The sequence below is a fragment of the Mytilus californianus genome, unplaced genomic scaffold, assembly GCF_021869535.1.
Source record: "Mytilus californianus isolate M0D057914Y unplaced genomic scaffold, xbMytCali1.0.p SCAF_2, whole genome shotgun sequence".
In the NCBI taxonomy this organism is placed as follows: Eukaryota; Metazoa; Mollusca; class Bivalvia; order Mytilida; family Mytilidae; genus Mytilus; species Mytilus californianus.
The window spans coordinates 107,815,844-107,937,739 of record NW_026262668.1 but is presented as its reverse complement, the minus strand read 5'-3'; the positions used below and the strand labels follow the sequence as shown (position 1 = coordinate 107,937,739).

The 121,896-nt window shown below is 32.6% G+C and overlaps 1 protein-coding gene and 1 long non-coding RNA gene across 2 annotated transcripts; both read right to left on the bottom strand.

The window, feature by feature from the left end:
* Positions 1–20,122: 20,122 nt before the first annotated feature.
* Positions 20,123–110,650, bottom strand: LOC127730688 (ceramide synthase 2-like). The gene is made up of 10 exons (XM_052239212.1): positions 110,449–110,650; positions 100,738–100,864; positions 93,388–93,494; positions 86,008–86,065; positions 72,755–72,805; positions 72,127–72,219; positions 64,860–64,988; positions 52,163–52,269; positions 40,744–40,906; positions 20,123–28,702 (listed from the first exon to the last, which is right to left on the bottom strand). Exons 1-10 carry the CDS (start codon positions 110,634–110,636, stop codon positions 28,562–28,564), a joined length of 1,164 nt encoding a protein of 387 aa, XP_052095172.1. The 5' UTR covers positions 110,637–110,650; the 3' UTR covers positions 20,123–28,561.
* LOC127730696 (uncharacterized) lies at positions 41,022–42,733 on the bottom strand. The gene is made up of 2 exons (XR_007995244.1): positions 42,592–42,733; positions 41,022–41,321 (listed from the first exon to the last, which is right to left on the bottom strand). It is a non-coding gene; the product is annotated as an uncharacterized LOC127730696 (long non-coding RNA).
* Positions 110,651–121,896: the final 11,246 nt, after the last annotated feature.

Genomic DNA, 121,896 nt, shown 5'->3' with positions numbered 1-121,896 from the left:
ATGGAAAGTCCCTTATCAAATGGCAAAATCAAAATCTCAAACACATTAAACGAATTGAAAAGAACTGTCATATTCCTGACTTGGTAAGGCATTCCCTTATGTAGAAAATGGTGGATTAAAACTGGTTTTATAGCTAGAGGAAGGCTTCCAATGGTCTTGATCATTTGGTTCTTTTTGTAGATCATGTATTACTATTGATTTTTGCTGTTTACAGAATCAAACTGTCTATTATTGTTTTCGAGAAAATATGCATACACACGAAAATTAATTCAAAATTGTCATTTAAAGACAGATACTCCTAAACGAGTCATTCAATTGTCATATTTTAATTTTGTAAACCTCATATTGCTGATGAATTTTGCTGTTTACAGTTTCTACTTATCTATGACAGTTTTCGAGATAATAGACTAAATATAAAAATAAGGAGATGGGGTATGATTGCCAATGAGACAATTATCCGCCAAATTTCAAATAAAGTGGATGTAAGCAATTATAGGCAACCGTACGGCATTCAATAATGAGAAAAACCCATACCGTATAGTCGGCTATAAAAGGCCTCGACATGAAAAATATGAAACAATTCAATTGAGAAAACTAACTGCTTTATTTATAACAAAACAATTAACGAAAAAGAAATATGACAGACATGAACCAACGACAACCACTGAACTACAAGCTCCTGACTTAGGACAGAATGTGGCGGGGTTAAACATGTTTGTAAGCGCTCAACCCTCCCCCTAACCTGGGACATTGGTTTAACAGTACAACATAAGAGCAAACTATAAAAATCAGTTGAAAAAGGCTTAACTAATCAGATCGATGCAATGTAGAAAAACATCAAACATAAACACAGACCAGACGTGGCAGGGTATTTATCTCTCATCCCTAACAAAAAAAAAAGGACACTAAGTACAGATCTGAGAGTACTCGCAGTAACTGGCAGCTTGCTCAACGCCAATAACAGCTTATAAAAACAATCATGTATCTTAGACTAAAATATCAATCAGTACACATCCAACATCAAATGGATTAGTGTAAAGACGTCATTAACAGTCAAAGAAAAACATGACCTTGTGCAATGCCAAAATAAAGGTCTCGATAGATTGTAGTACCGTTAAAGTGCATATGTGTGTGTGTGTATAACAAAACTATAAGTATGATTTTAATTTACTGATAACAAAATCAATATTTATACCAAAAAAACAATATTCAAAGATTTAATTACAGTTTTGAATTGGTAACCTTTTAGAATTAGTTTATTTAAAGGATTGATAAGTTTACCCGGATCGTATATAAATTTCCGGGCTCGATAAACAACATCACCTTAAAATTTAGGATTTGCTATTCCGTCTGAAATAAGTTTTTTACAGGTACAGCCAAACTTGCAAACCAAATCTTTGTATCTATGGAAGAATTTAGTAAAGGTTTTAAGTGATTTGAAGTAACGAAATCCCAGTAATACATAGATTACGATCATTGAAATCCAAAACGTCACTACAAACACGGGCATAACGAACGAGTTGGGATATATAAATACCGTAAGATAGTGTCAGAGGAACATCGCCTTCCAAAAAAGGAAAAATTAACAATAGGCAAAGAAAAATCATCCCTTTTGTCGTAAATTTTTGTGTAGTTTCTGGTGTAAAACTGAAATATCTAGATCTAGGAAAGGATATTTATTGCTGTTAATATTTGATTTATTGAAAGTAAGTTGCTGTGGATAAATTTTTAGAGAATTCTTAATTATTTAACGAAAAAATATAATCAAGATAACGGTAAGTGTTGTGGAATTTATCAATTAAATGGAATTTATACGGGTCTTTACTGAGTTTGGCCATAAACTGTGATTCATAACAGTACAGGAACAAGTCTGCTATTAAAGGGGCACAATTGGTACCCATATGAATATCTACAATATGTCGATAAACTGTATTGTCGAAACGTACATAAATGTTGTCAAGTAGAAAATTTATGGCTGTAATCATCTCATCACACTTCCAGTTAGTATGTATATCTAGCATATTTACCTTTCTCGTTTGAGAAAAGGCTTTTTATGAGTTGCAGCAAATACATTTGCAATTACATTTATCGAACGACCATTTCATTCAATAGGAAAACTTTTGTTTGATAATATTGTGTGGAAGTGTAGTGTAAATAGTGGAAAAGTCAACACTATCACCCGAGTCAAAAGGACCATCAAAAGCACGAAATTTATCTAAAACATCAAAAAAAGATTTTACACTCCAAAAATGGTTAATTCCACTATTTTCATATGTTTTATTACAAAAATTAGTGATCAATTCTGACTAGAGGCCGAGATGAAACGATAATTTACGGTATTTTTTTTAAAGCATGACAATTGGTAAAAAATTGTTGTATTTGCTTTTTTGTAAATCTTGTATTGATAACTATTTTTTGCTGCTTACAGTTTCTCCGTATCTATTATAATAGTTTTCCAGATACTTTGCAAAAACACATCAAGTGTCACAAATCGACATTTAAGGGCAGTCATCTAATATGTTCTGTTGTATAAATATGTGTGTAGATCTTGCATTGATGATAATTGTTTTATGTTTACAGTTTTTATCTTTCGTGATGATAGACAACAACATAAAAATTAGCAAAAAATCGTCATTTCAGGGCAATTACTCTTTCAATGACTACAAACATATTGGCATTTATCTTATATTACTGATCATGTTGCCATTTCTACCTATTATAGATTTTGAAATAATGGGCAAACACATATGGCGGTTAGCCAAAAACCTTCATTCAAGCACAATTACTTTTTAGTGAGTTATCTGATAATTTTGGTGAGAAAAAAGTAAGTAGGTCGGTATTGACATTCTGAACAATTTTGACCTGTTAAATGTTCTGAATCTGTTATGGTTTTCACGGATTGACAACTAATGAATTGTACCCGTATGTCCTATTTCAAGCCATGGTGCCCTTGTTTGTTGTCTGACAGGAATTAAAAAAAACGCAGTGTATACTAGATACCCTAAGGATTAAACACACCAAGTTTAGTTGGTTTCGTAGACGAAGACCTTGGAAAGAGGTTAGGATAGATACGAAAATTAGCCAAAACCGTTGTTTAATGACATTTACTACTCATCTTGTATTTTTGCCGTTTACAGTTTCTACCTGTCTATAAATAGTTTTCTACATAAAAGGTAAAAAAAACCGCTAATATTGGTTAGAAATGGCCTTTTTATGGCAATAACTCCAAAAGGAGTCATCCTATTCCATTTTTTATATCCTGATATGCTAATAATTGTTTGCCTTAAACAGTTCTCACCTATCTAATATAGTTTTTGAGATATTAGTCAAAACATAAAATTTAGCCATAAATCGTCATTTCAGGGCAATAACTCTTTAAAGAGTCATCTGATAATTTTGGTGAAATAAGAAGTAGGTATCTCTTGACATTCTGCGTATTTTGCCCTGTCTGATTTCTGTATATATTGTGGTTTTTAAGATCCATGTTTGTTGACTGGTTGGGAAAAAGAGCTTTATACTAGATACCCCAAGGATCATTCAAGTGTGGTTGATGTTGTTCAGTAGTTTCAGAGAAAAAGGTATCTGAAAAAGTTTGAAAGGACGTCGGATTCAATGGGCGCCAAGTGATGGAAATATTTGCTGCAATTTATGGACAATAACCTCTATAATGGGTCCATGTACAATTTCTATCTTTTGACTAAATCGGGGTTTTTCTTTATTCTATATATAACTTTCGACATGTGAATTAAGGCGACAGTAGTTTACTGCTCAAATCTCATAAAGCGATTGAGAAGACGCAACTCAAGGTAACAAACAGAAACTGGGAGAACCGCATTAACTCCAAATGGAGCCATATCCGGTGCGTCGACAGAGTAAGAGTCTACTGCTATACATGCAACACCCGCCATGCTATGATATGAACCCTGTTTTTTTCTGATCACTCGCTATCCGTCGGATGTAGTCGTCCGTCGTCGTCTGTTTACTTTTACAAAAATCTTTTCCTCCGGGTCAAATTTAACCAAACTTGGTCACAATCATTATTGGGGTATAGAACAGTGGGGTTAAAATGCCAGTTTTGTCTATTATCTTGAAAACCGCTATAAATACAGCAATTCTGACGGGCCAAAAATAATCAGAATGTTTCGATCTACCTTTTGTCTTTTCTTCTTATCAAAACTGTCACACGACTGCCTGTCCTATGTCAGGAGCCCGTAGTTCATTGGTTGTCGTTGGTTCGTGTCTGTCATACTTGTGTTTCGTAAATTGTTTTGTTATAAATTAGGCCGTTAGTTTTCTCAATTAAATTGTTTCATATTTTTCATGTCAGGGCCTTTTATAACCGACTATACGGTATAGGTTTTTCTCATTGATGAATGACGTACGGTTGCCTATATTTGCTTACATCTACTTCATTTGAACTTTGGTGGATAGTGGTCTCATTGGCAATCATACCACATTTCCTTATTTGTATATTCTTACAGGAGTTCCTTTAAACGACGAATTCTACCACATTTTTTTCATTTTTGCCTATCACCTTGAAAAGTATAATAGACAGAGAGAAACATTTTATACCAAAAATGATCATAAAGACAAGTTCTACAAAACAATTAACATAGCCGAAATTTTCAGATAATTTGTTATTAGAATTGTTGCACTTTAATGATAGTTTTAGCATGTTTTTGTGTTTGCCTCATAGCTAAAAAAATTCATAAGGGTTCCGCGGAACCATGTGTCTCGCCTACTTTTGCTGTTAATCGCAGGCTCAACAAAAATGAAAAAAAAAATTAATAGAAATATTCCTCTCTATACTATCTTTTGATTGTAAGTAGCTTCTGTCCAAGTTTGGTAAAAATCCAGGATAGTTTATGAATCTACTAAATGTTTTAAAAACTTAAACTGCAGACTGTATGTAATGTTAACTGGAAGAAAAACTAAGTAAAATACGGAAAAAATGGAACAAAATTTAAAAAAAATTTCCTTCTAGATACTAGCTTTTAATCATAAACAAGCTTCTGTCCAAGTTTGGTACAAATCCAAGATAGTTTAAGAAAGTTGTTAAAATATTAAAAACTTTAACCACAGAGTGAATGTAATGTTAACTGGCAGAAAAACTAAGTCCATTTATAAGTAAAATACGAAAAAAAATGGAATTTTTTTTTTACAAAATTTACTTCTGGATACTATCTTATGATCATAAACAAGCTTCTTTCCAAGTTTGGTAGAAATCTAGGATAGTTTAAGAAAGTTATTAAAATTTCAAAAACTTTAACCACAGAGTGAATGTAATGTTTCCTGGCAGAAAAACTAAGTCCATTTATAAGTAAAATACGGAAAAAATAGAACAACGACGACGACGACGACGCCGACGACGGAATGTAGGATCGCTATGTCTAGCTTTTTCGACAAAAGTCGAAGGCTCGACAAAAAGTATGATGGATAGATAGATATTTAAACAAGCAAACATGATCAGCAAGACAAGATCTTCTACAATTTTTTCTGGATTGATATAAAAAAATATGTTTTAGAAATCTATGAATATTCCTTCGAAACCGGAACCCTCTCAATAGACCAAAGGCGGGGTATTCTGACTCTTATTCCAAAGAAAGATAAAGATAGAACGCTCTTGTCGAACTGGCGTCCTCTTTCTCTCTTAAATTTTGATTACAAATTATTAGCCAAAGTTATTGCGGAAAGAATGAAATTATTTCTTCCAAAACTTATAGATCCGGACCAGACGGGATATGTGGCTGGTAGATACGTTGGAGAAAATCTACGACTCATTGCTGATATTATATTGTTTACTACTTTAAAGAATTATCCAGGTCTTATATTACTAGTCGATTTCGAAAAGGCGTTTGATACGCTAGAATGGAAATTCATTCAAAAAGCATTGGGGTTTGTTTTAATTTTGGTAGCAAGTTCCGGAAATGGGTCTTAATTTTATACTCAAATATATCTAGTCTTGTCGTTAATAATGGATTTAGTTCTAGTACATTCAAAATTGAGAGAGGTGTTCCACAAGGGTGTCCCTTGTCTCCTTTTTTATTTATTTTGGCCGTTGAACTGCTGGCAATAAGTATTCGTAAGAACAATCAGATATCTGGTATAAAAATTGGGGATACTGAAATAAAAATTTCCCAGTTGGCTGATGATACCACTTGTTTTTTGAAAGATGTATTTTCCGCGCAAATTTTATTAGATTCCTTTAACGATTTTGAGAAGTGTTCGGGGTTAAAAGTCAATTTTTCTAAAACCGAAGCAACATGGATTGGAAGAAATAAATTTAACAAAGAAGGTTCCCTTCCTATTAAATGGACAGATGGTTTTAAAACCTTAGGTTTAAAATTAAATGCTTTTGAGTAAATGGTTTGTTCTAATTTAGATACTTGCATAGAAAAAATGGAATCAATAATTAAACTGTGGAGGATCAGAAACCTTTCCTTGATCGGTAAAATTGTAATTCTTAAATCACTTGCAATATCGAAGCTTATTTATGTCATTTCATCTACACATGTACCAAAATCTTATGTAATTAAAATACAGCGTGACATTAAAAGTTTTTTATGGAATGGTTGTACTCCGAAAGTTAAATCGGAAGTTATTCAAAAATCTCTTAGCGAGGGGGGACTGAAAGCCCCAAATTTTGAAGACAAGATCTTCTAATGTATCGTCCGACGATTCCTTGTTGGAGTTATTTCTCTTTAATTACGATTTTACGCATTTTTACTGTTTTTTGTCTATAATCTTGAAAATTATATTAAATAGAGTGAAACTTTAAACAGCAAAAATGATTAGCAAGAGAAGATCTACAAATACGTCAAGAGGTTGTAATCGTCCCAAGCAAGACTCCTTATTGGAGTTATTGCTCTTTAATGATGATTTTAATACATGTTTAGTGTTTTACCTAATATCTGGAAAACTATAATAGTTAGATGGAGATTTTTTTTAGAAATAAAAAATTATCACAAGAAAAGATCTACAAATAATCATCATGATTTAAATCGTCAGAAGACTCTCACGTGAAGTTCTTGCTTTTCTATGACAATATTTACAAATACGTTTTTGTCTATTATCTTGAAAACTTTATAAATGTTAGGCACTTTTAAAAGCAAAAATCTACAAATAAGTAATTTTTTGCTGAAATCGTTAGTTGACTTTTTATAGAAGAGGGACGAAAGATACCAGAGGGACAGTCAAACTCATAGATCGAAAACAAACTGAAAACGCCATGGCTAAAAATAAAAGACAAACAGACAAATAATAGTACAGATGACACAACATAGAAAACTAAAGACTAAGCAACACGAACCACACCAAAAACTGGGGGTGATCTCATGTGCTCCGGAAGGGTAAACAGATCCTGCTCCACATGTGGCACCTGTCGTGTTGCTTATGTTATTACAAATCCGGTAAATAGTCTAATTCGATAGGTCACATTCATGAAAAGGGAAGGGTATTGTGGTTACGACATAAGGAACATATCCGATATCATCTGTGAAACGGTTATTCCATAACGGTCAACAAACTCGTGATGGCGTAACGTTGTGCACGATGTTCCTACAACACGACGTTGCACCAAAAAATGGGACGTCAAAGAGTGTTTTCTGAAATTTTTACGTCGATTAATTAAATTTGTTAGTTTCATTCGTTTTTTTTTTATATGTTATGGGTTGATTCTGTCTCTGTTATTTTTGTGATGTATTTTTACCATGAATTACCTCAAGTTGTAGAAATCGATTAACAATGTTTACCTTTAATTCCCCTTAAAATGCTGTATTGTCGTAAATAATGTAGGAAGGTAAAATGGGACGGAATTATTAAATATACAGTTTTCCATAAATAAATTAAAACATAATTTTAGAAGCACAAAACTTTAATCACAGGCTGCTAAAATTTTATGGTGCATATCATATGTCATTGTAAATTTTCCATATCTTGATTCAACCCCAATACGAATATATCCGACACTCTGCAAGTAAATCATTTTTTTTTACCCTTGATTAATTTGAAATGAATTGTACTTTCCTTGACACACAATTTGTCGAAATACAGCCCTTCAATTATTAGAACCCCAGCTTCAAAATTATTTCCCCAGTCATCTATAGTTTCTTGCTTAAGTTTTCTAACGTCTGATATACTTTTTAAATTTTAGAAATCTTCTCCTGGATCGTCCGTAAAAACGGGCGGGATTGTATTATTTCAATGAAACTGTTTTCGTCGATGTTTGCAATTAGTCTTTCAGTTACCTCTGTTTCATGCACAAGTTTATTTTGACGAAAAGGTCCGGCTTCGCTAGTACATGAATTAGTTTCAGTACGACAGTTATAACATGAGTAGCAGGACAAGTCGCGAACTAAAACTTTTCGAGTACTTGTACTTTTAATTTGGTGAATGTGCCTTACTGAAGGGGCGACTTTAAATGATCTATATCTATTTCAGGGTACTTCCGCAACATAACGAAAAATTCACCTTTAACATATAGAATACTGTCTTGGTGTCTCAAAATTGTCTTTGCAAAAGTTGTACATATCATTCGCATTCTGAATCAAACATTTGCCTCTAGCAACAATAAATCACTAAAAGCTAAAAATGGTTATAAAATATCAAAATTTAATCCGTGTCGAATCTATGTTCCGAGTTTGTCAATATGCACTATACTTTTTTTCGACAGCCTTCAATATTTTTTTCCAAATTTCACCTTGTTTTTATTATCAGGAACATTTAATTGAAACAAATTTAGCACATGCAACGTCGGAACTAAGCGTTTTCGGATTTTTCGACGTTTTCACCCGTTTGGACAAAATGACCACCGTTTTGTAATGTTTCGTAGCATTTTATTCCTTTCAGACCCAAGCATGTAGTTAATAAAAAAACAAATCTAGGCATTGTGTACTCTTCGTGTATCTAACTTTTTTTTTTATAAATTATAAATAACTTATTGAAATATCAGGTAAAAAACCCGCATTAATTGCTTTGACAAATGAAATATCAACTTGGACAAAATGACTACCGATTGAAAAACGACTGTTAAGAGAAGATTTTATAGAATTTACAATATTTGAAATCACGAACAATGAGGCAAATATTTTTACTATTGGTAGATGTTATTATTATCTTACCATTTTTAGACATTTTCTGCTATATCTACTTATAAAATACACTTTCAGTCGTTGAGTCAACGAAAAACGTCGTTGGACATTTTTCTTATTCCAGCTTAATATGCAGCCGCCGAGTCAAATGAAATTTGACAAAATAATGACTTAATTGTCACAAAGAACCGACACATGTCGTTGTTCTCGCCAGGTTTCAGGATGATCAGAGAATAAGAAATAGGATCACTATACATAAGATTTAAAACAGTTGTTCAAAAATGTAACGTTGGACATCCGTTTTTTCACATATAGCTTTGTTGTTTTAATCTCAAATATACTAGATATTACTAAGCATATGACCAAGAGCTATAAGAACATTATTGAAAACATTTACTGAATTTGTTTTTATAGTGGTTAGTGTTTGCTAACATTTCTTTTTTTTTTTTGTTTTGCGGAGGAAATGTCGAAGATTCTTTTTTAAATCCTACGGGTTGTAGGAACAGCGTGCGTAACGTTCGTCCGTAAAATTTACGAAGGGATGATTTCAACTTCACCATTTGGAACTCTTGGTTTAATAGCTTCCCTGTGAGCTAGGAGTCATTGCCCTTAAAAGTCGATGTTTGTTACCCTCTTTTGTGTTTATGGCAAAAACTAAAGATGATAGATAGAAACTGTAAACAAAAATAAATCATCAGCAATACAAGAACAATAAAAAAAAGATGTTTGTCATGAATTGTTTTCTAGTCCACAATGTTGGAGTGTCCATTGTTGAAGATGCAAATTGACATAGGTAAGGAACACAATCTATTTAGGGCCTCTAGTTAGCCTTTGCGTCCATGTTAATGATGATGTGAAAAACCACACAAATTTTAAACTAGATTCGTTAAGGATTACTGTTGTCAGATTTACATGTTGGCTTCAGACGAAATAATTTTTGATAAACTTTACGACGGAAGACACTTGATGCAGACAATCACTCCTGAACCAGGAATTTTGGTCGGATGTGATCTAAAACTAATGGCTTTAATCAGGTTTCTGCGTGACAAATAAGGGTTATTGCACAACTTTTTTCATTAATACTTAATTTTTAAAGCATTTCAAAAGGAGATTAAGAGCATGTCGTATTGTTTGGACACTTATTCATTGTTGATGATTTTGCGCTGATTTGTAAATGTCTTTGTGTCGTTTGGGATGCTGATTCATTGGTACCATTTAAGTCATAAAAACATAACAAATAACAAAAATAAAACAAATCCTACTAAAATCAGTTTGAAAGTTTTTTAAAGAGGGAAATAGATTCTTCCTCCCTTGAACTATATGTCGTTCTACTCATGACATGTGAAATTGAGTCCTGAAGAGTCGTTCTACTCATGACATGTGAAATTGAGTCCTGAAGAGTCGTTCTACTCATGACATGTGAAATTGAGTCCTGAAGTTTTTTTTTTCTGTCGGAAAATTTCAATCAAAGGAATTATGGGGTCGTTACGAAGGACCTCAAATGCATCATTCTTGACTTGTTTGTATCAGTTTGATAGAAAAGGGTAGAAAATGAAATGATTATTACAAGTTTTTTATTCAGAGAGGTATGATTCAATAAAAGTATCGTTTCTAGTAAGAGTCAAGCGAGCTTCCCAATATTATTCCAGTAATGTTTTGCATTAAATATATACTTACAATCAGAGAAGAGAATAACATATGATTTGAATAGACACCTTCAAGCAGATAAGAGAATGTACATAGATTCTGAATAGACACATACAATCCGAAAAGAGAATGTACATGCAATTTGAATATACACCTACAATCAGAGAAAAGTATGTACATCATTTGTGTCTAGTTAAAAAAAAATGTCTAGAAACATTGAAGTATCTTTATTTATTTTATATAAAATGCTGGCATGAACAGTCTTCAAGATGATATTGACCAAGGCTTTACGAATCATTCGAGGATAAATACCTAACAGCAAATACAGAAGACAAAAACTTAAACCTTTACATAATTATGAGTAGCTTGAGTAAAGAATCCTGTCCCACAGAAAACCATAGTGGAAAACACGGTGTATATTGGATGGACCGACACAACAAGCGAACAACTAGAAAGCGGAAATGTGATTAAGGCCATACGATACAGTTACAGGGACGTCCAACTGTGACATATCGGAAAAAGATACATTTTTCGAATGATTTTAACCATTTGCTTGAAACGAGTACATGGACCCGTCTTTTTAAAAATGACATTTGGCTGAATTGTGTATGAAGATTTTGAGTAAATGTCTAAAATTTCGAACCCATTTATCTCTAAAAGTAGCACATGAAGGGTTTATTTTTAATTACATATTTAAATTGACTAGGTGAAAATAGCTTGTATTTAAATTTTCTTCAAAAATTCACCTTGAGATCAAAACTGTATCGTATGCAATTAAATGCAGCACAGAGATTTGATACAGCATAACAAGCTATTTTGCCAAGCAGACCATGACAAAGATCAATGAAAATACATCAGAGGTATATTAAACAAGGACAGTGGAGATCAAGACAAAAGCTAAACAAAGGAAAGAAAATTCTGGCATCGGCTAATAACTCAACCGTGATAAACAGCTCATAAACAGACGTAATAGATAGTAAAGAGACACTGTTACACTTAATGAATAGCATGATGGATTTTCCACAGACTAATGTATGGGTACAATGCCAAACTTTGAAAACATCAACATCCACAATATATATATACAAACTTCTTAAGAAGCTAGACACACAGAACCCGAAGATACCAACCAGAATCCTAAAAGGGATCGCAAACCAAATAGCACCATTCTAACATACATATGCATTTAAACTGTAGGATATTGTGACAGTACCACCAGACAAATTGCAAATATCAAATATATTTACTGGAAAGGAAATCGTACAGTCAACAGCAGACCATTGCTCTGTCCGAAGTATTCTGTAAACCAACTATTCACAGCATCACCATCATGCAATGTGTAATATCATTTAAGTGGACTATCACGATCACTAGTTACGATACTGTTGTCAGGTCATTAAAGATTGCATATTTTGGCGTTAATATTGATTCACTTATAGGGTCTTTGCATTGGCACTAAACACATTTATTTAAAAACCAGTTGTTGGTATGACACGGGTTATGTTCTTCTCATATATGTTATGATGGTATGATACTAAACCCCTAACGGGAAGGATTGTGCCTGATATTCATATGATGAAGACATAATCTTTCAATCAGTTTAATTGAAGTCTGGAGCTGGCATGTCAGTTAACTGCTAGTAGTCTGTTGTTATTTATGTATTATTGTCATTTTGTTTATTTTCTTTGGTTACATCTTCTGACATCAGACTCGGACTTCTCTTGAACTGAATTTTAATGTGCGTATTGTTATGCGTTTACTTTTCTACATTGGCTAGAGGTATAGGGGGAGGGTTGAGATCTCATAAACATGTTTAACCCCGCCGCATTTTTGCGCCTGTCCCAAGTCAGGAGCGTCTAGCCTTTGTTAGTCTTGTATTATTTTTAATTTTAGTTTCTTGTGTACAATTTGGAGTTTAGTATGGCGTTCATTATCACTGAACTAGTATATATATTTGTTTAGGGGCCAGCTGAAGGACGCCTCCGGGTGCGGGAATTTATCGCTGCATTGAATACCTGTTGGTGACCTTCTGCTGTTGTCTGTACTATGGTCGGGTTGTTGTCTCTTTGACACATTCCCCATTTCCATTTTCAATTTTATTTTTTACAGAGTTTGTCTTTAGTGCCGTGTGGAGACAGTAGAGTGTCTCCCCGTGCTTCAGGTTTATGCTCTTATAATATACTAGATTATGGAGTGTGTGTCCGAGCGAGAACTTCTCTAGTTCATTATTTTAGGAATATTTATCAAAAAGTAGTATTTCAATATTCAGCCCCATTCTACTATTTAGTCAGACGTCAGTCGCTACCCTGATATACCCTTTCTTTTTCGGGTAATTAATACGGATAGCGTTTGACATCTTTAGCCGAACAGATTTATCATTTTTACATAATTTAATTCATTGTATGCTGGTTCATATTCTGGACGCCAGTCTTTGCTCCTTTCTAATATAATTCACAAACAAAAAACAAATATGAAGCTTAGAAATGGAAAAATATTAAATACTAAACTCGTTCAAAGGGTATCTACACGTCTCAATCTTCAAAATCTCTTATCTAAAAATACTACCATCGCTAACATTTTTAACAATAAAAATCGTGGTTACCCTTCTATCGATAAGTGTCATGCCAAAAAATGACTTACATGTCCCCGTCTTTCCACCAACAATACGGTAAGGTCCACGTTTAATGGTCGCACATTTTCTTTAAATTTTGAAACTGATATAACTTGAAAAACAAACAGTATTATTTATTTACTCACATGAAACAAACGGGATGCGGTATTCAGTACGTAGGTGAAACTGGACGATATTTATCTAAACGCACTCAAGAACATCTGTATCGTTTTAAAAGACCCAATAAATTCAAAAGTATCATTTATCAACACCTTAAGAAGCACAATCATCCTATTAAATATTTAGCAGTTCAACCTTTAGAAGTAGTAAATAAGCAGCCTGGTGAATCTCATTCAAAGTTTGTACGATCACGGAAAATAATTGAATTAAATTGGATTAAAAAATTACAGACAGTCTACCCTCTCGGTCTTAATGATAATATCATGGGAATTGGTAATATATCAAGAACCGATTCTGTTAACATTTTGGATATAGTTTCTAAAACTGTTCGTAAAAACCGTTCTCATGGTCGTAGAAAAAATCGCAATCAAAGAAAATTTCGGACCAATCATACCAATATTTCGGACCTAATTTCTATTTCAAAAAACAACGGCAGACATTATCTGTTAACAAAGCTCTGTTCATTACCGGTTAATAAGTTAAATAAAATTTTAGAGGATTGCAACACAATTTCATATAGCAGTCCTAAGTATGAAATCGTTCAAATTATAATGGCATATTGTTATTCTAAACTGTTTCCCAAAATTGATCGCCCTGAAGATCATAAAAAACAGTTTATTAAAATAAAGTATGTCAATAAAGGTTTTGATTTTGTAAATATTGCAGGTATTTTTAACGACCATTCTGTTAAAGAACAAATTCCGGGATATTTTGATAATACTGAGCTCCCTCTTATTTGTTATATTTACAAGAAATCTACCCGGAAATTTGTGTTTAATTATAGCCAATTGTGTAAAGATGTTAATATCAGTGAAAATACACCTACTTCATGTAATTGCAGTAATTCCGAATACATTTATGGACCCATTTCCCATGTTATAACAGGAGATCTTAACATCGTTCAAGACCGAGAGTTAAAATCATTCCTCAGTAAAGGACCTAAATATCGTCCCCCGTCAATTATTAATTGGAATGAGTGTCGTAATATCATCCACGACTCACTCCATACTTACTGTTTGAAATGGATAAAACGGGAAAAAGCTGACAAAAAATCTTTGGACTCTTTTTTTAATTCAGTAATGAACATAGTTGAAATACGTATTCAACATTTTAAAGAACATTTTACTCTTAACAATAACCACAATAAACCTATTTCTCGTATCAAACTTAAACTAAAAGAACTAGCCAAGAAATTTGTTTTTGTCCCGGCCGATAAAGCTGCTAATAATATTATTATTGTTTGACGTAAATTTTACATTGAGGTTCTGAAAAAAGAAATCACCAATTCACCAACATCCCAACTGACTCCATTTTCAGAAAACGACATCTGTAACAAACATAAACTTTTAGCTACCGCTTTACAAGCAGAACCAAATACAATGAAAGTCCCAACTATGTATTGGCTTCCGAAGCTACACAAAACACCTTACAAATATAGATTCATTTCGTCTTCAAGCCATTGTTCCACTACTAAATTGTCTATTTTTCTTACCAGTACACTTGGTACAATCAAAAACCTGATAATAAATTGTTCAAATAAGTCCTTCGAAAATAGTGGAATTAATTACTTTTGGAGTGTCAAGAACTCGTTGGAAGTACTTGATAAATTACATGCATATATTGGTGATTTTGAATCTGTTCAAAGTTTTGATTTTTCTACCCTATATACCACATTGCCTCACATTCTCATTAAGAAAAAATTCACACACCTAATTAAATGGGCATTTAAAAAGTCAGAATGTGAATATATATGTTCAAACTCTTTTAGGTCATTTTTTAGTAGCAATAAACAAAAAAACTATGTCAATTGGACATGCTTTGATACTATATATGCCCTTGAATTTTTACTAGATAACATTTTTGTTCGCTTTGGAGATTCCGTATATCGTCAGGTTATCGGAATTCCAATGGGGACTAACTGTGCACCACTTATTGCGGATCATTTTTTGTATTGCTATGAGTTACAATTTATGACAAAAATCAGCAAAGACCCATCGAAACAACATCTGGTACACAAATTTAATAATACTTTTAGATATTTGGATGATATTTTGGCTCTCAATAATGACGACTTCAGTATGTATACTAAAGAAATTTATCCTGTTGAACTTACTTTAAATAAAGCTAATACTAACAATGACCACTGCCCTTTCCTCGATCTTGATATCTATATCATTAATGGAAAGCTTAATACTAAAATATATGATAAAAGAGATGATTTTTCATTTCCTATCGTTAATTATCCATTTTTAGATGGTGACGTTCCCTTGTCACCATCTTACGGTGTTTATATATCTCAACTTGTACGATTCGCTCGTGTATGTAACAATGTTTTAGATTTTAACGAGAGAAATTTATGTATTACGGAAAAATTATTACACTAGGGTTTTCGATATCACAAACTAGTCAAAACATTTACTAAATTTTATCATCGGTATAAGGACATCATTCGTAAATATAGCTCAACATGCAGACTTCTTATACGTTCAGGTATTTCACATCCAATTTTTTATGGAAATATTCTTTATAAAGTACAAAAATGTCAGTATTCACCTCTGAAGCTAAAAAAACCTTTAAATAGACTTATTAAGAAGGGATATAGTTACGATACTGTTGTCAGGTCATTAAAGATTGCATATTTTGGCGTTAATATTGATTCACTTATAGGGTCTTTGCATCGGCACTAAACACATTTATTTAAAAACCAGTTGTTGGCATGACACGGGTTATGTTCTTCTCATATATGTTATGATGGTATGATACTAAACCCCTAACGGGAAGGATTGTGCCTGATATTCATATGATGAAGACATAATCTTTCAATCAGTTTAATTGAAGTCTGGAGCTGGCATGTCAGTTAACTGCTAGTAGTCTGTTGTTATTTATGTATTATTGTCATTTTGTTTATTTTCTTTGGTTACATCTTCTGACATCAGACTCGGACTTCTCTTGAACTGAATTTTAATGTGCGTATTGTTATGCGTTTACTTTTCTACATTGGCTAGAGGTATAGGGGGAGGGTTGAGATCTCATAAACATGTTTAACCCCGCCGCATTTTTGCGCCTGTCCCAAGTCAGGAGCGTCTAGCCTTTGTTAGTCTTGTATTATTTTTAATTTTAGTTTCTTGTGTACAATTTGGAGTTTAGTATGGCGTTCATTATCACTGAACTAGTATATATATTTGTTTAGGGGCCAGCTGAAGGACGCCTCCGGGTGCGGGAATTTATCGCTGCATTGAAGACCTGTTGGTGACCTTCTGCTGTTGTCTGTACTATGGTCGGGTTGTTGTCTCTTTGACACATTCCCCATTTCCATTTTCAATTTTATTTTATCAACATGGCCTTAGGAAACATCGTTCGTTTAGAAGCTTAGGACAACTGGCGATCACTATATAGAAACCGTCGCCCGATCACTGGATTTAAAAGATCAAGTTGAAATGGCATTCGGCAGTCAAACATCAATGGGTTCCACAGATTAGTTATTATGGTATCCAAGGCTATTTATTTAGCTGAATCACCGCTTTGCTAATCGAAAGAAATCAACCATCATGGGTAGTTGGCGATATGAAAGAGTCGATTGAAAAAAGCAAGTTCTACTGTACCACCAAGAGATGGTTCATGCGCCCTTCTGGTTCAACGACAAATGCCATGTGAATTCATAATTTACAAGTACACGTCGACTATTTGTTCACTACTCCCTCCTATACACAGCCAACCACAACTGGTCCGATCTTGCATAACTTGGTAGCTGCAATGTGCAGTTCTTTTGTTTTACGACATACGTGTATGGTCTTCATGGATAAAGGGCGAGGTTTTTGTTCAAGTGACAAACGTGTGCTTGTACTTAAACAGGTGTTGTTTGTCTTTGTTTGAATGTCTGTTTTTTTCAGGAAGAGTAGAATGTTGGTGTTGGACTGGTATTTTTGACGATTCGTGACATACTTTTTGATGTGTTCATGTATCAATGAAGAAAAGACAAGCAGCTGGCAGATGATCGTCCATTTGGTAAAATGCTTAACCTTTATGAATACGAACAAGAGTGCACACGCTGAAATGTCTCGCCTTCTTTACTAATCATTGATATTATGTTGATAGTCCTAAATATAAAGCTTTATTACAACTGTCACATTAACTTAACATTAACCAAGTAAACTAAACATTGACCAATGAACCATGAAAATGAGGTCAAGGTCAGATGAACCATGCTAGGTAGGCATGTACAGCTAACAATTCTTCCATACAACAAATATAGTTGACCTATTGCTTATAGTTTAAGAAAAACAGACCAAAACACAAAAACTTAACACTGAGCAATGAACCTTGAAAATGAGGTCAAGGTCAAATAAAACCTGCTTGACTGACATATAGATCATAAAATATTTCCATACACCAAATATAGTTGAACTATTGCATATAGTATTAGAAAAAAAGACCAAAACTCAAAAACTTAACTTTGACCACTGAACCATGAAAATGAGGTCAAGGTCAGATGACACCTGCCAGCTAGACATGTACACCTTACAATCATTCCATACACCAAATATAGTAGACCTATTGCATACAGTATAAAAAAAACAGACCAAAACAAAAAACTTAACTATAACCACTGAACCATGAAAATGAGGTCAAGGTCAGATGACACCTGCCAGTTGGACATGTACACCTTACAGTCCTCCCATACACCGAATATACTAGACCTATTGCTTATAGTATCTGAGATATGGACTTGACCACCAAAACTTAACCTTGTTCACTGATCCATGAAATGAGGTCGAGGTCAAGTGAAAACTGTCTGACGGGCATGAGGTACGCACACACTAAATATAGTTATCCTATTACTTATAATAAGAGAAAATTTAACATTACAAAAAATCTTAACTTTTTTTTCAAGTAGTCACTGAACCATGAAAATGAGGTCAAGGACATTGGACATGTGACTGACGGAAACGTCGTAACATGAGGCATCCATATATAAAGTATGAAGCATCCAGATCTTCCACCTTCTAAAATATAAAGCTTTTAAGAAGTTAGCTAACGCCGTCGCCGCCGCCGCCGGATCACTATCCCTATGTCGAGCTTTCTGCGACAAAAACACATACCTGTTGTCTACAACTACAACATGAAAACTGTTCAGCTCTTCCTTTATCTCGGTTTAAAATTGTCAGAGGAAATGCATTGTGACTTCCATATATTCAAGGCAACGCAAAAGCTAACATAACACTAGAATTTCGAAGGAGGAACTTAAACAAATATCTCCCAAGTTATAAAAGAGAGTGCATACTTATCAACACACCTCAAGTATGGGTTCACCACTAAGTGATCACATACAGAGGGTGTCATATTAACAAAATCAAAATGGACAACTTAGAACTTTCCGCTTTGTAACATCATGGAAGTATTATATTGACATCATGGAAGTATTATATTGTCAATATAATACTTCCATGGTAACATCAACCTATACATGGGATATAGCACCTTACAGAAATTGGAACACACAGAAAAAGCCTGGCTCATAATTCTATATATAAGATCTTATACGAAGGAGAATTGGTCTGCCATCAAAGATTACACCAAGAAACCAAGCAATAGCACAGACAGTTTTTTCCAGATACAGCACATCTATCGATCGTCATCAATAGAACAATTGTCGACTTAATCCATCTACCTGAAAGTGAAATGTAAGCTCGAACATCATAAGCCTTCCGGGCCTGTGTATGGGAGTCCCCGATTTAACTGTATATACCTAGTTTAACCCTTAACATTGTATACCTTCATATTTGACTGTTCTGTTTGCATACAAATAAAAAAAGCTTATAAAACAAACCGATAGGTAAAATGGTATTAATGATAATAGGCAGAATAAAGATAAAGATCCACGAGATATTGGATATATTATGGCATAAATATCTTTGTCAATTCACTGTATCATGCCAAAAGATATTTCTAAAAGAGAGGCGAACGATATCAAAGGGTATATCTAAACTCATAAGTCGAAAACAAACTGCCAATGCCATGGCAAAAGAAACGGAAAAAAGACGAAGAGACAAACAATACACAAAACACAACATAGAAAACTAAAGATGGAGCATCACGAACCTTACCAAAATCCGGGGGGTGATCTCAGGTGCTCCGGAAGGGTATGCAGATACTATCTACATGTGGCACCCTTCGTATTGCTCATGCAAGTACAAACCCAGTAATAAGTCTAATTCGGTAGGTCGCATTCTGGAAAACGAGGATGGGATTGTGGTTACGACAATGGGAACATATCCGTCGTCATCTGTGAAACAGATACTTCTTAACAGTCAACCAACTGGTGACGGCATCCGTACAATTTCCGAAGGATTGATTTAAAATTCCCCACTTGGAAGCTCTTGATTATCATATCAACTGAGAGATATATACTCCATATAATCGTCATGTTTTAAGGATCAATTACATATTCAAGTTAAGTTACATGTTGAAAATATTGGTTTAAAATTGGGGAACTTGGAAGAGGAGTGTAAGGACTCATTTTGGTCAAATCAAGTCGCAGAATTTCGGTCCTTGAAAAGAACATCATTTTGTAAGATCAAAATAAATGCTGCAAAACTTGTGAAGTATATAAATATTTTATTAGTGACAATATAACTGGTGCATTACATGTAAAAGTTCAGACTACAATCACTTTGTCTTATCTTATATTCGCAGATTTAAAAACTAAAGTTCTTAATGCAGGCTTTTACATTTCTTACTGCAAATTCAAATCATTATACCTAGGTATATACATTTCAAGAGTTTCCTTCCCTGTATTAGCTCTACAGATCTAATATACTCATTCAGACTGACATGGAAGTCAATTGTCGATGCAAAGAATATAACTGTTTGAAATAGAAATTTTGATATAATTTAAAATGACATTAAATTAAGTAAATAATAATTATGTATCAATCAAGTGACTCTTATTGTTTCACATCCATTTCTTTTTGTTTGAAAATCTTTCATCTAGATTTGAATATTTTGTCAATATTTTAGCAGTCAATATTTTGTAATTCATGCAATGCAAAATCTTTAAAATATACATGAATGTTTGTATGTCTTCATTGCTGTGTTCTTTAATTAAGTAGGCATTTTTTCTCTATTCTTTATTTGGCCCATTAATTTGTAATCTCTATATTTTAGCACACTCTTCCTCTCTATTCTTTAACATTTTTTGGCTCAAATTTCTCTATTCTTGTTTTTATAAAGAAATGCTATTTCTGATGACAAACGAATACTTCTTTACTTGTATATCCTTACTTTTAACAGTGATGTAGATATAAGTGTAAAGGACTTCCATAACAGTGTATTGTCTGTACAATTTGACAGTTAGAAGATATAATATTTTTGTTATCTTTGTTACAAAATTCGATGATTCTGATTCTCTATGACTTAAGAAGAAATCTCTTAGCCCTGCATTTAAACCTGTAAATCTGGTCATTATATAAGTCAGGGTATCATTCAAATGATATATTCATGGCTCTTCTATTTAAGTATGAATGGTAGTCATATAACAGATACTTAAAAAGCTATAATAAAACTGAACATTCCTATCAAAATCAATATGTAAAACAATTTAAGGCAAAAAAGCTTGTTTTTCTATGAGGCTGTTATTTTAAATGGTCACGCACAGCCAGAAATTTTAATATGATTTACTGGTTACCAAATGCTTATATATTGATACATTTTTCTTCCTAATATGTGATTCTTCTATATATATATATATATAAATCCCACTTAAAATAAATCCAACACAACCAGATTATTGATAATATAGTACTTTCATGTCTGTTGACCATCTCCAGGCGAATACAGTAGGTATATAACTAACCGTAATGTCAATGTGACATAACATATAATGGAAAGGTAGACAATGAAAATACTCTTCAACATTCATACCCTTATATAAATACAAGATTAAACCATTGGAAACATCACCTATTTAAGAGTGGTTCAAATTTTGTGATAAAGTTCTCTTTCTATTAATATTTAGGTTTGCTTAATTGGTGAAAAAAAAGAAGTTGCAGATAAGATTTGCATTACCATATGAATATGAAGAGACACCTATTTTCTTTTGCTATGTGATATCAATAAGGCCAATTTTACCTTGGCATACTGAAGCTAATGGTAGTCTTATTTGTTTCTACTGATCTTAATTTTAATAGAGTTGGACAAAAAATAGTGATCTTTTGCTTCTACTCTGTAATGTTGTTAACACAAAAATAATTTTTTTCTAACGATGTAAAGTGAATGTAACAATAACTTCTAAAAGACTAAATAGAGCAAAGGTAATAATAAATAAGATAACAATGTGTAAAAAAATATTTAAATTAACAAAACAGAAAGGACAAATTATACTACAACATATATAAAATTATTTCCTTCATGTAAATAAAACAATCTGCTATTTACAAAATAAATGTGTACATTTTATGCCGAGGTAATTAAAATTTTTTAAATAACCTAAAACTGGTAAAGAAGATGATTATAATAAAAATTCTAAAACACAATATATTCGTATTTAACTTTATCTATTAGCAATCATTTGAAAAACTTCTAAAAACCTTTTTAAGATTTTTGTCTAGCAATATCAAGATAAATATCATTTAAAATTAAATCTTTATGTAAAGTTACATTTTTTCTTTGAAAAAAATAATGTTCCTGAGTAATAAAAACACAACATAATTTGAAGTTCACCTCAGTTATGTGATCTTGTTATTTTATGCTCATGTGTTAATTAGTTTGAGGCGTTTAGCATCCAACATAACAACTTAATGCTCTGAGTCAGTTTGTGAGGGGGTCTTCTTCAAACTTATATACTCAATTATTAGAATAACAGTCCATCTAAATTTTCAATAATTCAAGCAAATTTGAGGCTTTGAATGCAATTCATTTGTAACATTTCATTTAAAGGAAGAAAATTATGTGATTTTATCTTATTATTTTGATTGTTTTAGAAACAATTTTTTTAATTCTTTTTCATTTTTTTCAATTGATTCTTAATTCTTTTCAAAATTTGAGAGAACATTCCTGTGATCTAATTTTAAAAAGGAATGTACAATAATTTTTTTTCTGTTTTCTATTATAGAAAGAAAAAAAAATGAAATGGCAACATTTTTGCTTTTAATTTTCTAAAATCATTTTATAAGAGCTATCTTCTTCTATTTTATTTCAAAATTCTGTTAATCGTTTTTCTTTTTATTGATTTATTTAATAATGCTTTTAGCCTATATAGGCCTTACTAAAAGTGTCTATTTTCAAAGCTTGTAACCTGAAAACAAGCTCCATGACATCATATTTTTTAAAAGAAATTGAGCTTTCAAATTGGCAGCAAACAGAGTTTTCTGTATTTTGAAGGTAACCATTGTTGAGGGCAACTAGTACATGTACCAATGAAATTGATATATTCTTGAAGTATGAGATTTCAGGCTTGTTTGACTTGTCAAATTCTATATTTTGCCTTTCAAGACCTAAAGTGCAATTTTTCAATCTATCAAGGACCGTAACTCCTAAACAGCAATAGTAAAAAAACTTAATGCCCCCTCCGCTACGGCGGGGACATAAAAAATAGTCAATATCAAACTTGACCTTCACTTTGTCATCAGTAATAACATATGAAAATTTTAAAAGCATTGGTTGAACTGGTTAAAGGTTATTGCATGGAAACTTTTGGCAGACGCCCACCCACCCACCCCACTTCACCATTTTATTATCTGGATTTTTTGTTTAGAATTCCAGGATCTAAACTACATCATGGAAAGTATGAAAACAATCTATTTATTTTTGTTTATACCCCCATACTACCTTTGAAAATCCTTATGTACAAGTATGTCCTCTGTTGTCAGTTAATATTAAAGTCTTGTAGCAAGATTTCAGTTTTTTTTTATAATGATGAGATTCTTTTGATACATTTTTTTGACATACAAAATGAACTTTTTAATGCATAAGCATGCACAGACCATACTAAGGAGGCATATTATCTAATGAGACTGGTGTACTAAAGACATGTACAATTATCATATTTTTTCAGTAAATGAAATTGTTCAAAACTCACCTATAAGCTCACAAAACTTCATTGATTTTTTCAAAACTCACCTATAAGCTCACAAAACTTCATTGAACTTGTACAAAACTCACCTACAAGCTCACAAAACTTCATTGAATTTGTTCAAAACTCACATTTTAGCTCATAAAACATCATAGATAAACCTTCTTATGATTAAATACATAGTTACGATGGATTTCATATAAACATCATGATAATCAATAACATAAAATAATACATAACATTACTTCTGAATTGTACAATTACTATCTACCATTGTATAAAAAAAATATTATATATAAAATAAAGTGTAGAATATAAATAAAATATATCTTCCATGTATGCTTCATGCTTTCATTTCAATAAGACAAGGACATTTTAATTTCTTTTTGTTTAAAAATCCATTTAAAAATGAAACAAGAGACTCCTAAGAGTCTGATTGTTCACCTGATATTTTGGTATTTATTCCAACTTAATTACAATCCACAATATTTCTTTATCTAGTATTTATGGTTTTAAAGATAACTGACAATTTTGGATACATGGATTTTTTGGTATGATTATCTTGGTGAGTATTTTGGCTTTAAACAGTTTCCATCTTTTTATTATTGTTTTTAAGACAATAGCCAAAAATACATAATATTGGACAAACTTTTAATTCAAGGGCAGTAGCTCCTTAAAGTAATCATTTGAAAATTTCTATCATACCCACTTATTTGTGGATCTTTTTTTGTGAATCAATTTTAATGTTCTACATTTTTTCTCTGTCTATTATAGTTATCAATATATTTGCCTCAAACACAAAAATTATTTTTTTAACTTAATGGCAATAACTCCTTTATGAAGTCATCTGATGATTTTAAGGAATATGGGAAGTAGGCAAATTGTGATACTTTGAACAATTTTGCCATATTTTCTCTCTATTATTGTTTTCAAATAAATATAAAAAACTTAGATACAAAAACAAAACAAAACTAGCAAAAACTTGTCATTTTAAGAAAACATCTCTTTTAACACTTATTTAATGACAATAAGTCCTTTAATTTGTCATTCAACAATTTTTATCATTTTGATTTATTTTTAGATTTTGATTTGCTGATTTTGTTACTGTTACAGTTTCTCTCTCTCTACTATGGTTTTCAAGATAATTGCAAGAAATGCTAAAAATTTGCAAAAATCCTAAATTAAGTGATAAGTTTATTGACAATTTTAGATACATTGACTAATTTGTAGATCTCATCTGTGATCATTTTCACTGAAAACAGTTTCTTCATTTCAAGATAATTAGAAACAAGAAATTAGCTGTCAAATGGACAGCAAGCCAGGTTTTCCTGTATTTTGAAGGAAACTATTTTGAACTTAAGAGGGCAGCTAGTACAAATGAAATTGATATTTTCTAATGTAAAGTGCTTTTAGGCTTGTTTGACCTCCCAATTTCTCTGCCTATTTTCCAATCTATCAAGGATCATAACTCCTAAACAGTAAAAGTCGTCAAAAAATACCTGACCACCATTTTGTCATCAGTAACAACATATCAAAATTTGAAAAGCCTTGGTTGAATGGTTCATAAGTTATTGCACAGAATAGACAAAAAGTGTTATTTTCAAATCTATCAAAGACCATGACTAAACTCCAATACATCAAGGAAAATAACTCCTCAACGGTGAAAGTGAAAAATCATCAATATCAAACTTGACCTCAATTTGGAAAACAGTAACAACATATTGAAATTTGAAACGCATTGGTTGATGGGTTCATAAGTTATTGCATGGAAACTGTTGGCAGCCATCACCATACTTCACTATTTTATTAACCAGATATTTCCTTTGAAAAACCCACTTAAAATGCAAAAATTGTTAAAAAAATTTCATTTAAGGACAATAAATCCTATTAGTACGTTTTTCTGATAATTTTGGAGTAAAAGTAGGGAATCTTATTGACACTTTTAGATTTTCTCCATCTGTTTTATTTTCATATTAGATTTCCTGAATATCACCTATGTTTTATTTTCAGCCATGGCAGCCATGCTGGTTCATTGGCAGGAAGAATAAACACAAACTTTATGAAAGGTTGCTTAAGTATCATTTATTTTAAGTTTGTTGAAATTAATTCAGTGGTTTCAAAATAAATTTATTTTTAAAGTTGGTGATGACAGACACCATTGTCACCAAGTAATGGCAACATGGCTCAAATGGCCAGGTGTGCTAAAAAGAAAAAAAAATCTTCATTGCAATCATGTAAATACACACTGATTTGTACCTTTCAGATAACAAATTCAAAATGCATAAAAACCCAAGATACCATTGCCTACAGTTTATTCAGAAATTTTCTTCTATCACATTGACATATTCTACTAGAAAATATCTGACAAAAGTTTCAACAAAAAGTCATTTATATGTCATGCAAAAACTACCTCTAATCATTATTTGACATCAAAGACAAAAATTTATACTCAGTAGGTAATATAAATTTTTTTAAAGTATTGTTGTCAAACTGGACATACCACCACAGAGCTGAACATCTCTAACATGGTACAACTCAACATTTAAAATTCAAGACCAAATATAAAATCATTAATTAATACACAAGCTGAGTAATATGTATTAATATAATCTGCATTGTCAAACATGAAGTAAATGGCTTGCAGTAAATATTTTTAGGTTTCATAAAGAGTGAAAATTGGATATTGCTTGATATCAACTCGAGTTGTATAATTTCAATATAATAATAAACGAGCCTTTGGAGAGTTAACTATTACTGTTTAATTTAAATAACGAGAGTTGATATCAAGTGATATCCAATTCTCACGAGTTGTTAAATCTATTTCTCTTTTGGTCAACACTCTCATTGTGTTAAATAAAAAATTCCGCAAATTGTTAATCTAATCTTTTGCACATATCAGTATGACGTCAAATGTTATGTTCCGGCGTCAAACTTTAACATCAGACATTTTAAAACTTTTTGTTCACTACAGAATGTAATAAAATTTGTCAAAAAGAAGATTTCCAAGTGAAAAGTGAGTGTTTTGTATATTATTGAAGAAATCAAATAAATCTGTTGCCATGGATGAAACTTACTTCATCTTAACCTTTGAAAGTTATTAAAGACCTAACGAATAGCCAATGGAATTGTCGTAATATCGTCTCATGATGCTGGATAAGCCAATCAAATTAATGCAGTTTTTGTATCACTTTTTCGTATCACACTCTTTGCAGTGTGATACGAGAAATATCTCTTCATGCAAGAAATAGATAACAGGCCACAACCATGAGAGAATATATATCTTTCCTTCAAACAAAAGTGGAGCATTAAGCAATGATAAATATATAGTAATGGCACTTTGGTTATTGATACTGATTTATCAGTAATAATAGTCGAGTAAGCCAGCTAGGGTTAGCTGATATTCTAATTGATGAAGTCAGTATATAAAAATAAAATGTCATTGTTCTTTTTATCAGCAATGTTTCTTAAGGCATAATATGATTTTGCATGAAGTAGTTAAAAAATTCTTTTTAAAAATGCCTACAAAACAATGGAGTAGTTATTGAGGTCATATGCACTCAAAGATAAATTGATGTGGATGGACATGAACAACGTGACATTGCTGCATTGGTATAGAGTATTACATCTTGTTGGTGATCTTAACAAAAATTAAAAATCAAAGCTAATAAGTACAGATTCAGCTCAGTAGGTATAATAAAATTCAAAGCATCATCAAATATGAAGTGACTGTTCAGAAACAGATCTGAAAATGGCTTAATGGTACAACTCATTACTGTAAAGTTTTAGACCAAATATCATAGTATTCCTTTATACAAAATCTGAGTAATACTAATATGTATCAATACTTACACTGGACATGGAAGTACCAGGCAAAACTAACTTGGAGGCAAATGCTCAATAAAAAGAAAAAGTGGAAAGAAAACAACTCTCATTTTATCAAACTTGAAAGCAAGTTATACCTAAATACCAATGGGGTCAGTTGACAAATCCTGAGAAAATGCATATTGGTATTAGAAAACTGAAAACAAAAACATACCAATAGCATTGTCAAATTTTGGTTGCCTTTCTAAAACTTAATCTGTAACGAATATAATAATATTTACACAATAGAGAATGATGATGGGATCATGGTTCCTCTTACCCATTTTGTGTGAGGTCATAAAAAGTTCAAATTCATCATAGATGAAAAGAAAAGAAAACTTAAAAGTCAAGGTCTTCATTCTAACATTCTATAATTATTTCAGTAATTTAAATAAACTATACATGTAAAAAACTATTTTGAGGTACAAAATTGTAAAAATATCCCACATTATACATACATTTATATTCCTGTTTATAACAGTCTAAGCATCAAAAGCAACCCTATGAATATATAAAAAACTAAAATTAGAAAAATTCTATGTTAGCCTGTGTTCAATTTAACATACCTTGTCATTAGAGAATTCTTAAGAAGCTACATAACTATGTTAGCATCCCCACTACAAATAAGCCTAACCTATTTTGAGGTTTATCCTGTGGTATTAGGCAATTCTGTTCAAACTAGTCTAACTGGGCAAGTATACTTTCATTAGTTTTAATTTCTAAATATTTTCACTGTACTGAATCTCTGTTTTTGTCAAGTTCTTACTGTTTTGTGTTTAATAAATATCATTATTTTTATATTATTAAAATGCATTTGTAATGGACACCTAGACACCAAACACCAGAATTTTACTTGCCATGAGAAACACAATGACTGCAACAAGTAAAGCAGGAACTGCTTACTCTTCTGAAGCACTTGAACTCATTTGATTTTGTGGGATTAGTGTCAGTCAATCTCTGGTTTTATGTGCAGTGTTTTTCTTTGGACCATGGAGCTGTCTGATTATCTTTGACTTAAAAATCTATATATTACGTTAGTTAGGAAGTTAGATAAGAATTCCCTATTGAAACATTCTAACATCGATCTTTTCTACAGTAATTACGTCACTGATGACCTTTGTCTCCTCTGAACTTTGACCTTACCCTGGGACTATTGTCATTGACATTATTAAGAATGCCTTTATAATCTTCACCTTCGCTTAGTTCATCTTTTCCATCTTCTGAATCACTTCTCACATCTGCTATCTTAAAAAAAAAGAAGCAAACATCTTCACATAGAGTAAACATATAAATGAAGCATTTTTAAAAAAACATTAGTTCAAAAAAATATCATAAGTTAAATAGTGAAACTATGTAATAAAACTTTATACATATTCATAAGCAAATCATTCAAACTTAAAAAAAAAATCTTTTTGCAAACTTTGAATGTGTATATACTAATATACATAAAGGCTTTAAATAAAAATGGATAAATTAGTAACATACTCATAAAGTTATATATTTTAATTTTTAAAAATTTTATAATTATATAACATAATGATGTTCAGCATAGACTAGTATTTTTTCTTAAAATCAGATTTAAAGATATAACAAAAATATTTAGTTTATGTGAATAACATATCATGTTTATAAAGTAACAAACAGGATTCTGGGGAAATTGTGAAAGTGGCACTCATTGTAAGAATGATGGACAATATGATACAATAGTCAAAACAATCTAATATTCACAGAAGTTAATATAGCTCATGGTTGTTGGTTTTAGTTCAATAACTGGTATTACAATAATTTGGAGACATTTCTTTTTAACTTGAAAACTATATCTATCCCTTTATGAAAACCATTTTGTATCACAATGAATCATTCTTACAAATACTATTGTAGAACTTTGATCACTCAAACAAACCATCACATTTTGTATCACAATGAACCATTCTTACAAATACTATTGTAGAACTTTGATCACTCAAACAAACCATCACATTTTGTATCACAATGTACCATTCTTACAAATACTATAGTAGAACTTTGATCACTCAAACAAACCATCACATTTTTTAAAACTTATATTTCAATTTAACATTGAAAAACATCTTTAAAAAAAAACAACATTTGGCATGGGTTCATTTCAAGTTTTCAAAGTTCCAGTTACATGCTGTGATAAAAGTATATATAAAGCATAATATTGGGTAACCTCTAAGCATATAATGACGAGGTTTTCATGCATAAGCATACTGGGGTTATATTTAAAAGGCATGCTAACATATGCATAATTAAGCGAGCTTCCTTGTGTACACTCTATACTAAGAAAATGTGCATATCATGGTTGCTTATCTGTACATTCATGCGTAACAAATATAAAACCAAGTGTAAAATAGACTCCTTAATTTAATCTCTATTGTAAATGTAAGGATAACCTTGTAAGATTTGTTGTTACATATATTCCTTATAATTGACCGAAGTTGTTTCGGTAAAGCCTTATCCAGATGTCCATATACAAAAGTTGAATTTGACTTGAAAATTATAATTTGCTTTATCCCTCCCTCAGATGTAGAACAAGAGGCAGATTTTCAATGTCTTTGTCATGTGTTAATTGGTTACATCTCCCTATACCAACATACCTGTTTTCTACAATGTATTATATTGATTTGTTATTACCTCTGACCAAAGTCAATTGTGAAACAAAAAAATCATGAATATTGAAGCAATAACTTCTGCCTAGCTCTTTATTGCAGTGAACTTTCTGACAATAGTTTAACAACCAAAATCTAGGCTTTTGTTGATGACCTCGGATGAGGGCTATTGGTACGGAAGCCCAGAGGGGACCTACAAAAAAATAATATTATATCGTTATCTCAATATATATATCGTTATTTCGATATAATTAAATCGTTATCTCGATATATTTATCTTGTTATCTTGATATTTATATCGTTATATCGATATATGTATTTCGTTATATCGATATATGTATTTCGTTATCTCGATATAATTATATCGTTATCTCCATATATTTATTTCGTTATCTCAATATATATATCGTTATTTCGATATAATTAAATCGTTATCTCGATATATTTATCTCGTTATCTCGATATTTATATCGTTATATCGATATATTTATTTCGTTATCTCGATATAATTATATAATTTTCTCGATATAATTATGTCGTTATCTCGATATCATTATATAGTTAAGGTGGGGTTATGGCACCTTTTTTCAAATAACTCAAAAATTCTACAGATATCAAAATCTAGCAGAGAGTAAAATTGATCAATACATTATGATCTGCCTCTGTTGAAATTTAAGTTCAGGTTGATCGGAAAATTCGTTTCAGAGCTATGGCCCTTAATTTGCAATTTTCTCATTTTTTTTTATAATTTTGACAATATTTTTAAAAGCGAGAGCCTTTTTTTATTATTATTATTCCAAAATATTTCCTGTTTACGCTTATCTTAGTCGTCCATGTAACAAATAAAAGGTTCCCGGTTTACAAAAATGCCATCTATACAGGGGCAATAGAAAGCTAACAAAGTCCATTTTAACCTTTATCTAACATTAAGTTTTAAATGTCTTAGGCTAGCTTGAACTAGTATATATATATATATCTTTAATATACATGAGGTCGTAATAAATGAGATGTAGTAAGAGAATTAATAAGACAACTCTTTCCTGGGACAAATTGGCGTTATTGTAATAAAAAAAATGTACACAGGAAAATATAAATATAATGGTTTTGTCGTTAGGAGTTACTGTAACTGTCAATTGATCCTCCAGTGATTTAGCAAACACTCCCCGATAGTTGTCCGACCTCTTGTATATTACAGATATATATACTATTTCAAGCGTGTCTGGAACCTATATTGAAAATCGACAGTTCTACGCATTTTCGCTGCAGCTACAGATTGATACAAAACTTTAACGACATTACATTTTTGCACCGGCAATTCGATCGGCTTTCCTGGTCTGTTGCTTTCTTCTTTTCGTCTTGATTATGCATGAAATATTTGCAACTGGACGTTAAGCAAACATCAATCAATGTAAACAGAAATTGACATATCAAGCAAGCGGATCAAACTGCCAGCGCAAAAAAAAAATAAGCCTGTTTAATGTCTTTCAAGGTTTGTCATCCATCTGAAGCGCGCGAAATGAAGAATGTTCGATTAATCCCCCAGTGGTGTTAACCGGTGCTGACCGATAGTTATCCAACCTCGGTAAATAGGTTCAAATTATGAGATGTTTCATAGCATTACTTTTTTATTATTACATGTAAAATGTCGGTTTATGGTTCGTTTTAAAGAACCTGGAATATACCTTTGAAAATTTTAAGATGTTGATTCAGACAATTTAATTGAGGTCTGGAGCTAGCATGTCAGTAACTGCTAGTATTCTTTTGTACGTTTATGTATCATTGTCATTTTGTTTAGTTTCTTTTGTTACCTATTCGGACATCGGACTCGGACTTCTTTTAAACTGTGTTTCACTGTGCGTATTGCTGCATGTGTGTTTGTTTTTTCTACATTGACTAAAGGTATAGGGGGAGGATTGAGAACCCACAAAACATCGTTTAACCCCGCCGCATTTTTGCGCCTGTCCCAATACAGGAGCCTCTGGCCTTTGCTAGTCTTGTATGCTTTTTGATTTAAGTTTCTATTATACATTTCGGAGTTAAGTTTGACGTCCATAATCACTGAACTAGTATACATTTGTGTTAAGGGGCCAGCTGAAGCACTCCTCCGGGTGCGGGATTTTCTCGCTGTATTGAAGACACATTGGAGGCCTTCAGTTGTTTTCTGCTCTTTGGTCGGGCTGTTGTCTCTTTGACACATTCCCCATTTCCATTCTTAATTTAATTATACATAAATAAAATACAACGAGAAAACGAAGACCATATTCTTGATTTATCGAGTTACTGACCTTGTGTATATTATAAAAAAGAAAAAAATGTTCAAACAAACCTGGGGCCTATAGTTTTCAATAAATAAGCAAAAATATGCGAAAATCTGCAAATTTGGGTATTTTAAGAGAAGCAAAATCTGAAAGTTTTGCCCACAAGACTATTTTGTAGCTCTTAATGATCTAAACAATTTCCAATTTAAACTAAGGCTCTAGCTTTTAATCTAAAATTTGAATTGAATGGATTTGATTTAATCGATAAAAACAAATAAGAAACAGTAATTTTGAAAATTTAGGCGAAATGTATTTCTTACTCTAAAGGAAGCATATAAATATATGCAGTGTTGTATATGTATATATATTTTAAAATATACGACAAGGAAAAGTAACATCCGGCCACCGAAAGCTTTATTATTGTAGAGCCTAGGTGGTCGAGTGGTCTAGTGCGTCGGGCATAGTGCAAGGCGATTTGGTGCCACGATATATCAGGAGCTCGAATCCCGGTGAGGGAAGAACAAAAAATTTGCAAGAGGAAATTTACAGACCTAACATTGTTGGGCTGATGTTTAGACGTATTTTAAAATATATAGAGAATAACATATGGCTTTTTCAATATCACATCCGTATCAACCCGAGACAGCAATATAATCCCAAGAGCTCTGCTCGAGGAATTATATTGGTTGAGGGTTAATACGGTGTGTGATATTGAAAAAGCCATATCATATACACTTTATTATATACATATACCTCACGTAGATGTCTTTAATGTGACATGACGTCATACAGATAAGGGGGGTTGAAATGACGTCATACAGATAAGAGGTTTGACATGACGTCATACAGATTAGGGGTTTGATAAAGCCTTTGCAACAGTGACTGCAATCGATGACGTGATGTCATATAGATTAAAGGTTTGATAAAGCCTTTGCAACCGTGCTGATATCGATATCATCACGGGTGGCTGATACAGCACGCTTGCCAGTGATTGTATTACACATACAACTTATCTGTATTTACTACTAAGTATATAATAAATATACATATACAACACTGCATATATTTATATACTTCTTTTACAGTAAGACATACATTTCGCCTAAATTTTCAAAATTACTTTCTATATTTCCATATCTTCTACCAATGAAGGCCTTTATATAATTATCATGCATTTATATTTTTTTGATATTGTATGCGCTTATCATTATGCATAGGGAACTATGTATTTCTTAAACTCAATGTTAAATAAAGATTGAAGTGGACTTTGATAGCTTTCTATTGCTCCTGGATAAATGACATTTCTGTAAACAGGAAATACTTTGGAACATTGATGAAAAACTAAAAAAGGCTCTAGCTTTTACGACTTTCAAGATATTGTCAAAACTAATATGAAGATTAAAAAAATTGCAAATATAGGCCCATAGCTCTTTAATAAGTTTTCCGATCAACCTAAACTTAAAGATACAGATCATTATGTACTAATCAATTTTACCCTCTGCTAGAATTTTGATATATGTATAAGTTTTTGAGTTATTTGCAAAAAAGGTGCAATAACCCCACCCCACCTTAACTATATATCGAGATAAAGATTTAGTTATATCGAGATAACGATATAATAATATAGAGGTAACGAAATAAATATATGGAGATAACGATATAATTATATCGAGATAACGAAATAAATATATGGAGATAACAATATGATTATATCGAGATAACGAAATAACTATATCGATATAACGATATAAATATCGAGATAACGAGATAAATATATCGAGATAACGATTTAATTATATCGAAATAATGATATACATATTGAGATAACGAAATAAATATATGGAGATAACGATATAATTATATCGAGATAACAAAATAAATATATCGATATAACAAAATAAATATATCGATATAACGATATAAATATCGAGATAACGAGATAAATATCGAGATAACGATTTAATTATATCGAAATAACGATATAATTATATCAAGATAACGAAATAAATATATCAATATAACGATATAAATATCGAGATAACGAGATAAATATATCGAGATAACGATTCAATTATATCGAAATAACGATATATATATTGAGATAACAATATAATATTATTTTTTTGTAGGTCCCCTTTGGGCTTCCGTAATTGGTAATGTTCTTTGAATGTGGGTACCTAGTGTAAGAAAAACAATGTAGGAAATTATGTGTTTGGACTTATAAAAGGAAATTATTAGTGTTTGAACTGGTAATAAGGAAATCTTAGTGTTTGAACTGGTAACAAGAAATTTATTAGTGTTTGGACTGGTAATAAGAAATTTATTAGTGTTTGGACTGGTAATAAGAAATTTATTAGTGTTTGGACTGGTAATAAGGAAATTATCAGTGTTTGGACGGGTTATAAGGAATATCAGTGTTTGGTCTGGTAATAAGGAAATTATCAGTGTTTGGACTGGTAATAAGAAAATTATGGACTGGTAATATGGAAATTATTAGTGTTTGGACTGGTAATAAGGAAATGATTAATGTTTGGACTGGTAATAAGGAAATTTACATGTACTTCAAGGAAACAAGTTTGAAATGTTTATCATTTCATCTTAGGTCTGAAGCCTAACATTCATATTTTCTTACCTATAGTAATACAATGTATACATTGTTTTTTCATGTTTTCTTACCTATAGTAATATACATTGCTAACTCATTGTGCTTACTTAATCATATACTTTTAGGATTTTTTAATTTGTATTTCTTATTAAGCTGCATCAAATCTAATAAAAAAAAATAAAAACATAAATTATTATATAATTTATGTTTTGACACAGAGATATGTCTTGCCTGTTGCCCTAAAATTCAGAAAAAAACAATCTTAATTCAAAATCACTGGACCATTAACTAGTGGGCATTAACTAATGTAACTTTATAGAAAATATTGCTGTCTATTGTACATTCTTGTAAGCAGTTCCTATCAAACTAACTTAGGCAGAAACTTAACACTGAAAATTGGTAATTAATTGAAAGTCACTGGACCATCACCTAGGGGGCAGTGCCTCAAAATAGTCATCAAACTGATAGGTACTGAAAGTAATGCAACTTCATAGCACATTGCTGGAAAAGCCAATACCTAAGTCTCCCAACAAAAACCATAAACTATAATGATCTGCTTGAATAACTTGCCTTGTAAATAACCTTCTGTACTTTTTACTATAATGATCTAGTATTCAACAAGAAGTGCGTGTAATTCAATTTTCCAAATGTTCTTTGCTATTCACCCATAAAAATCGATGTATATATGTCCAGTAGACAACATGCACCTCTCTGCCTTAAAAACTTAATTTAGCATATATTTTAGAAAGTTCATATCATATAGGACACATGTACAAAGTTTAAGATGCTATCATTATGACACAAATGTGCAGGATGCAGTCTTATGTTAGTGACACTATTAACTGATATCTTTAATCATAAATAAACTGTTAACACAGAGATATGTCTCACCTTTTTGTTATTTTGATACATGTAGTAAAATGCAAATGTTGAAATTAAAACAGCAATACTTTGACACGTAAGTTATGCAAAATATTCAGTCAATCATGACTGAAAATGAGATGTGCCCAACTGCCAATGCTAATATAACTGCATACCAAATATCATTGACCTACCACTAGAGGATCATCCCATAAACTGACCTCATCACAAACTAAAACATGTAAACTAAGCACAAGTTTCAAAGTCAATAGACCATGACTGAGGAGGCAGGGCCAAATAATCTCCATGGAAATGAGATGTGTAAATAATAATATAACTGCATACCAAATATCATTGATCTACCACTAGCGGTTCTCCATAAACTGACATAATTACAAACTAATACATGTAAACTAAGCACAAGTTTCAAAGTCAATAGACCATGATTGAGGAGACAGCGCAAAATAATCTCCATGGAAATGAGATGTGCAAATGATAATACAACTGCATACCAAATATCATTGATCTACCACTAACGGTTCCCCATAGGTGTAGAACCACTAATTCGGGCCCAGCCAGAAAGAACATACAAGAAAGTAGTATATATTTTAAATAAAATAGTTCTTAAGTATAGCTGTAACTTTGTCAATAAGTAAAATAGTTGGGTAAATTTGGTATCAAATGAAAGCTTAAGAACTTGGGATCACTGTAGGACCCTTATTGAAAGCTTATTTCAAATAATAAAAAAATATATGAAATTATAATAGGAGGACACATTTGCCCTGTTGTTAAGAACGGAAGTACTTGTTTTTGTACTACCAAACTTCCGGGAACCAGTGCGTTCTAATATGCAATTAAAAGTATTTTGAATTTTTCAGCACAAGTCAGGATAAGGTATAGTTTTGACATGAAATAACTACCACTTTATTTGAACTTAAGACAAAGTAGCCATTAATGCTTGAAATTGCAGAATTTAACATAGAAAGCCATGGGGCTAAGATTTAGTGGTGTTATTCCTATTACTGAAAGGCTCTTGAATTTCAAATTTTAGAAATCATACCCATTACAATGCAAATTGGTCACATTTATTGTTAGTAATCAAGTTGCATTTATTTTTTTATGTAAAAATTATGTTGGTGTCAAATCACAGCCCTCAAATTGCTACAGTAGGGAATATCAGCTTTTTCTGGTCATTTAGCATGCATACATTTAAGTCTTAACCTAAAGTTGAATTTTTTGCATTATTTAAGACTGAAATCAATGAAACATGTATATATTGACTGGTTTATAGTAAAAATTTAGCTTTTGGTTAAGTTATCTAGTGAGTTTTCAGGTTTTATTGGGTTTCTTAGTGTACAATAGGAATCCCAAAATCTCACTTCAACCAGTTTAGCAAGTTGTCTAGCTGGGGTGATAAATTGCTCTTGTTGATCCATGTTTCTACATAAAAGTATGGTTTTTACCAAAATAAACTCCTTTTCCAACATGTAGAAAAAAGGGGGGACAAAATTATCAATTATATTTTTATTTGGACCACTTTATCTACATTTGATGAACAATCTCTGATAAAAATAAGACATATAGGTAAGAACCTTATTATTTGAGTAGATATTAACAAACAAGAACTGGTAGTAATTGAAAAAGTTTCATATTGGTCACTATTATTATCCATATCCTGTTTTCTTCGAATAAAGCATATGTTACTACCAGTCCAATTTGAGCTTGAATTCAGTGATAAAGTGTTTCAACAAAAGCTTTATGTGTTTTTCTATCCTAGAAATAGATCATAGAAGGAAATTTAGTAAAGCAGAATTCAAAATAACAATTTTGGTGCTGTTATAGGTATAGAACCACTAATTCGGGCCCACCCAGTAAGAACATACAAGAAAGTAGTACATATTTTAAACAAAATAGTTCCTACGTATAGCTGTCACTTTGTTAATAAGTAAAATAGTTGGGTAAATTTGGTATCAAATGAAAGCTTAAGAACTTGGGATCACTGTAGGACCCTTACTGAAATTGAAATTGCAGAATTTAACATAGAAAGCAATGGGTCTATGAATTAGTGGTTTTATTCCATAAACTGACCTAATTACAAACTGATACATTTGTACATGTAAACTAAGCACAAGTTTCAAAGTCAATAGACCATGACTGAGGGGGCAGGGCCAAATATTCTCCATGGAAATGAGATGTGCCAATGCTAATACAACTGCATACCAAATATCTTTGACCTACCACTAGTGGTTCCCCCATAAACTTACCTAATCACAAACTAACACATTGTTGACGCCGCTGATCCTGGAAACATCATACCTATGTCACGCTTTTTGACTCTGTGAAGGTGAGACAAAAATGCAAAAAAAATTATCACCTTATTCTATTGTTAATAAATGGAAAATGTGTCCCCATGGACACAGATGATGCCCCCGCTTGCATACAACATTATAAGGGGACTTCAAAAACAATAAAAGTGACGCTTCCCAAATTTGTACTAGATCTGAGTTTTGTGGTAATAAGTATTGTGTATAGGTTTCATAATGTTTGGTTGGGGCAAACTTAAGTTACAGAACGGGAACTAAAAATTTTGCAATTTTTCCATTTGTAAAGGGCATAACTCTAGAACAGTTAAAGTGACACCACCAAAATTCAACTTGATCTGTGTTTTGTGGTAATGAGCATTGTGTATAAGTTTCATAACATTTGGTTGAGGCAACTTAAGTTAGAGAACAGAAACTAAAAATTTTGCATTTTTTTTTTCCATTTATAAAGGAGCATAACTCGAGAATGATTAAAGTGACCCCAACAAAATTCAAACTTGATTTGTGTTTTGTCCTTATAAGCATTGTGTATAAGTTTCATAACATTTGGAAGAGGCAAACTTAAGTTAGAGAACGGAAACTAAAAATTTTGTAATTTTCCATTAATAAAGGGGCATAACTCTAGAACGGTTAAAGTGACGCCACTAAAATTCAAACTTGATCTGTATTTTATGGTATTAAGCATTGTGTATAAGTTTCATAACATTTAGTTTAGGCAAACTCAAGTTAGAGAACGGAAACAAATTATGGGACGTACAGATGTACGTACGTATGTACGTAGACGGACAAGAGTAAAACTTAATGCCCCTCCGCTAAGGCGCGGGCATAAAAATGCAGAGCAAGAAATAACTTCAATATCAAAATAAAGAGATGTGGTTTGATTACCAATGATCAAGATATCCTCCAGAGATCAAATAATGTGGATGTAAGCAACTATAGGTCACTGTATGGTGTACAACAATGAGCAAAGCCAGTACTGTATAGTAAGCTATATAAGGCCCTCATATTACAAAATGTGAAACAATTCAATCGAGAATACCAATGACCTGACAAATGTTGATCCCTATCAATAGGAGTGGCTATATTGAAACGTCTCTTCTGCTTAAGGATGTAAGCAACTCTGTTTCAAAATAATAAGCTTTTTAAAATTTATGTTTTATATATAAAGGAATTAAAAAGCAGAAAGAAATGCAAGGTCCATGTCCTTGTTTTTGAGATATATGCCATTGAAAATTTCTCTCTAGATTTTTCATACAATTTACATTTGTCCCCCTAGGACATAACCTATGGTGAATATCTCCTTTTTATATAGAAATGTCTTATCAAGACAATATCTCCAAAATATGGTTACGGGGTGGGGGATCTGTAACATTTTTGAGATCTTTAATTATTTATTATATGAGGGTGAATGGCATGACCCACAGGGGCAAATCTTTAGTTGAAAGAATAAACATGGTTTTGGTGTGGACCTTGAAAGTCAAAGGTCATTGTCAGAGGTCTTCTATGGTACATAACACATCATTTTGAGGTACTGCCTTCATGTGCAAAATATGAAAAGCCACTGTCAAAGGATAAAAAAGTAAAGTACTAGACATGAAAACATAAAAAAAACAATCAAATGTTTTAACTTGAGGTCAGGAGTCAAGGTCACATGCAGGTCATGCTGATAGGCCGCAAACCATCTAATGATTGAACATACATGCCAAATATGATAAGCCAGTTTTAAAAGTTATGTACTCTAGCTTGATGATAAATATTTTAAAAGTAATCAATAAAATTGGCTTCAATATTAGTTTTTATGTCTATGTGGAATAATTAATAAATACATATGGAAAGTGTCAATGGAACACAGATGATGCCCCCGCTTGCATACAACGTTATAAAGGGATATAACTCAAGAACTGAACGGAACGGAAACAAAAATTCAGCAACTTTTCCATTTGTAAAGGGGCATAACTCTAGAAAGGTAAAACTGATGCCACCAAAATTCAATCTTAATCTGTGTTTTATGGTAATAAGCATTGTGTATCAGTTTCATAACATTTGGTTGAGGTAAACTAAAGTTAGAGAACGGAAACCAATTTTGGGACTATGTACGTACAGACAGACAAGGGTAAAACTTAATGCCCCCTCCATAACGGTGTGGGGCATAAAAAAAGAACACAATTGGTAGGTCCACCAACTTTTTTGCTCAAATTGCTTTATAACCACAAACAAAAAGATCCTAATTGCTCTATATCTATTCTATTTAGAAAAATTGAATGGACAATCCATTATTTTTAAATTGATTTTTTGGAATGATTTAAGCTGTGTTGGGTTTTAATTGGCACAGTGGTTTCAAATTTAGAAATGTAATGCATGAAAGACACGTGGCAGTAATTTACAATCCTGTCCATTTGAGGCACATGAGCTCATAAGCTTATGTTCTCACCATAACAATTTAACAATTTGACTCATCATAAAACAAGCAATGCTTCCTTAGGGATAGAACTAAAACCAAGTGATTGTTTCAAATGGATCAAATAAAAGCATAATAATAAGTCGTATAACAGAGCCAAAATTATATCAAAAATTAGAAATTCCAGTTCGCTACAGTAGGACACACACAAACCTGGCCGTGAGCAACTCTTCTGTAAGCTATTCTAAATATCATGTAGCTCCAAATGAAGTGTAGAACTTGAAGGATGTACAGTAACCCATTAAAAAACATATGTGTGGGGCTTTCTGCCAACCCTTGCACTGTCCTAGATTCTACTGAAGCACAATAAATAATGCTGGAATAGAGATTAAATTTAAACCATAGATATATGTATTATTGTAAGCTAGGCACCTTCATGCTGAAGAGTGGATGAAAGGAAACTTTATCTACTTTAACAAGAGTGCACACGCTGAAATGTCTCGCCTTCTTTACTAATCATTGATATTATGTTGATAGTCCTAAATATAAAGCTTTATTACAACTGTCACATAAACTTAACATTAACCAAGTAAACTAAACATTGAACAATGAACCATGAAAATGAGGTCAAGGTCAGATGAACCATGCTAGGCAGGCATGTACAGCTAACAATTCTTCCATACAACAAATAGAGTTGACCTATTGCTTATAGTTTAAGAAAAACAGACCAAAACACAAAAACTTAACACTGAGCAATGAACCTTGAAAATGAGGTCAAGGTCAAATAAAACCTGCGTGACTGCCAAATAGATCATAAAATATTTCATACACCAAATATAGTTGAACTATTGCATACAGTATAAGAAAAACAGACCAAAACATAAAAACTTAACTATAACCACTGAACCATGAAAATGAGGTCAAGGTCAGATGACACCTGCCAGTTGGACATGTACACCTTACAGTCCTTCCATACACCAAATATACTAGACCTATTGCTTATAGTATCTGAGATAAGGACTTGACCACCAAAACTTAACCTTGTTCATTGATCCATGAAATGAGGTCGAGGTCAAGTGAAAACTGTCTGACGGGCATGAGGACCTTGCAAGGTACGCACATACCAAATATAGTTGAACTATTGCACATAGTATTAGAAAAAAAGACCAAAACTCAAAAACTTAACTTTGACCACTGAACCATGAAAATGAGGTCAAGGTCAGATGACACCTGCCCGCTAGACATGTACACCTTACAATCATTCCATACACCAAATATAGTAGACCTATGGCATACAGTATAAGAAAAATAGACCAAAACACAAAAACTTAACTATAACCACTGAACCATGAAAATGAGGTCAAGGTCAGATGACACCTGCCAGTTGGACATGTACACCTTACAGTCCTTCCATACACCGAATATACTAGACCTATTGCTTATAGTATCTGAGATATGGACTTGACCACCAAAACTTAACCTTGTTCATTGATCCATGAAATGAGGTCGAGGTCAAGTGAAAACTGTCTGACGGGCATGAGGACCTTGCAAGGTACGCACATACCAAATATAGTTGAACTATTGCACATAGTATTAGAAAAAAAGACCAAAACTCAAAAACTTAACTTTGACCACTGAACCATGAAAATGAGGTCAAGGTCAAATGACACCTGCCCGCTAGACATGTACACCTTACAATCATTCCATACACCAAATATAGTAGACCTATGGCATACAGTATAAGAACAAGAGTGCACACGCTGAAATGTCTCGCCTTCTTTACTAATCATTTATATTATGTTGATAGTCCTAAATATAAAGCTTTATTACAACTGTCACATAAACTTAACATTAACCAAGTAAACTAAACATTGACCAATGAACCATGAAAATGAGGTCAAGGTCAGATGAACCATGCTAGGCAGGCATGTACAGCTAACAATTCTTCCATACAACAAATATAGTTGACCTATTGTTTATAGTTTAAGAAAAACAGACCAAAACACAAAATCTTAACACTGAGCAATGAACCTTGAAAATTAGGTCAAGGTCAAATAAAACCTGCGTGACTGACATATAGATCATAAAATATTTCCATACACCAAATATAGTTGAACTATTGCATATAGTATTAGAAAAAAAGACCAAAACTCAAAAACTTAACTTTGACCACTGATCCATGAAAATGAGGTCAAGGTCAGATGACACCTGCCAGTTAGACATGTACACCTTACAATCATTCCATACACCAAATATAGTAGACCTATTGCATACAGTATAAGAAAAACAGACCAAAACACAAAAACTTAACACTGAGCAATGAACCTTGAAAATGAGGTCAAGGTCAAATAAAACCTGCGTGACTGACATATAGATCATAAAATATTTCCATACACCAAATATAGTTGAACTATTACATATAGTATTAGAAAAAAAGACCAAAACTCAAAAACTTAACTTTGACTACTGAACCATGAAAATGAGGTCAAGGTCAGATGACACCTGCCAGCTAGACATGTACACCTTACAATCATTCCATACACCATTTATAGTTGACCTATTGCATACAGTAATAGAAAAAAAGACCAAAACTCAAAAACTTAACTTTGACCACTGAACCATGAAAATGAGGTCAAGGTCAGATGACACCTACCAGTTGGACATGTACACCTTACAATCATTCCATATACCAAATATAGTAGACCTACTGCTTATAGTATCTGATATATGGACTTGACCACGAAAACTTAACCTGGTTCACTGATCCATGAAATGAGGTCGAGGTCAAGTGAAAACTGTCTGACGGGCATGAGGACCTTGCAAGGTACGCACATACCAAATATAGTTATCCTATTACTTATAATAAGAGAGAATCTAACATTACAAAAAATCTTAACTTTTTTTTCAAGTAGTCACTGAACCATGAAAATGAGGTCAAGGACATTGGACATGTGACTGACTGAAACTTCGTAACATGAGGCATCCATATACAAAGTATGAAGCATCCAGACCTTCCACCTTCTAAAATATAAAGCTTTTGAGAAGTTAGCTAACGCCGCCGCCGGATCACTATCCCTATGTCGAGCTTTCTGCGACAAAAGTCGCAGGCTCGACAAAAACCAAACAATTTAATTCTTCCTAAAAACAAGTTAACCTTATGATAAATGCACGTTTAAATAATTATTTCATAAAAAAATGTCAGAATTTTCTCCGGTTATTAATAGGAAAATGTTGTGCAAGAAAGGAACATTAAGTACATAAATGAAAATTTGAAATCTGAAAAAAAATATGCATTAGATTCAATCAGGAAATGACTGTTATCTAGTAGATAAAAAGTCATGGACTGTTTACATGCTTTAGAAGTACGAACAGGGTAGTTTTGTGCCTTTCTAAAGATAAGACTTCCATCCACTCTATTAATAAACGATCTAATCTGTTCCATCATGTTAGTTTTTCACTGAAATAAATAATATAAGTTACTAAATGTATAACCACATCAACATCGTGCAATTTGTAATAACTAAGTTTGTACCAGATTTTGTGAAGAATCTACAGAAATAAAATTTAAGCGGTAATATCCTTAAAACATGTATTACTATTAAGAAATCATGTCTTATTTTTGAATTTCATAAAATTTTCATCTTTAACAGCAGAATTTTTTTATCATTTTTGATTGTATGTATTTCCAAAATTTATGTACAAATTTGAAATAGTTCTAAAAAAACCTTATTTTTGGGGTCAAAAAAGTCCTTAAGGGCATACGATACAGTTACAGATTAGGTAATGACATCGCTAAGGTAAAATGTTATTTTTCGTGACGTCAAACTGTGACATATTGAGAAAAGATCCATTTTTCAACTAATTTTTATCATTCAGACTGATTTAACTTGAAAACAAGTTCATGGACCCCTCTTTTTAAAAATTCCATTTGGCTTGATTATGTATGAAGATTATTTGTGCCAATTTTTATGAACAAATCACAGATGAATTTTTTTTAAAATTAGATAAATATATGCCTAAAATGCAGTTTTTTTAACTAAAATCGTGAAAATGTGGGATCAAAACTGTATCGTATGCCCTTAATGCTCATACTCCTTTTGCTACATTGTGACAAAAAACTGTATCAAAACTTAAATGCAGCAAACTTTGTATCTTTTTGGCAGAATATAAATGTAAATATCAATCTCAAGTTATTACAAATATAGGATGTCAGTTAATTTGCATGCCCTTTCCCTTCTATAAGCAGCCTAAGTAATTTTTGGAACATCTGATCATATAGATAGATAATTGGATAACAAGTTGTTTATAAATGTGGCAAGTGTGGAATACCTGAAACTAATTGAAGGGACATCATACAATGTAGGAATGGACAGCATGTGATGCTCTGTGGAACCTAATGATGTTAAAGGGACAGGTATGGGTACAAAAGCTATATAAAGCTAAAAAAATAGTGCATGCATTGTTGTGCTAAGACAGTCTATAATACCCTGAACCTTAGGGTTGTAAAACAGCATGTGATACACTGAACCTTCACATTGTAAGACATCATGTGATACCCTGAACCTTAACATTGTAAGGCAGCTTGGAATACCCTGAACCTTAACATTGTAAGGCAGCTTGGAATACCCTGAACCTTAACATCGTAAGACACCATCTGATAACCTGAACCTTAACATTGTAAGACGCCATCTGATCCCCTGAACCTTAACATTATAAGACAACATCTGATACCCTGAACCTTAACATTATAAGACAACATCTGATACCCTGAACCTTAACTTTGTAAGACACCATTTGATACCCTGAACTTTAACATTGTAAGACACAATCTGATACCCTGAATCTTAACATTGTAAGACAGCAGGGATACCCTGAACCTTACAGTTGTAAGACAGCTTGGGATACCCTGAACCTTAACTTTGTAAGACACCATCTGATACCCTGAACCTTAACATTATAAGACACTATCTGATACTCTGAACCTTAACATTGTAAGACACCATGTGATACCCTGAACCTTAACATTGTAAGACAGCATGGGATACCCTGAACCTTAACATTATAAGACACCATCTGATACTCTGAACCTTAGCATTATAAAACACCATCTGATACTCTGAAACCCTGAACCTTGAAATTATAAGACACCATCTGATACCCTGAACTTCACATTGTAAGACACCATCTTATACTCTGAAACCCTAAACCTTAACATTATAAGACACCATCTGATACCCTGAACTTTAACATTGTAAGACAGCATGGGATACACTGAATCTTAACATTGTAAGACACCATGTGATATGCTGAACCTTAACATTGTAAGACAACATCTGATACCCTGAACTAAGTGAACTTTTAACATTTTAAGACACCATCTGATACCCTGAACCTTAACACTGTAAGGCACCATGTGATATGCTGAACCTTAACATTTAAGACACCATCTGATACCCTGGACCTTAACATTGTTAGACACCATGTGATACGCTGAATCTTAACATTATAAGACACCATGTAATACCCTGAACTTTAGCATTATAAGACAACATCTGATACCCTGAATCTTAACATTGTAAGACACCATGTGATACCCTGAACCTTACGGTTGTAAGACAGCTTGGGATACCCTGAACCTTAACATTGTAAGACACAATGTTGTACCCTGAAACTTACGGATTTAAGACACCATGTGATACCCTGAACCTTCACTTTGTAAGACACCATCTGATACCCTGAACCTTAAACAATGTAAGACACCTTATATATTATACCCTGAACCTTAACACTTAAAGTCTCCTTGTGATATCCTGAACCTTAACACATTGGAAGACACCATGTGATGCCCTGAATTATAAAAAATTGTAAGACACCATGTGATACCCTGAACCTTAACATTGTAAGACACCAAATGATACCCTGAATAGTAACATTGCAGGACAGCAATAATTACCCATTCCATCATTTAGGACAGAGGAACACCAAGAAAGACCTAAATATTCAACAATTTCACCCAACATGGGCAGCATTGGAGATTATAAATTTAATGTTAAGATGAGTTTGTTTAACATGAATACAGTGTTTTTATTATGCTTTTAGACTGCTTCTATAACATAAGCACATGGACATGCTATATAATATGGATAAGATTACTGGACCTGATAATCCCTAGACTAAATCACTACATGCTTAGCTAAAGAAAAACTTGATCCTTGTATTTACAACTTATGTCAACACAAAGACAGACCTTGCCCTGTGTTAGTTTGTGGTAGACTATCCTTATAATCATGTATGTCCATATAATATGGAGGATCTGTAAGACATAAAGTAATCCGTTGAAAAAAATAAATGCATAACTCCCTCGTGAACCCTTAATGATTCCAGACTCAAATGTCGCTGAGTATACAACACTGAAATAAAAGTGTAAATCATAAAACTGTTATGAACAATTGTAACTTATAAACCTATAATTGCTACATACAGCAACATAATATCAACAGGTATCTCTCTTTAAAATTTCATAACAATTATATTTAGAACTGATTTTCTGTATGTGACACTTTAATAAAATAAAATTTATCATTTATCTGTATGCATTGTTTTGTTTTTGAAAAGAAAGTTACCTAGTAAATAACAATTTTTGTAATATTCTAATTTAATATTGCAATTTAGATATTTTATTTAAATATACTGAAAACAAGCATTCTGAGAGTATTGCATAGCAATACATAGTCCCCTACCGGTTACCGTTGTACAGGAACAAAATGCTAACTTGATCTATAACTTGTCATGGTGTAAACTATATAACAAATATCAAGTCAATATTTTCAAGCATGAAGAAAAAAAGTGTGGAAAACTGTTTATTTAATTGAATTTTCAAAGTCCAAGGACCATAACTCTGCACAAAATCACAAGAGTGCACACGCTGAAATGTCTCGCCTTCTTTACTAACCATTGATTTTATGTTGATAGTCCTTAATACAAAGCTTTACTACGAGTGACACATAAACTTAGCATGATCCAAGAAAATGAGGTCAAGGTCAGATAAACCAAACGAGAAATACATGTACACCTTACAATTATTCAATAAACCAAACATAGTTGACCTATTGCTTATTGTTTTTAAGAAACAGTCTTAAACGAGAAAACTTAACATTGACCAATGAACCATGAAAATGAGGTCAAGGTCAGATGAACCATGCCTGACAGACATGTACACCTTACAATCAAGTTAGGCATTAAATATAGTTGACCTATTGCTTATAGTATCTAAGAAACAAACTTAACCATGAAAACTTAACATTGACCAATGAACCATGAAAATGAGGTCAAGGTCAGATGATACCTGCCAGACAGGTATATACACCTTACAATCCTTCTATACATCAAATATAAATGATCTATTGCTTATAGTTGAAGAAAAACAGACCAAAACACAAAAACTTAACACTGAGAAATGAACCGTGAAAATGAGGTCAAGGTCAAATAAAATCTGTGAGACTGACATGTACATCATAAAATATTTCCATACACCATTTATAGTTGACCTATTGCATATAGTATTAGAAAAAAGACAAAAACTCAAAAACTTAACTTTGACTACTGAACCATGAAAATGAGGTCAAGGTCAGACAACACCTACCAGTTGGACATGTACACCTTACAATCATTCCATATACCAAATATAGTAGACCTACTGCTTATAGTATCTGATATATGGACTTGACCACGAAAACTTAACCTTGTTCACTGATCCATGTAATAAGGTCGAGGTCAAATGAAAATTGTCTGACGGGCATGAGGACCTTGCAAGGTACGCACATACTAAATATAGTTATCCTATTACTCATAATAAGAAAGAAATTAACATTACAAAAAATGTTGACTTTTTTTTCAAGTTGTCACTGAACCATGAAAATGAGGTCAAGGACAATGGACATATGACAGATGGAAACTTCGTAACATAAGGCATCTATATACAAAGTATGAAGCATCCAGGTCTTTTAGCTTCTAAAATATAAAGCTTTTAAGAAGTTAGCTAACGCCGCCGCTGCCTGATCACTATCCCTATGTTGAGCTTTCTGCGACAAAAGTCGCAGGCTCGACAATAAGACCAGAACAAAATTCGAAATTGATCTGTTACTTGTCATGATAAAACTATATAGCAATTATCAAATCAATATCTTCAAGCACAACGAAAAAAAGTGTGGAAAACTGATTTGCCGGACTGACAGATGGACAGACAGACAGACAGACAGACAGACAGACAGACAGAGTGCAAACCTAAAGTCCCCTTCAAATTCGTAGGTAGGGGACTAAAAATCAAAAGGTCATTTGTAAAAACTTCAATAAAATGCTAATCTAGAAGATATACTATTTGTTACTGACTGAAACTTCTTAAGAAATTATGCATATACAAACAGAGATATTTATATTCTTAACTATTGTATATTATTTTCTATATTTTAAGGCATACAATACAGTTACAGGGGAGGTAATGACTTTGCTAACATAAAATGTTATTTTTCTGGACGTCAAACTATCACATATCGGAAAAGATGCATTTTTCAACTGATTTTAATCATTAGCTTGAAAACAAGTACATGGATCCTTCATTTTAAAAATGACATTTGGCTTGATTATGTATGAAGATTATTTGTACCATTTTTATGAACAAATCACAGATGAAATTTTTTTAGATTAGAAATATATAGCAAAAACTGCCTGTTTTTCCTAAAATCATGAAAATAAAAAAAAATGAATTATTTCCAAAGAATGGTTACACAAATTAAGATCACACTTATTTAAGGAAGATGTTTTTTATGCTTTTACAAAAATCCGCACGTATATCTTTTGAAACAAAAATGGAGAATGTGTCCATGGGACACAGATGATGCCCCCGCTTGCATATAATGATATAAAGGCACATAACTAGAGAACTGTAAAAGTGACGCCCCTCAATCAAATTTAACCTGATAGAAAAATGCCCAAACTCTGAACAGGACACAGCAGGTTGAAAGAATTCAGTGACTTGTTACTCATACATTTGCTGTGCCTTACAGAACAATAAGATGACAAGTGTTATGATGTACATTGAATTTAGATAATTATGTATTTCATGTAACTTTAAATGGATGATTAAACAGACAAAGTATGTGTTGAATATGCACATTTTCACAAAAATAATCTAGCTTGAAAACTCTAGAAGAAGTTAAAAGAAACATGACACAATTTTTAGTTGTTTATTTTCTGTAAATAAATTAATAAATATCAGTATTAAAACGTGTTTTGTGCAGTTTTGGCAGTCAAAACTTGAACAATCTGCATTTTTTAGATCAAAGAATCCAGTGTGTGTCATCAGCAATGATTTAAAATTTGATAATGATCATGTGACCTGGATGACATCACAGGTTCCAAACCAAGAAAATATCTCAAACTAGACAATGTCGATCACTTTTCTGGACAATTACATGATAGACGATGTTGACAGCAGTCTTCCTGATAACTCTCAAACTTAAAATATTTTACCTTATCATATTGACCCATTGAGTGTTGAATATAACCAAGACGATGAAGACATTGATTTTTCATCCGAGGAGTGATCGACGTGTTTTCAGCCAATGCCAATCACCTTGTAAACACAGATTAAAACGAAATATTTAATTCAAATTTTTTTTTGTGCTATTGAACTTTGAAAAATTCCTATTGACAACCGATCAGACAGTAGTTTTAAGTTGACTAGAGGCCTCAAAGTACATTAAAAGATGCTTAATAGCTAGTAGATACATTTGTCTTTTAAAATACCACTGGTATATAAGGATGGTAATGATGCTATGTGGATAAATTTATCGGTTTTTAAGAGCTTACTTGACAGCTCATCATCCCTACAATGGCTTCCATTTTTACGATTGAAAACATTGGTGGCGTAATGGGGAGATAATTTTGATGAAGTAGAATCCTGACTGTTTGGTCTGGGGGTCATTATAAAAACGAAGTAAATTCCTGTCACTAATTTTCTTACTTCCTTTAATGCATCCAACAGCAGCAGACAGAACCATTGTTTGTCACAGTGATACATTTTGTTAATAAAGAATCAAAAATAAAATTCCCGTCCGTCAACATGACTACCAGGATGGAAATAGGCATATTGATCAGGTCGATAGATCAATACATTTAAATATATAATTCAACAATTATTTGACTCTTATATTGCTATCAATGTATGTTTTGGGGAAGTTATGTATATACAAACATTTTGGAACAAAAATTAAAAATTATGTCATGTCTCATTTTAATGGCCAAACATTGTAACATATATGTGACCATATAAAAGAATGAATGAAAAGTTTATCCTCACTTATATCTTTGGAAAGCTACCCAGGATATGAACTTTTAAAATATAAAATTTATGGCAGAGGGTTGAGATCATAACTTTTTGCAAGATTTTGAACATTCTCTGATGGCAGGGAATGGGGATGACACGTAGGGACTCACCTTGTATATCATTTAATTCATGTTGATATGAAACACAAGAAAATATATGGTTTAGAAGTGGTGATCTCAACCATTTACAAGATACATGTGTTAAATTCAATAAAATATTCTCAAATGGCAGGGGGTAGGGCTGACCTCTGGAGACCCACCCTATATATCATTTTTAAATTCATCTTAACACGACAAGCAATGCAAGAAAATGTATGGTTTTGGGATGGGCCTGTCATCAAATTTCCAGATATTTGAACATGTAGGGGTGGGGATGACCCCTGAGATATCCACTTAATTTCATTCATTTTGTCTTATCATGTAGAACACTCAGGATGCATTAGATTCTCAATATATTTAAAGGTTTTTGTGTAATTAGAAAAATAATTTTCAAGGTCAAAGGTCAAGATCATAGGTGTCCTTTTGACCTTTAAGATGGTCATATGGTGCCATGATTATCACTAAAGACCCCATGTCACTATCAGTAATTGTTCTCAAGTTATAACCATTGAAACATTTTCTCATAGGGAACTATAGTAAACCTTATAATACTTTTGGCCTTCAAAGTACCCCTTAATAGATTCCAAGGCAAAAACAAAATTCTGATTGCACATGTTAGTCTAACACATTATGTTTATCTGACTAGTGGTTTCTGAGAACTTCTGCGAACAAGTTTAGCATGAGAAACTGTGAGAAGAATAATGTTAATATTAAGAACTAAGCAAAAACAATAAGTCTGCAAAAACAAATCCCTAACTCTTCTTAAAATATCATCTGTCACCTGTGGGCAAAAGTTTTTGATTGAGTTTAAGTATGCCTTGTAAACTCTAGCAAAATGTTACAAAGTTTACTCACACATACTGTAAACCAACTAATTTTCGCGAGCAATTTATTTTTCGCGAGTGGAAAAATAACGCGAATATAAATCGTCGCAAATATGTAAAACTTGGATTTTTCCATATTTAATTACATCAAGTAAATTTGAGAATCGCGAAATTAAGTCGCCTCGAAATGGGCTAGAAAGGGCTAATCACGAAATATAGTATCCGCGAAAATAAGTGGGTTTACAGTAACCTGAAGTAACACAGATCTAGATAATAATACTGTCCTTTATTAGGTACAGCATCAATTTGCCTTACTTTTCACTTACAAGAAAGGAAAGATGATGAGTCTTGTAGCAATCCACACAAGCAAAAATATTCCAAACAGAATTGTTGATAGTGTCTCTTTTTTCGTGTAAGTTGCTATTTTAGCTCCCTGAAGAAAAGAAAGAAAGCTTTATCAGTGTCATAAATACTTATTTCTTTACAAAGCAAGTTACAAGAAATAAATAATTAACTACATGTTTTCAATTTCAATATGTTAAACAAACAAGAGGCTTACCTAGGCCTGTATCACTCCTTTAATGCACATTCATGTTATTTGTGTCATTTTGCCTACATAAAACAAACAAGAGTGCACAGGCTGTAATGTCTCGCTTGCTTTACTGACCATTGATTTTATGTTGAAAGTCTTAAAGATAAAGGTTTTACTAAAAGCATTACAGAAACTTAACATTTTTAAAGATCTATGACAATGAGGTCAAGGTCAGATAAATCATGTCAGACAGACATAAACACATTACAATTATTTTATACACCAAATATAGTTGACCTATTGCATATGCTAATTGTAAAACAGATCAAAACACAAAAAACTTAATATTGACCAATGAACAATGAAAATGAGGTCAAGGTCAGATGATACCTGCCAGACAGACATGTGCACCTTACAATTATTTCAAACACCAAATATAGCTGACCTATTGCTATTAGTTTTTGAAAAACAGACCAAAACACAAAAACTTAACATTGACCATTGAGCCATAAAAATGAGGTCAAGGTCAGATGATTCCTGCCAGACAGACATGTACATTTTACAATCATTCCATACACCAAATATAGTTGACCTATTGCTAATAGTACTTGAAAAACAGACAAAAACACAAATATTCAACATTGACCTGGAACCATGAAAATGAGGTCAAGGTCAGATGATACCTGCCAGACAGACATGTTCACCTTACAATCATACCATACACCAAATATAGTTGACCTACTGCTTATAGTATTTGAGAAACGGACCTAATCACGTAACTTTAACCTTGATCACTGATCCATGAAATGAGGTTGCGGTCAGGTGAACTCTGTCTGACGGACATGTAGACGTTGCAAGGAACCCATTTACCAAATATATATATCCTATTACTCGTAATAAGCGAGAAATTCACATGACAAAAAACTGAAACTTTTTTTCAAGCAGTCGCTGAACCATGAAATTGAGGTCAAGGACAATGGACATATGATTGACTGAAACTTCGTAACATAAGGTATCTGCATACAAGATATGAAGCATCCAGGTCTTCTACCTTCTGAAATATAAAGCTTTATACAAATAATTTACGCTGCCGGATAGTAATACCTGTGTCTTGCATACTGCGACTTTCGTCGCAGGAAAGACAAAAATGCAAACACCAAATATAGTTGACCTACTGCTTAAAGTATTTGAAAAGAAAATGATGTCAAGTGTATGGATCTCTACCAAATTGTACCACAAGGTTCCATACCACAAAAGGAAGGTTGGGATTGATTTTGGGGTTTATTGTCCTATCTGTTTAAGAATTAGGGGCCAAAAAGGGGCCGACAACAATTATGTTTCTTGTTTCAGGACAATAACTTGTGTATAAGTGTATGGATCTCTATGAAATTGTACCACAAGGTTCCATACCTCAAAAGGAAGGTTGGATTGAAGTTGGGGGTCATGGTCCAAACTGTTTAGGAATAAGGGGCCAAAAAACTAGGATTATTAATGTTTCCAGACAATAACTTGAGTATAACTCTATGGATCGCTATAAAATTGTACCACAAGGTTCCATACAGTAAAAGGAAGGTTGGGATTAATTAAGTGGTCAGATCAAAAGAAGGTATAATATAGTTAATCAAAGTGCTTGTAAGCACTGAAGGTTAAAGATTGCTTTAATCTATTAGTGGAAAGTAAAATTAAACATTGCATTGTCAAAACATTGGTTGTAGTTGATTCAACTACAAATATATATGGACAAAGGAAGATAACTCCAATTTTAAAGATTACTTGAACAATGACATCATTGATATTTTTAGAACAGATATAAGATTACTGCACCTTGCACAAGTTATGTAATTTTCTTGACAAGTATAACATTATTTTGTAACTTGAATATCTGAGAATATATTTCATTGATAAATTTCTTGAAATGTTCATGGATAGGATGTTTACAATGTTATGATCAATGCACTATATTTTGTGTAACTCAAAAGTAGTGTGATAAACCTTGGAAGATTTAGATATCAAGTCAGTACCATAGGGTTTTGATTGCATTTCATGCAATCTTTACCCAACAACACATAATGGCAAACATTACTACCACGTATTAAGGCTTTCATATATAAAAGAACAGAGTCCAATGTCCCCCGCATTGCACATTTTTTATCTATTCAAGATACAAAGGCAATAACTGAAAAAAACCTTTTTTTTTCTTCTTTAAAACAATTTATAATATCATAGAGAAATAAAGGCTTCAGAGCAAATGCAATGCGATTTCTGTTACATTTTTCCAAGGCATAACTCGTTAAAAATATTTGATCAGCACTTATTTTTGAAAGTGTCAAAGACATTGCTGATATAAACCTATGGTATAAGTTTCATAAAATTCTGGCAAGAATTTGTACACATGAGAGCACTTACAATGATATTTTCCATATAGTCAATATTTCCAAGGGACATAACTCTTTTAAAAATAATTGATCGACAGTGATTTTCAAATTTGTTTGAGACATTGATGATATAAACCAATAATATATATTTCATAAAAATCTGGTAAGAATTGTACACATGAGAGTGCTAACATTGCAATTTTCCATATAATCAATATTTCCAAGGGGCATAACTCTTTTAAAAAATAATTGATAGGCACTGATTTTTCGAACTCTTCAAAAACATTGATGAAATAAACCTATAATATAAATTTCATAAAAATCTGGCAAGAATTGTACACATTAGAGCGCTCATAAGGCAATTTTCCATATAACTAATATTTCCAAGGGGCATAACTCTTATAAAAAAAATTGATAGGCACTGATTTTCGACCTCAACCAAGACATTGCTAATATAAACCTATGATATAAGTTTCATAAAAATCTGGCAAGAATTGTACACATGAGAGCACTAAAGATGCAATTTTCCATATAATTAAAGTTTCTAAGGGGCATAACTCTTTTAAAAATAATTAATCAGCACTGATTTTCGACCTGTCCAAGACATTGCTGATATAAACCTATGATATAAGTTTCATAAAAATCTGGTAAGAACTGAAAATGTGAGAGGGCTAACAAGACCGGACAGACAGACGGAAGGATGGATGGAGGCCCGATATTTCTATTCTGCCAAAAACAGTTTCAGAGGAGTTGAATTCACAAGGTGCTGTTTCAATACTCCAGCAAAAGGTTTATACAAAGTCCTCAGAAATGGTCCTGATTATAAATATACTACAGGTCGATTTATAGTTTGTTGTAATGTTGTACTTAATATTTAAGTGTCTGTTGTTTATACTGTACATATTTCTCCTTTGGTTAGTGGATGTGTGTTTTGTAATAATGAAAAGTATATAACACCTGAGTAAACATCGAGAAAAACAGATACCTCCTTGCAAAAATCTTTTGACCTGACATTAAAAACCTGCATGAATAAGTTTCTGTCCTTAATTCCAACTTTCCTAAATATGTGCCCAAAGAACAAAATCCTTAAAGTCACACATAATGAGTTCTTAGTACATTTAATTCAAGCAATATTTTAATTATCTTGATTTCCTTCAGAACTTTCCATTTGAACTCATGATTTGTAAAATTAAGCATTTAGTACTCATATCAACAATATAATCAACATAATTCAAAGTCCCGCTCTATCCCATTATAGATAAACTCCTGTGTAAATACATGTATTATGCAGCAGTGCCAGTTGTATCCAGGTTTGAATGAAACATAAATCATAAATGAACTATAACTTTTATTATTTTATATTCATCACTTAATTTGGCCCTTGGGGAATCTACTCAGCTAAAATTAAAATAGTTGCTCCATGCCTAAACCAAGAGCCTATGGGCCTACTGAAAAGTAGCAATGTATAGACCCCTGGCTTGACATCACACCAATCCAATTGGAACTATGGTTCCAAATAAATGTGTGAGGCTATCAGGAAGCCTATAATGAGTCTATGAGGAAGCCTAGTATGTGACTATGGAGAAGCCAAGTAGTGTTGATGTTGAATTGGTGTTGGAATGAATTTGCAAGAAATTATCTCTAGATATTCTTGGGGGACGAGTGAAATTTTTGAAACAACCGGTGATAAAATTTCATAAATGTCCAGACATTAGATGCTGAGGTTATTTATCTGATCCATGCCTAAACCAGCAGCCTATGTGCACACTTAAAAGTAGCAAAGTATAGACCCCTGGCTTGACATCACACTAATCCAACTTAGCTCTGAGAAGTAAATTGTTGCACCACTGGTAGCTAAGATCCACTAATATGAATTGATGTTGGAATGTATTTTTAAGCAATTTGTATAACATATACATATACAAAAAAAAACAATAACAAGAGGCTCTCAAGAGCCTGAATCGCTAACCTGTAGTTTTTTGTTTTTAATGTAAAATTACCTTTAAAGGGCAAAAACTCCTTAAGGGGTCAATTGACAATTTTGATCATTTGAATTATTTGTAGATCTTACTTTGCTGAACATTTTTGCTGTTTAAAATTTATCTTTATCTATGATAATATTCAAGATAATAACCAACAAGAGTGCACACGCTGAAATGTCTCGCCTTCTTTACTAACCATTGATTTTGCGTTGATAGTCATAATTATAAAGCTTTACTACAAGTAACACATAAATTTAACATGATCCAAGAAAATGAGGTCAAGGTCAGATAAACCAAAGGAGAAATACATGTACACCTTACAATCATTCAATAAACCAAACATAGTTGACCTATTGCTTATAGTTTCTAAGAAACAGTCTTAACCAAGAAAACTTAACATTAACCAATGAACCATGAAAATGAGGTCAGATGAACCTTGCCAGACAGACATGTACACCTTACAATCAATTTATGCATTAAATATAGTTGACCTATTGCTTATAGTATCTAAGAAACAAACTTAACCATGAAAACTTAACATTGACCAATGAACCATGAAAATGAGGTCAAGGTTAGATGATACTTGCCAGAAAGACATATACACCTTACAATCATTCCATACAACAAATATAGTTGATCTATTGCTTATAGTTGAAGAAAACAGACCAAAGCACAAAAACTTAACACTGAGAAATGAATCGTGAAAATGAGGTCAAAGTCAAATAAAACCTACAAGACTGACATGTACATCATAAAATATTTCCATACACCAAATATAGTTGACCTATTGCATATAGTATTAGAAAAAAAGACCAAAACTCAAAAACTTAACTTTGACCACTGAACCATGAAAATGAGGTCAAGGTCAGATGACACCTACCAGTTAGACATGTACACCTTACAATCATTCCATATACCAAATATAGTAGACCTACTGCTTATAGTATCTGATATATGGACTTGACCACGAAAACTTAACCTTGTTCACCAATCCATGAAATGAGGTTGAGGTCAAACGAAAATTGTCTGACGGGCATGAAGACCTTGCAAGGTACGAACATACTTAATATAGTTATCCTATTACTCATAATAAGAAAGAAATTAACATTACAAAAAAAGTTGACTTTTTTTTTCAAGTAGTCACTGAACCATGAAAACGAGGTCAAGGACAATGGACATATGACAGATGGAAACTTCGTAACATAAGGCATCTATATACAAAGTATGAAGCATCCAGGTCTTCTAACTTCTAAAATATAAAGCTTTTAAGAAGTAAGCTTACACCGCTGCCACCACCGCCGCCGCCGGATCACTATCCCTATGTCGAGCTTTCTGTGACAAAAGTCGCAGGCTCAACAAAAACTGCAAAATTTCATTAAAATTATCAATTTAGGGGCAATAACCCAAAAATCGGTTGTCTGATTGGTCTGAAAAGTTCAGGGTTAGGTAGTTCTTGACCTAATGAACACTTTTACCTCTATGTCAGATTTGCTCTAAATGCTTTAGTTTTTGAGATATAAGATACTAGATACCATAAGGATCATTCAGCTTAAGTTTGGTTAAAATTGGTTCAGTACCGGTAGTTTCAGAGAAGATTTTTTAAATAGTTTACACTGGACGGACGACCACGGACGCCAAGTGATGGCAAAAGCTCACATTTCCTTTTAGGAAAGGTGAGCTAAAAAATTATATAAACTGTGCAGAGATTGATTTCACTGTCATGGCATTATTGAAGGTGTAAGGTGGGGGTTGGTGGGTGGCAAGTTTTTAGCTAAGCCACTTTTTGAGCAAATTTATTCTTTTAACTGCTTAATCTGCATTGAAAAAACTGGACATTAAAGGGAGCATGTACTGGTTTTCAATATACAACTTCTTAATGGGATATTCCTAAATGGGAGGAGCTAAACAACACCCAAGTTTATGTGCAAACAAAGGACAAAGGAAAGCCAAATGCCACGAGTGGTCACTAATTAACAAGACATGTATATTTTTAATAGAACTGATGTAATTAAACTTCATGCTAAGAGCACCTGATAAACTTCACATGTAGCTGATTAAGATACAATAATAAAGCTGTTTCTTCTCAATAGTAAAGAAAACAAAACATCCTGGGAAAATCCTATAATAATAACTACTGAGTGTAATGGAAATCAAACTACCGGTATGTATAAACATAACTTATATAACATATACGTGCCTATTTAATCCCATAACTCCAGTAAAAATGGTCAAATCAACATGGCGGTACATTATGGTCAACTAAACATGATGGAAAACAACAGTACCAAGTATAAGGGCATTCTGTCAAATAGTCTCAGTGGAGAAGTATTCACATGGTGTTATTGTCACAATACTTAAAAAAAATAGTCCAAGTCACACAACTGCCATCAAAATGCTGGTATTATATAGTCAACTGCATATGAAGGGAAACAATAGAACCAAATATGAGTGCTTTCTGTCAAATCGTCTCAGAGGAGTTGTGTTCACAAGGTTTAACCTATTTCTCTGACGTCAGTCTATTGTTCTTACAGTAGATTATTTTTCAAGAATCCACTGACCACTTCGTTTACTTAAGATAACTTATTTTATAACTTTAAACTTTTAACTTACGATTTTTTATCCTTTCAAAAACGAGAGGCATATGAAGGGTTCGAACTCGCGCGTATTTTCTTCATAATCAGTAGAGTCTTCAGTCTATGCATGATACCACTATACCACGAGTGCTGACATAAATCAATATTTAAATAACACTCTTAAAGCGCACAACTGTCAATACATGTCAATAAACTGTATTTCTATCTCAGAGATAATTCGCTTTTGTTATCTAATAAAATATTTATACTATGTCTGGATTTGTTCATGTTCTTTTCAAATTTATGTTAATTGTTTTATGCGTTATTTTTTAAGGAAGATTATGTTCTACATTTGAACGTTCTTGAGTATAGTTATATAGCAGTATGGAAATATCTTAAAAAAGAGTTTATTCACGATGTCAGGTTTGAACATTGGTCGATTTTCAACATCTTTATAATGAACCGATGGGTCTTTATACGATTGTGGCTATTACACACTAGTTCTAAACACTAGAGAATCGAGGAATTGTATATATTAGTACAGTTCCTTGATAAAATAAACAACCATATGCCCATTACACATGTCACTTTTAACGTACAAGGACTTTTCCTTTTCATCATAGCAAATGCTTACTTAAGGTTTTAGTCTTATAATGATATCGAACTATCAATATTTTCTTCTTTGTTTGATTATAAATGGTCCAAATATACATCACGTCAACATTGAACGTACTCTGATTTGAATAAAGTGTGATATATTAGCTACGACCGTAAAACTACTTCCTTGACTGTAAAACCAGAAACAAAATCATCGCCTTAAAATGAATATGAAGTATATAATACCTCTAAGAATAAAACAATATTTTTGTCGAGAAAAAAATTGCAATGAAAAATTTCAATTCGGGTACAAGGTTTGAACTTGGCACTGCTAATATCACAGTTGTGTCTTTTGATACCAACGACTAGACGATCACGGCTATGAACAGCTTGAATGTAATAGTAAAAAATTGACATAATTATACATTGTACATCTGTAGCACGAGCAATTCTGCTGGAGATTTAGAACGCGTACCACAGAAAATACTAGTTTATTGACTGGTTTAAGATGGATGCCAAATGTAATAACGTTAAAATAATCTAAACTTAATGAAAGGGAAACAGTTTAAACAAAATACATGTATAATTTTCAAAAAAGACCTTCAGCAATTATTTTATTTATTTCGGAAAGCATTATTTACTGGAGCATCATAAAATTGTAGTATTATGGCAACTACGCTATATACATGTATTTCACTTAATACGGTTAAATTGCAGGCAATCCTTTATCAGCTGTAGAGAATCATAGATTGCTAAATACTATATATGTAAATTTGAAAGGTTTCTAAATTTTGGTAATTAGATTTTTTTAACTATTCAAAAAAAGACTAAAAAATTCTATATATTTACATATGTCTTTTTGAATAAATCATAAATACCAAAATCTATATAATTTAAATACTTTGTAATGATAAAACATTAAATAGAATATAAATATACAAGTATTAAATCTGGTAATAAAAAGGGGAGCTAACAACCCATTTAAGTTATATCAAACTTATGTTAACTTAAATATAGACGTGAACCGTGTGGATATAATCATTTCCAGCTATTAAAGAATAAAAAAGACAAAATACGAAATCATTTTTATGAAATTCCGTTGATTCATTGTCAAAACATAAAACAGACAGTCTTTTTACTAGAAATGGGTTAAGCTAGAGAATTGATAAGAAGTATTGGATTCGTAAACGATAATCAACTTGCGACTAAAGTTGCTCGTTGATTATCGTTTACGAATCCACTACTTCTTATCAATTCTCTACTACGTAATTGTCACAATACCCTAACAAATGGTTAAAGTCACATAACTCCTTAAAAAATGATTGAATCATTTCTTTTTTTAAAATTTGTTTATTTAAAGAAATGATTCGAAATAAAAATGAAAAAAAAGAAGTTTGATTATTTTTGGTAATGTACGGGAATCCCTTTCACAGACAAAAATCTTGGGTAATTTTATTAATATGAAATAAGGAGACCGTCAAACCCACAGGCATTCAGGAAGTGTGATTTTCAATAGTTTGCTAATCAGTGAATGTTTTAGTAGTGGAACTGAGAATTGTTCAAAACACATGTACTTCATGTAGATAGAAAGTTGTAAATATGACATCTTCTATGATATTTCACCTAATTGATAATCCAAAATAACTTTAAAGCAAGATGTCTCCACTGTCCCAGTGGAATGAATAGTCAGTGAACAGGCAAAACATGTATACTAGACATATGTAGGTTGAGCAACAAAACATATATACTAAAAATATGTAGGTTAAGCAACAAAACATGTTTACTAAACATATGTAGGTTAAGCAACAAAACATATATACCAGACATATGTAGGTTACGCAACAAAACATGTATACTAAACATATGTAGGTTAAGCAACAAAAAATGTATACTAGACATATGTAGGATAAGCAACAAAACATTTAAACCAGACATATGTAGGTTAAGCAACAAAACATTTATACTAAACATATGTAGGTTAAGCAACAAAATATGTATACTAGACATATGTAGGATAAGCAACAAAACATTTAAACCAGACATATGTAGGTTAAGCAACAAAACATTTATACTAGACATACGTATGTTCAGTAACAAAACATTTATACCAGACATATGTAGGTTGAGCAACAAAACATTTATACACTGTACTAGACGTATGTATGTTAAGTAACAAAACATTTATACCAGACATATGTAGGTTAAGTTACAAAACATTTATACTATACATATGTATGTTAAGCATCAAAACATTTATACCAGACATATGTAGGTTAAGCAACAAAACTATTATACAAGACATACGTAGGTTAAGCATCAAAACATTTACACCAGACATATGTAGGTTAAGTAACAAAACATTTAAACCAGACATATGTATGTTAAGTTACAAAACATTTATACCAGACATATGTAGGTTAAGCATCAAAACATTTGACATGTTAATGATGATAATGTAAAGCCCAAAAAGTGATGTATATGTAAAGGTTTTTTCAGAGCACCAATACTACACACAAGGTGACTCAATTGTATCCTGTAAAAAAGAAGGTATGATAACAGATGTTTCTTTGGCCCCTGAAATTGCAAAATAAGAACAATAATGGCAGATTTCCAAAATTATGTTAATTTAAATTGATAAATGAATAGAGAAATATATACCAGTGATATTGTTGTCTTTTTTCAAAACTACCTCTACCCTTAATTTTGGGGAAAAATGCATCATTTTTTTTTGGAAATTGGGAAGTTTTGAATAAGAATTTTTCATGTAATATTTTGAATTGTGAGACATTTTCAACCGGAAAGGAAATTTTTGGGGAGGGGAAAGAAACGGAAAAAATTACAGTACTTAATACATTGAAAACCATGTGTGTTACAAACACTGCGATGATTCTAATCAGAAACCCGGATCTCAAAAGCGCTTTCATAATATCAAAATAATAACATGAATACGAAATTTACGTACATTACTACCGATGCCATCACCGTTTGGAAAAAATGTACAACTTATTGGGAGGAATTTTATGCCATTTTTTTTAGTAATTGGGAATTTTCTCTAGGAGAAAAAGCCGAATTTCTGAGGTTATTTGAGGCAAACAATATCACTGTATAATACTGGAAACTTTAGTGCAAAAAGTTTGCTTATGATGTCACTATGACGTAATAATCATGTCGAAATTTACATATATATATATATATATATGAATGGCCATTTTACACATAGTTTATGGACAAAATAGATATGAGCAACAGCCTTAGCCAAAAAGAAATTTTACAGACATTGTGACTTATTTCAGTTTGGTAATATCATCATCTGCTATTATTGGGAAAGAATATTTCTCATTTAAACGGTATGGTATAATATAAGTCCTGTGTCACATCTTGTGTACTATCCAACATGTATGTGTTTATCTCAAGTGTAGTTATAAATCAACCATCCCAAAAGTATTTATAAATTCAACATAAGCAGTTTGTACCACACACTGTTAATTACCTCAGTCTTTTCATTGATATCCTTTAGTGTGGTTCAGTATTAGTGTTGTGTAACAGATTGTATGTGCCAATTAAAGGTGATTTATAAGTGAATTCAGTAAAGTAAACGCTCACAAATATTACACACAAAACCTTCACCTTCAAAACTTACTTTTTGAATATTGATAGCATTTCCTGAAATCAAATAAACAATCTCTCATTTGTGACAGTTGTCCAACAATGGCAACTAGAAATCATTGAGATGGGAGCCATCTCTGTGGGCCCCGCTGTGAATAATGTGTGGTAAAAAATTTGTATCTTTATCATTGGACATGGGGTAGTCAACTGAAACCGAAGTTTATGACCTTGACCTTTGACCTAGGAAGTTGTACATAAATTATGACACACCCTCTGGTGTTGGTTTATATACATGTCAACTATAAACTTTGAAATCATAACAGTTCTCACGATATAGAGCGGACACCATCTTTACCATAGGACATGGGGTTGTCAACTAAAACCAGTTTTTGACCTTGACCTTTGACCTAGGAAGTTGTACATATATTATGACACACCCTCTGGTGTTGGTTTATATACATGTCAAGTATAAACTTTGAAATCATAAAGGTTCTCAAGATATAGAGCGGACACGATCTTTACCATAGGACATGGGGTTGTCAACTAAAACCAGTTTTTGAGATTGACCTTTGACCTAGGAAGTTGTACATACATTATGACACACCCTCTGGTGTTGGTTAATATACATGTCAAGCCTAAACTTTGAAATCATAACCGTTCTCTAGATATAGAGCGGACACAATTGGTTAAGGACGGACAGACGGACGGACAGACAGACTGACGGACAGACTGATCACTATAGGGCGTCCGCCATTTGGCGGGGCCCTTATTACAAATGCATGCAATAACTTCTAAATTTACATTATATAAAGAAAATCTTTTAATAAACAGCTGCGCCATGAGCGCATGATACGCCCGTCGCTTTTTTAAAGAATAATGTTCCATAACTTCTCAATGTCATATCAGAGATTTATAAAAAACTAAAGGGAGGTTATTCTAATAGATATAAACCAGTCACCAAAGTTTTATGAAAACTGCTCAAAGCACTTTTGAGTTATTGTCTGAAAACTGGAAAATCCCCCTTTTTTAACGACTAACACCCCATAACTTGGAAATGTAAAATCTAAAATTTATAAAAATTGAAGGGGAGCTCACGTCAATAGATATAAACAATTCACGAAAGTTTCATGCAAATTGGTTAAAGCGTTTTTGAGTTATTGTACGACATGTTGATGACTAACAGACGGACAACGGTACACCATAATAATTTAATTAGCAAAAAGTAACCAAACAGACATGCTAAAAATTTGCCTTTAAATGACCCAAAAAAACAAAACCCACATTCAAATTGTACCCTTATTGCAAACATGATTAAAGGAGACAACTGATCATAAAATAGTCACTTAGTTTATACTTACTGCTAAGAAATAATCTACAGCATCATGTACACACAGCACTAGAGTCCCTACTCGAACAAAATTTGTTACCCAGGAAAAAAAGACAAGGAGAATTGTTACTACATGATGAGTGACCATTTCTGTGAAATCCTGTAAGAGAGAGCAGCTTGCAAGAAAACTAGATCTTAAGTTGGATTAAAATTGACAATATACAATTACTTTTCAATTTCTTGTTGAATGTTGTCTGAATAACTACAATCATCTTCTGTAAGCTAATGAAATTTATAAGATTATATGTGTAATATTATTCAACATCTCAATTTTTGGTATACTTTTTGCAAAGTAATATTTATCTGCAAGTCAAAATCTTACATAAAAGTTTTGAAATCCCATTAATTAGATCTTGCATTTTTACCAGTAATCAGTGATTGATTCACAAATATAAATGCATGCATTAATCTCTGAAATTACAGTACATGAATCAAGAAATATGTTTTGGATACTGACCTGTTCAGTCCTTAATCTTACTTCTAAAGCTTGCATGCCAGATGAAGCAGAAGTGAAAACCAATTGTATTTAATCTTTTGTTTGATCTAGTCAAAGAGTTATCCCACCAGCTCCAAAACTCAATGCAAGAAAGCTTCTAAATAGATACGGTCTTCAAAAGACTTGTTACTTTTGATGTATTCTGGTAACAAGCACAAATTGTCATGTTGGAGCCTTTTATAGCTGACAATACAGTATGTATTTTGCTCATTGTTGAAGGTGGTACATGTCTATAGTTATTATCACGGCAAGCCTAAAATTTGAATATGATAACCCCAAATATTCAAGAACTAACAATGTTCAAAATTCAGTGAGAAGCCACAATAGACAAATTATTAAAATATGAACCAAAATTTGAAAAAGACCCAAGGTCAAACTAAAATGATTAATTAGGGATGTACTTAGGTGAAATTAAAAAAATCAATAATTTCAAATTGATACTATAAGTCGGAAGAGCATTAGTTAAGGAACAAAATAATCTAAAAATATTGATAGGTTATGGAGCTCCTTTTCAAGATTTTTGATTTTGAAAAATTGGCGGGAAAAGGCTGACTTGGACGTTTACCTTATATTTGCATTGGTATTATTTGAGTCTCAAATCGAAAGAAAAGTAATCTTTAATCTGTTTAAATTTGGTAAATGACTTTTAAAGAGCTTTTGAAGTCTTATATGAAAAGAAAAATGGGTGTTATGGGGCAAAATATTTCACCCTGTATTGAAGGAAAAAACCAAGGAGTCCGAACATCTGACACAAATTTCTAAACCTCACCTAAGTACATCTTTAAGAAATGTTTCCCATAATTTCAAAAGAAGAGAAAATTCAGCCCAGAAGAATCTCCTTATACAGCACACTGACAGTCAAGCAAAAATGCATAAAACCTTCAATGAAATGGGGGAAAAAGGTGTATGGAGCGACAAGGATAACACTCATTTTGTAATAATCTTAGTAAGATCACTAACCCCAATGCCTTAACTTCTTTCTAGGAAGCATCTACTAAGCAGTGCAAAACAAAGCTGTACTCCTAAAAATTGGCTTCAACTAAACAAATTATATTTTTTGGTAATCAAACTTTTTCAAGGAATTGATAACAAAAACTGGAATAATATTTAGCATGGAAACACTGTAGCTGTTCTCATTTTCTTAGTGAATTTATGTTCTTTCAGTTGCAAGGGTCTGGATGGGGTTAACAGAATAGAGAATAATAGGCCAAAACTACAGAAAAATGGGCCTAAAAAAATAAAGAATAGAAAAAAAAGGCAAAAAAATTAATGAATAGAAAAAACAAGGCAAAAAAAAAAAGAATAGAGAATAATGGGATCTTAAAATTTAAGAATACAGATTACTGACCCAAAACATAAAAGAACAAGCATTCTGTGAGTATTGCCTGGCAATACATAATCCCCTACCGGTTAAAAATTCAATGTACTGGAACAAAATGCTAACTTGATCTATAACTTGTCATGCTACAACTATATACCAATCATGAAATCAATATCTTCAAGCATGACAAAAAAAAAGTGCGGAAAACTGATTATTTGAGTGAATTTTCTAAGTTCAAGGACCATAACTCTGCACAAAATCGTCAGACTGGAACAAAATTCAAACTTGATCTGTTACTTGTGATGATTAAACAATACACCAAATATCAAATCAATATCTTCAAGCACGAAGAAAAAAAGTGTGGAAAACTGATTTGCCGGACTGATGGATGGACAGACAGACAGACGGAGTGCAAACCTAAAGTCCCCTTCGACTTCGTCGATAGGGGACTAATAAAGAAATGAAGACCCCCTCAAGACCCTCTGTTACTAACTAAAAATCCTTATTTTTGTCAAAATATTTGCATATTTTAAATAACTTTGACCTTAACCTTTGCTAGCAATGATCTTAAAATTATTACAAATCATATGTTGAGATTCATGTGGTGACCACATATAGTTCTTTGACCATTGAAAAGCTTCATACAATGATAAGGTTTCTGTAAGCTGCTTTCTCATTGGGCAATATATTTAATTCCACCAATCAAAACAATCAAAACAAATTTCAGTTATTTGGAAACCTACACACATACAACTTTCCTGATCTTTAACAACAGGTGTATCATCTAGAAACAAGACCAATACCTGGTCTGGACCTGCTTTGTTGCATGCAATTGATTGAGGTTACATGTATACTGGAGCATGATTGATCATTCCATTTCATTTAAACCAAAAAAACTTTGACGAAAAGTTTCCTTATACAATAAGTGTTGTAAAATTTCAAAATGTAGGAAAACAGGAAGTGGCTGCACATTGGATGTAAAAATTTCTTACTCGCTGCAGGTCAATATTATCAAGCAGCAGACCAAATATTAAATCATTCCCCTTCATCAAAACTAAGAAAACATGACAAAAACTTTCCTTGTACAATGATTGTTGTAAAATTTCTAACTTTCGGTATATAGGAAGAAGATCTAAGCTAAACAGCAGATGAAAAATTGGTTACTCGCTACAACTCAACACTTTCAAGCTGCTGACCAAATATACATTTATTCCCTAAAATAGGAGCCATTAAAAGTTTGAAGAAAATTTTCCTTGTACAATGAGTGTGGTGAAATTTCAAACTATTGGCAAACAGGAAGTAAACGCACAGTGGATTTAAAAATTGCTTACTCTCTACAACTCAACATTATCAAGGTGCAGACTAAATATTAAACCATTCCCTTTCATAGAAGCCTAAAACACTTTGACGAAAATTTTCCTTGTACAACATGTGTAAAATTTCAACTTATCTGTGAACAGGGAGTAGATACACAGCTAATGTATTGCTCACTCCCTACAACTCATCATCATCAAGCTGTAGATCAAATATTAAATCATTCCCTTTCATTGAAACCAAGGAAACTTTGACGAAGGTGTCCTACCCAAGGTTGTTTGAACGGATAGACCAATTGTAATAGACTGATAGACAGAGTCCACAGGCTACTAGACCTGATTTCGCCTTTGGCGACGCAGGTAAACAAGGTAGGGAGAACTGAAATAGTGCAAATTAACCTTCTAAATTATCCCAGAAAATACACTAAGGTAAGTTCTGTACTACATTTGGGTAAAAAAGCCAGATTGTATTAATTTTCTTCCAGCATAATTAGCAATAAGAATTTGAGCTTAGAAACCTTTGATTCGTCATTTTAATATAAAGATTAAGAAAAAATATAAAGTCCTTTTGACATAAAACAAATGCAATGAAATTCCTGTTTAACAAAATTTGATATGTGCTTCCCTCCAGTCAGGGTTATAATTGAGCCCCATTTCTTGAAATAAAGCACACCCGGTAGACTTAATGTGTTAAAAATACTGTTGTGTACGGACATGACAAAGTCCATGTCATGCCAAATTAAATTCCTAAAATCATTTGGATGAAGAATGAAATAGATAGTGCAAAATAACATGATGTGAATAAGATTCTGTAAAAGTGATAACAAATTCTTTCAAGCTGTTCAGGAGCATTAGTGGATATAAAAGTGGAACAGATCAACAAAAGAGACAGATGAACTAACAGATACCTCATAACTATATCCTTCCCATTTCAGATAGAATAATGCCAGCCAGGAAGGTACTAAATCAAGGTACACTATCTATCATAAAAAGTGACTCATTACTATTTCTTTCAATTTTCAAAATGATTCGTTTAAGTTCAGCCTACATTTAGTCTAAAACAAGAATACCTGTCCATAGAACATCATGACCCGCTCATATAATCACATTTCATGTTTAGTGAACAGCTAAATGAAGATCAATCATATTATATATTTTGGAATGTTCTCACCATAATGAATATGTGCACTTAGTTTCAAGTTGATGTGACCACAACTTCATGGTAAACTACTTTAAACCTAATACTCGATGGACATACAGGAAAATGTACCTAATACTCGATGGACATACAGGAAAATGTACCTAATACTCGATGGACATACATTAAAACGTACCTAATACTCGATGGACATACATTAAAACGTACCTAATACTCAATGGACATACAGGAAAACGTACCTAATACTCGATGGACATACAGGAAAACGTACCTAATACTCGATGGACATACAGGAAAATGTACCTAATACTCAATGGACATACAGGAAAACGTACCTAATACTCGATGGACATACAGGAAAATGTACCTAATACTCAATGGACATACAGGAAAATGTACCTAATACTCGATGGACATACATTAAAACGTACCTAATACTCGATGGACATACATTAAAACGTACCTAATACTCAATGGACATACAGGAAAACGTACCTAATACTCGATGGACATACAGGAAAATGTACCTAATACTCGATGGACATACATTAAAACGTACCTAATACTCAATGGACATACAGGAAAACGTACCTAATACTCGATGGACATACAGGAAAACGTACCTAATACTCGATGGACATACAGGAAAACGTACCTAATACTCGATGGACATACAGGAAAATGTACCTAATACTCAATGGACATACAGGAAAATGTACCTAATACTCGATGGACATACATTAAAACGTACCTAATACTCGATGGACATACATTAAAACGTACCTAATACTCAATGGACATACAGGAAAACGTACCTAATACTCGATGGACATACAGGAAAATGTACCTAATACTCGATGGACATACATTAAAACGTACCTAATACTCAATGGACATACAGGAAAACGTACCTAATACTCGATGGACATACAGGAAAACGTACCTAATACTCGATGGACATACAGGAAAACGTACCTAATACTCGATGGACATACATTAAAACGTACCTAATACTCGATGGACATACAGGAAAACGTACCTAATACTCGATGGACATACATTAAAACGTACCTAATACTCGATGGACATACATTAAAACGTACCTCATACTCGATGGACATACAGGAAAACGTACCTAATACTCGATGGACATACAGGAAAATGTACCTAATACTCGATGGACATACAGGAAAACGTACCTAATACTCGATGGACATACATTAAAACGTACCTAATACTCGATGGACATACATTAAAACGTACCTAATACTCGATGGACATACAGGAAAACGTACCTAATACTCGATGGACATACATTAAAACGTACCTAATACTCGATGGACATACAGGAAAACGTACCTAATACTCGATGGACATACATTAAAACGTACCTAATACTCAATGGACATACATTAAAACGTACCTAATACTCGATGGACATACAGGAAAACATACCTAATACTCGATGGACATACAGGAAAATGTACCTAATACTCGATGGACATACATTAAAACGTACCTAATACTCAATGGACATACAGGAAAATGTACCTAATACTCGATGGACATACATTAAAACGTACCTAATACTCGATGGACATACAGGAAAATGTACCTAATACTCGATGGACATACATTAAAACGTACCTAATACTCAATGGACATACAGGAAAACGTACCTAATTCTCGATGGACATACAGGAAAATGTACCTAATACTCGATGGACATACATTAAAACGTACCTAATACTCGATGGACATACATTAAAACGTACCTAATACTCGATGGACATACATTAAAACGTACCTAATACTCGATGGACATACATTAAAACGTACCTAATACTCGATGGACATACATTAAAACGTACCTAATACTCGATGGACATACATTAAAACGTACCTAATACTCGATGGACATACATTAAAACGTACCTAATACTCGATGGACATACATTAAAACGTACCTAATACTCGATGGACATACATTAAAACGTACCTAATACTCGATGGACATACATTAAAACGTACCTAATACTCGATGGACATACAGGAAAACGTACCTAATACTCGATGGACATACATTAAAACGTACCTAATACTCGATGGACATACAGGAAAACGTACCTAATACTCAATGGACATACAGGAAAACGTACCTAATACTCGATGGACATACATTAAAACGTACCTAATACTCGATGGACATACAGGAAAACGTACCTAATACTCGATGGACATACAGGAAAACGTACCTAATACTCGATGGACATACAGGAAAACGTACCTAATACTCGATGGACATACAGGAAAACGTACCTAATACTCGATGGACATACAGGAAAACGTACCTAATACTCGATGGACATACAGGAAAACGTACCTAATACTCGATGGACATACAGGAAAACGTACCTAATACTCGATGGACATACAGGAAAACGTACCTAATACTCGATGGACATACATTAAAACGTACCTAATACTCTAAGGACATACATTAAAATGTACCTAATACTCTAAGGACATAAAGGAAAATGTAATGCCCACCTACTATTGCAGAAGGGACATAAAAAGAAGATTTTATAAAAAGGTTTGTGTGTAACAGACAACATATGACAAACACTGTGGAATGAAACTATCCTAGGGGCCAGCTGATCTGGAAATGCCTTGTGCAAAACTTCAATAGATGTGCATATTCATGATATTGTACTTTATGTTCCTAAAACAAAAGTTAAGTTTTATACTTTTTTTTCTAAAAGACTATGTTCATGTTTGTTATATTTCTTTTTCGTTAATTGTATTGTATAAATTAGGTTGTTAGTTTTCTCGTTTGAATAGTGTTCACATTTTTCATGTCTTGGCCTTTGGCATTTTAACTTTGGTAGATAGTTGTCTCATAAGCAATCATACCACATCTCCTTATTTTCATATATAGCCTTTCTTTACCTTTCTTTTATGGTCTGTTGATAATGTAAACAATAAACTCCAGTAAAATCCCAGTTCTATTGCATAGTACCAGTACACATCATTTGTTACATGCTGTAATCAACCAAGAAATTCTAAACAATTACCTTATAACTTTATGATATAATTACACATAGTTAAACAATACCTCAAAAGCACCTCAAAACTTCATAAACTGTTGACACAGAGATAAGTAATTTTGATAGTATAATACAAATGTTAAAATTAAAATGGCTATACTTTAACATGTAACTTTGTAAAGCATTCATAGTCAATGAACCATGGCAAATGATGCAGGGCCAAGTTACCTTTATGGAAATAAGAAATGCCAATGCTAATACAACTGCATATTAAATACCATTGACTTATCATAGGTGTTTCCCTTTAAACTGACCCAAACACAAACTTTAACAATTGGCATTTTACACCTATGCTCTATATTTAGCCATGTTGGCCATGTTGGTTTGCAGGTGGGGTCATTGGACACATTTTTTTTTAACTAGATACCCCAATGATGATTGTGTTCAAGCTTGGTTAAATTTGGCCCAATATTTTCAATTGTCTTTACTTGACATGATAATAAAATCACTTGAATGAAAATAAACCATACCTGTTTAGGCCATCCTACCCAGCAATTTTCAGTTTTGACAAACCAGGACTTCTGTAAAAGATAATTAATACTTAGTCTTTGATTTTTTCATTGAATCAGTTAAAAAGAATTTGTCAAATATTCTCTTTGTACATGTGTGATGGTCACAATTCATAAAAAAAAATTATTTCCTAATTGTTAGATAGTAATTGCCTCTTTATGTCATATCTAAATAATAAACTGTTGACACAGAGATATGTCTGGCCTCTTTGTAATTTTGTAAAGCAATCATAATAAAATGCAAATGTTGAAATTATAATAGCAATACTTGAACATGTAAATTATGCAAAATATTCAAAGTCAATGAACCATGACTGAAGATACAGGGCCAAACAATATCCATTGAAATGAGATGTGACAATGCCAATACAGCTGCATACCAAATATCATTGACTAATCATAAGTGGTTCCCCTTTAACTGACCTAATCACAAACTTAACCAGGTAAACTATGCAAAAATTTCAGAGTCAAAAGACCATGACTAAGGGGACGGGCCAAATATTCTCACAACTGCATACCACAGATCATTGATTTACCTTTAGTGTTCCCCCTTTAATTGACCTAATCACAAACTTAACAAATTGTTGACGCCACCTGAAACAGCATACATACCCTAAGTCTAATTTACTCTGTCGAGGGGCAACAAATGGCTGTACCAATAGTGCTTGTTATAGCCATATCAATTAAAACAAGTGAAACTGCCAGCTACTGCTCACTGATGATACCCCTGCCCAAATACTTGACGGTAAACAGGAAGTTGTTGAGTGATGAATCTGAAAATGCATCACACGGTAAAGCTGACTTTTATAAACCATGAAACCAAATTTCAGAAATCCTTGTAATGTAGTTCCTGAGAAAGATGCGACGAAAAATATTCATGGGACAGACAGACTGACAGATGGACTGACGGATGGACGGACAGACAGAGGTAAAACAGTATACCCCCCCCCCCCCCCTTTTTTTAAAGCGAGGGTATCAATATTAATTTCTAAAATATAAATGAAAATTGCCTATTGGTTAATAAGTTGATCTACTGCACATACATATTAGTATGTTGATTAGATATAAAGCAGTAATCTAGAATTTAATGAAACAAAAAAATAAAAATGAAAAGGGTAAGTCTTCTTACTAATCAAAGTCATGGAATCACTCATAGAAAGATTGGAAGAGTAGTTTGAATAATTTCAAATTATATTTAGGTATGGTTTGACAAAAAAAGAACACTTATACATGTATAGCACTATTGCAGACAATTGCACTAACTTTAGTGTAGGTCTTGAGAAGGATAAACACTTTTTCAGTAGATGAATGAGCAAAATGTGAACAAATAATAGCGCACAACAATTTCATTTACAGGCAAATTGCAATTTCATATCTTAACCAAATAATGTTCCCTGGTTAATACATGTTTCACCTTTTACGTTTTATCTTTAGAAACAGCAGGAATTACCAAATAAAGATTCTTCTAATGAAGTTAATCAATTATCTTTGTAGTACCTGGGATCAACAGATAGACTTGAAACTAAGATCTTTATTGTCTCCAAATATCTATACTACTTAATGAAGAGACCAATTTCATTGAGCCGCAGCTCCTCTAAAACCATACAAAGTCGGAAATATTTGTGATATGACGTATAAATGTAGCGTTTTGTACTTTCTAAATTTGTCTTTGAAACAGTCTTTTTGCCACAGAAAGCGCCAATTTTTGAGAAAATATCCAAATTCGGAGACTGTTATTGATCCATGTCTTATACGCTTTCGCACATGCTCAGTCGACATACTGCCTGCGAAATCAAAGTGAAAGTAAGAAGAAAGGATAGAAAATAGGACAGTTAGGCCTATAAGGATCCTGTATTGTATTGTAAGTGCATCATTTTGCTAAATTAAACGACATCTACCCTTTTTACTAAGGTGCAGAACTGTCTAAAAATGAAATGGGCGTTGAACGTGTCGAAGTGATCCTCCCCCCTTTTTATGTGTAAACACAGGCACCCAACGTCCAGAACCCTCCCCCCTTTTTATGTTTAAACACAGGCATCCTTGACACTCTTTTTTTCAACACTTGCCAAATTGTACCGCGATTTCGCAGGCATCTTCTAGTTATTCTAATATGAATGTATTGGGTGCATTTTGTAAGTTGAAACATAGGTTTACTATTTTTCTCCTCAAATATTTGCTTTTTGATTTTGAAAACAACAAGCATTCTGAGAGTATTGCATGGCAATACATAATCCCCTACCGGTTAAAAATTAATTGTACTGGAACAAAATGATAACTTGATCTATAACTTGTCATGGTGTAAACTATATAACAAATATCAAGTCAATATCTTCAAGCATGACGAAAAAAAGTGTGGAAAACTGATAATTTAAGTGAATTTTCTAAGTCCAAGGACCATAACTCTGCAAAAAATCATCAAACCGAAACAAAATTCAAACTTGGTCTGTAACTTGTCATGATAAAACTATATACCAATTATCAAATCAATATCTTCAAGCATGACGAAAGAAAGTGCGGAAAACTGATTATTTGAGTGAATTTTCTAAGTCCAAGGACCATAACTCTGCACAAAATCATCAGACCGGACCAAAATTCGAACTTGATCTGTAACTTGTCATGATAAAACAATGTACCAATTATTAAATCAATATCTTCAAGAATGATGTAAAAAAGTGAGGAAAACTGAATATTTGAGTGAATTTTCCAAGTCCAAGGACCATAACTCTGCACAAAATTATCAGACCAGAACAAAATTCGAACTTGATATGTAACTTATCATGATAAAACAATATACCAAATATCAAATCAATATCTTCAAGCATGAAGAAAAAAAGTGTGGAAAACTGATTTGCCTGACAGACAGGCGGACAGACAGACAGACAGACGGAGTGTAAACTTAAAGTCCCCTCGACTTCGTCGGTAGGTGACTAATTATCATGATTATATGACACTGAAGGTTAAAAGTCAAAGGGTGTGTTCTAATTCAATTTATAATTTAATATTTTCTAGAAAAAGGGCATTGAAAATGTACTTTTTCAACATAAACAAATTAAACAAGCATTCTGAGAATATTGCATGGCAATACATAGTCCCCTACCGGTTAAAAATTTATTGTACTGGAACAAAATGCTAACTTGATCTATAACTTGTCATGGTGTAAACTATATAACAAATATCAAGTCAATATCTTCAAGCATGACGAAAAAAAGTGTGGAAAACTGATTATTTGAGTGAATTTTCTAAGTCCAAGGACCATAACTCTGCACAAAATCATCAGACCGGTACAAAATTCAATCTTGATCTGTAACTTGTCATGATAAAACTATATACCAGTTATCAAATCAATATCTTCAAGCATGACGAAAAAAAGTGTGGAAAACTGATTATATGGGTAATTTTCTAAGTCCAAGGACCATAACTTTGCACAGAATCATCAGACCAGAACAAAATTCGAACTTGATCTGTAACTTGTTATGATAAAACTATATACCAAATATCAAATCAATATCTTCAAGCATGAAGAAAATAAATGTGGATAGTGTCCACATGTGGACACAGATGATGCCCCCGCTTGCATAGCATATAGTTATAAAGGGACATAACTGAAGAACGGTAAAAGAGATGCTACCCAAATTTGAACTTGATCTGAGTTTTGTGGTAATAAGCATTGTGTGTAAGTCTCATAACATTTGGTTGAGGCTAACTTAAGTAGAGAACAGAAACTAAAAATTCAGCAATTTTTCTATTTGTAAACACGCATAACTCTAGAACGGTTGTGTATAAGTTTTATAACATTTGGTTGAGACAAACTAAAGTAAAAGAACGGAAACGAAAAATTCAGCAATTTTTTATGTTTATAAAGAGACATAACTCAAGAATGGTAAAAGTGTTCTCACCAAATTTCGTACTTAATCTGTATTATGTAGTAATAAGCATTGTGTATAAGTTTCATAACATTTGGTTGAAGCAAACTAAAGTTAGAAAACGGAAACAAAAAATTTGTACTTGATCTTAGTTTTGTGGTAATGAATATTGTGTATAGGTTTCATAATGTTTGGTTGGGGCAAACTTAAGTTACAGAATGGAAACTAAAAATTATTCAATCTTTCGATTTATAAAAGGGCATAGCTCAATAATGGTAAAAGTGACACTACCCAAATTCAACTTGATCTGTGTTTTATCAGTGGAAGTCAAAATTAAACATTGCATTGTATAAAGCATTGATTGTAGTTGATTCAACTATAATCATGGACAAAGGGAGATAACTCCAATTTTAGCAAGAGTGCACACGCTGAAATGTCTCGCCTTCTTTACTAATCATTGATATTATGTTGATAGTCCTAAATATAAAGCTTTACTACAACTATCACATAAACTTAACATGATCCAAGAAAATGAGGTCAAGGTCATATAAACCAAACAAGAAATACATGTACACCTTACAATCATTCAATACACTAAATATAGTTGACCTATTGCTTATAGTTTCTAAGATACAGACTTAACCAAGAAAACTAAACATTGACCAATGAACCATGAAAATGAGGTCAAGGTCAGATGAACCATGCCAGGCAGACATGTACAGCTTGCAATCCTTCCATACAACAAATATAGTTGATCAATTGCTTATAGTATTAGAAAAACAGACCAAAACACAAAAACTTAACTTAGACCACTGAACCGTAAAAATGAGGTCAAGGTCAAATAAAACCTGTAAGACTGACATGTACATCATAAAATATTTCCATACACCAAATATAGTTGACCTATTGCATAAAGTATTAGAAAAAAAGACCAAAACTCAAAAACTTAACTTAGACCACTGAACCATGAAAATGAGGTCAAGGTCAGAAGACACCTGCAAGCTAGACATGTACACCTTACAATCATTCCATACACCAAATATAGTAGACCTATTGCATACAGTATAAGAAAAACAGACCAAAACACAAAAACTTAACTATAACCACTGAACCATGAAAATGAGGTCAAGGTCAGATGACACCTGCCAGTTGGACATGTACACCTTACTGTCCTTCCATACACCGAATATGTTAGACCTATTGCTTCTAGTATCTGAGATATGGACTTGACCACCAAAACTTAACCTTGTTCACTGATCCATGAAACGAGGTCGAGGTCAAGTGAAAACTGTCTGATGGGCATGAGGACCTTGCAAGGTACGCACATACCAAATATATTTATCCTATTACTCATAATAAGAGAGAAATTAACATTACAAAAAATCTAACTTTTTTTTCAAGTAGTCACTGAACCATGAAATGAGGTCAAGGACAATGGACATGTGACAGATGGAAACTTCGTAACATAGGGCATCTATACACAAAGTATGAAGCATCCAGGTCTTCCACCTTCTAATGTGTAAAGCTTTTAAGAAGTTAGCTAGGTCAAGGACAATGGACATGTGACAGATGGAAACTTCGTAACATAGGGCATCTTTACACAAAGTATGAAGCATCCAGGTCTTCCACCTTCTAATATTATATATAAAGCTTTTAAGAAGTTAGCTAACGCCGCCGCCGTAGCCCCTGCTGGATCACTATCCCTATGTCGAGCTTTCTGCGACAAAAGTCACAGGCTCGACAAAAATAACTTAATATTTAGAAGAAAATAAAAATTTATCAATTTTTCCATTTATAAAGGGGCATAACTCTAGAATGGTTAAAGTGATGCCACCAAAATTCAAACTTGATCTGTGTTTTGTGGTAATAAGCATTGTGTATAAGTTCATAACATTTGGTTGAGGCAAACTTAAGTTAGAGAACGGAAACTAAAAATTTTTGCAATTTTTCCATTTATAAAGGGGCATAACTCTAGAACGGTTAAAATGACACCACAAAAATTCAAACTTGATCAGTGTTTTGTGGTAATAAGCATTGTGTATAAGTTTCATAACATTTGGTTGAGGCAAACTTAAGTTAGAGAACGGAAACTAAAAATTTTGCAATTTTTCCATTTATAAAGGGGCATAACTCTAGAATGTTTAAAGTGACGCCACAAAAATTCAAACTTGATCTGTGTTTTGTGGTAATAAGCATTGTGTATAAGTTTCATAACATTTGGTTGAGGCGAACTCAAGTTAGAGAACGGAAACCAATTTTGGGACGTACGTACGTACAGACGGGCGGACAAGGGTAAAACCTAATGCCCCAACCGCTACGGCGAGGCATAAAAAGTGTGGAAAACTGATTTGCCTGACTGACGGATGGACAGACAGACAGACAGATGGACAGAGTGCAAACCTAAAGTCCCCTACGACTTATCCCGCGATAATTAATGATATCATACGTGGCAGAGGGGGGGGGGGGGGGCTATCCGATTGACCCTCATACTTAGCAACACCATATTAAATCAACCTATAATACATCTCTCTCTCTCTCTCTCTTAGTGTGTGCTGGAGGCAGGTAAACAGATGATACCAGTACACAGTATTTTTGTCACGGGGAACGTAGCTATTTGAGAAGTTGTCACTGACATCATAGATATAATAGGTATTATATCTTTGGCAATTGCTGACATTATACAATTGTATATTAAAAAAACATTACTGTATTATGATTGGTACCAATAAACTTATATATTGGGTCCAAGATTATTTAATTCTAAGTTATTAATAATCGTTTATTTTTTATATTCAAAATAAAAAGTATGACCGTTTATACAGAGAAATTGAGAGAATAACATAAATTTTAAATAAGAAGATGTGGTATGATTATCAACGAGACAACTATACACCAGAGACCAAATCACATAGATGAAAGCAACCATAGGTCACCATACGGCCCTCAACAATGAGAAAATACATACGTAGTAAGCTATAAAAGGTACCGACTCAAAACAATTCAAATGAGAAAATAAGTCTTCTTTTCATAACTAACGTAAAGAGTTCACAACAGTTGTATTTATAAATGAAATTGTTTTAAACAAAAGACTTAGTATAAATCTTGCAGTTGCTATCTTTTGCTTACTGCACTACAGTGCTGTATGTCAGTTTGAGTTTTCTTGAAAAGAGAAAAATATTTGTTAAAAAGAAAACATCCTAAACATCAGAAATACATTTAATATCAGTTCCTTTCCAGTATCAATTCGCTCTGTGTGAGTTACCGTAAACAATTCACAGTTTTTCTCAACTATTTTTTTACATCTTCTTGTAACATATAAAGGGTTACGACCTACAGTTAGGTTTAGTACCATAGACTCAAATTTTTTTTTTTATTTCTTATTTTTATTATTCATAACTTCCAATTTACAACATAATATACACAAATATAATAGCAATATATAATATATAAATCTATTGATATTATCTCATCAATACATCTTTCTAAGGAAGCATTTTTTTTTTTAAATATACAAATATAAGATAGAGAGTAAGGCAGTCTAAACACCAGAGAGAGAGAGAGTGAGAGAGAGAGAGAATAGTGTGGTGAGTTTTCAATACAAATTTATCTGGACATTGAATTCTAATTCAGTATAGTAAATCCTGCATTTTCATTTATAACAGTAAAAGTATATACTTAACTAAGTAATCTATCAAAAACATTCCATTCTCTGTGAAACTGATATTCACTTTTGTTTTTCATAGCAATATTTTTATCAATTGCATATAAATACTTCATCTTCTCTTTTACTGAGTTTATTGACAGGTTTTTTTTAAAACATCCAGAATTATAAATATATTGTTTTATGATAAGAAAAAGAGTATTTTCTGCATTGTCTTTTGATATTTTTGCAATGTTACCAAACAAAAAAACTTCTTTTGTAAAAAGTACACTAATTCCATTAGTCAGAAACCGATTTTCAATCTGTTCTAATAATATCTGTGTATGTTCACAATCCAAAATAAATGTTCTAATGTTTCAATTTCTCTATTACAAAATGTACAATTTGGATTATCATAAATCTTAATTTTATGAAGAAATTTATTTGTAGCTAAGATTCGATGATTGAATATATACTGCAGCCACTGTAGCTTAGTATTATTTGTGACAACAAATGGCAGCATATAAATTTTTTCCAATGATTTTTATCAAAGCCAAAACTTTCATTCCATCTTAACTGACTAGTGGGAACACTTTTATTTCTATTTAAAACAATATACATATCTTTAGATCCTTTTGAACTTTTAACAAATCTTTTAATAGCCAATGGAATTAAAAGTACTTCTAGTTTGTGATTTTTTCCCTCAAATGATTTTGATGCTTGATGTACAGCAGATATAATACTATTATATCTCATGAAATTCACATTTATCTGATACATTTCTTATAATTTTTGAAGAGAGAAAAAAGTCCCATCTTCATTTACAATATCATTTATAAATCTTATACCATTTTCAAACCAATCTTTATAAAAAAATAGGTTTATTTTCTACCTTTATGTTATTATAAAGCCAGATTGGACTAGCAAGCAAGCATTCCCAACAGTCATATTCATCTTTTTCTCTGAGAAGTTGCTATGCTTTCAAAACATCTTGCCAAAATTTACTTTTGATATTTTGTTGTAATTTTTGTATATAAACACTTCCACAACCATACAATTTTTCAAGTTCTACATGTACATTTGACAAAAACTTTTAATCTTCTTTTAAACAAAAGCCGATTACTATTATGGTGATTTTTGCGTGACATTTTATGGATACAAGGACCAGTTACTGGCAGTTAAGAATGTAGCTACTAAATAATCGAAATTTCCACTAATAGTAGTATGGAAGTTTAAACGAAAAATGATACAATTTTTCCTTATATCCTTTGCCAAAGATGTAGTATTTATTGTGATATGTTCAAAAATATGACCGAGTTTGTTTTCAAGCTGTCGGCTGTGAAAATATGAAACATTTTGCATGGATTATACAGAGAAAAGGCATTATTATATGAATATTTGATGGTAAACTCAATGATAGAATTTTAAAAGAAAATGTGAGAAGATAGCTCTAATAAATTCTTTCAGGATACCAAAAGAAATAAAATGCTTCGCTGGGGCGCAGCTTGATACGACCGCAGAGGTCGAACCCTGAACAGTTGGGGCAAGTATGGACACAACATTCAAGCTTGATACAGCACTGAATTTGGATTGTAATTAAATATTTGACACAGCATAGGTTTCTGACACAGAATGAATGTGGTCTAAGAACTTAAAATTTTTTAATTTACCTATTCAAACCATATCATTATTATTTGCTTTTATATATAAATCAGAAATAACCAATTTAAAATGGAAAATTTTAAAGAAAAAAAAGGAAACCCCCCCCCCCCCCAAATTTGTTGAACCCCCTTATGATTCATCACCCCCAAACTCAATCCCAGCCTTCCCTTTGTGGTATGGTACCTTGAAGTACAATTTCAGAGAGATCCATACACTTGAACACAAGTTATTGTCTGGAAACTAGAAAAATGCTTGTTTTTTGGCCCCTTTTTGGCCCCAAATTCCTAAACATTTAAGGCAATTACACCCAAACTCAAACATAGCTTTCCCTTTGTGATATGGAATCTTGCAGTACAATTTCATAAAGATCCATACACTTACACACAAGTTATTGTCCTGAAACTAGAAAAATGCTTGTATTTTTGCCCCTTTAAGGCCCCTAATTCCTAAAATTTTGAGGGAATTACCCCCAAAATCAATCCCAGCCTTCCCTTTGTGGTATGGTACCTTTCAGTACAATTTCAGAGAGATCCATACACTTGAACACAAGTTATTGTCTGGAAACTAGAAACATGCTTGTTTTTTTTGGCCCTTTTTTGGCCCCAAATTCCTAAACGTTTAAGGCAATTTCCCCCAAACTCAAACCTAGCTTTTCCTTTGTGATATGGAATCTTGCAGTACAATTTCATAAAGATCCATACACTTACACACAAGTTATTGTCCTGAAACTAGAAAAAATGCTTTTTTTTTGCCCCTTTATGGCCCCTTATTCCTAAAATTTGGAGGGAATTACACCCAAAATCAATCCCAGCCTTCCCTTTGTGGTATGGTACCTTTCAGTACAATTTCAGAGAGATCCATACAGTTGAACACAAGTTAATGTCTGGAAACTAGAAAAATGCTTGTTTTTTGGCCCCTTTTTGGCCCCAAATTCCTAAACATTTAGGGCAATTACCCCCAAACTCAAACCTAGCTTTCCCTTTGTGATATGGAACCTTGCAGTACAATTTCATAAAGATCCATACACTTACACACAAGTTATTGTCCTGAAACTAGAAAAATGCTTGTTTATTTGCCCCTTTATGGCCCCTAATTCCTAAAATTTTGAGGGAATTACCCCAGAAATCAATCCCAGCCTTCCCTTTGTGGTATGGTACCTTGCAGTACAATTTCAGAGAGATCCATACACTTGAACACAAGTTATTGTCTGGAAACTAGAAAAATGCTTATTTTTGGCCCCTTTTTGGCCCCTTATCCCTAAATGTTTTGGGCAATTACCCCAAACTCAATTACAGCTTTCCCTTTGTGATATGGAACCTTGTAGTACAATTTCATAAAGATCCATACACTTACACACAAGTTATTGTCATGAAACTAGAAAAATGCTGGTTTTTTTTGCCCCTTTTTGGCCCCTTATTCCTAAAATTTGGAGGCAATTACCCCCAAAATCAATCCCAGCATTCCCTTTGTGATATGGAACCTTGTAGTACAATGTCAGAGAGATCCATACACTTGCACACAAGTTATTGTCATGAAACTAGAAAAATGCTTGTTTTTTTCCCCTTTTTGGCCCCTAATTCCTAAAATTTGGAGGCAATTACCCCCAAAATCAATCCCAGCATTCCCTTTGTGATATGGAACCTTGTGGTACAATGTCAGAGAGATCCGTACACTAACACACAAGTTATGTCTGGAAGTTACAAAAATGCTTATTTTTGGCCCCTTTTTGGCCCCTTATTCCTTAACTGTTGGTACCATAACCCCCAAAATCAATCCCCACCTTTCTTTTGTGGTATTGAACCTTATGGTAAAATTTCATGGAGATCCATTTACTTAAACTAAAGTTAGAGTGCGAAAACCAATGTGTCTTCGGAAGACGACGACGACGCCAACGTCATACCAATATACGACCGCAAATTTTTTTTGCGTTCGTATAAAAATGGGATCACCATGCGTTTTATCCTGCTAAAGCATACATCGCTTATTTATCTATTTTATTCTTCCCACTAAGTGAATGACCTCAGCGTGAATCCAAGCACTTCTTTGTGACAATTAAAGGCACAAAGTCAGGCAGCATATCAGATCGTCTATTACCGCAACCAACAACACAACAGTAGTCTGTGATGATATATAACAAGTTCTTTTTAAAGTCTTTTAATGTGTCATTGTTAATAAAGTTGTCTCGTCAATATAATTTTTATATTTTGATGCTTGTGTTGCAATTTTTTTGTACAAGTAAACAAACACACTTAATCAGGTGATTGTTTTTCCAAGTCTGAATGGTCACTGCTTATCAACCGTAAGCCGCCTGTTGATGAATTTTCGAGAATTATCGCGTTATTTCATAGTTTGGTTAACAAGGTTAGACATGTGCAGTTAAATGTGAAACTGATGTATTGAAGCTGGTAGATGGATTAGTTTAGATAGACAAAGAAGATAGTGTAATTTATGTGAATGTACAGAATAAGATGACACACTTAATTTCTTTTGAGTTGAAGATCTCTACACTACTCACGAAAACAGTATATAAATTAACTACTAGGTCTTTCTGTTATCTGTTTTTCTATAACGATCATGTACATACATAATTATAAAATTCTTATGCTGTCATTTGCCCAATTTATTATGTATATCATGATTTATACTTTTATTCTTTATACCAGTTATATACAGTGGTTTAAAAGAATAAAATTAGATTGTTTTGTCTTGTCTACTTTTGATCTTTTTCTAAAACAAATTACTGCAAATTATGTCCTGTTTTTAATAATTTATGCATCAAAGATCTTTAAAAACCTTTTAGAGCTAATTTCCTAATGCTTGTAGAGTAACACTTTGGTTGGCTTGCTTGCTTTGTTTAAATAAACGTTTGCTCAAGCATAGTAATTATGATTGACATCTGCAAACAATATAGATAGACGGAGTTAAACCTGAATACATTATACTTAAATTTGATTGGAAGTTGGAGGTTAGGAACACTCAATTGTACATGTAAACAGGTTTATCTATATTGTTTGCAGATGTCAATCTTAATTACAATGGTTGAGCAAACAAAGCAAGCCAACTAAAGTCTTACTCTACAAGCATTAGGAAATTAGCTCTAAAATTCCAAAATTTTAATTAGTATTAAAATAGAAACATTTTCTGTGAAATGATACATATTAAATGAAACAAGGTTGCTACGCCATAGCACAATGACCCTGCTACTGTGTAAATGAGGAATTACATTGTGTGTTTAATGTGTCATTGTGTTAGATAGTCATTATATGATAAAAGTCCTATAACTCCCGTCAAAGTACGTTATAATATGGTCAACTACACATGGTAACAAATAATCCTACCAAGTATGAAATCTTTCTGTTAAACAGTCTCTGAGTATTGGTGTGTTTTGGAAGGACTGTCAGATGGACAAAAGGATGGAAAGAGAACATTACAATATGCCCTCAACTGGACTAAAACAGTAAACATAGTTCTATCCAAAAAATACTTTCTATTCAGAAAAACAAACTCTCAGTCTTTACTTTTTTACATCCAATGCTATGAGCAATGATGAGCATGGCAAAACTTATATCACTCTACATCATCCTTCATTGAAAGATGATGGATAATTGTTATGTTTTCATTGTAACGAATACAATCTTATTGATTGAATATTTTCTATGGAAAATCAAGGCAAAAATAAATGCTCATTCAAGTCATCGATCATAATTCTAAAAACCTGAAATCAATTATTTTCCCAATTATTTTTTTTAACATTTTCAAAACTTCAAACTCTATTTCAATTGGCCAAGATCTAGAGAATAAATAGTAAAAGATCTGTTTAAAACAATACTTGTAAAATGCCAAGTAACAAAAATGACACTCCCTTGTTAGTAAGATGACCAGCTCACAGTTTCACAGTCTTTAAAAGCAGTATAAAAGTAGTCTTGCATTTAAATGATTCATATTATTTATATTTCTTATTTCCTATATATTTTCTGAACAATTAAATAACATTTTTGTCTGTTATGTATTTAATCAGTGATATGTTTTTCTAATTGGTATATACTTACATCCCAGAGGGTATACAGTCCATACCAAAACAGAATTATGTAAAACAGAAAATGCCAGCTACAACAGAAGTACAAGCATTTAAGTCATCAGCCTTCAAATATTGAAAATAAATAAAAATTCTGTTTTAACTTCTAGGTAAGTAAGTAAAATAATGGTGAACCATTTTATTACAAGTACAATGTACATAATATAAGCTTAACACTGCTTGGACTATTTTTGTGCTAAAAGATTAATGTCTGTATCCCATCCCTCCAAATGTGTCATTTTTTTTTCACCTTCAAATTCAGATATCCATTTAAACTCACTTTAAAATATGCAGAACACATCCATAATATGTATGACTTTCATTCAAAATATCTGAAATATGAAAATATCATCATCCACCTTACGAGTGAAAGTATAAAATAACTAGAGGCTCTAAAGAGCCTGTGTCGCTCACTTTGGTCTATGTGCATATTCAACAAAGGACACTCTCCCACATTGTAGAAAAGAATAGAATTCATGACAAAAATCTCTGTTTTGTTGATTTTGTATTGCTGATCATTAAGTTTGTATAGTTTCTCTCTATCTTCTTTAGTTTTTGCTCAAAACACAAAAGAAGATAAAAAAATATCCTCATTTAAGGGCAATCACTCCTATGAAGAGTGACAGTCTACTAACTATATTGGCCAAATTTGACTGTTTAATAGATCTTGCCTTGCTGATCATTTTTGTGATTTAAAGTGTGTATTTATCTATTATAATTTTTATAAAAAAAATTGGTAAAAATCGTCATTAAAGAGCAATAATTTCAATAATGAGTCATCAGACGATTTCCTCTATGTTGCCTTAATTGTAGATCTTGTCTTGCTGATCATTTTTGCATATTTAAGTTTCTATCTATCTCTTATAATTTTGAAGATATAAGGCAAAAACCCAAAAAATTGGTAATAAAATGCTTCGCTGGGCACAGCTTGATACGACCGCAGAGGTCGAACCCTGAACAGTTGGGGCAAGTATGGACACAACATTCAAGCTTGATACAGCTCTGAATTTGGATTGTGATTAAATATTTGACACAGCATAGGTTTCTGACACAGAGAGAAAGTGGTCTAAGAACTTCAATTTTTTTAATTTACCTATTATGGTCCAATGTCCAAAATCAAAATACATGGTTAGATTCAGCATATCAAAGAACCCCATATATTCAATTTTTGTTGAAATCAAACAAAGTTTAATTTTGGACCCTTTGGACCTTAATGTAGACCAATTTAAAAAATGGGACCCAAAATTAAAAATCTAAAAACACGGTTAGATTTGGCATATCAAAGAACCCCAATAATTCAATTTTTGATGAAATCAAACAAAGTTTAATTTTGGACCCTTTTGACCTCAATATGAACCAATTTGATAGCGGGCCCACAAATAAAAAATCTAAATACATGGTAAGATACAGCATATCAAAGAACCCCATATATTCAATGTTTGTTGAAATCAAACAAAGTTTAATTTTGGACCCCAATTTGGACCAACTTGAAAACTGGGCCAAAAATCTAAAATCTAAATACATGTTTAGATTCAGCATATCAAAGAACCCCATATATTCAATTTTTGTTGAAATCAAACAAAGTTTAATTTTGGACCCCCAACTTGGACCAACTTGAAAACTGGGCCCATAATCAAAAAATCTAAACACATGTTTAGATTCAGCATATCAAAGAATCCCAAAAATTCAATTTTTGTTAAAATCAAACTAAGTTTAATTTTGGACCCTTTGGACCTTAATGTAGACCAATTTAAAAAACGGGACCCAAAATTAAAAATCTAAATACACAGTTAGATTTGGCATATCAAAGAACTCTAATAATTAAATTTTTGATGAAACCAAACAAAGTTTAATTTTGGACCCTTTTGACCTCAATATGAACCAATTTGATAGCGGGCCCACAAATAAAAAATCTAAATACATGGTAAGATTCAGCTTATCAAAGAACCCCATATAGTCAATTTTTGTTGAAATCAAACAAAGTTTAATTTTGGACCCCAATTTGGACCAACTTGAAAACTGGGCCAAAAATCTAAAATGTAAATACATGTTTAGATTCAGCATATCAAAGATCCCCATACATTCAATTTTTGTTGAAATCAAACAAAGTTTAATTTTGGACCCCAACTTGGACCAACTTGAAAACTGGGCCCATAATCAAAAATCTAAACACATGTTTAGATTCAGCATATCAAAGAACCCCAAGAATTCAATTTTTGTTAAAATCAAACTAAGTTTAATTTTGGACCCTTTGGACCTTAATGTAGGCCAATTTAAAAAACGAGACCCAAAATTAAAAATCTAAATACACGGTTAGATTTGGCATATCAAAGAACCCCAATAATTCAATTTTTGATGAAATCAAACAAAGTTTAATTTTGGACCCTTTTGACCTCAATATGAACCAATTTGATAGTGGGGTCCACAAATAAAAAAATCTAAATACATGGTTAGATTCAGCATATCAAAGAACCCCATATATTCAATTTTTGTTGAAATCAAACAAAGTTTAATTTTGGACCCCAATTTGGACCAACTTGAAAACTGGGCCAAAAATCAAAAATCTAAATACATGTTTAGATTCAGCAAATCAAAGAACCCCATATATTCAATTTTTGTTAAAATCAAACAAAGTTTAATTTTGGACCCTTTGGACCTTAATGTAGACCAATTTGAAAACTGGACCCAAAATTAAAAATCTAAATACACAGTTAGATTCGGCATAACAAATAAATAAATGTGGTCAAAGATTTTACAAATCTAATGCGCCATACTGGTCTTCCTTTATAAATATGCATTTCTTTAAACATAATTTAAAAGCAGTGTAAGGGAAGTAACCAAAACGTTGTATTTGGATTACCTCCCTTACACTGTTTTAAATTATCTTAATTGTTCATTAACCATTACTTTATACATAATTTAAAAGCAGTGTAAGGGAGATAATTTCAATGATGTATTTGATTTATCTCCCTTACACTGCTTTAAATTTTGTTTTGTACTAAAGTATTTGTCCATTAATGAGGACAACCTTGTTTTTCCCCCTTTTTTGCCCCTAATTCTTAAACGGTTTGAGCAATAACCCCCCAAAGCAAATCCTAACCATCCCTTTGTGGTATGGAAACTTGTAGTATAATTTCAGAGAGATCCATACACCGTTCCACAGTTATTGTCTGGAAACTAGAAAATGCTTATTTTTGGCCCCTAATTCCTTAACTGTTGGTACCATAACCCCCAAAATCAATCCCCACCTTCCTTTTGTGGTATTGAACCTTATGGCAAAATTTCATAGAGATCCATTCACTTAAACTAAAGTTAGAGTGCGAAAACTAATGCGTCTTCGGACGACGACGCCGGACGACGACGACGACGACGCCAACGTCATACCAATATACGACCACAAAAATCAGGAATAGGCTGACGATTTCGACCATGTTAGACTTATTTGTAGAACTGATCATTTTTGCAATTTAAAGTTTCTCTCTATCTATTATAGTTTTCAAGATAATAGGCAAATTGAAAAAAAAAATGGTAAAATTTGTCATTTAATGTCACAACTCCTGTAAGAAGTTGTCTGACAGTTTTGACGTAAATGTACAATTGGTAGAGCTCAACATTTTGAACATTTCTCATTGGTCAGATTTTCTCTATTCATAACGTTTAACAGTTTTCAAAATAATAGGCAAAACTTGCATTTTACCCCTGTGTTCTATTTTTAGCCATGTCGGCCATCTTGGTTGGCAGGCAGGGTCATCAGACACATTTTTGAAACAGTAGTTTCAGTTCTGATAAATCAATTTGGCACCAAAAAAAACTTGGGGAATGTGTCCATGGGACATACACAGGGTTTCAGCTAAGATTTTGAAGGCTTTAGTCACTTTTGTGCAAGATGAAAATCAACTTTATTCTAGGTTACTGCAAGGGACCAAGGACGTATATTACTAGCTATACATATGCCTAAGATCTTCAAGGACTAGGATCTTTGAAGGCCTAAGGCATGCTACAAATGTAGGCAGTTATTGCATGATTTGACTGATGTGATGCTTAAATATGAAGATAAGAACAAGGATCCGGAAATCAAATTCACAATTCACTTTTATATACAAAAGGGGGGCATCATCTACATGTATGATACATGTAGATGATGCCCCCTTGCATATAATGTTATAAAGGGACATTACTCAAGAACGGTAAAAGTGAAGCTACCCAAAACCGTGGAATGACCCTTATACATAAATTTCCGTTTAAATGATGTAAAATAATCATATTGTCACTGACTTCGTTTTAACGGTATACATCATTCAAAATGGTGTTCTATGTGAAATAAATGGGGAATGTGTCAATGGGACACACATGATGCCCCCGCTTGAATGTAATGTTATAAAGGGACATAAACTCAAGAACGGTAAAAGTGATGCTACCTAAATTCTTACTTGATCTGAGTTATGTGGTAATAAGCATTGTGTATAAGTTTCATAACATTTCTCAGAGGAAAACTTAAGTTAGAGAACAGAAACGAAAAATTCAGCAATTTTTCCTTTTGTAAAGGGCTATAACTGTAAAACAGTAAAAGTGACGCCACAAAAATTCAAACTTGATCTCTGTTTTGTGGTAAGAAGCATTGTGTATAAGATTCATAACGTTTGGTTGAGGCAAACTAAAGTTAAAGAACAGAAATGAAAAATTCAGTAATTTTTCAATTTGTAAAGGGACATAACTCTAGAATGGTACAAGTGACGCCACTGAAATTCAAACTCGATCTGTGTTTTGTGGTTATGAGCATTGTGTATAAGTTTCATAACATTTGGTTGAGGCAAACTTAAGTTAGAGAACTGAAACAAAAAATTCAGCAATTTTTCCATTTGTAAAGGGGCATAACTCTAGAACGGTAAAAGTGACACAACCAAAATTCATACTTGATCTGTGCTTTGTGGTAATAAGCATTGTGTATAAGTTTCATAACATTTGGTTGAGGCAAACAAAAGTAATAGAACGGAAACCAATTTGGGGACGTACGGACAAGGGTAAAACTTAAAAAGTCCCTCCTTTTATTTACTTTCTACAAATATAGATTAAGTAGCATTGTGATATACTTTTGCATCATTGATTGTTAATCTAAATTTATCAGCTATGCAAATCCTTGTATATTGCTAGGGTAATAGGTTAATTGTAATTAACAGAATTATAGAAACAAGATCTCTGATACAAGATATACCTATATAAGGTGGTCTTACAATAGACATACATAATTACACATATAAAAATAAATTGATCTAGCTTAATACCTTATCCAGTAATGAAGTTATATAAAAGTGAATTCAGCAAACTATTTTTTAGTGTACGGTGTTTTCTTTTGAAACTGATCAGGTTAATTCAAATGAAGATAACATTTATGAACATTTATTTACTGTCAGACTACTAAAAATGTTTTCAAAAAGTAATCATCATCCTTACAGAAATTTTTAGTTTTGATAAATTTATATGGCTCACACTACTTCAGAATCATAAAGGAAGCAACTTCTCTTTGGAAACTGAAAAGGTAAACTCGCAGTGCTACAATGTATGGATTTTAGTTGGTTAATTTTTGCCATTCGTGTACTACTTATTTCATTCTTTTTATGTAGTACAAATCCAATAATGTATTTCATGCCTTCTATAGTTTTACAATTATTTTTTCCAGTAGTTAGGCACTACCATCTAAAAATTTATCAATGATGCATATTTTAGTAATAAATTTAAAAACAGAAAAAAAAATATAAAGGGATATAACTCAAGAACTGTAAAAGTGACGCTACCCAAATTTGTACTTGATCTGAGTTTTGTGGTAATAAGCATTGTGTATACGTTTCATAACATTTGGTTGAGGCAAACTAAAGTAAGAGAACGGAAACAAAAATTTCGCAATTTTTCCATTTGTAGAGGGCATAACTCTAGCACAGCAAAAGTGACGCCACCAAAATTCCAACTTGATCTGTGTTTTGTGGTAATAAAAATTGTGTACAAGTTTCATAACATTTGGTTGAGGTAAACTAAAGTAAGAGAATGGAAACGAAAAATTCCGCAATTTTTCCATTTGTAGAGGGGCATAACTCTAGAACAGCAAAAGTGACGCCACCAAAATTCAAACTTGATCTGTGTTTTGTGGTTATAAGCATTGTGTATAAGTTTCATAACATTTGGTTGAGGCAAACTGAAGTTAGAGAATGGAAACAAAAAAATTCAGCAATTTTTCCATTTGTAAAGGGCATAACTCTAGAACGGTTATAGTGATGCCACCAAAATTCAAACTTGGTCTGTGTTTTGTGGTATAAAGCATTGTATATAAGTTTCATAACATTTGGTTGAGGCAAACTAAAGTTAGAGAACAGAAACTAATTTTGGGACGTACGTACGGACACACAAGGGTAAAACTTAATGCACCCTCCGCTACAGCGGGGGCATAATTAACAATTTATCCATCAAAATTCAATGAGGAAAACTATACTATTTATGTATATTTATTGCTTTTCAGTAAGTAAAGAATGTATAAATTTAAATAAATAAATGTCACAAATTTTTCTAAAATTTTACATACAACTTTGGCTCGTTAAACTATAACTGAAAATCGAAAAAATAATGCATTCAACAACATATAGATTTTTAGGAAAAATCTATGTATTAGAAATTGGAGATTTGATCATTCATTTTAAGACAAATTTAAGAAAAATTATTGCCACTTGTAAGTGCTTTCTATACAAATGTTCACCTATTTTGAAAGAATTCAATCAGTAATATTTCAGATAATAAAAGATATAAATGCATTATTTTTTCGATTTTCAGTTATAGTTCAATAAGCCAAAGTTGTATGCAAAATTTAAGCAAAATCTGTGACATAGGCATTAGCCCATTTACTGTTCTTTGACTTTAAGGTAGATTAGGTGTCTTTTTCTGAACATCCCTTCTAGGCATGTTGCAAAATACGTGTTTTGTTAGATATATTTTACCAAGTATTATTCAGTATACAACAAAAACATCTTAAACTTGAAATTTTAGGATAAAACTATCAAAACATTAAGTGTATTTACAATTTTTATAAAAAATTCTTTTAAAATCTGTTGAATGCAAATTTTTTAAACATTATTCTGGGAAATATTATGTATTTAGTCATTTCTATTTTGGCTAATCTTATATGTTTAAGGTGTCAGCACTTGTTTAATCTGGTTGACATTAATATATTGCTACAGGCAAGATGGTGATCTACAAATGTATATTCATGTTGGATTACCACATATAGCTGAATCAGTAATATTAACCCTAAATATTTTTGTAAATTCGTGTGTGCATCATTTTTGTAGTTCACTTATGTAAACAGTATTACCATGTATCTTCAAATTTCTTCATGACACTGGGAGCATCAAGTTTAGCCCTTGTTCTCATCCAATACAGGATCTGTCTCTCTGACATACTTGTCCTTTTTGAGAGTTCCTATATCATAAAAAGATACAGAAAAAAATTACCTTTTGAACTTATATAATTGTAAATGTACATGTACTGTGAACATTATATTTAAAATTCCATGTGTACTAAAATGAAGTGAAACAACTGTCCTTTCATCAAGAGATTGCACTACCCCTACACATCAAAATTTTCAAGAAGATACTTACAGAATCTTTAAAAACTTGGAAAAAACCCAGATTTTGCCAAAAGATATTCACAAAGACATAGTTTTTGCCTGGCCTGCAACAAAAGTTGTGGTATGTGATATCTAAGAGTTACTTTTTCTGGCCAAAGCCTAAATAATTTGCTGTTTCCACGTTTAACAATATCTTGATGGAATTTATTCAAGATAAGATGTTGTCACCTAGTAATTGTTATCTAACCTTTTAAATCATTTTCAAGCTCCAACAATTGAATGTTAAAGTCAAAAAAATGTATTGTGATACTAAGTTATTCCTTAAGTTCATACTCTATCAATGTTTTTAGTATTGTAAAGATGTATGCTGAGCAGTTGAAAGTCTGTAATATGAAAGTTTTACTACAAGTATCACATAAACTAAACATTATTGGTGTTATATGAAAATGAGGTCACAGTCAGATCAACCATGCCAGACAGACATGTACACCTTACATTCATTCCATACACCAAAATAGTGTTCCTATCACTAGTAGTACCCGAGAAACAGACCAAACCACAAAATCTTAACATAGACCAACGAACCATGAAATGAAGTCATATCATATGGACCCTGCCAGACAGACATGTCCACCTTACAATCCTTCCATTCACCAAATATAGTTGACCAATTGCTTACAGTATCTGATAAACTGACAAAATTACGAAAATTAATCATTGACCAACAAACCATGAAAATGAAGTCACGGTCATATGAATTCTGCGAGACAGACATGTCCTCCTTACAATCATTCCATTCATACTACCATTCCATTCACCGAATATAGTTTACCTAATGCTTATAGTATCTGAGATACTTGACTGTGTAACTTTAACCTTGATCACTGATCATGAAATGAGGTCGAGATCCCTACGTGATGCACATGAAGACGTTGCAAGGAACCCAAATACCAAATTATTGTTATCCTATTACTCAAAATATAATAAGTGAGTATTTCACTTGACAAATAAACTAATTTTTTTACAAGCAGTCACTGAACCATGAAAATGAGGTCAATGGAAATATGACAGACAGAAATTTTGTCATATATATGTATCTGTATACAAGGTATGAAGCATCCAGGTCTTCTACCTTCTAAAATATCAAGCTTTATACAAGTTGTGTATGCCATTGCCACCACCGATTGTAATCCCTATGTCTCACATACTGTGACCTTCATTGCAGGTGACACAAAAATGAAACAAAATTTAACAGTTTTTTACTAATACCATTTTGCAAGTCATTTCACACATATGATTTGAATATTATTTACCCTATACCTGCATCTTCGACCCAAGAACATAATAGTTATAATGATATGACCAGGACAACTTTTCAATTCCTATCTCAGCTGTCACTTTGACCTTCAAAATATGACTAGGTGAAGGTCATCAAACAACCTTGGTTAATGGTCAACAATTACTAAAAGCACGACATTGATCTGGCAGTACAATGGATGAATGATACAGATAAGATATTGTTTTAATATCTTTTTAATTTAAAGGAAACTAGAAAACCGACATGTCAGCAAGTGCCCTGCTTGCCGTGCTTGCAAATTTTTGTGTGAGGTACAGAGACTGGTGCATACAAAATAATTTATGTTCAAGGGGTGTCATTTTCAAAAATTTTGACACCATGAATTAATTTTAAGATGTTTTCTCGATAACTATAAAGTTTTGTTAAAATCCAAGCACTATTAATTTTGGTATGTACTTTGGTAAATGGTGGCCAATCAATAATTTTTTGACTAGCGAATCATTTTGGAATAACAAATTATACATACCAAACATATTGATTTTTATTGAAATCCTAGCAAAAACAGATATTCTCAAAATGTCTATTTAGTAACAAAAACAAAGTTTTTACCACAATTTTGACATCAAGGGATAAATTTGGAATTCAGTTTACACATTGTTACACCTATATCTCAATGATTTATGAAATCCTAACATAAAAAGACTTTTCTGAAAATTTGTGATTTTGTGATCTAACTTTTTACCCAATCTTTGACATTCAAAATCAATTTGGAAAAGCACATACTTATGAGTCTTTTTTTTAAAGTCCTATAATAACAAGAGTGGACACACAGAAATGCTTGCCTGTCGTATATTTCTAATTGAAGTTATGTTGAAAGTAAATGCTATCAGACATACATTATAAATTTTAAGCTGTAAATAATGAGATAATGTCGCTGCTGCTAGTGCCTGTATAAAGGCTAAAGCCGCTGCCAGGCCTGCTGAAGACAACTATCATAGTGTCTTCATACTACTAATTGTATAGGTTATTATCCGCTATATGAAGATATGCTGGATAACTGTGAATAAGAATGAAATAACTTAGTGATATACCATTGATATTGATTATTGTGATTTATGATGGCAGTGAAGAATGAAAAAAACTAACATTGACCTATGAACCATGAAAATAAGGTCAAGGTCATATGAACCCTGCCAGACAGACAGATACGCCTAACAATCATTCCATACAACAAATATAGTTGACCTATTGCTTATATTTTCAAAGAAACAAAGTTCAGCATTAAAACTTAACATTGACCAATGAGCCATGTAAAAGGGGTTAAGGTCATTTGATACCTGGCGGACAGACATAAACACCTTATAAACATTCCATACACCAAATATAGTAGACCTATTGCTTATAGTTGAACAAAAATAGACCAAAACACCAAATTTGAAAACTGAGCAATGAACCCTGAAAATCAGGTTACGGTCAGATAAAACATGCGAGACAGACATGTACATCCTAAAATATTTCCATACATCAAATATAGTTCACCTATTGCATATAGTATAAGAATAAAGGACCAAAACAAAAAAAAATTAACTTTGACCACTGAACCATGAAATTGAGGTCAAGGTCAGATGACACCTGCCAGTTCGACATGTACACCTTACAATCATTCCATAATCCAAATATAGTTGACCTATTGCTGAAAGTATTAGAAAAATAGACCAAAAACAAAAACTTAACATTGAGCAATGAACCGTAAAAATGAGGACAAGGTCAAATAAAACATGCCAGACTGACATGCTCATCGTAAAATATTTTCATACACCAAATATAGTTGAATTATTTTATACAGTATAAGAAAAACAGACCAAAACACAAAAACTTAACTTTAACCAATGAACCATGAAAATGAGGTCAAGGTCAGATGACACCTGCCAGTTGGACATGAACACCTTACACTCATTCCATACACCAAACATAGTAGACCTATTGCATACAGTACAAGAAAAACAGACCAAAACACAAAAACTTAACAATAACCACTGAACCATGAAAATTAGGTCAAGGTCAGATGACACCTGCCAGTTGGACATGTACACCTTACAAGCATTCCATACACCAAATATAGTAGACCTATTGCTTATAGTATCTAAGATATGGACTTGACCACCAAAACTTAACCTTGTTCACTGATCCATGAAATGAGGTCAAGGTCAAGTGAAAACTGTCTCACGGGCATGAGGACCTTGCAAGGTACGCACATATCAAATATAGTTATCCTATTACTCATAATAAGAGAGAAATTAAGAATACTAATAAACTGTTATCACAGAGATATGTCTCACCTTTTTGTAATTTTGATAATGCAAATGTTGAAATAAAAATAGCAATACTTTAACATGTAAGTTATGCCGCCGATGCCGGAAACAGCATACTCTGTCAAGGCGAGACAAAAATCTTAATTTTTTTTTCAAGTAGTCACTGAACAATGAAAATGAGGTCAAGGTTGATGGACATATATATGACAGACGGAAACTTCATAACATAAGGCATCTATATTCAAAGTATGAAGGATACAGGTATTCTACCTTCTGAAATATTCAGCTTTTAAGAAGTTAGCTAACGCCGCCACTGTTGCCGCCGCCGCCAGATCACTATCCCTATGTCGAGCTTTCTGCAACAAAAGTCTTAGGCTTGACAAATACCATATTTCTAAAACTAATTGTGATTTTTGGACAAAAAATAAGTTTATATCATTTATTCTTTTCATTCTAGACACCTTCAATCACTTTGAAACAGCTTATTACAATTTACACTTATGTATTTTTTTTTTGTGGTCACTTTAATTTTTTGACAAAAACTTTGTTTTCATCACATCTATCCCCTAATGTAACTGCACATTAATTTTTTTGGTTAAATGGTAGATAAAAAAAAAAAACGTTTCTAAAAATTTGTGAATTAAAAAATCAAAGTGCTGGATAGCACCTGTGGAAAGTTTGTAACAATAGATGTGTATTATTTCAAATAGGTTGTAGATGTGTATTATTTCAAATAGGTGGTAGATGTGCATTATTTCAAATATATATTTAATCACATGTTTTTCCGAAACCATTGTCTCATCAGCAATTATCAAAAATCACTTTTTTTCATATGTTTGTCATGTGAAATTTTGATAATTTCTATTCAGTGCAACCTTAAACTGTAGATTTAAAATAATGAAATATACAGAAAGCTATGTTAATTTCTTTCTGTGCCCATCCCATGTAAAGGGCCTGTGATTTTAGTATTTTTTTTTTATTAAGGTCCCATACAAGAATATATATGGTTTAGGGGTGGGGATCTCAACCCTTTACAAGTTCTCAAACAGGAGGGGGGTGGGAGTGAACCCAGGGGACTCGGCCTTTATTTCATTTGATTTGTTTTATTGTCCCATACAAGAATACATATGTTTTCCGGGTGGGGATCTCGACCGTTTACAAGTTTTCATAAAGAAGGGGGGTGGGGGTGACCCCCGTGGACTTCCACTATATTTCATTTGATTTGTTTTAATGTCCCATACAAGAATATATATGGTTTCGTGGTGGAGATTTCGACCGTTTGCAAGTTTTCAAAAAGAAGGGGGTGACCCCCGTGGACTTCCCCTATCTTTCATTTGATTTGTTTTATTGTCCCATACAAGAATATATATGATTTAGGGGTGGGGATCTCAACCGTTTACAATTTCTCAAACAGTAGGGGGTGGGGATGACCCCCAGGGACTCGACCTATATTTCATTTGATTTGTTTTATTGTCCCATACAAGAATACATATGTTTTCCGGGTGGGGATCTCGACCGTTTACAAGTTTTCATAAAGAAGGGGGGTGGGGGTGACCCCCGTGGACTTCCACTATATTTCATTTGATTTGTTTTAATGTCCCATACAAGAATATATATGGTTTCGTGGTGGAGATTTCGACCGTTTGCAAGTTTTCAAAAAGAAGGGGGTGACCCCCGTGGACTTCCCCTATCTTTCATTTGATTTGTTTTATTGTCCCATACAAGAATATATATGATTTAGGGGTGGGGATCTCAACCGTTTACAATTTCTCAAACAGTAGGGGGTGGGGATGACCCCCAGGGACTCGACCTATATTTCATTTGATTTGTTTTATTGTCCCATACATGAATATATATGGTTTAGGGGGGTTACAAGTTCTCAAACAGACAGGGGTGGGAGTGACCCCGGGGATTCCCCCAATATTACATTTAATTTGTTTTATTGTCCCATACAAGAATATATATGGATCTCGACTGTTTATAAGATAAAACCACATTCTCAAATTAAGGGGAGGGGTGACCCCCAGGGACTCGCCCTATATTTTATTTGATTTATTTTATTGTCCTGTGATCATTACTGAAGACCATGTGTGTCTATCACTTACTGTTTTCAAGTTATAGTCATTAAAATAAAATCCCATAGGGTTCTATAGTAATTATAGTCCGATTTTGTTATAGGCCGAGTTTGTTATGGGCCGAGATATGAGGATACTTTTGATACACTCGGGCTTTTACGAATAAGTGTAAAAAAAAAAAACACACACCGTGAAATAAATATCAGGCCCTCTTAATTTTCAATGAATTAAACGTAGAAACTGCTGCCTGGTGTTGATGTGTATTGGTTTTATCTTCCGCGCAGGGCAGATCTGCGAAGTAGTGTTTGTGATATCCATTTTCAAAATGAAGTTGGATTCATTTGAATTGTCGGTGAACATTCAGTCGATTTTTATTCGGGCTGTTAACTTATCAAAATAGAAGTAACTCAAAATTTCAAAAGCATCTTCCTATATAATTAGTATTCAAACACTAGTACTACATTATCTAGGAGTAGAACACACATCCTATAGTAAGATAGTCTGTCCAACTTCCCGTTTGAGGTCGAAGCCATAGGAAAATTTATAGCAAACTTTCCAAAAAAACATTTCTACACCAATCTTTCCCCCAACTTCAATAAAGATAAATTATTCACACCAGGAAACAATTTTTAATAGCATATCATACATATGTATAAGTTTTTGTTAAAATCCTGCCACAAAAATATGTTTCTCAAAATTTCGCAAACAGAACTTTAGTATTAAAGTGTTTTCCACATTGTTTTTTGATTTGAAATAGATTATTATATCTTTATATTAATTTTTTATTGAAATCCAAGCACAAACAGATGTGGAACAATTGCTTTTCCTATAAATTTTACCCTTGAATTTTGACAAAAGTCTATTTTTGTCAGTGGGAATCAATTTTGAACAGCATTTCATAACATATTAAGTCATTTCTTGTTGAGAGTCTAGGACAAAAAGATGTTTCACAAAATTTGCAATTTTTAACAAAACCAAGTTTTTTACTATAATTTCTGTGCAAATTTTACAAAAAAACAGAAAGGACTTTTCTTTTATAGGTAGTAACACAGTCCAAAAATATATTTCAAACGACATAGACGTCCAGATGAACTGACTGACAGACAGACAGACACACAGACACACAGACAAATAGACGAAGACAGACAGACACTGATAGTTATAGGGCATCTGTTGACTAGTCGACACACACTAATAAGTAAGGTGACAATTGATGAACAGTCAAGAACAATTAGAAGTTTTTAGAAAGCAAAAATTCACCAGTTTGATTTTACTCCTCCCTCAGAGTGTTTCTTTTCTTTTTGTCAACTTTGTTGTGTCTGTCTTAAGAATTACTGCATGCCTTGTTGATCAATCAATTTATACATTTGTAAATACATCCATAGATATATTTCAGTATGTAAAAAATTACCATAAGATTATTTTCTACTTTAGATTTATATTTTTTGAAGGCTGTTTCAAGTACAGGATTTTCTTTTAGCTGGTATTTCTTTGGTGCTTTAATTCCAAAATATCTACCAGTGGGAATAACAACCAATCTGCAAAAGAAATAAAATTTTGTTTGACACAAATCTTACAAGAAAATACATACATAACATTTTATTCTAATCTTAAGTATTTCTGCAAGGCTGAAATAATACACCTGACAATAAGGATTGAATTTCATACAATATATGGTCTATTTTCATGCATTTTAAAGATGAGTATGCTGACTAAACAGACAGACAGCATATCCACGAGGCAGTCAAGCACTATAACAGATAACTGCACACTAGATGTTGAGTAGGACAGCGTTTATTTATCATGATATTCATTATGTTGAGAAAATAAATTAGAATGGACAACAGTATTAATAAACAGCTGCACCATGAGCGCATGATACACCCGTCGGCTTGTGTGTGAATTTTTATGCAATAATCATAAATAGTTTCTGACATACAGTGCGACATGCGAAACCCCCCCCCCCCCCTTTTTTTTACAAAAAACTCTAAAATAAAATTTTGAATCAAAACCAAAAAGTATACAGATCTTTAGATTAATATAATTAAGAAGTATGTAAAATTTTAAGCAATAATCATAAATTGTTTTTGAGATACGGCGCGACATGTGAAAACCCCCCTTTTTTTTTTACCAAAAACTCAATATCTCTAAGATAAAATTTTGAATCAAAACCAAAAAGTATACAGATCCTAAGATTAATATAATTAAGAAGTGTGTAAAGTTTTGAGCAATAATCATAAATTGTTTTTGAGATATGGCGCGACATGTGAAATAAAATGCTCCGCTGGGCGCAGCTTGATACGACCGCAGAGGTCGAACCCTGAACAGTTGGGGCAAGTATGGACACAACATTCAAGCTTGATACAGCACTGAATTTGAATTGTGATTAAATATTTGACACAGCATAGGTTTCTGACACAGAATGAATGTGGTCTAAGAACTTAAAAAATTTTAATTTACCTATTCAAACCATATCATTATTATTTGTTTTTATATATAAATCAGAAATAACCAATTTAAAATGGAAAAATTTTAAGGAAAAAAAAAATCCCTCCCACAAATTTTTTGAACCCCCTTATGATTCATCACCCCCAAACTCAATCACCAGAGCCTTCCCTTTGTGGTATGGTACCTTGCAGTACAATTTCAGAGAGATCCATACACTTGAACACAAGTTATTGTCTGGAAACTAGAAAAATGCTTGTTTTTAGGCCCCTTTTTGGCCCCAAATTCCTAAACGTTTAGGGCAATTACCCCCAAACTCAAACCCAGCTTTCCCTTTGTGATATGGAACCCTGTAGTACAATTTCATAAAGATCCATACACTCCTTTTTTGGCCCCTAATTCCTAAAATTTTGAGGCAATTACCCCCAAAATCAATCCCAGCCTTTTCTTTGTGATATGGAACCTTGTGGTACAATGTCAGAGAGATCCATACACTAACACACAAGTAATGTCTGGAAGTTACAAAAATGCTTATTTTTGGCCCCTTTTTGGCCCCTAATTCCTTAACTGTTGGTACCATAACCCCCAAAATCAATCCCAACCTTCCTTTTGTGGTATTGAACCTTATGGTAAAATTTCATAGAGATCCATTTGCTTAAACTTAAGTTTGAGTGCGAAAACCAATGTGTCTTCAGATGATGGTGACGACGACGCCAGCGTCATACCAATATACGACCACAAAATTTTTTTGCGGTCGTATAATAAAAACACACACCTGTTTTAGTTACTAAGTCCCGTAACTCAAAAAGTTTTAATTTTATTTTCACCAAAAAGTATACAGATCGTTTGACCATCATAAGAAACAACTATGTTAAGTTTCATGAAATTTGGATAAGTCGTTCTCAAGTTACGGTGCAACATGTTTACGCCGGACAGACAGACAGACAGACGACATTTGTATACCACAATACGTCCTGTCAAAATTTTGACGGGCGTATAAAAATTTAACCCTTTAATTGGTTGACAAACTCAAGTGCAATAGAATAAATATTTTGTACATCCAAAAACTGAATCGAAATATAGCTTTTTAAAGGTCAAGGTACAGTAAACAGAGAAAGTTGAGATTTCACAAAACAAGTTTAACCCAGAAAATCGAAAAAATAATGCAGTTATCTCTTTTATTTCCTAAAATATTACTGAATTAATTGATAAGCAGATTTGTAAAGAAAGCACATAGTTGTAATCAGTGAAAAACATTTTTCTTGAAATCATCAAATCTCTAATTATCAATGCATAGATTTTTCTTAAAAATGTAATTTTAATGATGTAAAATAATAATATGGTCAACAACTTCATTTTTACAATACACATCATTCAAAGTGGTATTCAAGGTGAAAAAATATCACAAAAACATCTAAATAACCATCATGTTGTAAGCCGTAAGACATCAACTTTTGACATTTTTAACAGATTGGTTAATACAATGTACACTGAAAATGAAGTCGGTGACCCTATGATTATTTTATATCAACCAAATGGAAATGAATGTATCAAAAACATATCCATTTTTAAGAAAAATCTGTGCATTTGTAATTAGAGATTTTATGATTTTTATTCAAAAGAATTTTTTCACCAACTGTTTGTGCTTTCTATATAAATATTCACCTATTTTGAAACAATTCCTTCAGTATAGACAGTAATATTTAAGGTAGATTAGCTATATACCGCCATCTTAGATTGTGAAACGGCAGTACACTATCGGCCTAGTTCTTTGCTCAAATCTGCAAATTTTTTGGCAGATTGGCAATTAATGTGCAAGCCATATAAGGGGAGTTAACTCTAATAGTGAACATTTTATACAAGAATGCTAATTAAATTTTCATTTTTTACTTGTATCAAGAAAACAATTTCAGTGACATCAATTTTTCTCTTTATTTTCTTAAAGTATACTATAAAAGCTATCTTTTCATATTTTATTTCAAAATTTTATCTAGTAGATTTCTTTAAATTCAGAAAAAAACATCCATTTTTCATGAATTATCTATGCAAAATTGCCATTGCACACCTTGTAGCTTGAAAATTACTGTGACTGACCCATTCTTTTTAAAATATTTTTGAAAAAAGCATGGTCAAATATACATTTTGGTAAAGTATAGGAAAATTCTGTCTAAGGAAATATACACTGATGATCCACCTTAAGACAAGAGGCTGTCAGAGTGACAGCAAACCGGATTTTCCTGCAGTGGTCGAACCCTGAATAGTTGAGCAAGTATGGACACTACATTTAAGCTTAAAACAGCTCTGAATTTGGATTGTGATTGAATATTTGACACAGCATAGGTTTGTGACACATAATGAATGTGGTCAAAGAACTGAAATACTAGAAATTGGACATTTAAATACCTATTATGGTCCAATATCAAAAATCTAAGTACATATTAGAATCAGCATATCAAAGAACCCCAAGAATTCAATTTTTGATGAAATCAGACAAAAGTTTAATTTAAGACCCTTTGGACCTCAATGTGGACCAATTTGATAAAGGAGCCCACAATCAAAAATCTCTCAATACATGGTTAGATTCAGCAATTCAAAGAACCCCATCAATTATTTTTTTGTTGAATCAAACAAAGTTTAATTTTGGACCCTGATTTGGACCAACTTGAAAACTGGGCCCAAAAATCTAATATTTAAATACAGGTTTAGATTCAGCATTTGAAAGAACCCTATATATATTTAATTTATGTTGAAATGAAACACAGGTTAATTTTATCCATAACATTTTCTGTGCAAAGGGAAATAACTCAAACTGGATATGATGCAATTTTTCAAATTATAATCAATAATATAATAACAACAACCAGTGATGACTAAGTTCTCTAAATTTAGATATGATTTAACACTCAAAACATTGTTAGAATCAGCATATCAAAGAACCAAAGAATTCAATTTTTGATGAAATTAATCAAAAGTGTAATTTAGGACCCTTTGGACCTCAATGTGGTATTATCTTATTAATAATGAAAAGAAATACAGGTTTAGATTAAGCATTTCAAAGAACCCTATATATATTCAATTTATGTTGTAATCAAACACAGTTTAATTTTGGACCCCAATTTGGACCAACTTGAAAAGTGGGCCCAAAATCAGAAATCTAAATATATGTTAATATGTTAATAGACAATATAAGCTTAGTTTTCAAAGGAGTTTATTTCATCAAAAAAAAATATATAGCATTCAGAAAATTAGTTTTTACAGAATAACAAACAAACTTGCCACAAAATTCTACAAACAATTTACCAAAGAAAAGAAGAAAAAAATCCAAAATTTTATTTATCATTAATACAATGTCATTTCAAAATCTATAAAACTTATCAGTAACAAGAAATAATTGTAACAGAATGCTGTTACAAAGTCTCCCAAACAAAGCTCCAATAATTCGTCATTCCCATTGTCGCTTGACATTGGGCAATGTCCAGTACAAATTGGTTTATGATATGCATTAGTGACGCCTATGGATATACCCTGTATGTCATTCAAATCTTCTTGAAATTACGAACAGGAATTTATATGGTTAAGGGGTGGAGATCTCGACCGTTTACAAGTTCTCAAAAGGGGGGGGTGATCCCCAGGGGACTCTCCCTTTATTACATATGATTTGTTTTTTTTGTCCTGTACAAGAATATATATGGTTTAGGGGTGGGGATCTCGACTGTTTACAAGTTATCAAAAAGAAGAGGGGTTTGGGTGACCCCAGGGGACTCGCCTTGTATTTCATTTGATTTGTTTTATTGTCCAATACAAGAATATATATGGTTTCGGGGTGGAAATTTTGACCGTTTACAAAAAAAAGGGGGGTGGGATGACCCCAGGGGACTCCCCCTCAATTTCATTTGATTTGTTTTATTGTCCCATTCAAGGATACATATGGTTTAGGGGTGGGGATCTCGCCAGTTTACAAGTTATCAAAAAGAAGGGGGGTGGGGGTGACCCCCATGGACTTCCCCTATATATCATTTGATTTGTTTTATTGTCCCATTCAAGAATATATATGGTTTAGGGGTGGGGATCTTGACGGTTTACAAGTTCTTAAACAGGATGGGGTGGGGTGACCCCAGGGGACTCGCCTTTTATTTTATTAGATTTGTTTTATTGTCCCATACAACAGTATATATGGTTTCAGGTTGGGGATCTTGACAGTTTACAAGTTTTCAAAAAAAAGGGGGTGGGGGTGACCCCCATGGACTTCCCCTATATTTCATTTGATTTGTGTTATTGTCCCGTACAAGAATATATATATATGGTTTAGGGGTGGGGATCTCAACCGTTTTCAAGTTCTCAAACAGAAGGGGGTGGGGATGACCCCAGGGGATTCGCCTTTTATTTGATTTGATTTGTTGTCACATACAAGAATATATATGGTTTCAGGGTTGGGATCTTGACCGTTTACAAGTTTTCAAAAAGTAGGGGGTTGGGTTGAATACGGGGACTCTCCAAATATTTCATTTGATTTGTTTTATTGTCCCATACAAGAATATATATGGTTTCGGGGTGGGGATCTCAACCGTTTACAAGATAAAAGCACATTCTCAAATTGAAAGGGGGTGGGGTAAGAATATATATGGTTTAGGGAGACTTAATTATCTACAAAATGTCTAATAATGAACAGTTAATTTCAAATTTCATTTATAGTCCTACTAGTAAATTTCAAACTTTATATATACAGTCCTACAGATCTTTTTCAAATAAATCTGTCACTCCAATGATATTATATGCTAAGATATAACCCAGATCTAATTAATAATTAATAATTTAATTAACTTCAAAATGTCTAATAATAAAGCTTATAATCATTACCACTTAGAAATAGATAATTTTCAAATAAATCTGTCACTCCAATATTTTGTTGTGAGATAAGACATTATGCTTAGTCATAAAAAAGATAACAAGAGTAAAATATTTAAAAATTCCACTTTTGGATATTAAAAATGGCGATAACTCACAAAGGAGATATAATATCTTGAAAATTGAACTAGACCTTCATTAAGTCCCAGGAAACAACATATTTAAATTTGAAAAAAATTTGTTAAAGCGTTTTCATGTTATTCTGCTGACAAGCTGTTTCGCAGCCGCCCGTAGATCCGCCCAGCTGCCCGCCTTATGTCACCATTTTAATAACCGATATTTCCTTCGAAAATCCGGTTAAAAATCGGAGAGCAAGTCATGCAGCATGGACATTGCAGCAACTTGCAAAATGTTGGCCAACAGAATAAGGGCTTACTGGACGTCTAATTGTAATTCTTAGAAAATAGGGGAGATTCTGATATAGCAACAACTTTCAACAATAAAATAATCTGTCTTCAAAGCAGTTTGAAAAAAATATATATATATATACACTTGTTAAGTATCATATCTATTTTCTTCCAACAAATCATTTCTTTAAGTTTTATTTCATTAATTACCTCCCACTATTTTCAACACCCATGAACATATAAATTTTGGTCGCAAACGGTAATATTTGATTACATAATCTGAAAGTTGAAACGTTGAACTTTACAGGAAAAATAATCCCACTATTGGGAAAAAAATGTATCATTATATAAAGCCTTCATTATAGCAATTTTTCAACAAATTTCCAATTTACAGATGAAAATTGCATCAAAGGCATAAAACCTTGCTACTTAAAAGAAGCAAAAAGTCCATATTTTTTCAATTTTACTAAAAATCAGATATAATCTAAACATGTATGTTTAAAATTTTGGTAAAACTACAAAATCACAGAATTTCTAATTTGCTACTTACAAAAAATGTAAATGAGTGATTTAAAAATCACTTATTTCAGTAATTCCCCTGACTGATTTAGAAGGAAAAGAAGAAATCAAATGAGCAGTCAAGGCCAGAATAGTAAAAAAATAGACACAAATAAAATCAACCAGCCTGAAGGATGGGACGTGGAAGGGTGATTGTGTTTGTGTTCATTGAATACAAACGATGACAAATATAACTGAAGACCTATGATGCTGTGAAGATTGGAACTGTAAAATAAATATTAGTGTTTAGTATGCCCATTTTAAAAAGGAACTTAGATATCAAAGATATGTAACTTAACTTAAGGGAACAACCATATAACTTGAAGAGAAGAGGGAAGGGTATAGGTTTTTTTCATTTTGAAATTCTGTTTCGTACCAGGTGAGTATCAATTTATCTATCATTTTGAGAATTTAAAATTACATTTAATGGCAAAAACTCTCAATCAGAATAATTTTTGTCCTTCTTCCAGGTCAAAATATTTGTTTCTTTAAAGTTAGGAGTCAGAATGTATAATTTAAGGGGGAAAAAAATGTGAATTAACCTTATAAGACCATTTGTGGTCTTATATTTTGTATAAAATGATATATCAACCCCTTTTTTTTTTTAAACTGTGTTGAAAAAGATTAATAATTGTGGATGCAATTGTTAAAATTTGGATATGTATGGCTGCAAAGTCTATTTTTCAAGACAACCAAGTTTTGGTGTAAACAAAATCACTTTCATTTATCACTTGAAAAACAATAGATTATAATTATGAAACTGGATATCTGGTTATTTGTATTGTAATTTTCTTTTGCATTATTGGAAATTACAAGTTTCTGGAATCAGAAAGCAACCGTTACCAGCAATTGAGCAAGCAATACACAGTTAGGAATTTGGTTTCGCATTTTGGCCCTGGTGAATTTCAAATACGAAAGTTATTGTGTAACAAAATTAATTTTAAATAGCAGAAGAATAATTAAGCCTTCAAAGTAGGTTTATACATGTATATGAACATCAAAATTGTCTTTTGCATGTTTTATAGGCCATTTTCTGTTAGATAGTCCGTATTTTCAAATCCATACTGGCCATAATTCCAGAAATTATTGCAAAGTTTTCAAACAAATTTTTTACGCCCGAACTTTTCAATTGAATTTTATGGAAAAATGATCACTTGATAAATAAATGTCAATGGTTTCAGAAAATGTATCACTCAAATCGATTGAAATTCTACTTTGAACCAAATTTTGGGGACATTAGTGACATTTTCACCTCCCTTTTTTAAAATACTTTGTATAAAAAAATGCAGATTGTTGCCATGGTTACAACAAAAGAGGATTCTATTTCGCCATTTTATCTTTTGGAAAACAGATCTATTGAAGGTGCTGTTTCTATACATATGCACATACAACATGTACATGAGACAAACAGTAAGTCTTTATTTGTTAGAAAGCAAGTGTCAATTTCAAGTTTTTTTCCTAACTGAATTTTGTCATTAAACTGGAAAATTGAAAATCACAGATCCACTTCTCATGAAATAATCTCTCTTATTAAATCTATCCAAAAACACCATGGAATAAAAATTAATTTTGAATGGACCCCAGGACATGCAGATGTCAGAGGAAATGAAATAGCTGATAAACTAGCTAAAGAAGCAGCTAAGGAGTTGAATGAAATCGAAAAAGAAGCCCATATTACAGTAACAAAACAAGATATAAAAACAGCAGCAAGAATTTTAGTGAATAAAAAATGGCAACAGTGTTGGGACAATTCTGATACATGAAGATTCTATTATAATTTCCACCATAATGTCAATGAAAAATTAACACTTGATTTTCCAGATCATAAAACATCAAAAATTATTAGAAATTTAAGATCAGGATACTACCTATATAAAATTACCAAAACAAAATCAATTCAAATGTAGATCCAAAGTGTGAATGTGGTCAATTAGAAACCGTGGAACATTATTTACTATTTTGTGAAAATTATGAAGAGGCTAGACAAAAACTTATACACAAGATATTTTTTAACATGGGATTAGTACATATTGATTTAAAACTTTTATTGTCAATAGAAAAAAAAAGACAACTCTTCCGTCTCTAGAGAAACCCTAATGCGATTGTTGTGTGATTTTATTGGCGAGTCGCACCAATTTGATTAAGAAATTTTTTTTTATTATTAATGTTAAATTATAATTTTTCCTTTTTTATCTCTAAATATTTTAATACAGTTGCCACCTATAATTATAATTAAAGTACAAGTGAGTTGTTAACCAGAGTGAAAATTGTACACGCGAGACTTTAATATTTACAAGAGAGACAATCCAGTGTCAACAGCGACACCTACAGAATACAAAATACCTAACTGTGTATTGCTACATGTACGGTACCTGAATTGGAAAGCAAGCATTTTGAATATATACCATGAAAATTGCATTTAAATATTAGCATGGCAGGACCTAGATAAATTAAATTCAAATGATTTTTATGTTTCAGAATATTAGAAACTAAGCTTGATTTTGTTGTTTCAATCCTGCAGAGGTTCCCAAAATAAACTATGTTGAGGAAATGTTTGAGATGCTCCCCATATAACAAAGGAAATGAGATCTTTACAAATTGACATCGTTAATAGAAGGACATTCCGACAATAGACACCTGTGCACAACAGGTGATTTAAACTGTAAATGAGTGGACCGTATCAAATGAAACTCAGGTGTTAGTATATTTTGCCATCTTCTGCACATTGGAAAAAAGTCAGGCTTTTCGATATGCACTCATAGCAGATTTTGAGGTTTAAAACAGTCAGATTTGTAAAAAATTATTCCTTCTGATGAACCTTGATACTGATACCTTGTGATGCCGGTTTCATTTTTAAATCAACTAACCTAGCATAGAAGTATCTAAACACTAATAAACAAACGCCAAGGCCAATGGAAGGCAAAAATATATCTTCTACTCTTGGATAATATTCATCTCCGGAAGTTTGAGCTATCATGTCCTCCCATGTGTATCCCACAGGTAGCCAAAAATTTGGATTCCAAAACCATTTTAAATATTTATCCAAAGCGTCCATCTTGTTTGTTGATGATGGCGATCATGTGGAGATAACTCCTCTCAGTTACGGGAAATAGATCTTTGATCATCTTTGCTGATAAGATTTTTTTTCAAGAAATCAAGCAAACTAAACATTGACTTTTGCAACTTCTTTGAAGGCATATTACTTGCACTACATAAATCCCAAAAGGGATTAGCACTGTCACGGAATAGAAGTTCCTTCATAATATAAGTTCCAAATGGAAACAATATTCTGGAGTATTATTTCCACTGGAATAAATATTACAGTAAATGTTCCTAACGGAATAAATGGTATAGAATATTTGATCCAACAGGAACAGATATTATGACATTGTTTATAACAAAGTTTCCAGTGGAACTTCTGTTAGGCGGAACAAATATACGTTGACAGCACAACATTTTTGCTTATGCAATTTAGCTGTCTTACTTTGAATGTCTTATATGTTATGTATGATCATAGATATGTGTTGTTATTGTTATTAATGTCGGCAAAAAGCTCTACAGAGCCTATGTTTGTCACATGTTTGTAATGTTTCATGTAAACCCGACTTAAAATAGCATTTTCTATTCTAGTATACTATTATATACATCTATATTGATCATCCCATGATTAATCTGAAAGATTAATTACACATAACGTGTACGCATTTAATACAATAAACCTTAAATTCAAACCATAGATGTATAAACCCAATGGTTTAATGGGTTTATACATCTATGATTCAAACCATGCAATTCATCAAAAAACTAGACAAAGTGATGCCCCCCCCCCCCCCAAATCCACTCTGAAGTAACTGTATTATAACAAACTCAATGTGAGACTTTCTTTGGCCCGGATATTATTGTGTCTGGATGACACAAATGATGCCCCCGCAGATGCAAAGTTTTATCTTAAAATATATAAAGTTGATCATGGGAGCACATAGGTTTATGGTTCACTGTAAACTTCCTAGGCCCTGATTCAAACTGTAGGAGGAGTTATCCGGAAATGCTATGCACCTCTTATGCAAGTTATACGTAGAAATCTCAAAGGCTGTACAAAACCTGTAAACGCAGCTGCATATGTATCCATGGTAAGACCTGCAGTGGAATATGCATGCACAGAGGGTGGTAAAAGGGGGGGGGGTGCTTGCACGGAAAAAACGTGAAATAAGACATAATTTCACGTTGAACGTGAAATAATTTCTGTCATGAACGTTGCACGAAAAATAAAGACTATTGTGAACCTTTTGTGACTAAGTCACTGTCTTCTTGTATATATAAACTCTCTGTTTTACTTGTTATTCCCGATTTAGTATACACATTTATGATGTAAATGGTTTACGGCTTTTAAAAAAGTATTTCTTGACGATCCCTGCCAAGTATTTGAATTTTATTTGAAAAATACCGAGCACGCAAAATAAGCATTCGAAAATCACGATGCACGTAAAATTAGATAAGCAGAACACGTTGAACGAGGCACCTGTCTTGCACGACTGAACGTTAAATAAAAAAGTAAAAACACGTTGAACGTGAAATAAAAAACGGCGATCACGTTGCACGAAAATAACCCTTTACCACCCTCTGCACAGTATGGGACACATCAACCCAAAATAAGATCAAGGCAATAGAACAGGTACAGAAAAGTGCAGCACGATTTGTGAATAACAACTACACATACCGAACACCTGGCTGTGTCACAAATATGGTCAAAACTCTAAAATGGGAAAGCCTCGAAGAACGGAGGGAATCAAACAGACTATGCATGTTATTCAAGATCCAGCATGAACTTATAGACATAGACCGTCAACAATATTTAACCCCAAATGATATGGCGGACCAGAGGTAAAAACCGCTTCTACCAAGAAAGAACATGTACAGATGCCTACGGCCAATCTTTCTTCCCGAGGACCATCAGGGATTGGAACAACTTACCAACAACAGTTTCATCGGCCAACACAGTTGAGGGATTCAGGGCTGCCCTAAAGGCATGCTCTGAAAGGAAGTAGGTAACATCAGTTGTACATAATTTTAATTGAATGTATTATATTGCGAACGTTTTTAAATTAAATAGCCAAGAGAGAACTTTCTGTGTTGCCCGACATTGCGCAAAGTATTCGCGCGGAACCAATCACATTCAGTTTTGAATCCGGTTCCTTACCTGGAAGAAGAAGAACAAGCCAGTATATACTCCAAAAAGGACAAAGTTCAACTATCTCCCAAAAGAGCAAATATTAGTAAAAATCAAAACCCTGACCACATGCACACCTTCAATATATATACATACAGACAGCAAAGTGAAAACTTCCTAGGATTCAAACTGTAGGAGGAGTTATGCGGAATAACTATATACCCATAATGGGACGGACGGACGGAAGGACGGGTGGACGGAAGGACATACGGACGGACAGGGGTAAAACAATATGCCCCCAATTTCAGTTGCGGGGGCATAAAAAAGGAATTATATGAAAATGTCAGATTTTAACAATTTGTAAGGAGTGTCCAATGATTTACATAAAAAGAAACAATTTCTTTAATGTGATACCCAAAGTACACATATTTTGACAGGTTTTCACCTACGTTTATTATACGATCCAGACAAAAGTTTCCATTCTCTGTATATTTTGTAGATATATCCTTATTTTATACTCTATAGTTCCACCAATTTAATTTTGAATCCATATTGAATCATAGAAAAATGGTTTTGAACCGACCTCCAAACGATCCATGATTCTTTAATGAGGAGTACCCATATTGCATCCTTGCTAAAATTCGCGTAAAAATCGAATGACTGATGTTTTCTCCAAATATTTGGAACAATTTGACAATAGTTCGTGCTTACTATTATTTTTTTATGAAATGGATGCCTGTAACATATTGAAATTGCTAATTTTTAAAAAGTTGACTTTTTGTGGAAGTCGCATATGGCGACGTTTCGTAGATTTTTACTTTTTCCAGTAAAAACTATATCTGTTGATATATACTGTGAACGTTTTGTGAATATCTAAATATATTTAGCCATGTTGAAAGACGTGCATAATGTCAAATCATAAAAATACAAATTATTTAGTCTCAAAGAAAACGTGTAAGATATCCGCTGCTATTTTTCTGCTAAATGGGTGCAATTTAGGTACTCGATGCAATTTGGGTACTGCGACATTAAATACAAATAGACACATGTCAGTGGAACGACTACCTTTAAACCCAAATTGATGATCTGATATTAAAAATTGATTGATTTATTGGTTGGTGTTTAACACCACTTTCAACACTATTGTGCTATTTCGTGGCGGTCAGTTTTTATTGGTGGAGGTAGCCGGAGTGCCCGGAGAAAACCACCGACCTTCGGTAGGAAAAACGACAATCCTAGTCAATTAAGATTGGAGTCGAGCGCACCTTGCACGTGCGGGATTCGAACTCACAACCTCATTGTTGACTGGCTAGTGATACAGAATAGTTCCGACTACTTAGACCACTCGGCCACCGAGGCCCCGATATTAATAATTTGTTGTCCATACAATTTAAAACATATTTTTCCATCACCTTAGAGAGAATTGATGTTATAGCAATCGGCCTATAATTGTCTTTAATTGTCAGTAAGATCACCGGCTTTAGATTTGACGATAGTACAATATTATAATGATATATACACAATATACAATTTTATATAGATATTGATGAAAAAGTATATTAATTTGCCCTATTCATGAGTTTGTAACGTTTTGTTTTAAAAGATAAAAGTGTATTACTCATCTTTATTTCATTTGGTAAACTGTTCCATATTTGAGAACCAGAATATATAAAAGTTTTCTTAAAAAAAATTGTTTTGGCTTCGGAAGTTTTAATAGTTTTTCATTAGCTGAATAAATTATAATTTTGATTATCGAGTTTTTCACAATCTACAGTCTCTAATTGTTCATCTGAAATATTGACATCCAAACTGTTCCCAGTTGAATAAAGCCTCTGTTTTGAACCAACAATCATTGATTTACATTTTTTGGCATTTAGTTTCATACAATTTTCCAAACACCAGTTTTAAATTATATAAATATCATTTTGAAGGTTAGCATTTAACTCATGTACATTATTACCTTTACTATGCAAAGTAGAATCATCTGCATAAATTTTCTATGTTCAGTGGTAAATCATTGATGTATGAAATAAATAACAAAGGGTCAAGGATAGAGTATTGTGGTACACCAGTTTTTATGTATTTAGTATCAGACATGACTTTATTGACCTTATAACTTGTTGAATTCGTCAAATCTAAAGCCAGTGATCTTAAGAGCATAGACAACAGTACAAATATCCTGTGAGGTGCATATTATAAATGTTTTGCAGCAAGTCCATCGGTGTCAGCAGCTTTTCCACCATTAATGACTTTACAATGGATTGCAGCTCATCTACAGTTATTATTGCATCTTCTGAAAACGGACAGACAGCTACACCTTGTTTTACTGCATCTATGAAAGTTGTAGTAGTTACAGAGTTTAAGAAAGAGTCAAAATGATCACGCCACATCTGTGCAATTTCGAAAGAACCAGTTGCTCTATTTACAGTTTGTGAAAGTGGAATGTTTTTTTTTGTTGTTTTCATGCCTATTTCCGTTCCAAAAACCACACAAAAGTCGATGACAATTCATATTTTTGCACTGCATGCATTCAAACGGTATATTCATGTCATTTAAAAAAAAGCATTTCAATTTGCCTGCTAATATCATCTTCATTACAGTTATCCCAATCAACTATGTTTGGTCTGTGACCTACGTTGGTGTGTCATTTTAAAAAAAATGTCGAATTTTCAGTACACCTATGCTATTTTTTTAATTTTTATTGGAAAATGCAGTTGTGAGTGTTGAAATGAAAGTTTGTGGGATTTATGAGTCGGAACATCAATAATGAACACGATATGGATCTGTTTCGATAGGATAAACATATATTAAGTACGAATTTTGCGTAATTTATGCGCGCACAGTGTCAGGGTGACATATTTCAAATGATTGTTTTCCTTTTTTCTGATTGCCTTGAAATCTACAAAAGGAACTATTTTAGAATGTTAATGATAACTCTAACGAAAAATCACAGCTTCTTTATTATTCTATGGAACATTTTTTCTACAAACTAAATTCAATTGGCGTACATGCAATCGCGGCATGTCTATCCTGTTACCGATACTTTATCAACCGTTATAAATTGTTTCTTCCTATGAATATGGAATTATTCAGTGATGATTTCAAAAGCACAAAGCATCCTAAAAATTTAACACGGCACGTTTCTTGCATAACAGTGTAGAGAACGAAAATTCAAGACATTTAGTGGGTACCCTTTTATAAGTCTTTGCGGTTACCAACAAAATTAATTACAACAATATTATACTGATAAAAAGTGAAATAACGTGTTGGAAACCAAAATCATAACAAACAAAAAAACAGTATCACTGCATCGAACTTGAAGGGGGTATAGTTATTTCACAACAGCATTCATAAATGAAGAAATTTGTCTATCTTGTTACTATGGTTATTATGTTACAGTAACAGGATAGACAATATTTGACTGAATTTAATGTCTTTAAAAAGTACATAATTACATATAATTTTACACACAATGAAATGTTTGGTTGTTTGAACTCATTTGAAGGTTGCAACGTCTTAATTTTCTCAATTTAGTATATACAAAATGCAATACTGCTTTCGGTAACAGGATAGACAAAAAGGGTTACAGGACAGAACTTATACGGTGATATATCGTCTTACGTTCCTGTTACCAAAAACAAAACGACAAAAGTAAACCAACACGCGAGGGAATTATTTGATGTTGGGTTGATAAGAAAGAGGGGAAAAAAATGCCAAACGTTGTGAATTGCTATCTTAGACTTACGTTGCTGGTGGTTATTCTTAAAATCTTTGAGAACCAATTTTTAGGGGCATTTTTCAATACAACATGGAAAATGGACAAATATGTGAAGAACAGCAATAAAAGCGCTGTTCCTTGCTTTTTTTTTTAGTGTGTGTGTTTTTTTTTTGTTTTTTTTGCTGTGCATGTACAGATTTTGTAACATGGATGGATACCCCATATCCTTTGTTTTTCTATATAAATAATCTATTAGTACACAGAAAGAAAATATAATTATAGAAGTTTTTACTCTTGAAAACCATCTTATTGGCCATGAAAAACAAGCTAAAAAATTTATCGAAACCGTTTCTAAATAACCCAACATTTCTTTTGAACATTGTAACAGGAGAGGCAAAATATTGCACCATCTATTAAAAATGTTTCAATCTATTCTTTTTTTATATAGATTAGACCGTTGGTTTTCCCGTTTGAATGGTTTTACACTAGTCATTTTTGGTGCCCTTTATAGCTTGCTGTTCGGTGTGAGCCAAGGCTCCGTGTTGAAGACCGTACTTTGACCTATAATGGTTTACTTTTACAAATTGTGACTTGGATGGAGAGTTGTCTCATTGGCACTCATACCACATCTTCTTGTATCTATTGTATGACTTTATCAAGGTTTTCAGCTTTTTATATAATGTTCCATAGGTATTGTTTGTTTTGATTTGCCTGTGAAGAGGGTGGTTTAAATTAGTAACTTTTATTCAATTTTGCAATTTCAAAATGACACTGGTATCACATGCGGTAAATCCACTTTTATGTAATTTCAAAGTATAAACATATATAAACACAAAGCCAACTTTACTCTATTTTGGCTGTGAAAATTGGAGAATGATAAATCTGACCGCGGCCAAAAAAGGAAAGATATGTCCTTATATGATATATACAAAAATTGGGAGCAAGAAAAGCTAACTATTAAATTTTGTAAATAATGTAATGGTGGTTGCTTTTTGTGTCACATTTATATGGAAAATAGTTTTAACATGGCTTTATGGTCGTTTTGCTATGTGGGTTTGCCGGTCCACTTCCGATATATTAGCAGACAAGAATTATCTCAATAATAAACATTGATTTTAAATGTGTCATATTAAAATTTTGTCTTTGGCAATTTTATTATGACAAATGTACAAAAATAAGATAAAACCCTACTCGTTGTATGAGGTTCTGGGTGGGATTAAAAGTATAGAGAATAATAGGTCCAAAAATTAAAGAAAAGGGAATAATGGGATGCAAAATATAAAGAGTAGAGAATCATGGGCAAAATATATAAAGAATATAGAAAAAATACCTAAAAATTTAAAGAATACAGAATTGAAGGACCCTTGTCCATACCCTCATGTGTGAATAATACCTAATTCACAATATTTTATCCATTATTTATTTTTATATTCGTCAACAATATGGATGTCATGGCTAACATATATTTTGCAACTGTGAACAGCATTAAGATATTCACTGGATTCCTTATATAACAAAATATACTATGTATTTTTTTTTATCATCCTCCAGTCTATGACATTTCAGGCTATCTCGACAATTTAACCTGCGAGATCACCATTTTTGATTTTCTTCTTTTTACTCGATCTTTCAATCTTCGGGGATTGTGTCCAAAATGCCTCTGCATTGATGTCATTGGATAGCGCTTTTCTTACTTTTTTCTTTGCAATCGGACATGTTTGAGCAAAGTAAATAATTGGACACATTTGGGAACTTTGTATATCACAAAATTTAAACTCTGGTAATACATGTATACACAGGATGTTTAATGTCACCTGGTTGCTTTTGGTTTGCACGTCTACCTGACAATATATTGTTATGTAACATTACATCCAAAGTCAGAGTTCACCTGTTCGTCAAGTGATGGGATTTTGAAGGTATGGAATATTTATCTATAATAATTGTTGGGATTTTTTTCTCTCTTGGGACGTAAATATTTTTTTGTTCTAAAAGGAATGTATAAATATATTTCTAAAGAAAGATAAATTATACAGAAAACAGGAAAAAAACCTTTTAAAAAAAGAAGAGAAAAAATTTTATTATAAATTTTATTGTTAACTATTTTCTGGTAACAGTATATCCTGGATATCTGTCAAAATAAAAATTTTCCCGTGTCACACTTAAAATAATTTTTTTTTAATCAATAAATTTTGAAATCAATCATATCGAAATATCACCAAAGAAAATAAGAGAAACATCAGAGATTCTACATGAAAATTAAATTAAATCAAGGAAAGTCTTACTATACAAATCCTCGATTTGATACAACATTTCCATATACATCATCCGCCATTTTGAAAAATCCCGAAATATTCACTTTTTTAAATCGATTTTTGACCGAAATTGCCCAGAAATTAAACTGTTTTAAATAGTATTTTTCGCCAGATATATGTTTGAATATACTTAATCGAGTTGCAAAGTTTTATTTTTATTAACGGAATTTCTTTATTTGTTATACAAGTAGACATGGGTATCGGTAATTTAGCATTGAGTCAACGGAGAAATAACGAGAAAAAGTACATGTTTTTACGATTCTCCAGTGACAGAATTTAATCAAAAATTAAACTGTTAGGACCAACATTGTTTGATAGAAATATGTTTGAATATCAAGGATTGATTTGCAAAAGTTAGAAAACGGGTCAGGTTCATGAGAAAACTCAACTTTATTGAAGCACCTATGCATTTTATATGGGGCAATATAATACAAAATGGCGGCTAGTATACGTCACAAAAGTCACGTGATGTCTGACTTAGTTGGATATGATGTGCAATTGGACACATTTTGGCGAAATGGACACGTTTGGGTGCTTGTATGCACTTTTGAATTCCAAATTCTCTGTCGTCTAGGTTCTCTCGAATATTTTGGTATTTTGATGCAACGATATAGCCAATAGTGTGTGTGAAACTGCATGATGGCCATTTTAAAGTCACCCTTCCAGACTCTTAAAGACTTTGTATTCCGTGTAATTATTTGAAATAAAATTACAGATAATTAACAAATTCAGTTTAAGTGTTATAAGACACGGGCTTTCTGCCTTAAAACCACCGCGATTGCATCAAGGGCTTAACGGCCTAACGGTAACGTTGACGTTATCCCTTCGAAAGTTTTACGAACGCCATCATGATTTGGTTGACCATTATAGAATATCTGTCTCACAGATGACCACGTTTTACCAAAAGCCCGTGCAATTGAGTTCAACCACAGTTTTGTTAAAAGGGGTTCGTCATGCTTTTGCTTTAGTTTAGAATTTAAGTGATGTTTTTTTCTGCTATATTCTATTTTTCATGTATTGTTGGTTGCTTAACGTCCAGTGGCAAATATTGCATGCATATTCAGGACAATTAGAACATTTTTTTTTTTCAATATCTGTGTTGTCTCTACTGAAATAAAAACATGTGATGATTGCCAATGACAATGAGACAACTTTCCATCAGAGACCAAAAGACGTATAAGTTAGAAACTATAGGTGAGGGTCTGGATGGGGTTTACAGAATAGTGAATAATAGTAACAAAAAGGGCAGAAAAAAGGGAAAAAAAACCATAAAGAATAGAGAACAATAAGCAAAAAATAAAGAATAGAGAATAATGGGGTGCTTACATATAAAGGATAGAGAATGATGGGCCAAATGAATAAAGAATAGAGAGAATAATGGGGTGCTTACATATAAAGGATAGAGAATGATGGGCCAAATGAATAAAGAATAGAGAGAATAATGGGATGCTAACATGTAAGGAAAAGAGAATAATGAGCCAAATGAATAAAGAATAGAGAAAAATGGTCTAAAAAATTAAAGGATAAAGAAATGAGGGAAACCCCATCCAGACCCTCATGGGTCACAATGCGGCCTTCGACAATGAGAAAATCCCATACCACATAGCAAGCTGTAAAAAAGCCACGACATGACAAATGTAAAACAATTCAAACGCGAAAACTAACGACGTGGTTTATGTACAGAATAATCATGAAACGAAAAAAAAAATATATATTTTTTTCTCTAAAAGTCTTGTCTGTTTTTTGTCCTGTAAAACTTGGCCTTGTTTTCATTTTATGACGTCTTAAGGTTTAACAAATAAATTTTATTAATCAACTATTGTATGATGCCTACATATGTAATCACTGTATATGATCAATTCAGTGGCGGATCCAGGGAGGGGGGCTTAGAGGGCGTACGTACCCTTTTGATCGTAAACAAAAATAAAGATATCATGTTTTTCACGATTTATATGATTTTTTAGCATAAAATCGTCCAAAATTTTTATGTGTATTCCCTTCAATAGAATTAACCCCCCACCCTTTTTCAAGAATCTTGGATCCGCTCCTGATTATTAATGTATTTTAAAAAGATCACATTTAGGGTGTCACTAGTGGAACATGAACTGCTCTGAGCCTGACCCTCCCCTTTGTTTTATTGGACATGAATTTGGATTGTGCCGTCGGTATCTTTTTTCTTTTTTATTAGAATTGTCTCCCTTTGCCCAGGAACATTCAAATGTGTGCGATCTTGATAGAGTTGTAAAATATAATAAATTACTCTTTTTTCAAACATAATGCTATCTTTTAAACAGATACTCAAAATTGCTGGGTTAATTCTGTATAGTCTTGATAGAGTTGTAAAATATAATAAATTACTCTTTTTTCAAACATAATGCTATCTTTTAAACAGATACTCAAAATTGCTGGGTTAATTCTGTATAGTTCAGTTGCTTTTGTCAATAAAAAGCCTGATCGGTTGAGTTTACATTCTAAATTTGAATATGTTATTTTTATCACAAATATTGTTTCATTTTTTTCTACACATGAAGCTGTCTCCATTGTATACAGTCCTCCAATTTTGATGAAGGTTGTGTTTTGGATTTTTCCTGCAGCAAAAATACGGGGTCAACTTTTTATCTTCTCTGAGATCGGTGAAATGATTTTGAGTCAAACATTTTTGTTTAGTGCGTTAAAGTTATCATAATTTTTTTCGTAAAATTTTGTATTTGATTCAACATTTTTAATGTGGAGGCTCACATTGCAGACTATGAATTTTACTCAGTGTTCAATAAATTTATCTGTAACAGTTCCTACCGAAAGGTAAGCTATTTTTTAATAGTGAAGTCACAAAATACATAACTTTTTAGTAAAGTTTATTTAGTTAAACAATTGATTTGTATCATCAAAGCAACCACAAAGACTGTGCGATATTTTCATGTGTACAAAATAAACAAACAAAGCATACAACATATTGGATCATAAAAACAAAATATACTGTTACGGCATTGAATGCAGATAACGGGTCTTAATTTTTTTGTATTAGAAGAAAGACTTTATATTAAGCACAAGCAATACGAACAAACTCAAACTACAACCAGTATGCCGCACTATAATATACGATATATTAAGAAAAAAG

Excerpts from the sequence above, each read along its gene's own strand:
- LOC127730688 (XM_052239212.1), bottom strand. The coding sequence starts at position 110,636 with ATGGACGCTTTGGATAAATATTTAAAATGGTTTTGGAATCCAAATTTT. Across the intron at positions 100,865-110,448 it reads TTTAGATACTTCTATGCTAG|ATTGGTTGTTATTCCCACTG; the intron begins GTTAGTTGATTT and ends TTTCTTTTGCAG. Across the intron at positions 64,989-72,126 it reads CAACAGACCATAAAAGAAAG|GATTTCACAGAAATGGTCAC; the intron begins GTAAAGAAAGGC and ends TCTCTCTTACAG.